Source organism: Andrographis paniculata, unplaced genomic scaffold (genome assembly GCF_009805555.1).
Source record: "Andrographis paniculata isolate CXL003 unplaced genomic scaffold, ASM980555v1 Contig64END, whole genome shotgun sequence".
Lineage (NCBI taxonomy): Eukaryota > Viridiplantae > Streptophyta > Magnoliopsida > Lamiales > Acanthaceae > Andrographis > Andrographis paniculata.
In genome coordinates, this window is record NW_026137600.1 from 2,407,881 (window position 1) to 2,552,059 (window position 144,179).

At 32.2% G+C, this 144,179-nt stretch overlaps 11 protein-coding genes, 1 non-coding gene and 2 pseudogenes across 22 annotated transcripts; 8 read left to right on the forward strand and 6 right to left on the reverse strand.

The window, feature by feature from the left end:
• The window catches only part of LOC127261686 (zeatin O-xylosyltransferase-like), a 3,803-nt pseudogene extending 3,199 nt beyond the window's left edge, over positions 1 to 604 (forward strand).
• Positions 605 to 4,106: 3,502 nt separating this feature from the next.
• Positions 4,107 to 4,502, reverse strand: LOC127261687 (tuliposide A-converting enzyme 2, chloroplastic-like). Its single transcript, XM_051289985.1, has one exon. It carries the CDS (start codon positions 4,500 to 4,502, stop codon positions 4,107 to 4,109), a length of 396 nt encoding a protein of 131 aa, XP_051145942.1.
• Positions 4,503 to 11,774: 7,272 nt separating this feature from the next.
• Positions 11,775 to 13,085, reverse strand: LOC127261842 (2-hydroxyisoflavanone dehydratase-like). The gene has a single exon (XM_051290265.1). It carries the CDS (start codon positions 13,015 to 13,017, stop codon positions 12,103 to 12,105), a length of 915 nt encoding a protein of 304 aa, XP_051146222.1. The 5' UTR covers positions 13,018 to 13,085; the 3' UTR covers positions 11,775 to 12,102.
• Positions 12,948 to 18,246, forward strand: LOC127261841 (uncharacterized). Of its 9 annotated transcripts, none has more exons than XR_007840997.1 (6): positions 12,948 to 13,096; positions 15,215 to 15,771; positions 15,955 to 17,022; positions 17,453 to 17,619; positions 17,735 to 17,828; positions 18,007 to 18,024. XR_007840997.1 is itself a non-coding variant. In XM_051290256.1 (6 exons), exons 4-6 carry the CDS (start codon positions 16,245 to 16,247, stop codon positions 18,077 to 18,079), a joined length of 1,227 nt encoding a protein of 408 aa, XP_051146213.1. In that variant the 5' UTR covers positions 12,948 to 13,096; positions 15,215 to 15,771; positions 15,955 to 16,093; positions 16,159 to 16,244; the 3' UTR covers positions 18,080 to 18,241. The 9 variants fall into 9 exon arrangements, 8 of the variants coding, with proteins under 8 accessions (XP_051146213.1, XP_051146217.1, XP_051146215.1 ...); XM_051290256.1 differs by having other exon boundaries at positions 15,955 to 16,093; positions 16,159 to 17,022; positions 17,453 to 17,828; positions 18,007 to 18,241; XM_051290260.1 differs by having other exon boundaries at positions 15,976 to 16,093; positions 16,159 to 17,022; positions 17,453 to 17,828; positions 18,007 to 18,241.
• Positions 18,247 to 37,610: 19,364 nt separating this feature from the next.
• On the reverse strand, positions 37,611 to 38,930 carry LOC127261594 (2-hydroxyisoflavanone dehydratase-like). Its single transcript, XM_051289861.1, has one exon. The coding sequence runs from the start codon at positions 38,796 to 38,798 to the stop codon at positions 37,842 to 37,844; it is 957 nt and encodes a 318-aa protein (XP_051145818.1). The 5' UTR covers positions 38,799 to 38,930; the 3' UTR covers positions 37,611 to 37,841.
• Positions 38,931 to 42,347: 3,417 nt separating this feature from the next.
• On the forward strand, positions 42,348 to 42,803 carry LOC127261688 (uncharacterized). The gene has a single exon (XM_051289986.1). It carries the CDS (start codon positions 42,348 to 42,350, stop codon positions 42,801 to 42,803), a length of 456 nt encoding a protein of 151 aa, XP_051145943.1.
• A 14,963-nt stretch (positions 42,804 to 57,766) lies between these two features.
• Positions 57,767 to 60,182, forward strand: LOC127261689 (uncharacterized; annotated as a pseudogene).
• LOC127261936 (small nucleolar RNA R71) lies at positions 58,322 to 58,427 on the reverse strand. Its single transcript, XR_007841029.1, has one exon. It is a non-coding gene; the product is annotated as a small nucleolar RNA R71 (small nucleolar RNA).
• Positions 60,183 to 67,234: 7,052 nt separating the features above from the next.
• On the forward strand, positions 67,235 to 74,153 carry LOC127261782 (protein IWS1 homolog 1-like). Its single transcript, XM_051290182.1, has 11 exons — positions 67,235 to 67,497; positions 67,845 to 68,355; positions 69,108 to 69,224; positions 72,280 to 72,500; positions 72,604 to 72,733; positions 72,820 to 72,882; positions 72,998 to 73,075; positions 73,231 to 73,319; positions 73,411 to 73,476; positions 73,563 to 73,716; positions 73,831 to 74,153. The coding sequence occupies exons 1-11, from the start codon at positions 67,478 to 67,480 to the stop codon at positions 73,927 to 73,929; spliced, it is 1,548 nt and encodes a 515-aa protein (XP_051146139.1). The 5' UTR covers positions 67,235 to 67,477; the 3' UTR covers positions 73,930 to 74,153.
• A 5,240-nt stretch (positions 74,154 to 79,393) lies between these two features.
• LOC127261926 (uncharacterized) lies at positions 79,394 to 82,459 on the forward strand. 2 transcript variants are annotated; one of them, XM_051290367.1, is made up of 10 exons: positions 79,394 to 79,539; positions 79,676 to 79,752; positions 79,872 to 79,991; positions 80,104 to 80,171; positions 80,835 to 80,943; positions 81,037 to 81,105; positions 81,442 to 81,499; positions 81,636 to 81,871; positions 81,961 to 82,012; positions 82,117 to 82,459. In XM_051290367.1, the coding sequence occupies exons 2-10, from the start codon at positions 79,750 to 79,752 to the stop codon at positions 82,182 to 82,184; spliced, it is 783 nt and encodes a 260-aa protein (XP_051146324.1). In that variant the 5' UTR covers positions 79,394 to 79,539; positions 79,676 to 79,749; the 3' UTR covers positions 82,185 to 82,459. The 2 variants fall into 2 exon arrangements, with proteins under 2 accessions (XP_051146324.1, XP_051146323.1); XM_051290366.1 differs by having other exon boundaries at positions 79,486 to 79,752.
• A 6,373-nt stretch (positions 82,460 to 88,832) lies between these two features.
• On the forward strand, positions 88,833 to 92,438 carry LOC127261888 (uncharacterized). Of its 2 annotated transcripts, none has more exons than XM_051290317.1 (5): positions 88,833 to 89,033; positions 90,151 to 90,858; positions 90,946 to 91,494; positions 91,587 to 91,773; positions 91,844 to 92,438. In XM_051290317.1, exons 3-5 carry the CDS (start codon positions 91,039 to 91,041, stop codon positions 91,981 to 91,983), a joined length of 783 nt encoding a protein of 260 aa, XP_051146274.1. In that variant the 5' UTR covers positions 88,833 to 89,033; positions 90,151 to 90,858; positions 90,946 to 91,038; the 3' UTR covers positions 91,984 to 92,438. The 2 variants fall into 2 exon arrangements, with proteins under 2 accessions (XP_051146274.1, XP_051146275.1); XM_051290318.1 differs by lacking the exon at positions 88,833 to 89,033 and adding an exon at positions 89,051 to 89,527.
• A 2,203-nt stretch (positions 92,439 to 94,641) lies between these two features.
• Positions 94,642 to 97,778, reverse strand: LOC127261691 (uncharacterized). Its single transcript, XM_051289987.1, has 5 exons — positions 97,431 to 97,778; positions 96,060 to 96,203; positions 95,797 to 95,977; positions 95,317 to 95,424; positions 94,642 to 94,915 (listed from the first exon to the last, which is right to left on the reverse strand). Exons 1-4 carry the CDS (start codon positions 97,776 to 97,778, stop codon positions 95,318 to 95,320), a joined length of 780 nt encoding a protein of 259 aa, XP_051145944.1. The 3' UTR covers positions 94,642 to 94,915; position 95,317.
• A 467-nt stretch (positions 97,779 to 98,245) lies between these two features.
• LOC127261607 (uncharacterized) lies at positions 98,246 to 99,075 on the forward strand. Its single transcript, XM_051289878.1, has one exon. The coding sequence runs from the start codon at positions 98,328 to 98,330 to the stop codon at positions 98,898 to 98,900; it is 573 nt and encodes a 190-aa protein (XP_051145835.1). The 5' UTR covers positions 98,246 to 98,327; the 3' UTR covers positions 98,901 to 99,075.
• A 38,694-nt stretch (positions 99,076 to 137,769) lies between these two features.
• Positions 137,770 to 140,434, reverse strand: LOC127261634 (anaphase-promoting complex subunit 6-like). Its single transcript, XM_051289914.1, has 6 exons — positions 140,418 to 140,434; positions 140,301 to 140,354; positions 139,350 to 139,415; positions 138,961 to 139,069; positions 138,740 to 138,842; positions 137,770 to 138,337 (listed from the first exon to the last, which is right to left on the reverse strand). Exons 2-6 carry the CDS (start codon positions 140,310 to 140,312, stop codon positions 138,286 to 138,288), a joined length of 342 nt encoding a protein of 113 aa, XP_051145871.1. The 5' UTR covers positions 140,313 to 140,354; positions 140,418 to 140,434; the 3' UTR covers positions 137,770 to 138,285.
• Positions 140,435 to 144,179: the final 3,745 nt, after the last annotated feature.

Here is a 144,179-nt window from a genome sequence, read left to right on the forward strand (position 1 = left end):
ACCGGGTTCGGTTCTTTACGTCTCGTTCAGCACGACAACGTCGCTATGGCACGAAGAAACAACCGAGCTAGTGAAGGGATTGGAGCGGAGCAAAGTGAAGTTTTTGTGGGTACTAAGAGATGCCGACAAAAGAAACATATTAGTCGACGATGGCGGTGAGCCCCGGAGAGAGGCTCTTCCGGAAGGGTTCGAGAAGAGGGTAAAAGGCATGGGGCTCGTCGTGCGCGATTGGGCGCCGCAAATGGAGATTTTGGCGCATCTGTCGACGGGCGGATTTATGAGCCATTGCGGGTGGAATTCGTGCATAGAAAGCATTACCGTCGGGTTGCCGATGGCGGCGTAGCCTATGCATACCGACCAGCCGGCGAATGCGGCGTTGGTAACCCGAGTGCTGAAAACGGGGCTACTGGTGAGACCGTGGACCGCTGATAAAGAAGTAGTGAAAGTGTTGAGCGTCGAGACTGCCGTGAGGTGACTAATAGCGTCGTGAGAAGGCGACAGTATGAGAATAAGGGCTAAGGAGACGGTCGCCGCCGTGCAGGAGGCAATGCAGCCCGGCGGGGCTTCTTGGCTCAAGCTCGACTCGAGCCTAAGGCAGGCTTAGGCCTGGCCCGGCCCAAATTAGTCTATTCTCCAACAAATATTTCAAGGGCCTGGCGGGAATCTTCGACTCCAACTCGATTCGTTTATTGTCCACTTTATAAGGTAGGCTTAGGCCCGGCTAGCCCGCCCGGATCATTGCCTCTTATCCAACAAATATTTCAAGGGAAATATAACTATCGATTACTTTAATTTAATTTAATTTAATTTGATTTGATGCGAATAAATATGATTATTTCAACTTGTGAGACAACATAATATATCCTTGAAGTAATATTAATAATTAAGGTTGACTTCCTTCTATCTTATTTTATTTTTTTAAAATTTTATTTTTTTTTTTAAATGGTGAGAAACTTGCGATTGTTACTTTTCGAGGGGTACGCTATGAATATTTCAGTCGAATTTAATAATTTGTAAAAATAGTTAGCAAAATCTATTGTCATGATATTTTCTCAATTAATTGGACGAGACAATTTGTCTCGCAATTCTGTGACTTTTCATATTGTCACAATGAAACGGCTACGGCAAAGGTTTCGAAACAATTTCCGAGAGTATTCAATTAATTGTCTCATATTTATATAGATTTTGAGACAATTTTTCCGAGACAAATTTATATATTTTTGGTAGTTGACGCACCCTTTTATCTAATTGGTTTAAGGATTAATGGGCAAATGGATCGAGGATACAAGAGATGGACCGATTCGGTGGGTCAAGCTACGGAGTGGACCAACTAATTTTTATTTTTGAGGAATTTGTCGAGTTAGCCCTCGAACGATCAAAATTCTCAACATTTATTATAAATAGATTATACAGCATTAATAATATAAACTTTAAATTAAAGTATAATGAGTTGTAATAAAAATATAAATACTCCTATTAACTATTTTTAATTTTTAATTTGAGCAAATAGCATAGCATGCTGTATTTTTAAATTTAACATTGCAAAAGGTCATCTCAATTATTAATTTATGTACTTTTTAATTTAATTAAAATGATTAGATGTAAATTAAAGGTTAGCAATTGTATTACCTATCTATAATAATAAATACCTTTTCAATTTAAAATATATTTCACAAATACGGTCATTTTTATATTAAACAATAATAATAAGGGTATTTTCGCTTTTTTTACTACAACCTAATATAAACTAATATTAAAAAATCTACGTACAAAAAATAAACGTTACTCTTTATATGGGACGGAGGGAGTATTATATCTACATATATATTTCTAAATTTTTATTTATTTGTATTATAAAAAATTTTATTTTCTACAAAAATAACATATATATTTATAGATTTTATTAAATTATACATATTATAAAAAATTAAATTTACATTTATAATTTAAATTATAAAAATAACATGCCATTGCACAGAGCTTGTCGGGACGTAAAAGCGGCTCGATTTGGCTCCTAAACCCGGGCAACAGTGGCTCCATAGTAGTTTTGGCCAAAAATCCCTTGAAGAATTACACCCATAATTACCAATTCATACTCTAATTTGAGTGTCCAAAAATTTTATGATACTTTTACAAAAATAAAAAGAGTATTTAATCTGACAAAGGTAAAAAAAAAAGTTCGGATAACAATGGAAAATCACCGACTATGTTTGTTTGTAGATTTGAATTTTTTAATAATATAATAATAAAGTAAACAAAAAAATGATGAATACTTTATTATAATTTGTTAAAATAAAAATAATAAAATTATGAATAAATAAATTTATTTATTATAAAATAAGTTATATTTTGCCGTTCATCAATTTTTTTTAATTTTTAATTAAATTTTCAAACATACCACAATTATCTTTTTACTTTTATTACTTTTTAATAAAATATTTATTTTTTTTAATTTTGTGCCAAATTCAAATATTCTAAATTTACCGGAAGAAGGATACAAAAATTTAGAAGATAATAAAAGAAGTACTCCATTCGTCCTAATTAAAACTAAGTATCATTATTTTTAGTAAAAGTAATTCTATACTAATATTAAAATACTCTTAATTTTTATTTAAATTAAAAACATACTATTATATTTATACAAAAAATCAAAGAATAAAAATATCAAAATTTCTTACCAAATTTCACTGACTAATAAAATATTCTATCACAAATCTATTTATTTTTTCATTTTAATACGTCCCTTATAAATGTATATGTTTTCTTTATTACGTTTGAGTGGAAGTACAATTACAAATGTATCTGTTTTCTTTTTTACATTTGAATAGAAATATATCTACAAGTGTATTTGTTTCTTTTTTTTACATGAGTGGATTTACATTTACAAATGTTTTTTTTTTTTTTTTTTTTTTTTTACATTTGAGTGGAAATATATTTACTAAATAAATATATTTACGAATAAAATATTATTTTTTAATCTACTATAAAATAAAAAAAAATAAAAAGAGGGGTGGAGAAAGTATAATTATTCCAAAAAAAAAAAAGAAATATTATTAAGGCACAACAACGCAGCTCACATGCTTACATTAAATGTATCCTAACGTAACACTAACATACAGGGTTGTTTGGCAAATAGCTTTTTGAACAACTTTTAGCTTATTGAACAACTTTTAGCTGTTTGACTAGTCAAAAAGCTAATTTAGGTGTTTGGTAAATTAGCTTTTTGGAATAATTTTTTAGACCCAAAAAGCTAATTTCTGAAAAGCTAACTTACCCAACATTTTGAAATAGTTTTTTCTGTAAATTTTTTTTTATTCCTTAAAAATTTATTATACATTTTACACAAATAAATATATTTTGATTATTTATTTAATTATATTAAAATATTTTATTATATTATAGTTTTACTTTTATAAATTTAAAATAATTAATTTTTATATAAAAATTATTTTAATTGTAAAATATATAAATTTATTAAAATCAACATAAAATAAAAAATATAAATATTAATAATTTATTTTTTTATTAAAATTACATTATATAAATTTTATACTAAAAATAAATTAAATAAATTAAATTTATTGAAAATTATAATTATAATGAACTAATCGATAACTAACATAATAAATATATACACGAAAAATTTATTATTTTATATTTTACATCATTTTCAATAAAAAAATTATTTATATATTTTAATAAATATATATTATTTTTAAAATCTAACTGTAATAAAAATAAATAGTTTTATAACACTTTTACAATTTTCAATAATTAATAACAAAAAATTTAAACATTCTAAACTCAAAAGAACATAATTGAATATATTAGAAATATAATAAAATAGAAATGTCCTCAATTGTCATTTTACGTATAAACAGCTAATATCAAACAGTTGTTTTACCAAACATTTTAATATAAACAGCTAATCGAATCAACTAGTCAAACCAACTAATTGAATCAGCTAAAAACTAACAGCTAATTGCCGAACACCGCCTATTATTTGATCGAATCTAATCATGCAAATTAGACTCCACAAGAAAAAATAAGTAAACTATTAACTAATTGTAATAATGAGCTGTGTGTGTCTGAACTCTGAATCTCATTCATGGCCGATTTATGAAAGCAGCTACTTTAGCAAACATCTTCAGGCTATTCTCCCCATCGGGATTCAGCACACTGAAACCGTGCCCTTCTTCCTCCACCTCCACCGCCTCAATCTCGCCGCCCCAACCACTCTCCGCCACCGCCGCCGTGTACTGCCGCCCCCTGTCCTTCCCCGCCGTGTACACCAACACTCGCCGGCACTTCAGCCCCGACAGCACCTTCAAATCGGCGCTCGGACTCACCCACGCCTCGTCCAGCCCCGTCAGCCCCGGGCACGCGTAGAACCACAGCTTGTCCACGAAGGATTTTGCGGCGCCAGACGGTACTCGACCGACACGGCAACGACCAGGGACGGAGCTACACGGGGACCCGGAGGATCCGCGCCCCCCAAACATGGCGACTGCCCCTTAAATTTCCTTGTCGGAGCATAGCTATGTGAAATCCGGAGGTCCATCCGACCTTCCCTTTGCCCCCCGGGTTTCAACCTCTTGGCTCCGCCACTGGCGACAACGTTGGCTGCCGACGTGAGGGCAATTCCAACCCACTGCATTTTATGCAGTGGGTTGGCAAAAATTGGGGGAGGGGCTCAACCCATCCCCAAATTTTCCTCCATTTTTTGGATCCACTACAGTATTACTCCATTTTTGAAGTAACACTGTACACTTTACTCTATTTTTGGAGTGAAATTTATGTAGTGTTTCGTGGTTTTATGTATTTTTGTTATTTTTCTTTAAATATATTATGTAATTTTATTTTTTTGAAAAATAATGTATAATTTTATTTTATAAAAATGAAATATAATTTTATCTTTCGATAAATGATATATAATTATATAAATTTTTAAAAATAATAGTATGTAATTACATATCTTTGGGTTATATTTTAAAAATAAATTAAAATTGAGGTGTAATTTATAATATAAAAAAAGAATATAAAAAAAATATATTTTAAAGTGAAAAATTGAAGTTTATAGTTATAATAAAATAAAAGTTGGAGAGGACGACATTGCTGGATTGGGTGAAAGAGATAATGAGAGTAATGTGAATGGCTGTGACTGTGTGGCCTTGTTTATAGTTAAGGCTGACTGAGATGGATTATACAAGATTCTTTGAGTAATTTTTTTATCTTATTTTTTATTTTTTTAAGAATGTAAAATAAGTAGCCACTATTTTTTTGGGTTTTTTTCGTAAACTATGGATTGAATTTAATAATTTACAAATTAGATCAATAAGACAAATTGCATTATACTACTAAGGCGAATTGACAGAAAAAATGTAGAGCCGTAATTATGACCTCATGGTTATGAGTCAATCCGACATCGGATCACCTGTTTGGAGGGTTTGTCTGTCACCTCTGTCTAGGAGGGTGACCCATGTCAATGTCTTTTTATTTAATTTTAAATAAAATTCTTCATTTTGCATTTTAGTCCCTCATTTTTTTTATGCGGTTTTTTTTTTTTTCTTGTGATATTCTGCTTCACATTATTAAGCTTACTTCTCATTCAACATTTATCATCGATTTCGCCAGCGATTCACACTCGGTGGTTCTTATTTTTATATTTACTTTTCTCGGAGCTCTCGAATTTCACGGTCATTCCAGCCTTGTTTTTTCTTTTTTTTTTTTAATCTTCAAATACTCGGTCATTGTCTGTGTATTGTAGGTGATCAGAAAGCATATGTACCAACGAATTTATTTCTTTTTTTTTTCTTATATTTTTTACTGCTTCAGGCTCTGTTATTATTATTATTATTATTATTATTATTATTATTATTATTATTATTATTATTATTATTGTTACTGTTATTGTTTATTTATTATAGTTGAAAGCATGTCTATAATCACCAAAGAAAGAAAAATACTAAAAATTTGTTGTTGTAGAAACACATGTGAATAGTTTTTATATTTTATAAAATTTAAAGAACTTATCATATGAATTAATTTGAGTTTTTACATCAATTGAGATTCAATACTAAAGCCACAACATCAAAGTTTAGCACAAGATCAACAAAACCTAAAAGCCCTAAATCGACAAAATCAAAACCCTTTCGAAATTGAAAAATCCAAAACTTGTATTTAAATTAGAATCAAGAACAACAAATCCTAAATCCTAAAGCAAAAAAATAAAATATGAATTGCAAAAAATCTCAAATTTTACTGAATTTTAAATTTCTCAAACACTAACGATTAAGAGCGCACGACGACGACAGAGATGTGAGTTGGGCGCAGCAACCGATGGCAGCGACGATAGATGGACAAAAGAGAAGACCGTGACAATTTGTGATTTCTTAATCGATTTCAGAGTGAATAACGTTTAATCATTATTGAATCAGTGTAATCTCAAATTGTTAGGGGGCAAAGTGTAATTTTTAAAAAATTATGAATTTAAAAAAAAAAAAAAAAAAAAAAAGATTGTCATGTGTCCCCTTCCTATAGGATGGACAGGGGCGACAGGAAAGTCCTCTGGACAGGTGATCCCATGCCAGTCAATCCCTATACCACCCCTATGCCATCCCGGGATCTGTTAGAATATATTTTTTAATTTTATTTCGCACAATTTATTAACTCCTCCTATCCAAAAGTGTTACACATTTTATTACTGATATTGTATTTAAGATAATACTCATTTCATTCCTTTTTTTTTATTATTTTGTCAATGTTAATATACAAGAGAATTTAAATAAAATATAATTAATAAATTATTAAAAAATTAATTAGTAAAAATAATTATTATATAATAAACTTAATTATAAATTAAAATTAAAATAATTAAATACTTTAATTAATATTAATAAAAATATAAATTATAAAATTTAAAAAACAATTAACATATAATTATTATTTTTTTAAAAAAAAAATGATAAATTACATAGAAGACCGAAATAAAAAATACAAACATTTTATGCAGAAGAGATAGTAGAATTTAGTAATTTAATAGTGATAAATTGTTATATTATTTTATTATTGTACATGAGTAATAGTGATGTTAATATTATTAAAATAAGAATAAATATATATGATTAAAATAAATTTAAAATATTTATTTAAATATTTTAAATACTATATTTGTATAAAATATATAGATATCTGGTTTATTTATCCAAAAGGTTTGATTTGAAGATTTTTTTATATGAAATACTCCTTTTGTCCCTTAATAAACTATTCGTTTTTTTATTCTGGTACGTTTTATAATAAAGTATTAGTAATCGTACTATCTGTCTAATATTACAAATATCCTTTCAATTTATAATATATTACACAAATACCATTATCTTTATATCATACAATAATAATAAGGTTAATTTAGTGTTTCTTACGTATACTACAATCTCAATATAATACTAATATTTCTAAAATTCCGTACAAAAAAACAAACAAATAGATATGAGACGGAGAGAATATAAAGAATTGCATGATATAAAATATAATATTTTATATTGAAATTTAACTTAAAATTTAAAAATATATATATAGGGAATCTTCTCGAAAATTTTTTTTACACAAACAAGTTCATCATTTCGAAAAATAAATAAAATTTTATTAATATAAATAAAAAATATTTATTTATTTATAAGTAATATAAATTAATTTTATAAATTAAATATAAGATAAAAAAAAAGCAAAATAGCAAAAAAAAGAAAAAAATCCCTGTGATTTTCCAAATTCGCTGAAAACTTTTTGTAGTTTTAAAATTCTAAAAACTCTACCCGTGGTTTTCAAAATATTGCATACTCACCCCTCCCATCTAAATTATACTCACAGACATTAAATTTTATCATATTTGACAATTATGCCCTTATTTATATTTTTTCTAATTTATTTTTACTCTCATATTTTATTTTTCTCCCACACATCCACTCTCATCATCATCATCTTCTTTCTTATCCCAGGCATTCACTCCCATCATCATCATTTTCTTTTTTCTTTTTTTTTTCTTCAATTTTTTTTCAGAAGATTGGTGAAAGAATCGTAGCGCTAGACTCTGTTGTTGTTCGGAGTCGAAGCCGCCGCTGTGCTGGAGGAACAGCCACTGAGTGTCTATTTTTCTCCAATTTTTTTTCTTACTTCTTCTTCCCCAATTCTTCTTCAGGAGGCGTAGGCGGATCAACTCTACGGGACGGTGACAAGACAAATTGATCAATTAGCTGTGGCGAAGAAGAGGAAGAGATGTTTGAGAAGAGATCAAAGAGAGAAGACAAAAAGAAAGAGAGAAGATGAGTGAAACGGTGTGCTAAACTTGGATAAGGTGGAGAAATAGGTGCGGTCCCAAAAGGTGATATGATGAGATATGCGCAGCCGATTAGAAATAGAATCCCAACATCTATAACCCTTGTGTTCGATGCCATAACCCAAGAAATAACATAAACGAGCTCGAGGTTGAAGCTTTGTCCGCTCATGGGGAGGGAGGAGGACAAAACATACAACCAAATGGATGGAGCAAACTATAATCAGGAGACTGACCAAATAGACGCTCGAAGGGACTGACATCATGGAGGACTGACGAGGGTAACGCAGCAGTTAATGTTGCTCCCCCCCCCCCCCCCAACCCCAAAACGACTAGGACAAACAATATCGAGAATATGACGATATTTGCGTTATGCCCGTCTATTCCGTAGGGACGTATAAGGACAGGAACGCTATACCAAGGTACCTTGACTGGATAGAAACTGCAAAAATGATGACGTATTGTACTCACAAGCATTATCAGCACGAAGGACTTTAATAGGACAGGAGAATTGAGTGTGAATTATCTGAGCAAATTGAGCATATATAAAGGGTAATTCAAAAAGATTTTTCAAAAAATAAATCCAAGTAAATTGAGAAAAATAATCAATAAATATAACATAATACTGAAAATCACTGACGGACGCAATAGGAGAAGGACCCCAAATGTCATAATGTCCTAAAGAAAAAGGTTCAGTAGCAATAGATGAACTTTCTGAAAAACTAAGAGTAGGTGGTTTGCTAGGTTTACAATCGACACAATTAAAAGACTCAAAACGACCTGGACCTAAAAGACCTTTAGTATGAAATGACTGAAGCTTACTGGAAGACGCATGACCTAGGTGAAGATGCCAATGAAAACTGGAGGAATCAGAGGTAAGAGCTGCAGAGCGGGGATATGTGCAGGAGGTATGGAGAGACTCAAGCTCAAATAACCGACCCGTTTTGCATCTCGTCCAGAGAAGCTGACCCGTCTGAGAATCCTGAACCTGCACACCACCAGAAGAGAATGTAACGGTAAGACCTTGTTCAACAAATTGACCAACACAGATAAGATTTAAGGCTAAGTCAGAGATGCAATATGTATCAGTAAGATATAGGGAAGAGAGGACGCAAGACCGGTGTGGGTAATATGCATGGTTGTACCATTGACAGTATGTATAGGTGGTAAATGGGAGACATGAGACATAGAGGTCAAGTTACGAGGGTTAGAGGTCATGTGGTGACAACAACCAGAATCAAAATACCAAGTAGATGTACCTGGAGTGGTAGACATAGCAGAATTGGTTTGCATAACTTGTTTGATGATGACTTCTATGTCATGAGGATTGTAAGGTGGATGCTGAGTCTCATTAGTAGTAGCAGCTGTAATCGTAGAAGAAGCAGTCGAAGAAGACCCACTAGGCTCCCGAGGTTTGGGAGTAGAGCTACCGGAATGTCTAGAAGCAGAACTACCTGAACGCTGAGATCTGGTAGGACAAGCCGGAGCAATATGGCCATGCAGACGACAAGAGTGACACTTAATCTTCGGACAGGTGGACCAAGTGTGATCAGGAGACTTGCAAACTCGACATCCAGTATGAGCAGATCGGGACTGGTGAGACACAGCTAAAGCATAATCAGAACTCGGTGTCTTAACCAACTGGAGACGGGTCTCCTCAAAACTAATCTCCTGAATGGCAGCATCAAGAGTAGACAATGGATGTCGATGTAGGAGTGAGGCACGAACAACCTCATATTCAATTCGAAAAGGCCATCAAGATCTGAATAAGGTCAAGATGGTCCTGACTAATCTGCGACTGTCGGAGACGATAATGAATAGGCTGAACCTGAGCAAGAAACTCATTAACAGTCTGACCAGGTTGTTGTCGGGCGGAGCTCAGCGTGGTCCAAAGCTGATAATAATGAGCAAGACCTGTAGTCTGAAAAGAGCAACGAGGAAATTTCATGCCTCCTTTGCAGTATAAAAAAGAGTCAATTGTACCTGAATCGCAGGTAAAGAAGTATTGCACAGCCAAGTAAGATACTGATGATTCTTACTATCCAAATCTTCCAATTTGGCAACATAATCTTCATACTCGCGAGAGATGGAATCAACACTCACAAAATGAGATGGAGAAACAGGTGGTCGGATATCGCCAGTGACAATTCGCCATAACTTCCTACCAATCAAGAAACTTTTCATAGATTGCATCCAAAGGCCATAATTATCTCCCGACAAGATAGTAGTAATAGGTAAATGAACTTCCATACGCTCTATTAAAAAAAAAAAAAAAAATGTAGAGAAATATGTGAATCATGAAATCAAAGCCCAAATCAAGAAAGTAGATCGAACAATCCAATCGGTAACAGTCGCAAAACAAAATCAACTCCGATGACAAAACCAACCACACCACGACGTAGAGAACCAAAGCAGGAGGCGGCGACCGAAAAACGAACGGCCGGCGAAGGGCGGATGATGGATGGCGGCGGTGGCAGCGGCAGCTAGGGTTTTGGTTTTGGAAAACTGTACTCTGATACCATGTTAGAAATTTTGGAAAAAAATAATGAGATTATCATATTATCATCAAAGTAAGAGGCCTATATATAGACAATACAAAACAGACTTGATATAGACTCAAATCTAAGTAATCTAATCTATAGATAAAACCAAATTTAAATATAAATTATACTAAATCTAAAATCGAATATTTAAAATATCTCAACACTATACAAAAAATTAAATGACAAAAATATCAAAATTTACTATATTTCCTCTAATTTATAAAATACTATTATTTTTTATAATCTACTATAAAACTTTAAATAGTTTTTTTTAAAAAGTGAAAGAGGAAATATAATTATTCCAAAAAAAAAGGAAGCATAATTAAGGCACAACAAGACAGAATCAACACAATCAGTGTAAAATTTATTATATATAATTATATTAATTATATAATTTATAAAATAAATTCACATCATTATTTTCTACACAAATTAGCATTGGGGGTAGAGCCTTTAAACGAAACCGAGTCGTTCGTGAATTCGGCTCGGTTTGGCTCGATTAAAATTTGTTCGCGAACGTTAATGAGCTGAGTTGAACAACATAAACAGACTAGTTTGGTTAACGCACGACCTCGAACTTTGTTTGCGAATGTTCGTTTAAATAATATATTTATTATAAATATTATATATACATATAAAATTATAATTTATAAATAAATAAAATATTAATTTAAAATATATATAAAAAAATAATTTTAAATTTTGTTATTAATTTATATATAAATTTAAAAAAAAGTGAGACAAACTAGTTCGAACGAACTCGAACAAGTTTAATTGAACCTAAACGAATCAAACATGAATACGAGCTCAAACAATAAAATTTTTTAATGAGCTGATCTCAAATACTACGAACGAACTCGAAAGCTTAACGAACAAACATAAACCTTATTCGCAAACGTTAATGAATCCTTAAAATTTGGTTCCATTCTACTCGTTAAGAGCTTTAATTGGGTGCTGATTTACACAATCTCTCCCATCCAGATCCCAACATAACACTAACATATAGCCGCTTACGTTATTTATTTATTTTTATGGTTTGCTATTTTTTGTTTATTTTTTTTTGTATGACGTGTAACGTTAAGATTTTTGATCGAATCTACCCGTGCAAATTAGCTTCGACAAAATAAATCATAGTGATTACTTTATTACAATAACGAGGCGTGTGTGCCTAAACTCAGAAGACTTCATGGCCGATTAATGAAAGAAGCCACTCTAGCAAACATCTTCTGGCTATTCTCCCTCCCCTTCAGGATCCAGCACGCTAAACACGTGCCCTTCTTCCTCCACCTCCACCGCCTCAATCTCGCCGCCCCACCCACTCTCCGCCACCGCCGCCGTGTACTGCCGCCCCCTGTCCTTCAAATAGTCCTTCCCCGCCGTGTACACCAACACTCTCCCGCACTTCAGCCCCGACAGCACCTTCAAATCGGCGCTCGGATTCACCCACGCCTCGTCCAGCCCCGTCAGCCCCGGGCACGCGTAGAACCACAGCTTGTCCGTGAAGATCTTCACGGACACGCCCGTGTCGGAACGCTCATCCCCGATCGGATCCTTCCCTGAGAAGAACGGGCAGTTCAGAAACATGCCGACTAGGTTTATTCCGGCGGGATTCCCGCCGCCGAATCGGAGGGCGATATTGTGAGCTATGTTGCCACCGGCGCTGTCTCCGCCGAGGTAGACGCGGCCGAAGTCGCCATGGCGTTTGATCCAGTCGTCGGTGGCGTCGGACGCCGCCCAATTGACGGCGGTCCAGGCGTCGTCGAAGGCCGCCGGGAGAGGATTTTCCGGCGCCAGGCGGTACTCGACGGACACGGCGACGACGTTGGCTGCCGACGTGAGGAGGTTGAGGTGCTTCTGGTAGACGGAGGAGAAGGCGGATTCGATTAGGAAAGCGCCGCCGTGGAAGTAGAAGAGGAGGGGGAGTTTCGTGGCCGGTGCGGCGGCGGTTTTGGGGAGGTAGAGGCGGGCGGAGAGGGGGAGATCCGGTGAGATCTGGACGTCCTTGGATTGAACGCCGGTGGTGGGGTCGAGGGAGGGGGGGACGGCGGCGGCGCCCATGAGGCGTTCGATTCGGCCGTCTTTGTAGTGGCGGAGAATGGGCGTGAAATCGTGGAGGATGTCGCCGGAAGTTGCAGAGGACGACATTGTTGGATTGGGGGAAAGAGATAAGAGAGTAATGTGAATGGCATAGTTAAGGCTGAGATGGATTATACCAAATTCTTCGGTAGGTTTTTTTTTTTTTTTTTTACTTTTAATAATGTGGAACACGTGACCACTATTTTTTTGAGTTCTTTTCGATTAAATCTAATAATTTATAAACTAGATCAACAAAATAAGTTACACTACACTAGGTGAATTGACAGAAAAAATTTGGAAGCATAGATTTGAACTATGACATCACTGTCATAACTCTATCATCACACCACCACCAAGCCATCTCGGGATCTGTTCAAATATATTTTTTAATTTTATTTCGAACAATTTATAAACTCCTCTGTTCCAAAACTGTTAAGCATTTGGATAGTGATATTGTATTTAAGATAATACTCATTCCATTCCAGTTTTTTTTTTTTGTCAATGTTAATATGCAAGAGAATTTAAGTAAAATATAATTAGTAAATTATTAAGAAATTAATTAGTAAAAATAATTATTGTATAATAAATTTAATTATAAATTAAAATTAAAATAATTAAATAATTTAATTAATAAATTATAAAAAAAATTATTGATATGTGCTGTATATATATGATAATATTTTGCTATATTTTGGACAAATTTTTGATGCGGAATTTTGTATATATACTCTTTATGGTGTGTTATTGATTGTGTAATAGCTTTCATGGAGTTGAAAAGTTTTAAGGTGTATTTGGAAAAAAATGAGCATAACGCATAAAAGTCGTAGGCGTGATTACGCAAGTACAATATGAAAAATATGAAAATTTATAAAAAGACCTTCCGGGGTAAATTGAAAATATAAAGATTATGTGAGGATTTAAGTGCAAATGAGATCTAATTTAAATGGGATCATGGGATGGAGAATGAAGAGATACAATTTGCAATTGAAGAGGGGGAGATAAATAGACTACCACAACACTATATTTCTTGAAGGGGGGAAAAAGAGAGAAGAAAGAACATGGAAGATACGAGAACTTGGAGGAGGATTGCAGACGACTTTTTGGGGCGTTTTTATTCTATTTTCGTATTGTTTTTTTTGTCGATTTCAAAATTGAAGGCATGATAAACTTCTTTATTTGTTTTGTATTTTCAATTTCTATGAATTTTGAGTAATTTCATTTCTAGCGTAGGTGTGAATTGATGTTTGAGATTGAATTTGTGAGAATTGGTTTTGTTTAATTGGGTGTTCATCGATATTGAGTATTTCTAATTCTTCAAATTTATAAGTTTAGAAATCTCAAATTGATTATTACACACGAATTGATTTGAGATTTCGTAGCTAAATTGGAGATTGACACCCGTAATTGTGTAATTTTCCAATTGGTGTAGCAACCTAGAAGAATACTCTAGGGAAGAATTAGAATCAGTTTTAAGGAATTGCCCTATTGAGTAATTTCCAGCGGCCCGGGTATCCTTTTCCCAGTGGAGCAGGAGTTTCGGGGAACACTTGAGAGAGGAAGCAGGATCATCCACATCCTGCTCAGAAAGCTAAAAGGAGCCGGGGTCTACTAACTGAACACAGGCAAATTAAATCAGCATAGGAATTTTGTTAAATTGAATTGTACCTTTCTAGTACTTAAAGCTGTCGAGTCAGTAAAACTACGATCGTACCTAGGATTTTCACTCGATTAGGGAAATGGCTAACGGTCGTACCTTAGCTATCGAAAAAGTCAGGAAATGTTGGTTGTGACGCGTGTAGATCAACTATAACCAATTAATCAAACTAGTCAATGAACTTGATTTTTAGTTGATGAACAAAATTTATATCACAAACAGAAAATTCATGCCTATACTAGAGAATAATCATCTTTGGTAATCCGTCTTGCATTTTATTTTATTTTATATAGTTGAGCGAATTTATTTTCTCCTTATTTAGTGTGATAATCAAAACCCCCCATTATATATATATATTAGTATAATTATATTCAACCGAGTTTTCAAATCATTTTTGTTCCCTGCGGAGACGACTCTACTTACCGGACTACTGCATTTTGCAATTTTTTTGTGACGTAGGAACTGATACATTATTTTTCAGTTGTGCGACACACATGCAATTTTGGCGCCGTTGCCGGGAAATAGTATAATGATTTTTTTATATTTGGTTTATTTTTTATTTAGCTATATTTTTTCTCGCTTAATGGTTTATGCCTCGAATTGTTCATACAGGTGAATTAGTGTTTGATTCAAAAATCGAAAGGACTGCACAACGTTTGAGGAAAGAAGCTAGAGAGCGAAAGATGGTTGAAAAAGAAATTGAGTTACCGGAACCTGACTTAGCTATCCAACTGGTTGAAAGTTCTAGTTCCAACGAGAGTGAAGAGGCCAAGGGAGTTGAAGAAGTTGTGATACATCCAATGGAACAACAGAGAACTCTTAGGGAGTTAGCTGCTTCCGATTTAATTCAACATCCTTTGTGTATTAATTTTCCTGCTATAGCCGATAATACGGCATTTGAGCTTAAATTTGGACTAATACATTTATAGCCGATAATACGGAATTTGAGCTTAAATTTGGACTAATACGGCAGGGGAGGAACCACACAAGCACTTGCAGGAGTTCGATGTGGTGTGTACGAGCATGAAACCACCGGGAATCACTGATGAGCAGATAAAACTCCGAGCTTTTCCATTCTCCTTGAAAGATGCAGCCAAGGATTGGTTGTTCAACTTGCCCGCCGGGAGTGTGACCACCTAGATGGATATGAAGCTCAAGTTACTTGAAAGGTTATTTCCCGCATCCCGGGCTGCTAATTTGCGAATAGAGATTTGTGACATCAAACAAGCATCATGAGAGTCTTTATATGAATATTGTGATAGATTTAAGTTAATTGCTAGATGTTCGCAACATCAGATTTCTGAGCAACTTATAATCCAATATTTCTATGAAGGACTAACTTCTATTGACAGGAGGATAATCGATGTTTCCAGTGGATGAGCTCTCATGAACAAGACTCCGAGAGAAGCTTGGGAATTTTTGAACGACATGGCTATGAACTCTCAACAATTTGAGCCAAGGGATGTCGTGGGAGTGAAAGAAGTTTCCGATGTAAGTTCTCCTATGCAACAACAATTAAATGAGTTAATTGCTTTTGTGAGAAAACTTTGTTGTAGGGAATGCTCAAGTGAAGCCATGTGGGATTTGTGTGAGTGTTGAACATCCTACGGATGCTTGTCCTACATTGACACAAGAGGTGGAAATGAATGCTGAAGGATTTGCACTAAGAAGAGCTTACGATCCTTATTCCAACACATACAATCCAGGATGGCGAGACCACCCCAATTTTCGATATGGGAATCATAATCAGCAATCCTTTGGACAACAGCAACAACTGGGATTCCAACCACCTGTGCAGCAGCAACAACAATGGACCATGACCCAAGCTCCTTGTCATGGTAACTCTTTGCATGATATAGTGAAATCAATTGCCTCTGATTTTTTGCAATTTCAGCAAGAGACAAGAACTAGTATAAAAAACTTGGAAGATCAGATGTCTCAAGTCGTGAAAGAGGTGCGTAAAATGAAAAAAAGAGAGAGAGGCAAGCTACCAGCTCAAACTCGCATGTACCCGAACAATGTTAGTTCAATGATCTTACGAAGTGGTAAGGAGCTAGAAGGTCCGAACGTTGTTGCACAAAAAGAGAAAGCCGGAGAGGAGATTGAGCAAGAAGCGAACAAGTCAACTGATCAGGTGAATTCTAAACCTCATATTCAATCCACTTCTAATATTGCTCAATTTCCTCACAGGTTAGCGAAACTGGCTAAAAGTGACAAGGAAAAGGAGATCATGAAGATGTTTAAGAAAGTGAAGCTAAACATTCCTTTGCTTGACACAATTAAACAAGTCCCCCGTTATGCGAAATTTCTAAAGGAGTTGTGTACCAAGAAGAAGTTGAGAGGGGACGAAAATGTGCTAGCTGGAAAGACTGTGTCCACTGTGCTGCAAAGAAAATTGCCACAAAAATGCGGAGATCCAAGTATGTTTGTAGTCCCGTGCAAGATAAGTAAGATGGAAATTAAAAGAGCTATGCTAGATTTAGGTGCAACCATAAATGTTATGCCTAAGTCTATTTTTAACTCTTTGAACATTGGGCCCTTGAAAGAAACAGGGATAGTAATTCAACTAGCTGATAAAACTTACGCTTACCCCGAACAGATAATTGAGGATGTTCTTGTGCAAGTGAATGAATTAATATTCCATGTTGATTTCTATGTTTTAGATATGCATGATGAAAATTCGCCTAATCCTTCACCTATTCTGCTTTGTCGCCTTTTATGTGTGTTGCACACACAAAAATTGATGTTAGAACAGGGACACTTACCATGGAATTCGAAGGTGTAAAAGTTCATATCAATATTTTTGATGACTCGAATGATCCGTGAAACCTTATGTTTTGTATTGTGTAGATGTCCTTGATCAAAATGTGAAGGAAGACTTTGAAGTTGAAGAAAGAAGGAAATTGCAATTGCAAGAGTTTGAGGAGATTCAGAACAAAGCTTTCGAGAATGCGAGGATTTATAAAGGAAATAGTAAGAAATTTCATGATCCAAATATTTTGAGAAAAGATTATAAGGTTGGTCAAAAGGTTTTTCTTCATCATTCTCATCTTAAGATTTTTTCGTGGGTTAAAATTCGTTATCGTTGGATAGGTCCATTTGTGGTAACTAATGTGTTTCCGTATGGTACAGTTGAGATTCAAAGTTTTAGCACGGATAAAAGGTTTGTTGTGAATAAACATCGTCTTAAGCCTTACTATGAAGGGTTTCAGAGCAAAGAAGTGAAGTGCGTAGCTCTTTTTTAGCAGTGTGATTAGCTTAAGAATCATTGTGTCGAGCCAACGACGATAAACAAAGGCGCTTCTTGGGAGGCAACCCAAGTGTTCTAATTTTATTTTGTATCCTTTGAGTTTTGGTTGTGTTTGTGAGTCAGTCTCATGCCTTCTTTTGGTGTTTTGATGCAGATATAATGTTCATGGTGGGATAAGCATAATGGACAAAGTTTTTAGACGTGGCCACACATCCAGTGTGTTGTGATTGATGAGAGGAAGAAATTTTTACAGAAATCAGAACATAAAACTTCTTTGGGCGTGATCACGCTTAATGAAGCTTTACATTATGAAAAATAGCACAAAAAGATGATTTATTTTAAAGAATTATTATTATTATTATTATATTTATTATTTATTATATTTATTATTATTATTATTAAGTTTTTAATATTACTATATTTATTATTATTTTTATAATAATAATTATTATTATAGCTATTAATTTTTTTTATTTTATATATATTTTGTTTCTATATTTATTATTATTATAGTTACTATATTTATTCTTATTATTGTTATATTTATTATCACGTCTATAATTATTATTATTATGATATTTATTACTATAATTATTAAATTTATTATTACTATATTTATTATTATTTCTATAATTATAATTATTATTATAGTCATTAAATTCTATTTTTTTTATTTTTATAATTATTATTATATCCATAATAATAATAATTATTATTATTATTATTATTATTATCCTTACTGACTCGCAATCAGCCGTCTCATCTCTTTCTTTCTCTTCCGCCGGTTCAACTCGCGATTGCTGAAGCCGCCAAGCCATCATCAGCCCGGTTCTAACCGCCGCGTCCTCCGCCGCGCGCTGCTCCTGATCCCCAACCGCCTGCCTGCGTCCTCCACCGCTATTTTGCGCTGCAGCCAGGATCATTCCTGACTTTCGAAGGCCCGGGGCGAAATAAAAATCAGGGGCCTTAAATATAAATATATATATTAAATATATTTTACCTATATTAAAATATAAATAAAAAACAAAATATTTTTTCTAGCATAAATTTTTCATATACTTTAAAAATTGCATAACACTACCTTATATTTTAACAAACGCTATATGAAATCTCGTCACGCAAAAAATATAAATGAAAAATCATCTTCTCGTCACCAACAAAATATAATAATGAGTTTCATGAAATATTTTTAAATATAAGGGGTTCATGATATTTTTAAAGTATATAGAGGATTTACATGAGTTTCAAAATCATCTCATTTATCGATAATTTTGCCTAATAATAATAATAATAATTTAGTCTAATATTTATTATCTTTTTAGTGCAAAAAAAAAAAGAATAATTACAACAAAAATAAAAGACTCTAAATATATATAAATGATGTACTTTGATTTTTTTTACCTATAATAGAATATAAATTATTGAATAAAATATTTTTTTTAGAATTTTTAGATAAAATATCAATAATAGTATTAATAGTAACCACCCAACCACGCTCTTGTCAACTGATTTGTATATATAAATAAATTATATATAAAATAAATAAATAATGAACTCTAATTTAGATTGGGCCCTGGGCGGGCGCCCCTTTCGCCCGGGCCCAGGAATGGCCCTGGCTGCCGTTGACCATTAGCCGCGAGTCGCCGGTGGAATTTTCAGGAAAGTCATTTGCTTTTCATCTCTATTGCATCTCTCATGTCAATTATTGCCTCGATAATTTCTAAGATTTGTTGACATTGCGCTAAATTGGATCATTATGGTAGAGTCTCTTAGAGAAATTGGGAAACTGATACATGGATGCATATGAATGATTGAGATTGATCTTGTGGCAGTGAAATTGTTGATTGCACATTGAATACTTGTTTTAAGATTGTTGGTTGATGTCAGAGCGTAATTGCTATGCGAATGCTCTTTGAAGTTCCTTGAGGAATTTTAATTTGATTGTTAAATCCACTTTTGTATAGGCATCATAGGCACAGTGCGGGCGTCAGATCCGGTCCCCTCCAAGATTCCTATTACTCTTTAAGATTCCTATCGAGAAATTACTGAGCATGTGCCAGTCGCCACCACCTATTTCAGGGAAGTTTCATTTCTCCGTCTCTTTTATTTCATTTTTGTTCTTACAATAGGGACATTGCATCAATTAGGTGTGGGGGGAGATTAGAACTTTTGATGCGATATAATGCTTTATTTTGACAACTTCCCTCCATGTCCTCGTATGTATTTTGAGCCAAGGTTGTTGTGCTTACTTAGTTTATTAGGATCTTGCCGTGTTTGTTGATGAAGTTAGATGATAAGTGTGTTTACCCCTCTGACAAAGAACCTTTAAGTGAGTTGTTTTGAGCCTTATTTGAGCAAATTCACTCATATTTATCATATATGCTCAATTTTTCTTAGATTGTGTGAACATATGTTGTATTTGACTACCTAGAACTTGCTTGCTTATGCTTATTGACTCCGCGTTTATTTAGAATTGATGGGATTAAAATGATAAGGCACTAGGATTACCCGTGTTGGCCTTAATTATATATTCACCTATATTATCCCCTAGTGAACCAAGTTTGAGCTAATGTTATTATCTTATTTTTCTTGGTTTATATTTAACCCAAACCGATAAGCCCTATTATTGGATTAAGCCAAACGGTTACTTGAACCCATGAGAACTTGAGGGATTGTTCTTTGATTCATTACATTAGATTATTTAGAGTTGCGTTCATTATACGATATTATTCCGAAGTTGTACTTGAAAGGATTACCCGTGTTGGCCTTAATTTCATATCTTCACTTATATTATCCCCTCGTAAACCAAGTTTGAGCTTAATATTATTATCTTATTTTTCTTGGTTTATCCTAGCCGCTAAGCTCTTTTATTGAATTAAGCCAAACGCTTACTTGAACTCATGGGAACTAGAGGAATTGTTCTTTGATTCATTACATTAGATTATTTAGAGTTGCATTCATTATATGATATTATTCCAAAGTTGTATTTGAGAGTATTCATATTGTGGCACGGTTATAAATTAATACATATTTTTTTCCAAAAGTATCTCATTATCTAGCCTCTTTAAAATAATAAAAGAAAATTTAAAGGGGCTGAAAAAAAAAAAAAGAAAGTATGTTCCTGTCTTGAATTGGTCATCGTTGGTGCAGTATTGTTTGATTTTTGTTCATTCATGGATGCAACTTGCGCTCATTATGATGTGATGAATTGATATATTAATTCCTCGGTCCCATTAGCCGTAGATATCTTTTTTCCTACCCCAACCATGGTCCCATTACAACATTTAATTAAGACCTTTGATTATGAACGTTAATTTCTTGATGAATTGTGGAGTTGATTTGATTTGTTTGCAAGCCTATGAGATTCGTCGTTTACTTCATATGCATTGAGTGAATGTAGCCTAAACACTTGAGGGTGAGAGCTTTTACTTATATACATTCCTCATTTGGTGAGGTTAGTTGGTTCATGCATGCTTTAAATCTGACGTAGTTGATGACACGGCTAAGTGACTTTTGCGCTAATGAGTATCTCAATTCTTGGTTTGGACATATGCTTGAGGACAAGCATGGATTAGGTGTGGGATAATTGATATGTGTTATATATGATAATATTTTGCTATATTTTGGGCAATTTTTTTATGCACAATTTTGTATATATGCTCCTTATGGTGTGTTATTGATTGTGTAATAGGTTTCATAGAGTTTGCAAGTTTTGGGGCTTATTTGGAAGAAAAAGAGCAGAACGCATAAAAGTCTTAGGCGTGATCACGCAAGTACAATGTGGAAAATTTGAAAATTTACAAAAAGACCCTCCGGGGTAAATTAGAAATATAACGATTATGTGAGGATTTAAGTGCAAAAGAGATCTAATTTAAAGGGGATCATGTGATGGAGAATGAAGAGACACGATTTGCAAGTGAAGGGGAGGAGAGAAAGAGGCAACAACGTTCTACCACAACACCATATTTCTTGAAGGGGAGAAAATGAGAGAAGAAAGAACACGGAAGAGAAGAGAGCTTGGAGGAGGATTGCAGACGACTTTTCGGGGCATTCTTCTTCTATTTTCATATTTTTCTTCTTTTTCGATATCAAAATTGAAGGCATGTTGAACTTCTTTATTTTTTTATGTTTTCAATTTCTATGAATTCCGAGTAATTTCATTTCTAGCGTAAGTGTGAATTGATGTTTGAGATTGAATTTGTGAGACTTGCTTTTCTTTAATTGGGTGTTCATCGATATTGAGTATTTCTAATTCTTCTAATTTATAAGTTTAGAAATCTTAAATTGATTATTGCGCACGTATTGATTTGAGATTTCGTAGCTAAATTGGAGATTGACACCCGTAATTGTGTAATCTTTCAATTGGTGTAGCATCCTAGAGGAATACTATAGGGAAGAATTAGAATCAATTTTTAAACAAATCCACGTATGAATTTTATTAAATTAAATTGGGTCTTTCTAGTACTTAAAGTTGTCGAGTCAGTAAAATTACGGTCGTATCTAGGATTCTCACTCGATTAGGGAAATAGCTAATGGTCGTACCTTAGCTATCGACAAAGTTAGGAAAGGTTGGTTGTGAACGCGTGTAGAACAACTATAACCAATTTATCCAACTAGTCAATGAACTTGATTTTTAGTCGATGAACAAAATTTATATCCCAAACAGAAAATTCATGCCTATGCTAGAGTATAATCATCATTGGTAATCTGCCTTGCATTTTATTTTATTTTATTTAGTTGAGCGAATTTATTTTCTCCTTATTTAGTGCGATAATCAAAATTCCCCCCGTTATATATATATTAGTATAATTATATTCAACCAGTGTTCAAATCATTTATGTTCCCTGCGGAGACGACTCTACTCACCGAACTACTGCATTTTGTAAATTTTTGTGGCGTAGGAACTGATATTTATTTTGTAGTTGTGCGACACGCGTGCAATTATGAAATTTAAAAAATAATTAAATACATAATTATATTTTTTTAAAAAAAATGATAATTACGTAGAGGGACCGAAAAAATACGGACATTTTATGCAAAAGAGAGTAGAATTTAGTAATTTAACGATGGTAAGTTGTTATATTATTTTATTATTGTACATGAGTAATAATGTTGTTAATATTATTAAAATAAGAATAAATATATATGGTTAAAATAAATTTAAAATATTTATTTGTATAAAATATATAGATATCGAGTTTGTTTATCCAAAAGTTTTGATTTGGAGATTTTTTTTATATGAAATATAAAAAATTATATGGATAATATATAAAAAAAAAAAAATTATATTGAAAGAAAACTTTTGTGAAAAATGAAAAATATATATGGGGAATCTTGTCGAAAAAATTTCTTACACAAACAAGTTCCTCATTTCATAAAAATAAAATTTTATATAATATAAATAAAAAATATTTATTTATTTATAATTAATATAATTAATTTTATAAATTAAATGTATGATAAAAAAATGTTTGTGGAAGGGAGATAGAAATAAAAGTGATATATAAAATATAAGATACTAATAATTTAATCAAATTGATTTATATTTATTAAATATATTTAAAATTGATAAATTTACAAAAAATAAAAACATATAAATTATTATGGCACATCCTAAAATAAAAAATGTATGAACTGCTTGAGGCAAAATTATTATTTTTATTATCATTTATTTTTTTATTTGAACAGAATTTGAATATGATATTTCTTGCGGACCAGTTATCGTATTGCTAATTTGATTCAATTATCATATAGATAATAAGAAAAATAATATATCTTTGATATTGTTAAAATTTAGGAAAAAATTATAAAAATATTATTATTACGAAAATAAGGGTGCAAGAACATGTATACTAGGGGGCTAAACTAAAATAAACAATACAAAAGAAATATCTCAAATTAAAGATGGGACAATAAAGTCCAACTTGAGTTTGTCCTAGAGCAATTGGAAGTGGCTGGGAAGAATGGACTTGCTGAAGACATCTCCAATCTGGTCTGCAGAGGAGACCAGAATGAGATAGACAACCCCACCGATGGCATACAATTGAATGAAGTGACAATCAAGCTCAATATGCTTGGTGCATTTGTGAAAGGTATCATTATGGGCCATCTTCATAGCGCTCTGACTATCGCAGTGAAGAGCTGTAGAAGATGATTGAGGAACATCAAGATCAGTAAGTAGTCGACGAAGACATAAAAGTTTCTGATGTAGAGTCAGCAAGAGCACGATACTCTAACTCGACACTCGATCGAGAAACTAAAGTCTGTTTTTTGTTGTGCCAAGAGATGAAAGAATCACCTAGGAAGAAGCAAAAACCAGTGGTCGAATGACGATCGGTAGGATCACTAGCCCAATCAGCATCATAGTAACCGCTGAGAGTCATAGATGATTGAGATAAAAAGTGTAAACAATGCAGGAGATTGCCTTTCACATAACGAAGAATATGTAAGACAGTAGAGTAGTGAGAGGTCCTCGGAGCGGTCATAAACAGACTCATAATACTGCATGAGCGATAGTGATGAAGATAAAAATGTGTGCGTGTTTACACAATTCTTAGGAAATTTATATTTGAAAATCAGTGAGTGGAAGTTTATAGAAAACGATCAGATTTAGTAATTTTTTGTGGTTGTAGACTCTGAGTAGTCATCACAATAATTTATAATCTTTTTACTGGTGAGTTTCCAGGTTGAACACAAGAATTTTAAGTCATGAATTTCAACGGTGAAAATCTTGAAAAAGCGACGAAAATACAGGAAAGGATCCGCTTATAGCGGGTCCAAAAGCTAGGCTTATAAAAGCAGTAAGTAAAGCGATAAAGATGGAGTGAGCGGAAGTGAGCGAAGCAAAGGCGGAAGATGAAGTGCCAGCGGTAACCAGATGATCGGGACATGAGTGGAAGCGGGGACCAGATGAACGGGACATGGATGAATGACGGTTACCGAGTGAACGGGACATGAGCGAGCGGCACATTATATGTATACATATGTATATATATATATAGATGAGCGACCGAGAGTGAAGGAGAGATGTTGTGCCTGAACTGTGCGTTACTAAATGGATAGATTTCCCTTGAGGCAATGAGCAAGCGATGCAGTTATGTTATCGGAAATATATGTATTTTACGGAAGCGGTGAGAAGGAAGTAGTGTAATTATATAAACTGAATATAAAAAACTCATAACACTGGAATTTTTGACCTTAAGGGATTTACAACAAGACTTCAATGACACCCAGATTCAAGACATTATAAGAAAGAAACCCTACTGTCACTAGGAATCTCTGCGACCTAATAGACCTTGGCCATTCCTGTGGAGAACTCCCTTACAGGGTTGGAGCTCTCGAAAACAGGAAGACGATTTGCCTGAGAAGTACTTGCTAAGAGTGTTTTTAATCGAAGTATCGATCCCTTTTTACATAAAGATATCTGGCCCTATTTATAGTAGGTGAAATGGGACAGTTGCAATCAGTTATTGGGCAGTTCCAACCGCTGGGCGGTTAGGCGGTTACTGGTAGTTATTCTGTTGAAGCAGTTGCTGGCCATAACTCCCAGGGCGCTTGCTTTGATTGCATTGAATTGTAAGGGCGCAAATCTTCCTCGCTTGCCGAAGGGCTGGATGGCATCAGCGCAGCTAGGCTCGCTTGTGCTGGCTGGAAATGGAATAGCTATACTGCTGCAGTTGGAACACTTAGTTGAAATCTGGTGATAATCTGCAGCGGTGGGTATCTGGGCTGTCGCTTGCAAGTGGGAGAGGCTGTCGCTTGCGGGTGGCTAGTGCTTGCCTCTCATGCGTTAGTATTTTCAGGATGTATTCTGGGTGCTTGCGAGCGGAGGTGGCTGTCGCTTGTGGCATCTGTCTTAGCTTTTTTGGCACCAGACTACCGCTTAAAAAGGCAAAAATCGTTAATAATCTCAACAATGAATTCTGGATCATGCCAAGCGATATATATCAATAATGTATGCCATTGATGATTCATTGTGATGGTTTTTATACAGAAATTCGAGTAATACACAGTTTCGTCAAGGTAAGAATATGCTCCTATTTGGAGTTATCAAGCTCGTCGAGTAATAGTCAAATGGATCAAACTCCCAACAAGCTGACGATGTAACGTAGGATCATCAAGAAGAGAGCCATCATGATGTGTAAGTCGAACATCATAGACAAGTGGTGTGGAGGCTACCTCATAGTCGGTGAGACCAGCTCAAGAAATAAGATTTCATGCATACTTAATCTGAGAAAGAAAGAAACTATTAGGGGAATCAAAGACTTCAAGTCCCAAAAAGTAAAAAAATGGACCCAAGCTCTTTATCTCAAACTGCTGACTAAGATGTCTGTAGATGAGAAATACCAAACGTATCATCTCTCGTGATGATTATATCATCAACATAAAGTAAGAAGATAACAATCCCTAATGAAGAACGACAAAGAAATAGACCGAAATAGTAACCGCATGTGGTAAAATCAAACTCCAAGAACGCCGAGCTAAATGTGGCATACTAGGCCCGAGCGGTCTACTTTAACCCATATAAAATGCAGTGTAAGCGACAAACCTTTATAGAAGACGGGAAACCTAGAGCTGGAGTCATATAAACTTCTTCAGAAAGAATGTCATGTAAGAATGCATTCTTGATATCTAACTGAAGATTGGACGAGTAACGAACAACAACAACAACAACAAGACAACAAGCAGTAGTGAGACGAGCGACGGGAGCAAAAGTCTTATCATAGTCAACTGCATACTCTTGGAAATAAACTTTAGCCACCAGACCAGCCTTGTAGTGCTCAACTGAACCATCATAGTGAGTTTTGATTTTAAAAATTCACTTGCACCCAATAGGAGTCTTACCAGAGGCAGAGGGCAAATTCACTAAATATCAAGTGTGAATCTTTACTAGAGCTTGCAAGTTAAGCACAAGTTTTTATTTTTAAAATATCAACTGATCCCTTTTCCCATCAGTGTGAGTTTTGATTTGCACCCTAGTCATAGCTTGTTGTCATAATGGATCAGCATTCGCCTAACGAAATTACCTTATCTCATGGTGAGATGAAATAGCAGAGTAAAAATGATAATCAATAAGGTCAGAGAGGGATTTACTTACACGGGTGGAGCAACGAAAATCATGAGAGGCTCATGAGAAGACGTCGGCTCATGAGGCACATACGGATCAACTTCAGAAGATGGTGATAAGACAGATTGATCAATGAGTTGTGGCGAAAAGGAGAAATAAGTGTCTGGGAAGAGATCAAAGAGAGAAGGTGAGTGAAACGGTGTGCTAAACTTAGATACGGTGAAGAAAGATGTGTGCTCCCAAAAGGTGACATGATGGGATATACGCAACCGATTAAATATAGGATTTCAACATCTATAGCCCTGGTGTTTGAATCCATAACCAAAAAAAATATAAACAAGCTCAAGGTTGGAACTTTGTCCGCTCATGAGGAGGGAAGAGAAAAAACACATATAACCAAAGGGAGACAACTAACTATAATCAGGGGACTGACCAAACAAACGCTCGAAGAGACTGACATTATGGAGAACAGACGAGGGTAACAAATTAATGATGTAAACAGCAGGCAAGGCTGCTTACCCCAAAAAACGACTAGGAAACTTAGCATAAACAAGGAGAGCATGAACAATATCAAGAATGTGACGATGTTTGCGCTCTGCCCGCCCATTTTGTTGGGACGTATAAAGACATGAATGTTGTACCGAGGTACCTTGACTGGATAGAAACTGCAAAAATGATGACTCATTGTACTCACAAGAATTATTAGTATGAAGTACTTTAATTGGACAAGAGAATTGAGTGTGAGTCATCTGGGGAAACTGAGGATATATAGTGCGCAATTCAGAACGATTTTTCATAAAATAAATACAAGTAAACCGTGAAAAAATCATCGATAAAGAGAACATAAAACTGAAAACCATTTATAGATGCAACATGAGAAGGACCTCAAATATCATAATGCACTAAATAAAAAGGTTCAATAGCAGTAGATGAACTCTGAAAAACTAAGAGTAGACAATTTGCCAAGTTTGCAATTGACACAATTAAAAGACTCAAAATGACTTGGACCTAAAATATGCATGACCTAGACGAAGATGCCAATGAAGTCTGGAGGAATCAAAGGTGAGAGCTGCAGAGCGGTTATATGTGCAAAAGGTACGAAGAGACTCAAGCTCAAATAAGCGACCTGTTTTGCAGCCCGTCCCGAGAAGCTCACCTTTCTGAGAATCCTGAACCTACACACCACAAGAAGAGAATATAACAGTAAAATCTTGTTCAACTAATTGACCAATATAAATTAGATTTAAGACTTAAGTCAATAATGCAATATATATCATAAAGATATAAGAAAACGGAGGACACAAGAACGGTGTGGGTAATATGCATTGTAGTACCATTGACAGTATATATAAGTGGTAAATGGGAGACAAGAGACATAGAGGACAAGTCATGAGGGTTTGAGGTCATGTGGTGACAACAACCAGAATCAAAATACCAAGTAGATATACCTAGAGTGGAAAACAGAGCATAATTGGATTGGATAACCTGTTTGAGGATGACTTATATGTTGTGAAGAGTGTAAGACGAATGTTGAGGCTCATTAGTAGTAGCAGCCGTAACTGAAGAAGAAGCAGTCGAAGATGACCCACTAGGCTCCCGAGGTTTGGGAGTTGAACCACCTGAATGTCTGGGAGCAGAACTACTTGAACGCTGAGATCTGGTGGGACAAGCCGGAGCAATATGGTCACATAAATTAAAGAAGTGACACTCAGTCTTCGGACAAATGGCAAAAGTGTGATCAAAAGTCTTACAAACTCGACATTCAGTACTTGCAGATCAAGACTGGCGAGACACAACTAGAGCAGAATCAGAACTCAGTGTTTTAGCCAACTGGAGTCAGGTCTCCTCAAATATAATCTTATGAATAGCAGCATCAAGAGTAGGCAACGGATGTCGATGTAGGAGTGATGTGCGAACAACTTCATATTCAGGTCGAAGGGTCATCAAAATCTGAATAAGGTCAAGATGGTCCTGACTAATCTGTGTCTGCCGGAGACAATAGCGAGTAGGCTAAACCTGAGCAAAAAACTCATTAACATGAATTTTTACGATATTTTTATTTTTTATTTTAGACATTATTTCGAAAAATATATTTTACGAAAATAATACATTTTTCTAATTTTTAATAAATATTATTAATAATTTTTAAAATTTTATATAATATATTGTTAAGAAATAATACTATAAATAAAGAGAAATAAAATATAGAATTTTATTGTCACAAATTTCCGCAGCAAATATATATAGCATAAAAAATATTACCTTTGTTTATATTTATTGTCACAAATTTCCGCAGCAAATATATATAGCATAAAAAATATTACCTTTATTTATATTTTTTGTCACATATTTTCGCAACAAAAATTATTTTCATTAAGTTTTGTTGTAAATGCCCATGAAAATATTTTAAATTAAATAACCACAAAAGTGATTTCTAAGTTTGCAAAAATTGTTTTTGTTTTTTCGAAAAATTTTGCGACAAATATATGAATTTAAATCATAAACCATATATCTAGAAATTTGTTAGACGGAGAATCTATAAAAAAATTACTCTTCTATTGAAAAAATATAACATACTTGAAAATATTGTAAAGTTTTATGACAATTTTTTATATTCTTTTATTTAATTGTATTATATTTATTCTTAAATATTAATAAGAATCGGTTGAAATAATTAGTATTCCCTATCACATTTTTAAAAATAATTTTTATTAAAAGATTATAATATTTATCCATTTTTTACAAAAATATACTCCATAATATAATTTTTTATTTTTGCTGATTGATAAAATAATAAATAATAAAATTTATAAATAATGTCATTTATCTAAACTAAATACATATTACTATACATTTTAGAATATATATTATTTAGAAAAAAGGTAATTTAAAAATATATATTATGTAACTACATAATTTAGTGAAAATAATACATATGAGTATATGATAGATAATAGTATTTCTTTATATATTAATAGTAAATATATATATATATATATTTTTGTTAAACATAGTTAGATCATCCGTATCATAAAAATTTTCAAAAAATTTCTCTTAATTTTCATCTTATATTCTTTTTCTTTTATATCACATTTTCTTTCTTCCACCCCACTACAAAAAATATGGGCTCTGTTTATTTGTAATATTTTACTTTTGATTTTACTTAACTTTTTTTTTCTCTTCAAAATTATCAAATTAAATACTCAATTTTTATTTATTTTATTACACTAAAATTTAATTTTTCATTCAAAATATTATATCAATACGTATTTATATCACATCAAATAACTATTTCAATTCAAAATTTTACAATTTAAAATCAAAACTCAAAACCAAAATTTTAATAATTAATAGTATTATTAAATTTAAATAACAATATATCAATATATATCATTTTTTAAAAAATAAAATTTTATATAATACAAAAATAAAAATAAAAAAAAACCAAATAAATAATATTTAAGAAAAAAAAAAAGAGTTTCTCTAAGTTGCTGTGCAAAGCAACCCAGAAGCAATTTTCATTTTTTTTTAAAAAATATGAAAATAGTGATGTGACGATGATACGGGGTTGTTACATATGAGAGAATCGGCCGATGCAGATGCTCGTATATAATCATAATATTTTATGAAAATAACAAATATAATTATATGATTGATCAATTACTTTTTTATATACTATTTAGTAAAAAAAATAGAAAATTTATAAAAAATTTACCAATATATCTTCTAAATATACAAAATTATGAAACTAATAAATACAAAAATATTATTCATAAATTTATTTCCTTTTATACTAGTTACTAAGTTTTCTTTTTGTTAATATAATATATTATACAATTATACAATCTATGATAATACTAAATAGGAATTTATCGTTGATAAGTACTCTCTCTGTCCCTTTTCTATGTATTCATTTGCTTTTTGTATGGAATTTTATGAATATTGGTATTATATTGAGGTGTAGTATAAATAAATTATAAAAGACTAAAATAATCTTATTAGTATTTTTGATATAAAGGTAATGACATTTGTATAATATATTGTAAGTTGTAAGAGTATTTTTAATGTTGGTAGAAAGTACAGTTAAAAAAAAATAAAATAGATACTTTGTTATGAGACAGACCAAAATAGAAAAATATATAGATTGTTAAGGGACGGAGGGAGTATTATTATACTATTATTTACTATATATTACAAAAGTAATAAATAAGAATGAATGGTAAATAAATATTGTCTCGTAATATAGAACTATTTACTAGATTTTGCTTAATGAAAAATTATATAATTGCGGAAATTTATGAAAATCATTAAAATGGATATATTGTAGATAATATTACTTAAAAATATATATGTTACTAGCTTATGTAGAATATACCTCAATAATTTTTAAGAGCATAATATATAATAACAAAACTAATTTATGGAAGTAAAAAATATGAGTGTAATAGTTAATTTTTAGTTCGTAATAATATTATGGTAAATCCTTTCTAGGCATTCTGTTTTTCAAAACATCAATAATTCTACTTCTAACAAACCGGAACTATATTATTTTCAAATGGATAGTTCATTTGACCTTTGTCGAGTGCTTGAGGATAGAAGTAGAAGTCGAACTGTTGATGCCAATGGTAGTGGAAGATACCACCGAAATGAAGAGGAAGATGATAAGGACTACGAGGACGATAATGAAATAATTCCACCGACGCAATATTATTAAGATTTTGTATTATTATTATTATTATTATTATTATTATTAGTATTTAAATGTAAGGATTGACATAAATAATAATTTGATTATATTATTGTTCATTTGATTGCTCTAAACTATTTTATATTTCAATCCCATAAAATCAAAAAAAAATAATTCTTAAAGATGCGAAAATATGTTGCCACAATTATTATTTATATTGTTGATACATGGTTGCGGAAGGTTGTGACAATTAATACTTACATTATTGTGGAAGGTTGAGACAAATGTTGCGACAATTACTATTTCATCGTTGCGATAAAGGTTGCAACAATTACTAATTCATCGTTGCGGAAAGTTGTGACAAATGTTGCAACAATTACTATTGCATTGTTGGCTGCGAGAATGAATATTTATATTGTTGCAAAAATCTGCGACATTTGTTGTTGCAAAAAGACGCGATAATCCAATATTAATATTGTTGCAACTTTCCGTAATAATTTGTCGCAGTCTTCTGAGACAATCGTAATTAGCACGAAAAAACCGGTGCGAAACTACATTTGTGACAATTCCGTGCAAGAATATATAAATTTCGCAATAATTTCAACCGCCAGAAAATGACTTTTTTCTAGTAGTGTCTGTTGTAGCGATCTAATGGGGCCATATTATTATAAACATGGCCATGTTAGTTAAAAATGAAAAAATACCTTACCCGTCACAACTGGTTTCATTTTAGACGGCTTGAAGCGTAGCGTCTATGACACCCTGGCCCGCAAACCACACGAAGCCAAGCATATCAGGATCGTAGACTGGTCCTATAGGTCAACACGAGTCCTTTCGGCACGCTTCTATCTTCACTCACGCGTCTTGGGAGACTTCCTAAGGGGTCACATATTTTCAAATTACTTTAGGACAAACACGTTTTACTTCTTTCAGTAGGCTTGCGAGAAAGAATGTGCACAATGTTGATATGAATAATATATTCAATTCATTTTACCTATATTCAAGTTAGGATGGTCTGATACTAGCTCATCCATGAGAGTTGACCTAACACCGGTCAACTCTGGGGGTAGTATATTGTTGACGGCTTTTTACTCCTCATTCGAAATAAATTATTCACAGTTGTCTTAATTTTGACTGCAAAAAATTGAGAACAAATCAATAGAGCCTAGTGCAGGTGAGGCCGTATCGATGCCATCTTTCTCTCTCTTCCTTTCCTCCTTAGAGATCGTCGTTTTCCTCCTCGGTGTGAAATCCAAATCATAACCCAAAGAAGAAAAAGTTATACCATATTGTTCGCCACAGCCGCCGCTGCTGCCACAGTTCAAGGCTCAAACCAAAGAGCTGGGAAGACAAAAGCAAGCACAAAGAACAAAAGAAGACTGCCATCGTCGTCTGCTGCTGCCGGAGTTGTCGTCGGCGCCCAGTGCTCTCACCGCCGTGTGAATATTTTATTACCCATCTAAACAGCGACGAAACTAGCATCTAAATTCCGAGGGGGCAAAATGTTATAATTTATTTAATATATAACTAATAAATTTAAATAAATAATAATGACATAATCATATATGAATTTAGATAGTTTTTGGGAGATGGGACAAATTGTATATAAATACATAAAAATTATTATTTTTAATACTAAAAAAATCATAAAAAATTTGGCTTAGGGGGTCAATTGACCCTCAAGCCCCAATGTAGATCCGTCTCTAAGCATCCTTCGACACATCATTTAGAGGGAGTTTACAACGACATTTGGACTGATGGCCTGTGTGTGCTCTAAAAAATGAAAGAAAGGAGAAAAGACTAATTTATGGTGGGCGGCACTGTGGATATAAAATTATTAGGGCATTTTATTTTATTTTATTTCAAATAATGTGTTTGTTTTTGGATGTTTTTGATTTTATTTATACTATTACGTTGAAATTGCATGATTTAAGATATGTGTCTAAATTGTCTAATAATATATTATTATGTGTTAGATTATCTGCTTTAAATTTAAAAGAAAAATATTATTTAAATCGCACGAAAATAACATTAGGATCTTTAATAATCTTTAAGACAGAATTAAAAAATGATCTATATATTAATATCTGTTGTCCTCATTTTTCATACAAATATGTGAACATAACTCAAAACTCATGTTTCTTTTCCCTATCCATTAGAGGAGTATGATTTTTTAATTTAAATAATAATATTTAATTGTAAAAAAATATAAATATTAAATAATATAAAATCTAAATAGTAAAATATAAGATAGAATTTAAAAAGAAAAAACATTGAATATTTTTTGGACTGTATTTGAGAGCTCGTTTTTTAAATTCGTAAATTTTGAATTAAAATAAAATATTATTATATTCTAAATAAATATAAGTATAATATTTCAAATATTAAATTAAATTTTAATTTAATATAAAAAATAAATAATAACTATAATTTATTCATAATAATAAATTTTATCTATTTAAAATTTTATTAACTTCAGTTTAACTAATAATAAGTATTTTACTATTTTTTTCTATTTAATTTTGTACTTTTCTCGATTTCTTAATAATATTTTTATAGTATTTTATTTTATTTTTTTAATAACTTCACTTCTTGTATTAAAATATTATTTTTTTTTTTTATCCGAATTAATTATGTTACAATATTTAAAGATACTAAAAAATAATAATATTTTAATATAAAAGTGATTAAAAAATAAAATTTAAGTATTATAACAAATTTATTAAGAATTTTATAATAAAATAGTTGAGTAAATAGAAAAAATAATAACAAATTGATTATTATTTGTTAAAATAAGAATAATAAAATTGTTGATGAATAAAATTGTTTATTATAAATAAATTATGCATAAATTTAGGGTTTGTTCGTTTGAAGAATTTTACCAAAAATCCTACTATTCATCCATAATTTTTTCCCCAAAAACATCAAATCAAACGCCTATTTTACATTTTTTATATTATACTAAAAATCAATTTTATATTCAATACATCACATGTATCGTACAACTATTCAAATTCAAAATTTTTAGTATTTAAATCTCAACTCAAAATTCAAATCGCCAAACTAACACACCCTTAACAGACAAAAAAATATTGTAATATAAATAATGCAAACGGAGGAAGTATTTATTAGTTTTTGTGCACAAACAAAGCAAAGTAATTATATCAAACAAAGAAAATATTTTCACTCCACTGTAAAATATTAATTTTATCATTTTAATATATCTATAAAAAGTGCTAGTGAAAAAGTACAATTAATTTTTTAAAAAATTTTGCTAACTATTCTTTTTTATCTATTTATATTTTTATGACAATTCATTCTATTTTAATTTAAATTTTATATTATTAATGCCGTAAAAATTTCAATTATATATATTCATAAAAATACAAAAATAATACTCCTAACTATTATTAATTTTTAGTTTGACCAACTAGAATAGCATACTGAATTTTTAAATTTAACTTTGTAAGATATCATTTCAATCATTTATTCAGATATTTTGTTACTTAATTAAAATTATTCCATATAAATTAAAAGATGAAATAATATTTAAGTAATATATATATATATATATATATATATATGTATGTATTAGAAATCCATACCCTAATTTGAGTGTCCAAAAATTCTAATGATACTTTACAAAACAAAGAGAATATTCAATTTGACAAAAGTAAAAAAAAAAAGTTCAAATAATAGTTGAAAATCACCTAACCATGTTTGTTTATAAATTTGAATTTTTCAATAGTAAAATTAAAAAATAAATATAAAAAACAACGAATAATTATTATTTATTAAAATAAAAATAATAATATATGAATAAGTAAAATTATTTATTATAAAATAATTTATATTTTTTTCGTCCGTCAAATTTATTTTTATTCTCTTTTTAAGTTTATTTCTTAAATTTACCCATTACTAATTCTGGTAAAGTCAACAAATCAATATTTTATTATTTTATTTATCTTCTATTTAATATTTATTTATAACAAATTTCATTAATTTTATTATATTTTCTTATTATTATTTTTTTAAAATTTCTAACTAAATTCTAAAAAATACCACAAACTAATTTTTACTTTTATTACTTTTCAATAAAATATTTATTATTCTTAATTTTGTGTCCGATCCAAATATTCTAAACTTACGAGACGGAAAAGATACATAAATTTAAGAGACAATAAAAAAAAATAGTACTTTTTCCGTTCTAATTGAAAGTAAGTATCATTTTATTTTTACTAAATAATCATATATTAATATTAAAATATTTTAAATTTTTATTTAAATTACAAATATATTATTATACATAATTACTTTATATAAAATATTAAATAATAAAAATATAAAAAATTTTACAAATTTTTATTTATTAATAAAATACTATTATTTTTTAATTTATTTAAAAAAAATGAATATTCCATAAAAGGAAGTATAACTAAGGCACAACAATGCAGCACACATGCTTACATCCAAATGTATCCCAACGTAACACTAACATATAGCCGTTTACCTCTTCTTTTTTTTAAAGAAAAACTGGAAACAACATATAGGGTGTGTTTGTTTGGGGTCAAATTTGGAGAAATATGCTATTGGTTTTTATTTTTATTTGAATTTTGAGCTGATTTTGAATTTATGTGTTTATATTTTGATTGAGTTTAGAGAGTTTTGATATGTATTGATTTGACGGTAATCAATATAATAATATAAATGTGTATTAATTTGTATAATTTGATTATATATTTATATTATATCTACATATATTTCTAAATTTTTATTTATTAGTATTATAAAAAAATTATTATCTACAAAATGATATATATTGAGTATATATTTTATTAAATTATAATTATTATAATTTTTTATTTAAAATAAAATAAAAAAAAAACGCCTACCCGGACATAAGGGTGAGCAAAATATCCGAAATCCGAAAATTCGATCCTAACTAAACCGAAATTTAAAATTTGGTTCAGATTTTCGGTAGATAATACAGTTACTAAAAAAAGAAATAAATACTTTGTTGTAGGACGGACTAAATTGAAAAAATGAATATTTTGTTATGGGACGGAAGAAGTATTATATATGTATATATTTAATATTATAAAATAATAATAAAATATAAAAGAAATTTACAAATTAAAAAAAAATAATTAAAAATATTTAAAATTTCGAAATTTTCGATTTGGTTCGGATTTTTTAGACCGAATTTTGAATTTTCGAATTTCGATTATTTCGGTTCGGATTGATTTTTTCAAAAATTTCAAATTTTCGGATCGATTCTAATTTGACAAATTCGAATGTTCACCTCTACCGGACAGCCCAATTTTGAATTGGATTGCTAGGCAAACAGTATACCGAGCAAACATACTGTTTGCCCAGTAATGTGGGCTGGAGAAATAGATTGGATTAGTAAATTTTTGATTGAATTTAATTTTACAAATTAAGCTCCACAATAATAAAGCGCTTACTTTATTTGTTTATTTTTAGATTAAATTTCACAAAATTTTTTAAGAACATGCACTAAATCCCTCGTATTTTTAAAATTGTGTCAAATTTTTTCGTGGTTTCATAAATTTTGCGTCTAATCCCTTCAGTGGTTTTTATTTAACCGTATTTGACCTAAATGTGCTCAAATTGCTAATAAATTTTAAAATTTCAATTTATAAACCCCTAAAATTACAAATATATTTATTTTTTTATATATTTAGCCTAAAAAATAATAAAAACAAATTTTTAAAACCTGAAAAAAATAACTATTTTTGAATAACCTGAAAAAATAACTATTTTTGAATATATTTACTTTTTTTTAGACTAAATATATAAAAAATAAATATATTTGTAATTTTAGAGGTTTAGAAATTGAGATTTTAAAATTTATTTATAGTTTGAGCGCATTTAGGTCAAATACCGTTAAACAAAGACTGTTAACGGAGTTAGATGCAAATTTTATAAGACCATGAGAAAGTTTGCAGGTTTAAAAATACGAAGAATTTGTTGCCATATCATCAAACCACAAGTAAATAAGTTACCATAAAACAAAGAAATTGAATCCAAGAAGTAAACCGTGGCACGGGAAAAAGAAATTTGATGCAATTTAGTCTTATTTTTAAGACGTAGGAATCTGTTGACGCTATCCGAAAATTATGCACACGGCATAAACATATGATACCTGATACCCGTATAAATTAGGCCCGACAAAGCAATAATGATGAGATGTGTGTCTGAACCTGAATCTCATTCATGGCCGATTAATGAAAGAAGCCACTCTAGCAAACATCTTCTGGCTATTCTCCCCGTCAGGATCCAGCACGCTAAACACGTGCCCTTCTTCCTCCACCTCCACCGCCTCAATCTCGCCGCCCCACCCACTCTCCGCCACCGCCGCCGTGTACTGCCGCCCCCTGTCCTTCAAATAGTCCTTCCCCGCCGTGTACACCAACACTCTCCCGCACTTCAGCCCCGACAGCACCTTCAAATCGGCGCTCGGATTCACCCACGCTTCGTCCAGCCCCGTCAGCCCCGGGCACGCGTAGAACCACATCTTGTCCGTGAAGATCTTCCCCAACACGCCCGTGTCGGAACGCTCATCCCCGATCGGATCCTTCCCTGAGAAGAACGGGCAGTTCAGAAACATGCCGACTAGGTTCATTCCGGCGGGATTCCCGCGGCCGAAACGGAGGGCGATATTGTGAGCTATGTTCCCGCCGGCGCTGTCTCCGCCTAGGTAGACGCGGCCGAAGTCGCCGTGGCGTTTGATCCAGTCGTCGGCGGCGTCGGACGCCGCCCAATTGACGGCGGTCCAGGCGTCGTCGAAGGCCGCCGGGAGAGGATTTTCCGGCGCCAGGCGGTACTCGACGGACACGGCGACGACGTTGGCTGCCGACGTGAGGAGGTTGAGGTGCTTCTGGTAGACGGAGGAGAAGGCGGATTCGATTAGGAAACCGCCGCCATGGAAGTAGAAGAGGAGGGGGACTTTCGTGGCCTGTGCGGCGGCGGTTTTGGGGAGGTAGAGGCGGGCGGAGATAGGGAGATCCGGTGAGATCTGGACGTCCTTGGATTGAACGCCGGTGGTGGGGTCGAGGGAGGGGGGGACGGCGGCGCCGCCCATGAGGCGTTCGATTCGGCCATCTTTGTAGTGGCGGAGAAGGGGCGTGAAGTCGTGGAGGATGTCGTCGGAAGTTGCAGAGGACGACATTGTTGGATTGGGTGAAAGAGATAAGAGAGTAATGTGAATGGCCGTACTGTGAGTGTGAGGCCTTGTTTATACAGACTTTGACTTTGGGTGTGTTTCTTAATTTTATTTTGAACCGTTTATTAATTCCTCCGTCGTGAATAGTTACGCATTTGGTTAGTTATGCTAATAGAATATAGATTTTTTTCGCATGTAAAAAAGTATCGTTGTAATAATAATAAAAAAATTAGGATAGTTTTACAGTGATACGATTATTTATAAAAATAATACTATTGTTTTGAAATATACAAAAATAATAAACAAGACAATTGTAATGAGACTGACAGAGTAATTAATAAATAAATAATTATAAATTTGTCATATTATTTTTTATTTAATATTATTAAAATAAATTTAAAATATTTATTTAAATATTTTAAACACTCTGGGTTTGTTTGCTAATACTCCCCTATTGGCTATAATGTTAATTTTAGCTATTATTTTTATTTTACTGTAAATATTAAAATTTAGAAAGAATATAATTAATAAATAATTAAAAATATATTAATAAAAATATTTATTATATAGTAAAAATAATTATAAATTAAAATTAAAATAATTAATTAATTTAATTTAAATAAAAAAATAAATTAAATTAAATATAATTTTTTCAGAAAAAAAATAATAAAATAAGTAGAACGGACGAAAATACAAAATGAATATGGTAAGCGGGACGGATGAAGTTTTATTTTGGAAATAAAATCAATTTTGATCTTAATATAATTAAAATTAATTAATTTTAAAAAATTTATCAATTTTAATGACAACATAACCAATTTTAATCTATTTTAGTCTCACAGCAGAAATGTTGATGTGGACATAATAGAAGTAATGTCACATTCAATATTAGTATTATATTGGTTTACAGTAGAAAAGACAAAATTATCCCTATTAAATTATGTGTTAAAAAAATAACGACATTTGTGTAATATATTAAAAATTGTAAAGATATTAATTATAATAGATAGGTAGTACAATTACTAAATTAAAAAATAATATTTTTTTTAAACGAACAAAATAAAAAATAGTATCGTTCTTATGAAACTGATGAAGTATTAATACATTATATTTATTTTTAATAATAAAGTATTATTTGATCATTATGCATATCTATAAAATTATACTTCTTCCATCATCGATATTTATATCAATTTGTTCAGACACGAGTTTAAAAAAAAGGGTAAAAATAATAAAAAAATTTATAGTAATATATATATATTATTATTATTTTTACTATAAAAAATATTCCTTCAATCCAGTTAGAAAGTATACATATTTATATTTTGGGACGTTTATTTACAAAGTAAATATTTCATTAAATACTTCATTTTTTCCATAAATACCTCTACTTTACATCCATAATTACTTCTATACCAAAAAGTAAGGACAAAAATGTCATTACACTACTTTTAACTACCCACTATAATTATAATACTACTATTTATTAAACATTGCACCAAAAGTAATTGTATACTTTATGTGTGGATGGAGAGAGTAAATATATATATATTTTTTGTATTAAAAAAAAAAAAGCATAAATTTAATAACAGGAGAATATTAGTATATTTTACAAATATTATACGTATATTTATTAAATTAACATTCAAAATTTTTAAAAATAACGATAATAAGTCTACCACTACCTACATCTATATTATTTTATTTATTTTTTAGAATAATTATTATTTTAAAATTTTATTATTTATTTATTCATTTTTCATAAGCATGTGTAGGACGTGAAGTCAATCATTACTTATGCATTTGAATGGTTATTTTTTGAGTTATTTGAAAAAAAAAAAAATTAATGTGTGCGGCCGTGTTGGTTCTAAATGCTATATAATTTTCATTATGGTCATATCAGTGTTTTTCTTAATTTTTTTAATAATGGACTGAAATTGATTATATTGAAATCTATATTGAGATCAAAATTAATTTATTTTAATTATATTGAAAATAAAAATAAATTTTTTTTATTATTTTTTATACGATTTTAAATATTTTATTATCTTAAAAAAATCAAATATTCAATATAATATATTTTTTATATCACTAATACAATTCTTTATACTTCAGATCAAAAAAAATTATTTAATCAAAATACTAAACAAACAAATCCTATATTTGAATAAAATATATAGATATGATCAGTTTTTAGAGAATACAAATATTTGTCTATTGAAAAGATATAAAAATAAAAATAGTATTGACTCGATCTATTTATTAAATATATTTAAAATTAATAAATTTACTCAAAATAAATAAAAATGTATAAACTAATATGATAGCACGCTGAAATAAAATACGTATCAATTATTATGAAATTGAATTATTATTATTTAAGTTTATTTTTATTGATTTTTTCTTTGAACAAAATTTGAATACAATATTTTTGCGGACCAACTATAGGATTGCTAATTTGATTCAATCATCGTATAGATAATAAGACGTATAATATATATTTGAAAATATATGATAATACAATGAGTAGGTTTATTTTGTGAAATAATTTAAATAAATTTTTTTATATGAAATATAAAGAATTATATATATAATATAAAAATAATAAATATGTATAGTATATTAATTTTCTAGAAAAAATGTATTATTATTATTATTATTATCGTTATGTTATATATGCACATATGATGTACATAGTGTCGACGTAGTGCTTTATCGATATATCATAGACAAATGTGTAGATGTTTGTTTTTGGTCAAACATGCCTATATATATATATGTATGGTGCAATGAAATAAAAGAATACCACAAGACTTGTTTCAATTACTACTATCACTTAATAGCACTTCACATCAATCATATCACTTATCTATCATACACATACATATATATATAGTTATACATCATTACATATTCACATATTACATATATATTCACGAAGGCTCTTGCTTATTTTATTTTTGGTAAGTTTTATTTTTATACTATCTATATTATTTATTTTCTAAATTATGGAAAATCTTGCAAAATTTTCTTTTAAACCCCTGCTTCTCACCGGCAATAATTTTCTGACTTGGTCCCTGGACGTAGAAATGCATCTGGTTTCTGTGGGCCTTGTTCATACAATTTCCATTGAAAATACGGCTACAAGCCAAAATCGGGCTAAGACTATTATTTTCATCCGTCACCATCTGGACATTCCTTTACAGTCCGAATATTTGACTGCGAAAGATCCACTAGATTTGTGGAATAAATTAAGGGAGAAATTTGGGTACTTGAAATATATCACTCTCCCGAAAAGCCCAGCATGATTGGCTTAACCTGCGGTTGCAGGATTTCAAAACTGTTACAGAGTACAACTCTGCTATCCATCATATTACATCTCAGTTAAAACTCTGCGGAGAAAATGTTACTGAGAATGATAAATTGGAAAAAACTCTCTCTACCTTCCATGCTTCTAATGTTGTGTTGCAACAACATTATCGTGAGAAAAACTTTCAAAAGTACTCACAGCTCATTGCATGTCTTTTATTAGCTAAGCAAAATAATGAGTTACTGATGAAAAATAATCAATCCCGGCCCACTGGTTCCAGTCCGTTCTCTGAAGCGAACGTGACATTTTCTAAACGAGGCCGAGGATATGGTAGAGGCCGTGGACGAGGTCGCAGTCGTGAGAGTCAACGCGGTCAATATATCTCTTACAATCGCCGTAGTTTTGACATTAACAGGATGCAGAGTAAACCCCAATATAGAGATATAGCCGAAAAGGCTAAACAGGGAAAGAGACAAATCGACATTTGTAATCGGTGTGGCGTTGAAGGCCATTGGGCCAATACCTGCAGAACAGCCAAACACATAGCCGATCTTTATCAAGCCTCACTGCAGAAAAAGGGGAAGGAGGTCGAGACTAATCACATTGATAACAATGACAACCCCGATGATGATCTTCTGGATTACGACACAACGCATCTTAATATAGCGGACTTTATCGTAGATCCAGCAAATCCCCAGTGACAGACATACTATGTCATTTTACATTATCCCATATTATATTTTGTAATATTTAAATTACCGCATATTACTTTTTTGTAATGCATTTTGTAATACATATTTCTTTCTTTATTAATACTGTGTTTATTTATATTTTAAGGTTAAATGAATACCAATCAAAATGATGCAAATATGTGTTTCATTGACAGTGCAACGACACATACTATATTGAAACACGAAAAATATTTCTCCCATTTGAAAAGGGAAATGATGAATGTCAATACAATAAGTGGCAGTGCAAAATTAATTGATGGCTCTGGAGAAACCATTATATTTCTCTTTGCGGGGACAAAAATTGTGATACATTATGCATTGTTGGCCACTAAAGCTCGAAAAAATTCACTGAGCTTTCATGACATTTGGAAAAATGGTTCCCACATTGAAACTATGAGTGATACCGATGGTGAATTTTTATTGATCACCAATATCATTGATAAAAAAAAAATGCATAATTGAGAGATTACCCTCACTCTCTACTGGCTTATATTATGCCAGATTAGGTGTTGTTAAAACACACCTCACAGTAGATCAAAAGATTACCTATTTTCAAATATGACATGATCGCCTTGGGCATCCTGGCAGTATAATGATGAGATGAATAATTGAGAATTCGCATGGCCATTCATTAAAAGGTCAAAAAGTGTTAAACTCAAATGAGTTAACCTATGCTGTCTGCACTCAAGGATAATTGATAACCAGACCATTACCAGCTAAAGTAGGTATTGAATCACCTACATTTTTGGAAAGAATACACGGAGATATATGTGGACCAATAGACCAACCGTGTGAGCCATTCAAATATTTTATGGTGCTTATCAATGCATCCACTAGATGGTCACATGTCTGTTTATTATCAACCCACAATATGACATTTGTGAGATTGTTTGCCCAAATTATTAAATTATAGGCACAATTCCCCGACAATCCCATTAAGACTATACGTTTGGATAATGCTGGTGAATATACATCGAATGCATTTGATGATTATTGCATGTCGATTGGAATTAATGTAGAGCACCCAGTTGCTCATGTTCACACACAAAATGGCTTGGCAAAATCACTTATTATAAGATTGTAATTGACTTCTAGACCATTCATGATGAGGTCTATGTTGCCCGTTTCAACTTTGGAGTTATGCAATCTTACATACAGGAACACTTATAAGAATGAGGCCGACAAGCTATCATAGGTATTCCCCTGTGCAATTAGTATTTGGTCACGAACCAAATATATCTCATCTACGTATTTTTGGGTGTGTTGTTTATATTCCTATTCCACCCCCCAAACGTACAAAAATGGGTCCTCAACGTAGATTGAGCATTTATGTCGGATATGAATCGCCGTCAATTATAAAATATCTTAAACCTATGACGGGTGATTTATTCACTGCAAGATTTGCAGATTGTCATTTTGATAAATCATATTTTCCGACATTAGGGGGAGACAGAATTGAACCAAAAAGGGAACCAAGAAGGGATATTAATTGGAAAAACCCATTGAATTTTTTCGATCCTCGTACAAAGCAATGTGAACTAGAAGTTCAATGCATTATACATTTGCAAAATATTGCAAATCAGTTACCAGATGCATTTAATGACTTGAGTAAAGTCACTCGATCATATATTAAAGTTGCTAATACTCCGGCTAAATTAATTGTCCCTGATGGACAAATTGCAGGTTCTAATGAATCAGCGACATGCTTGAACCGTGGTAGACCACTTGGTCCCAAAGACAAACATCCTCGAAGAAAAGAGGAATTAATGATGATAATCATGAAAATATCAGGAATGGCATTGATAAACCTCAATCCAATGAGGAAGTCAACCCTGAAATAATTGCTCCAGAAGAACATAATCTTGAAGAACATGATGAGATTATTGAAAACTCAATTAACTATGTTACTTCAAGAAAATGTTAGAACCGTAAAGAGACAATTATTATAATGCCTTCGCATACAGTTTGACACTTGATATAATGGAAGACAATGAGGATTCAGAATCAAAATAAGTTCATGAATGTCGACAAAGAAATGATTGGCCAAAATGGGAACATGCGATTCAATCAGAGCTTGACTTATTAAAAAAGATGGAGGTCTTTGGACCAATTGTTCAAACACCAAATGGTATAAAACCAGTTGGATACAAATGGGTGTTTGTACAAAAGAAAAATGAGCATAATAAAATTATGAGATAAAAGGCCCGTCTTGTAGCTCAGGGATTCTCACAAAGACCTGAAGTAGATTTTGATGTAACATACTCTCCAGTCATGGATGGAATAACATTTAGATACCTTGTGAGCCTAACAATGCGAGAAAAGCTCGATATGCGTCTTTTAGACGTAGTTATTGCATATTTTTATGACATTGGATACTGATATTTATATGAATGTTCCTGAGGGATTCAATATGCCTGAAGCATACAAATTAAACCCAAGGGAATCATATTGGTCAAATTGAAAAAGTCATTGTATGGACTTAAACAATTAAGGCGAATGTGGTATAACCGTCTCAGTGAATGTTTATTAAAAGAATGTTATACTACTAATCCAATATGTCCATGTGTCTTTATTAAGAAAAATGGATCAAATTTTGTCATTATTGCAATATATGTTGATGATCTCAATTTAATTGGAACTCCTGAAGAGATCCAAATTGCACTTGAATATCTAAAGAAAGAATTTGAGATCAAAGATTTTGAAAAGACAAAATATTGTGTGGGATTACAAGTGGATCAAATGAATAACGGAATATTTATCCATTAATCCACATATACCCAAAAGGTATTAAAGCAATTATATATGGATAAATCTCACTCTCTGAGTATACCAATGGTAGTAAGATCCCTTGATCCCAATAAAGAAAATGAAGAAATACTTGGCCCCGAGGTACCATATCTCAGCGCTATTGGCGCATTAATGTACCTTGCAAATTGTATCAGGCCAGATATATCTTTTTCAGTAAATTTACTGGCCAGATTTTGCGCATCCCCCACTAAGTGCCATTGGAATGGTATCAAACACATTTTTCGTTACCTTCAGGGGACTCATGACATCGGTTTATTTTATTCGAGTGAATCTCGAAATGAATTAATTGATTATGCTGATGCTGGTTATCTGTCTGATCCACACAAAGCAAAATCTCAATCTGGCTATTTATTTAAGTGGTGGAACCGCAATCTTTTGGAGATCTTCTAAACATACAATAACAACTACCTCTTCAAACCATGCTGAGGTTTTAGCAATTCACGAAGCCAGTCGTGAATGCGTTTGGTTGAGGTCTATGACTCACCATATTCTGAAAAATTGTGGCTTGATTTCTGATGATATATTACCTCCCACCATATTATTTAAAGATAATGCAACTTGTATAGCTTAATTAAAAGGAGAATATATTAAAGGCGATCGGACAAAGCACATATCTCCGAAGTTCTTTTTCACTAACGATCTTCAGAACAGTGGTTAAATTAATGTGTAACAAATTCGATCGTCTGAAAATTTTTCAGATTTACTTACGAATGCGCTACCAACTGCAACATTCAACAAACTAGTGCAAGGAATTGGAATGCGTCGGATGAAAGACATCAAATAAAGTCCAAAACATGGGGAGAGCAATAATACAAGAATGATGTACTTTTTTCTTTTACTATGATTTTTTCCCACAGGGTTTTTTCATAGTAAGATTTTAACGAGGCACATTCTTTATATAAAAACATCCAATGGGGAGTGTTATATATACACATATGATATACAGTGTCGACATAGTGCTTTATCAATATATCATAGACAAATGTGTGGATGTTTGTTATTGGTCAGACATGTCTATATATATGTATGTTGCGATGAAATAAAATAATACCACAAGACTTGTTTCAATTATTTTCTCTCTCGGTCAATTTACCCACTTTTTATTACTATCACTTAATAGCACTTCACATCAATCACATCACTTATCTATCATACACATACATATATATATTATTATACATCATTACATATTTACAAATTACATATATCCATACATCCACCATATACATATATATATATATCTATTTATACTTACCAATATTTATTATATAACATGTTATTGTTTTTTTTTTTTTTTACATAAAGAACATATCCAATATAGTATAATTTATATTATAACAATATATAATATAATTTCATATAACAATATGATTTCAGCACAATAAACATATTTATATGATACAATATAATAAATAATTTAATCTTTTTATGCTATATAAAGCATGCACCGTCCGCCTTAACTCTATGTGTTGACTAAATCAAATCATCACGGTTCTGATTTAATTCAATTAGCACTCTAACCGCGCCTATCTTTCAAAATGAATCAGATTAATTTAGAGTAATTTTAAAACAAAATTTAAAAAGAATAGATGGTGTGTTTGGTTTGAGTTTGTTGGGGAAGTGATTTATCGAACAAAACACATTCGAACACTTTAAAGGGCCAACTCTCGAAGCGTGGGCGGTTCACAGTTATAACTACGTTTCAACAACGAAAAACAATGCAGAACATAAAACAACAATAAGACAAAGTGTTTGTTGACCGGGTTCGATTATCAACCAATCTACATCCGGGGGATACCAATCCAGGAGGAATTCCACTAACCAGTGCTGATTAAGGACACAAACAACCACAACTCATTTAACTCTAATGCTAGTCAGGGCTAATCCAGGAAAATACCTCCTAAGGTTCTCATTGCTACAACCTCGTACTAACAACGACCACACAACAAAGAATTCCAGAGCTTGATCATTCCCTCCGGTTGGAACTCCATTAATTCCGAACACCTTCGACCTCTCCGGCGAATTTTTCTGTCAAAAACTCATTCAAAACTAAAGGGAATCGATATGGATAGATGGATAAGAGCATCACTCAATATTCTTCTCTCTAAAGTATGATCTCCAAATCACACATTACCAATCTTCAACCCTATCCGGTTGAGTAAATCACTCACATTCCTGGAATAAAAGATTTCACACTAATTTTCCTTTGCACCGTAATGGAATGAGTGAGTTTCCATATTTTGATCTTTCCTCAAATATGTCTTTTGTCTTTTGGAAAGTCTTTGTTGCAGAAATTAAGACACCATTAGTTCATATGCCAAAATAACTTAGGGAATTTCCATTCACATTCTCCCCCTTTTTGACATATGAAATCACGAAAAAAAATGCAGGAATTAACCTACTCACGCACTCAATCATCCAAGAGTGAGTTCAACTATTAAATGCCAACAAACATAAAAAGGCTACAGACAACCTTCACAATGATATGGTTGAAATCACTTCAGACTTCCAACGAAAATAGTAACAACATATAAAATCAACAATCAGCAAGGCAGATAGAATCAGAACTTGGGCAACTCCCCCTGAAAATATGATCTCCCATTTTCCTGCATTACTCCCCCTTCGTGGGAGCATTTGACAAAAAGAACAAGTACCTTCAATTTGCTGAGAAATGGTTGCAGTAGCAACTTCATCACCGTCACCAGCAACTGTTCCAACAATATCATCAAGAATTTCAGTTGCTTCACAAACAATTTCACTTGTTCCATTTTCACGAATTCCTTCTCATTTGGTCCGCTGAAAAATACTTGCAGCAGCAACATCAACATCAGCAGCAACACCAACATAAACAACAAAAGCAACTCCGGTTGATTCGACATCAGATTTGTTGTAGCAGCAACTTCGCAGCATCAACAATGATATGTGTAACAACACAAGGCCTAGAAAATTTTCAAAATCCAGTGTAGGACTTAAATGTCCTCCACGTTGAATCAATCCATAACCAAAACATCAACCATAGCATCAAATCTGACTTTTGCCATTGCTCAATAAAAGTCTATTCGCAATACTTCTTCTTTTTGGATTTTTCAACAAAATCTTTTCAAATTATTTTCATTCTCCAATATTCACCAAGAATATCTCAATCAATAGAAATATATTGGAGAATTTATCAAGCACCAATGCATGAAAAATCAAGTAGGGTACGAATGCATACCCAATTGACGACCAAACTTTTCAAACTGATTTGCATCCAACTCCTTTGTAAGAATGTTTGCCTTTTGATTTTTCTTGGGCATCCATACCAATCTGACTTTAACATTTTGTCTGAGTTCTTCAGTAGGCCACTGAATATTTCTGCCATTCATAATATCCTTCGCCAATCTGAAACATTTTTCAGCTGTATGTCCAGGACATCTGCAGTATCCGCAGTCATTACGTCGTGATGACATTTGTCTAACATCCTGTGTCTTGCGATTTTCATTCCAATCTCTGTTTTTGTTCTTCTTCAAATTCTGCTTCACCATCGGAACTGATTTGTTCTCTAGAATTTCAACATCAGCAAGAAGTCCACCCCGGACAATTGTAGTAGGTTTTCTATGTGAGGACTCACAAAAACCTATTCCCTTGTGATCACCAAAAGGTTTTCCAATCGAAAGTACTTCATCCAATTTCTCCTTTCCCTTTCGAAGTCTATCATTCTCTTGCTTCAGCTGCACATTTTCAGCCTTTAATCTATCAGCTTCAGTTGATTTCTCATTAACATCCTTCTTCAAAATTTCAATTTCATCATCCAACTTTTCTTTTCCTTTCCGAAGACGATCATTCTCATCTTTTAGCCTCAGATTTTCATTCCTCAAAGCATCTGATTCAGTTGATTTAACAGCAACATCCTTCTTCAGAACTTCGATCTCATCTTCTAATTTATCATTCTGAGCTTCCAATCGATAGATGGTATCAAGTAGCTCTTTGTTCTTCACCACAAATTTCTTTTGCTCTAACACCATCTCCTCATAGGCTTCAATCAACTCATCAGCATCAAGTTCTATGGATTCCTCTGAAGCTTTATCAGTAAAACCACCATCATTTTTAATAGATTCAGATTCATCGGCCATGAAAGCAACAACTTCATCATCTTCAGCTTGTTCCTCGACACAGTTCATCATTGTCACTCCATGTTGCTTGATATGCTCTTTTCTCCCTTTTCTTCACTGTTGGACATTCAGACTTAATGTGACCGATTCCTCCACATTCATAGCAGGTAGACTCTTGAACTGATTCAGGCAACTTCTTCTTGAATCCACCATCGAACTTCTCTTTTGGCTTGCTGTAATTTAATGGTTTCTGTTCAGAGTATTTCCGTTGTGAGCTAGACGTACTCACACCCTGATAACCACCACGGTTCTGAAGCTTCCCATATTTCATCTTTGCTACACGTTTCTCACTAACCATTCTTGAAAGTTTTCGACTCAGAAATGCTATTTTCTCATCAAATTCGATCAGCTCCATGTCCTCCACACTTAAGGCCATGCTTTTTAGAGTTTCATCTTCAAGATAATTCATTTCATAGCTCACCAATGTACCATATAATTCATCCAACGTCATATTTTTCAGCTTTGGTGGTTCATCAAGCATAATCACCTTTAGCCTGAAATTTTTTGTGAGACTTTTAAGCATCTTCCTCACCAGCCTCTTTTCTTCAAAGTGCATTCCAAGAGCTTCTGCTTGATTGACAACATCCATAAAGCGATTATAGTAAACAGCGATTGTTTCGTCCTTATTCATCTTCATTCCTTCGAACAATGTCTCCACATGATCTAATTTAGATTCTCGGACTTGCGCTGAACCTTCGAATGCATTTTCCAGAATGTCCCAAGCTTCCTTGGCAATTTTTCAGTTTGATATAAGCTTCGCCTGAGTTTCATCCACAGCATTAAAAATCGAAAATAGGGCCTTCGAGTTTGCTATTCCAGCAGCTTTTTCATTCAACGTCCATTCTTTCTTCGGTTTCTTCACAAGAGTAGTAACACCATCTTTATCTTGAATGGTTTTCATAGGATGACACCATGCACACTCAACAGCATCAGAAACGTCTTCACCTTGAAGCATCAGAAAGGCTTCCATTTTGTTCTTCCAACTTTGGTAATTTGTCCCATCGAACAATGGAGGTCATGATGTTAAACGTCCTTCCTTACTCATGTCTGCAACTGTGACCAGATCTACTCAATGAATTAGAGAACACTGCTCTGATACCAGATGTTGGGGAAGTGATTTATCGAACAAAACACATTCGAACGCTTTAAAGGGCCAACACCCGAAGCGTGGGCGGTTCACAGTTATAAGTACGTTTCAACAACGAAAAACAATGCAGAACATAAAACAACAATAAGACAAGGTGTTTGTTGACCCGGTTCGATTATCAACCAATCTACATCCGGAGGATACCAATCGAGGAGGAATTCCACTAACCAGTGCTGATTAAGGACATAAACAACCACAACTCATTTAACTCTAATGCTAGTCATGGCTAACCCAGGAAAATACCTCCTAAGGTTCTCGTTGCTACAACCTCGTACTAACAACGACCACACAGCAGAGAATTCCAGAGCTTGATCATTCCCTCCGGTTGGAACTCCATTAATTCTGAACACCTTCGACCTCTCCGACGAATTTTTCTGTCAAAAACTCATTCAAAACTAAAGGGAATCGATATGGATAGATGGATAAGAGCATCACTCAATATTCTTCTCTCTAAAGTATGATATCCAAATCACACATTACCAATCTTCAACCCTATCCGGTTGAGTAAATCACTCACATTCCTGGAATAAAAGATTCCACACTAATTTTCCTTTGCACCGTAATAGAAGGAGTGAGTTTCCATATTTTGATCTTTCCTCAAATATGTCTTTTGTCGTTTGGAAAGTCTTTGCTGCAGAAATTAAGACACCATTAGTTCATATGCCAAAATAACTTAGGGAATTTCCATTCACAGAGTTTCAAATCCAAATAATGTTACTCAATTCATATGGTTCTTGATAACAATATATTGTATTACCCTTCTCACAAGATAAATATCAAAATATTATTCGGACAATAATTCAAATAAAAAAATTCAACTGAAATCAAAACCGAACATTTGTCTCTTTTAAAAATAGTAGTCATGTGCCCGTGCTAAAGCATAGTACCGTTTAATAAAAAATTAGGACAAAAAATAAATATTTGTTTCAATATATCAAACTATATTAATTGTAATCTCAATATAAAAAATTAATTTTAGTCTTATTATAATTAATTTTAATGAGTTTTAGTCCTACCGTTAAAAAATCAATAAAAATTGTTAATGTAAATATAACAAGTCTGACATAGCCATCCAACATTGACATATTCTTATAAACACAACCGTGTTAGTTATAAGAAAGTAATATCTTATCCGTCAAGGCCGAGAAACAGAGGATGAAGGAGGAGGAAAATATAGAGTGAAAGAAAAGATAAAAGACCGACTACTAGTGGGCAGCACGGGAAAATTGCAAAAATTATCCTCAGCGTATACCCAATTATTATTTTGTATTTATTTATCTCGTTGGTTAAATATATCTTATACATTTGCAAAAGTTATCATTTTGTCATTTGGCTTCGCGTAGGACAACTGTTTTGTAAACATCACATGCAGCCAGAGGACATAAATAACGACTTTTGCAAATGTGTAGAATATATTTTGTCAACAAAATAAATAATGATAAAAGTGATAATTAAATATACTTGAAGGATTTTTTTTTGCAATTTTCTCGTGTGCGGCATTGAGGATGTGAAATTACTAGGGCATTTTTTTTTAATTAATGTGTTTGTTTTGGATGTTTTAATTTTATTTGTCGGATAATTTGTTTTAAATACCCATCTCTGTTTTAATTTTAAATTCAGTCTCCACCTATATCTTGTGCACACTGCACTTTCTAATTTTAAATTTTATTTGTGATTAACTCCCTACCCCTCTCCTCTTTCCAATATTGCCCTCGTTTGAAACCAAAATCAATCTTGTCTAAAATTTTATGTGTTCGTTTTTTTTGTGTGAGAGTAATGAGAAGACAATTTGAATCTAAATCCCAAGCGCAAGAGAGAAATGGGTAAGGTGATGAAGGTTCGATTCTAAACTGCGATGTTCTTTCTGAAACCGAAATCAATTCTGCTTGCAATTATGTGTTCGGGTTTTTATGTGCGAGAGTAATGAGAAGGCAAACTGAATCCAAATTCCAAACGCGAGAAAAAAATAGGTAAGGCAATTAAGGTTCGATTCTAGACTGCGATGCTTTTTAGATACGATAATTTTGTGTGTTGACTACGGTGGTGTTGTTAGGGCTCGCGGAAGATGATCATTCTTTGCCAAATACCGATTCTGCCCACAATTAGTTGAAAACGAATACCGGAACTCAGGTATGATTGATCATTTTCACCATTATTCGATATTGTAAGTAACTGTATTCTTGAAAATAATTTTTGTAGTTGACAAATGTTCTTGTTTAATTTTTGGAGATATTTTTTTTTTTTAATTTTTTTGGTATAGACAAAATGGTGAGGTTTCTAGCAGTAAGACATTTTGATAGAATGATATGTATATGAAAAACTTTATGGGGGTTGTTGCGATTTCAGACTAGTTTGCGTGGACATTTTCACGGAAAATATTTTTTTGTTGTAATATACCTATATTTATTAACCATATACTCACATTGTCTGATACCATACATTGTATTTGTTTTTAAAATACCCTGATTTTGTTGATATATACTATAACTACTAACTTATGAGCTTTCGAATTTATTTCATGTGCTTATATATTGGATAATGTTAAAATCTTGTTGTTTTCAGCAGTGTTTTCCAAAAATGATAAAAATTTGGGAATGGTTTTTTGGAGATTAAAATATGTTCTTCACACTGATGGTCATGAAAATAATATATTTTTGTAGACACTCGCGATTTTTAAAATCCATCTCCGTTGTATTTTTCGGAGCTCACCACGCATACTATCTTTGATCCTAGTGGACAATTTTCGCATTCAGGTATGTATAGAATATATATGTCATCAATTATGATATATACAACAAAGTAATTATATTTTGTGTAGGTAATGCAAAGATATTCGATGTACAACAAGAAACGATAGACGTCTGTTTTTAAAAAAATCGGTTAAACCCCGCTGTGGAAGGATTTTGAGCAACATATAACGTCTATTGTGAAGGCCATATCATTTGCCCAAAACTTCATTGCATAATTGCAGCCTATGTATTGGATGAATGTCCCACCAAGGGACTCGTAGGATGATAATAAATAACAATCTAGCCGAGTCGTGAAATAGTTGGATGCGCTCAGTAAGGTCATTATATTTTGTCTAATCATTCTGACTAAAGAAAAGACGTTTTGAATCACGTCAATTGAAACAAATCGAAAAAATATGGTCGTTGTGGTTGTCTAGGACACAACCGACAAAGTTACAAAGAGACTTTATCGTATGTATTTCTGGTTTGTCATCTCGTAGCTAGAATTTCCTTTTATTTTTGGAAAATTTTACATTAAACGTAAATCTGTGTACGAGACCACTATTGAATGATTTGAAAATTAATCATATTCCCTTGTATATTACTGGGTGTACACAACTGTCATGTTGGGGTACATATCATTCAAAACTAATTCTTTTATACCATGTGAATTGTACATAAACTAATAAATGTATGTGAATTCACAATGAAAGTACGTTACATATTATTATAGTTATATAAAATATGAATATGAGTAATATGTATTAATAACGATGATACATTGTATATGATATTTTTTTATTAAATTCTACGTAATACTTGAAGTCCTTTATGTTCCCTAAGTACTCATTATAGTATAACATGGTCTATTGTGTACCCTAATCGTTATCTGAGATCACATTAACATATATCATATTTATCTATGCAGGTATTTAATTTTTACAACGAAGTAATTATAGTGAAAATATGAGTATATTGTGACGTTTTATAGAGTATATTCATTAATACCAGAGATATACATATCCAATCAAGAGAGTACATCTTGTGTATGCAAGTATTCATATTCTTATATATGTATAATTACTGTAAACATAAGTATTTAATTATTTATCCAAAATTTGTTATTGATTGGTGTTGGATCAAATAGCTAGAGTTGATTATATCACACTCACTTTATATGACCAATGAGATTACTTATTTATATATTGAAGGGTGGGTGAGAATGTCACTTAGAAGATATATGCCATAACATATCATGTGATGAACCGTAGTAATAAATATTTTTAAGTTAGTGCATAACTGATGATGTATGATGTTTTATGTATTGTTATTGTTTGTGTAAGTATTTTTTAGAGTATAAAAAATATCCCAACAAGAATACAAAATAAAAGGTATGGGAAGTAAATATTAAACATGAGACATACCCACAATGTATGTAATATATTAGTCATTGATATGTACATAGAACATGTCCATCAGTGCTTTCAGAATAATTTGGTGAGTAAACATCTTTTCAATATACATTAAATATATATAAATTTAGTTATAAAGTCTATTCGTCAATATGAGTATATTCAATCAATTCAGAAGTATCTAATTTAGTGAAATGAAGAAACAAAAATCATCATTGCCGATATGACTTCCACTAGGGGTTTGTTAACACTCAACCATAAAATTTTGCAAATCGAAGTATATTAACCACTTATGTGAGTACATATTTTCTTCCAATATATCTTCTCACGTGATCGAGTGTAGAATTCATGAACATAAGTATATATTAAAAATTTTGGATTACATATCATGTATACAGACATATACATTACCAGAATAAATGTATATATAGACAACATCTTAATATCATACATTAAATTAGATTCTACAGTGATCATCAAAGTATTTGACATAATATAACATCAACGGATAAAAGTACCCCAAATTTAGAACCATATGCTACAAATTCGAGCTATATCTAATTCATCCATAACAAATTACATAAAAATCGTACTAGATAGCCCCTCTGGGGCCCCATGATAAAATCTTTGCAACAATTTTTTCCATATAAACTTTGAGATCGTCGATAACATCGTTAAATAACAAATTGATACTGCTTCAGACAATATATATACCAGTCTATGGTTCCATATAGTAGCCATACAATCGAAAATCTGTTAGTTAGTTTGACATTTAAGAAAACTATACATATATATAACATAGGCTAGCACTTGTCGTATATCAAAATTCGAAAGAAAATTACATATCGTTTTGGTCTCCTCTTTAGAAATGCATCATCTACCACAATATTAGTTAGAGCATCGGTACAACTTCCACTTCGAAGGATCGCCAATAGTAGTATGTTCGTCTCTTGTTTTACCATCATCCAATTAAAACAAAGGTATATACAGAACATATAGACGTACTTCAGTGAACATAAGTAATGAATTCTATGTTATAACGAAGGTACATACAAATATTTCACTAACATTGATTGTTTATTTATCATCCTTGCTCTCCCACACATCTCAACTATTTACCACAAATATAAACCTATAAAAATGCAAATGAAGATACTTTTATATACAACAAGACCATTTACAATTTCAAATACATCAAAAGCACTTATATTCGACTCGATCATGCGATACGATGCAAAGTAAAGACCCGGTACCAAGGTTTGTAAAAGCCTAACCAAGACACAAATAAAATAGATTCAAGCACACCACAAACTCGGAAAATCGATTATATAAAAAACATAACTTTAAACTTACTTTTTTGAACTTGCTTTGGGGAGGAGTTTTTTTTCGATGTCTTGAGCTGGATCGGAGTTTTTAGCAGTGAGGGGAGACTTCCAATGGTGGCAAAGGTTTCTGCGATGAGGCTCGGCGGCGATTATTTTGGCAGGGTGATAGTTAGAAATCGCATGCGTTTTATATTCATATCATATGTGATATTTGGGTGATTTTGATTGGATTCTACCTAATTTATATGCGAATTGTTTATTTGCTGTGTGCAGAGGGCAAATATTAAATTTGGCATAATTGGCAGAAAAAAAAAATTAATTAAAGGCCCAAAACCCATCTACAAAATAATTAGGGCAAACATTAAATAAAATGAGGAATCACACGTTTCAAAAGAGGAGGACGGCTAGGGCAGAAACGCACAGGAGCAGGAGACTGACAGATTCATAGATCGCGCATGAGCAAATCGACAGAGAAGATTTCCCCCTCCCACTATGACTTCATCTTTCTCTTTAATTCTTTGTTATTTGATTACGGAGTAGATACTTTTCTGGTTTGAGGGGTGATAATGTTTTGGTTCTTTTGTTTTGGAGATTCTTGATTTTCTTTATAAAAGTTCTTTTTGATTATCAATATTTGTCTAATTCTGATAATAGCGTTTGTGATTGTTAGATTGATTGAATATTTTGGTACCGATATTTAAATTAGTTTGATAATCTAAAGTCAATTCAGGTAGGATATCCATAATTGTATTCGCACTTGAATAGGTGATAACCGGGTTGAATAGTTCCTTCCCGGGGGTTAGACAATCAAATCTAATTGCTCCTCTTAGGTAGTAATTGTTTTGAATTTGGTTTTTCTAGATTGGAATGCGGTTAGGCAATATTCTTATGGGCACACCTAGGTTTATTTGCTTAATTAGGGGTAGTTAACGGTCGTACCTTAATTACCTACACTGTAAGGAAAAATTGGTTGTCGGAGCTTGTTGATAACTATAACCAATTTATTGATACTTTTTAATAAGAATTAATTTTATTGAATCAATGATAAAACACAAATGTCATAACTGCATCATCCCTTGAGCCAGACATCCCCTTGATAGTCAATCCCCTTTAATTTAATTACTTTGTTATTTTATTTTCATTAGATAATAAAAGAAAATTCCCCCTTTATTTACAACACGAAAGAGTGAATCACACAATCCCTGTGGAGACGATCCCTTCCCCTATATTACATTAAATTGTGATCACGGAGTAGGTAAAATATTTGATTGACCGCGCGACAGGTCAATTTTTTGGCGCCGTTGCCGGGGATTGGTGCTTTGTTTTACTCTTTTGTGTTATTTTAATTTATCCTCTTGTTTATGCCCCATTTTTCTCGTACAGGCGAACTGATATTTAATCTTGAGATCGAGAAGGTTGAGCGAAAACTACGGAAGGAAGCCAAGCAACGAAAAGCTGCTCAGGTTGCGAAGCTGGCAGAATCTTTAAACCACCTCAAAATCTCTAGCTCTAGCGACTCTGAAAGTGATCAAGAGACTATCATGGCTGAGGATACCCACACTTTAAGGGAGTTGGCTGCTCCCGACTTGGCGCAGCAGCCCTTATGCATTAACTTTCCCACTCTGAATAACACTATTGCTTTTGAACTAAAATCTGGATTAATTCATTTATTGCCTTCTTTTCATGGACTTGCAGGTGAAGAACCTCACAAACACTTGCAAGAGTTCGACGTGGTGTGCTCCAGCATGAAACCACCAGGTGTTACTGATGAACAGATCAAACTCAGAGCCTTCCCATTCTCGCTCAAAGATGCTACAAAGGATTGGCTCTACTATCTCCCACCTGGAAGCATCGACACGTGGAACGACATGAAAAAGAAATTTTTGGAGAAGTACTTTCCAGCTTCCAGGGCTGCGATTCTGAGAAAGGAGATATGTGGCATCAAGCAACATCAGGTGAAACGCTCCATGACTATTGGGAGCGATTCAATAAGCTTATCATTAAATGTCCACAACATCAAATTCCCTCTCAATTATTGATTCAATACTTTTATGATGGTTTGTCGTTGATGGACAGGAACATTATCGATGCTGCAAGTGGTGGAGCTTTAGTAAATAAGACGCCGGCACAAGCTTGGGATCTTATTGCGAGGATGGCTGAAAACACGCAGCAATTTGGTTCAAGAGATGTTGGACATATGAGCGGAGACAACAACGACCATGCCATCCAATCTATACAACAACAACTTTCTGAGTTGACGAGCTTTGTTCGCAAGATGGTCGTGGAAAAATCCAACCCGAGTGTCCAGGTCAAGGCGTGTGGAATATGCACGAGTGCAGGACACTCTACAGATGCATGTCCGACCCTCCAAGAAGAATGTGCAGTGGATGTGAACACTGCAAACTACGGTATGAATAGACCTCCAGCGTACAATCCATACTCTAACACCTACAATCCAGGCTGGAGAGATCATCCGAACTTGCGTGATGGAAACGCACAGCAGGGTAATGCTCATCAACCATTTGGAGCTATGCAGCAGATGCAACAACCTCGTTTCTATGAGAAACAGCGCCCCAAGCACCCACAAGCAACTCCAGTCCATCTTTGGAAGACTTGGTGAAGTCTATGGCTACCAGTACCCTGCAATTCCAGCAAGAGATTAAGTCAACTGTCGACAAATTACAAGGTCAGATCAATCAAGTGTCAGATGAGGTGAAACACCTACGTGAAAGAGGAAAGTGGCCTGCTCAACCTGAGCCAAATCCAGCAAATGTCAGCGCTATCACTATCTGCAGTGATACGATGATTGAATGTTCCTCCCGGCCTAATCCAAGGAATACGAGTGCTATAACCCTTCGTAGCGGAAAGGAATTGGAAGGTCCACCTCATATCTCAAAGGAACAGTATGAAGATCATATTGAGATGGAGATTGAAAAAGAGGCCGAACTTCACGAAAAGATACCTCCTAACTCTGTTCCTCCTACTGAAACTAAATCAGCTCTTTTTCCTGACAGGTTGAAGAAACCACAAAAGGCAAACAAACGAAAAGAGATGATGGAAATATTCAAGAAGGTGGAACTTAATATCCCGCTCCTGGAAGCTATCAACCAAATCCCTAAGTACGCAAAGTTTTTGAAAGAACTGTGCACCAACAAAAGAAAATTGCGAGGGGACAAGCATATTATAGCGGGTGAGAACGTTTCTGCTGTTATCAAAAGACAGGTAGCACCAAAAACAGGTGATCCAGGTATGTTTTCTATCCCTTGTAAGATTGGAAAAACTGAAATAACTAAGGCTATGTTAGATCTAGGAGCTGCTATTAATGTCATGCCTCGATCAATATACGACTCTTTAAATCTAGGGCCTCTAAAAGAAACAGGAATTATTATTCAACTTGCTGATCAAACCAATGCTTATCCTGATGGTATGATAGAAGATGTACTAGTTCAAGTGAATGAATTGATTTTTCCTGTTGATTTTTATATTCTGGATATGCATGATGCGCACTGTTCTAATCCACCGCCTCTTTTGTTAGGAAGACCTTTTATGTGCACTGCAGGAACAAAGATAGATGTTAAAAATGGCACACTCAGCTTGGAGTTTGATGGAGAAGAATTTCATTTCAATATTTTTAATCCCGTCAAATGTCCTGTTGAATCTGAATCGTTATATGCAATTAATGTTATTAATTCTGTGGTGCAGGAAACTTGTGAAGTTGGTAATGAGAATAAACGAAAAACTGTGTTGACAAAACAGTTAGAGAAAAAATCAACTTGAGAGAGTAAAAAAAGAAAAAAGATTGTCGAAAAGTGGAGATGAATTCCCAAGCGATCACCATTGCTGGCAGCGAAAAAATGTCATAAGGAGAATCAAAATTCTAAGCCGAAGAACAAGTGTGTGGCCAATAGACATCGCTTCAAATTATACCACGAGGGACCCTCACTTGATCCTATAAAGTCGGCACCCGTTGTCGATTTCGATGTTCAGAATTGATGCGAGGCGAAGTCTAGCTCAAAGACTATAAAAAAAAACGCTTTTTAAGAGACAACCCAAATCATTTAATTGCTTTCTTTAATTTTATTTATTTTTATTATTTAATTGCTAATAATACTTTTGATAGTTTTGTTTGGTTTAGTCGCCGCCTCCAACCTCCGGCGCTGTCGACTTTTTCCTCCCCTGCTCAGTCATCGCCGATCACCACATCCGCTCCTCTAAAAGGCTTGCGTTGGTTAGTTGTTTTCGCAGGACTCAGGAGAACTTCAAGCCTTCCTAAAAATCACAATCAAATGAAGAGGTGTTAACAAAGCTCCCAACTACTACACCCCCTATGGACTCCAGGGAAGTTCCTCTCTTCTTTTATTGTTTTCTTTACATTGAGGACAATGCATACTTTAGATGTGGGGAGAGATTTTTGTGCTATTTTTATGCCTGATTTGCTGTCTTTTCGCATGTTTTTTAGATTTGTCTAAAGTGAGTCAAAGGTGATTTGTGTGATAGGTTAGTTTGGCATGACTAATGACATTTGATTGGTGATATGTTGAGTCAAGTCGACGTTTGAACCCTGTGAGAATTTGAGCCTATGTTCCAAAAGTCACAGTAGAAAATAAATTGCATATATTCAAGCTTTTGGAAATTTTTTTCATGTGTGATTTGTAGTGCTCAATTAGATGACCTAGAACTTGAGTGATTATGCATGTTGAACTTGCAACTATCGGGTCTTGCGTTTTGAAAATGATAAGGGCATTAGGTAACCCATTAAGCCTTTCTTTATTACCCAGCACAATATATTTCCTTAGTTAGCCCATTTTAGCCTTCTTAGCCTATTTTTTCTTTTATAATAAACTGTTTTTTTAGCCTCATACCCTTCTTTCGATTGAGCCTTCTCCGATTTGAACCCTATGTTAGAAAGAATTACTTTAAGTCCATGTTGTGATGCACTTTATTCCTTCGGCACTAATTAGAAACGAACTTTGGGTACGAATAAGTCATAGTATGAAGAAATAATTGTGGATAGTGTAGCTATATATATATAGGCAAATGCCTAAAAAAAATGAAAAAAAAAACAAAAAAATAATAATACAAAAATAAATAAATAAATAATTATCTTAATAAAGTATTTTTATTTAATTTCATTATTAAAGTTTGGGCAGTGAATAAAGTAAGGATTTGATTATTTATGTCGATTTGTTCTTCATGTGCTAGCATCGTGTTCTTATTGTATTCTTTTCTGACATATTTTAGCCCTTGTATATCCTTTTTTCTACCCTGACCATAAGCCCCGTTACAACCCTTATTGAAAGTCCCTTTGATTCTCTATGCTAGATTTGAATATCTTAAGTAAGGAAAATTTGATTTTTACTCAAGCCTATAGGATAATCTTTTGTTGCACTACCTGAGTGTTGAGCCAATTATACATTTAATTCCTTCAGAGAGCATGTGAGAAAACACTTTATCTTGTGAGGTTGACTTGGTTTGATGTGTTAAAATTCAGATTGAATTGGTTGTGTTGGATCCTCTTGTCATATCGAGTTGCCTGCGATTTCTTTGGCTTATTTCGAATTTATGCTTGAGGGCAAGCATGATCTAGGTGTGAGGAGAATTGATAGTTAGAAATCGCATGCGTTTTATATTCATATCATATGCGATATTTGGGTGATTTTGATTGGATTCTACCTAATTTATATACGAATTGTTTATTTGCTGTGTGCAGAGGGCAAATATTAAATTTGGCATAATTGGCAGAAAAAAAAAATTAATTAAAGGCCCAAAAGCCCATCTACAAAATAATTAGGGCAAACATTAAATAAAAGGAGGGATCACAGTTTCAAAAGAGGAGGACGGCTAGGGCAGAAACGCACAGGAGCAGGAGACTGACAGATTCATAGATCGCGCATGAGCAAATCGACAGAGAAGATTTCCCCCTCTCACTATGACTTCATCTTTCTCTTTTATTCTTTGTTATTTGATTATGGAGTATATACTTTTCTGATTTGAGGGGTGGGGTGATAATATTTTGGTTCTTTTGTTTTGGAGATTCTTGATTTTCTTTATAAAAGTTCTTTTTGATTATCAATATTTGTCTAATTCTGATAATAGCGTTTGTGATTGTTAGATTGATTGAATATTTTGGTACCGATATTTAAATTAGTTTGATAATCTAAATTCAATTCAGGTAGGATATCCGTAATTGTATTCGCACTTGAATAGGTGATAACCGGGTTGAATAGTTCCTTCCCGGGGTTAGACAATCAAATCTAATTGCTCCTCTTAGGTAGTAATTATTTTGAATTGGGTTTTCTAGATTGGAATGCGGTTAGGCAATATTCTTATGGGCGCACCTAGGTTTATTTGCTTAATTAGGGGTAGTTAACGGTCGTACCTTAATTACCTACACTGTAAGGAAAAATTGGTTGTCAGAGCTTGTTGATAACTATAACCAATTTATTGATACTTTAATAAGAATTAATTTTATTGAATCAATGATAAAACACAAGTGTCATAACTGCATCATCCCTTGAGCCAGGCATCCCCTTGATAGTCAGTCCCCTTTAATTTAATTGCTTTGTTATTTTATTTTTATTAGATAATAAAAGAAAATTCCCCCTTTATTTACAACACGAAAGAGTGAATCACACAATCCCTGTGGAGACGATCTCTTCCCCTATATTACATTAAATTGTAATCATAGAGTAGGTGAAATATTTGATTGACTGCGCGATAGGTCACAGGGTGCTTCGGCAGTGGGGGGCATAGTAGAATGGGAAGAGATTGGAAGAAATAAACCCATCCACAACATGAGATTATGAGTTTTATTAAGGTTTTTTTTTCGGTTTAAATTTTTGTAATTGATTTTAGTATATAAATAAAAATTCCAAGCATATTAATTTGACATTTTCTTCATACAGTGCGGGATAATTTTGAGGTATATAATTAGATAATGTAGGTTTATATAAAAATAACATAAAGTACATACAATATTCATTATAATGTATTGTGATTTCAAGGGTAAAGTTGGTATTAAGGAATAAAGTGTAAATTCAAATAAAAAGTATGGAGTACAATACTTTGTTAAAATGAGGAGTGACTGAACTTAAATAATTTTTAGGTTAGAGGTATTTAAATCATTTATTTATACTATAAACAAATTTGTTTTTACTAAAAAGAAAAAGAAAAAACATCAAGGATTTGTTTGTTGTGTGTTTGTTTGGGGAGTTTGGATTTTGAGTTGAAATTTAAATAGTAAAAAATTTGAATTTGAATAGTGCTATGATGTGATATAAAAAGATATTGATGTGATATTTTTAATATAAATTGATCTTTAGTATAATATAAAAAATAAAAAAATAGGTATTTGATTTAATATTTTAGGGAGAAAAAATTTTGATGAATAGTGGAAATTTGGGAAAATTCCCCAAAAGAAAACAATTATTAGTGCAAAATATTTTTTGATGTGAGGTATATAGAATTGATCAATAATAAAAGATATCTATATATATTTAGTTTGTTTACTCAATAAATTTGTTTTGACACTATTTTTTTTATAAATATTAATAAAAAAATAATATATATTATCTTTTCTCATAAAATTCAATAATTCAACACAGCATAGAATATGAGTATTTTTTTATATAAAGTATAGAAAATTATGTCAATAATATAAAAAACTCTACGAGTTTTAATCAAATTTAAGTAGTTTTTCAATGTGAAAACGATGGTACCAATCCTGATTTTGTGTTGATTTTCAACGAAAAAATATGTTTGATCCTTCAAATGATAATTTGAATCAAAGAATTTTAAATAGACCTAAAAGAACTATTAAACAATTTGTTAGGTTTAATGATTTTGATTTTCTTTCATATGCCCCTAGTGTGTATAAGGCAACCAATTCAAAATATAAAATTGAGTGAATTAAAGCAATGAATGATGAAATCTTTTATTCGGTTGTGAATTTCTATTATTTGAGAGTCTTGTTTGTTTTGGTTGCTCATTTTAATTAAAATCTAAAACAAACAGCTATCAAAATTGAGGCACTGTGGAAGGGAATTTTGGGGCGAAACCGAAGCTAGAGGACAGACTCTACCACCTACTCTTCCTAGGCTTTGATCGACAATATTTCTTTCTTCGTCTATTTTTACATTGAGCAACATTTCCCTTTCCCATTTTATTTATCAAACAAAACTCTTCTAAAACCCCACTCACCGACGACGTTAGGGATGGAGGGTCGCGGCATTTCCTCTTACTTTTACTCCTCACTCCATTTTCATAACTTCCGCCCCTTCACCAACCCAAAATTTCTTTTTCCTTTCCAATATACCGACAATGCAGTGGGATTTGTTTGTCAACGGGTAATGGAGGGTCAGCGGCAAGGCATTGTTAGCAAAGTGGCTGGAGACGAAGAAGAAGGAAAAAAAAAGGAAGAAAAAAAGGATGAAAGAACAATTTGGAGAAAGAAGAAAGAAGAGAGAAAGGAAGTCCCCTAAAAGATGGCCTGATGGTGTGGAGGTTGGACGTATGACCATGAGATCATGAGTTCTAACCCCGACGCTTCAGGTCACCTGTATTATTTAATTATAATTAATAATTAGAATTTAATAATTATATATTCAAAAAATAATACTCTATCCGTCCGGCTCTAAGGATCTCATTTACATTTTGCAACATTGTTTGTAACTTAAAAATATCTTTATATTTGTAAAAAAAATTTGCACAAATATTATTATAATAGTATTATAAGACAGTACTAGAAGTATTTTTATAATTTTTTCTTGATTTGTACTACGTTTTCATATAATAACTAATATTTAAAGATCAACAAACAATAAAATAAATGAGACCCTTATAAGCGGACGGAAGTAGTATAATACTATCATAATTTTATATCAAACCAATAATTACCTATCACATTGTTATTCATCAAAACCCTTCAAATTCAAACAAAATTTACCAAGCTAAAGAAACACATATTTTCAAAATTATAAAAAAATTCAAATTCAAACAAATCTCAAATCAAAATTTCTCAAACCAACTCTAAAGAAACACACCTTAATTTTAAGACCATTGTGTAATTTATTTTTCTCAATCCATAGCTTGATGAGGTGGGCTTGTACACATAAGAATTTGGAAGCCTTTTTACTTTTGGCCATTATTGATGCTCTTTTTATTAATTAAAAATTTAATTTATTCAATTTAATACTATTATTATCTATCAAAAGTACTCCAATAAAAACAAAACCTATTAACCCAACTATTAACCCAAAAAAATGACATTTTTTCAAAATTAAAAAATCAAATCAAATCAAATTCAACTGAAATTTAAACCAAATCTTCCCAAACTAATACAAAAAACACACCTTAATATATTATATATATTGAAATTTCTGTCAAAAATATAGTGGAAGAACAACCCTGAAGTATTTTACATAGTTTAATTTAATATAATATTTCACGAAATAAAGTAAAATATATACTTTTTATTTTGACCGAAAACAAAAGAGATATTATATCATCTATTCAAAATAAAAAAAAATAGAACAAAAATATGTATCTCTTCCGTCCCGGTGGAATTGACACTTTTCATTAGTCATACAGTATTATAATGATGTTTAATAATAGTAAATTATGATATTATTTTATTAATTTTTATATAATTAATAATATTAGAAGTTTTAAGATAAAATTAATATATAATTAAAATTTAGAATATGTATTTAAATAATTTAAAAATTATATCATAATAAAAAATATATACAATATAGATATTATTTGATAGAGAATAAATTTTTTTATAATACAAATAAATAAAAAATATGTTTATTTATTTATAATTAATATAAACTAAATTTATAAAAAATTTAGAATTTTAAACATAAACAAACATATTTGTTTTTTTTTTATGACAGAGATAAAAATAAAAAAAAATTGAATGGATTATATGATTTTATATGTTATATATTTAATTAAATAAATTTTTACTTAAATAGAAAAATGTCTTGACAAAAATAAAGATGTCAATTAGATGAGGGAGAAAGAGAGTAAGGGTGTTTTTGGCATAGGGAATTGACAGTAGAGAAATAAAAATATTTTCATTTCCCTTATTTGTTTGAATCAGATAAATGGAAGTTAAGAAATAAATTGTTTTTTATTTCTCTATTTTTATTTCTCTCATATATTCAGAGAAATGAAGAGAAATGATGTTCAGTATATATATTTTTATTTTTTTTGTACTATTTCATTTTTATAATTATTTATATTATATTATTTTAGTTTTACAAAAATTATTTTTAATTTATCATTCAAGTATTTGATTTTTTACGATTTTTTTAAAAAAATTTATACTAAAATATGATCTTATAAATTTCGTATATAATTTATAATTTTTTGTTTAAAAAAAGTTACCATAAATATTTTTTTATAATTTTTATTCGCTAAAATTCTCTTTTGTTAGATTAATCATTTATTTTTGTCTGATCCATTTAATTTTTTTTACATTTCTCAACTCAATTTTCTATTCTACAAACCAAGAGAATTACTCAATTTATTTTCTCTCAAATTCCATTATCTACTCTTATTTCTGTGCAATTTCTGTACCAAACGCCTCCCGAGAGTTTGTTTCTTTTGTGAAATAGTCTGAATAATTTTTTATTTCTCCATTTAATAAGAAAGATAAATGTTACCGATTTTATAAAATTGTAGTATTTTTTTAAAAATGATATATATTGAGAATGGTATAATAATATAAAAATAATTTATTTATGTAGATAATATTTTTGAGAAATGTGCCTATTTCTTCTCACAAAACTGTCACACCGTAATATTTTTACCCTGTCATTCGACTGTTACGAAGGAACTATGCGGTGTGTATCACCAACTGCTCGAATTCATTAATTCACTAGATTTTATACGGGTCGATTATTGTCGTCAGCGGAAGGAACTCATCGGGCAAAGGCTCAATTCAAGATACCTGCAAGTGGATTTAAAGCACGCCGCTCAGATCAGCCTAGGGCACATCGCCATTTGCGTGTGCCTTTTTTCCTTCGCAGGTGCTCGGCTGCGAGTGATTTTGCTAATCGATCATGGGTTACGAAAACGATCCGTAAGTATCCTGTTCCAATTTGGCAATCGCAGAATTAGGGTTTCTCGTATAATTTCTCAGCAATTTTGGGCGGTGAATTCACGGATGTTTTTCGAATTAGGGTTTGTTAAACGTTGTCGCACATAGGAATAGGAAAACGTTAGGATTCCTTTGTTTATCCGATTATCACCAATTTTTTTAGATTGAGCAAGGATCCTTTCTTAACAGGTTTTTTTTTTTTTGTTTTTTTTTGGCTTATGTTGGTACTTGTGTGGTCTTGTGGGAAAGGGGCGTTCTTGAATTTAGTAGGTTTTGCAGATTTTGAAATGGTGTTTTTATATTATTGTTTCGTCTATGTGCGCGTTTAGGCACCGAGATGAAGATGGAGAGCCATTGATGGACTTCGATGCCGATTTCCAATCCGATCAGGATGAGCCTCGGCACCATCTCTTGGACGATGAAGATGATGATACCATGTACAATCGCCGTGAGCGGTCGCCAACTCCAGTTTATGATGATTTCAAGGCAAAGCCCCGGAAGAGGTTGATAAAAAAATCATCGCCCCTTAAAGATCCAGGTCCAGTGGAGGATTTTGGATTGGATGATAATGAGGTTGACATTGGTGGGTTTTATGGTGATGATGGAGATAACATGGGTGGAGTAGTGAGAGATAATTATTCAGATGGAGGAAATAGGAAGAGGGGAAGAGGGGAGAAGAGTAAGGGTATTGAGAAGAGGAGTAAGGGAGGGGAGAAAGGGGAAAAGAAGTTAAAGTTGAGGAAAAGTGGAGGAGGAGGAGGAGGTTCTAGTACGAGGGATCATGAGGCTGACCCGGAGATGAAGGAGATGTGGGATACCATAGCGGGTGGTCATTCAGAGGTAGGTTTGGACTGCCTGCCTGCCTTCATTTTATTCTCTTCGATATGTTCTGTATTGCGGCGTCGGAATTCACTTCTCTATTTGTTACATGCCTATTGAAGTGAAGTCATTGAGTTTTAGTGGTTTTTGTAGTTAAGGTAGGAATTCATTGAACTTGATAAAACTGTTGAGCAATGTTAACTACAGAGGTGTTGGGAGTTTTGAGTATTTTGTAAAATTGAGGGGTTTGTTTACATATTCGTGTATGCTTGCACATATCTACTGTCGATTCTTTGTACACATGATTTTATTGCTTGAATGTGCACATTGATTTATTGAGACCTGTCTTAGTAAAATTTTTGAATGAGTGTAAAGATTGTATTGAATTCTCTTAAATCGTCTCAAATTGATTTAAAGGAAGAGTTTGATGGTGAGGGTGGGTCTCCGTACACTCTTTGATATATATATATGTGTGTGTGTGTGTGCGCGCGCGCGTGTGTAAGCACATTCCAACAAGTGTTATTAATGGTCATATATGTTGATCAGACTGAGTAATTTAAAATTACAATTGAGTTTTCAATTTGCCATCATTATGTTTATTTGTATCAAAGAAATATGGTGCTTACCACATGATGCAGGTTTCATTAATTTAATTTTTAAGTTAAGATTTCTGCCACTAAATAATTGACTAGTCAAGTGAATGTTTCATTGCTTGCTGTTTCTTAAAATTCAAATGGCACACTGTTGGTTGATTCAGCTTAAAATTCATATAGGATGATCAAGACGGTGTTCGGACTGTTGATGATGACAACTTCATAGATGATAGTGGTGTGGATCCTGCTGATCGGTATGGAAGTGACAATGAGCATTCACCAAGTCGTCATCCCCAGGTTTGGATTTTATCTATTATATATTCATTTGTATTTTAAATACACTCTAGACAAATAAACTTTGTTGTAATAACTTTTATTAACTTTCTATTCTTGAACTGTCGTTATTTTGCTTCCCTTTTTTCCTTTGGTTCATGGCTAGCTGCATTTGAAGTGTTATGGGTGTTAATTAAAAACTAGATCTCTTTTGTTGGAGAAGATATAAACTTCCATTCTAATTTATAAGTGACAATCGCTATAAGTGTTATTAAGCTTTGCTGTTATAAGGTTGTCTAGCAAACCATTTATGATCACCATGAATTTTGTTGCCATTTGAGTTGTTGGCGCTATTTTAAACATGAGATGCACAATTTTTTTTAATGACATCGGAACTCAAAGCCGCTAGTCTTCGAGTGCGCTCTGGGTAAATCTCGGCCGAACCTAATAGTTTATAAACTAAGCTCGGCAAAGCAAGTCACACTAGGTGAACTATGTGTGTCAAAAAAGATCTAGGGCATTGGGGGTTAGAACCCATGACCTCGCGGTTACGAGTCCATCCCCACCATCAGGTAGGGTCATAAATGGATCAAATAATTTTGTTCAATTCGAATACGAATCAAATATAAATATGAAATTTTAATATTCGATTCGCTATTCGTAAATATTTGATTCGATGATAAAGAACATATAAATAGTATAAAATATAGTAGTAATATACATATATATGTATTTCCCAATAGAAATAATTAAACTAAATTTATTAATAATGATACTTTTAAATTTATATAAATAAATACTCCATCCCAAAACAATAATCTCATTTTGTCATTTTCGTTCGTCCCAAAACAATAGTCTTATTTTCATTTTTGGTAACCATCTTTCCACCTTTCTACAAAACTATCTCTACTATTTCACAATAATTACGTAAAGTAAGGGTATTTTAGTCTTTTAGAAACACTTTTACATCTACTATAATTCCCGTACCCATCCCAAATGTCTCTATTGTTTTGGGACGGAGGGAGTATTATATAATTAAAACTACACTTATACAATAAAATTTTATTTATATTAGAGCAAGAAGTCTTTTTTTTGTCAGTGTGAAAAAATAATAAATATGTACAGTTTTTAATCAAGTTTTTTAATAATATTATTAAAATTTTTAATTAATAGAAGTCCTAAACGAATAGCTTCAAATTGAATCGGATAAAATAAAAATGAATCGCATTTTGAATCAAATATTTGTATAATATTGAAATCGAATCGAATAATTTAAAAACTATTTCCAATCGAATATGAATATCATCTTAAGATTCGAAATGAATCAAATAATTAAATATATTTTTTAAAATGATTTGATTCATTTACAACCCTACCACCAGGCCATACAAGACCTTGAGATGCACAATTTTGAAATTATGTCAAGTTGTCAACACCATTATATTAATTAATGTTACTCTATGAAGGAGCTAACTAGATCTTAATCGATTTCTTGTGTTTGTGTTTATCTGGTTGTCTGTGTGTCAATCCATCCCTGTTTTATCTACAATTTGTATGTGTAAATTTAACTTTCCTAGAGAACTTATTTATTTATTGTAAGCCATGCCATCTCCAAGGTAGTGTGACATTCTGGCTAAGCACCCACCTGTCCTGTAATTTTCATAGATGAAAATATATGTTAAAACATCTTTGATTGTGTGACTTGCTTCCGCATACTAGTCAAATCCAGACCATTTCTAAAATCTAGTATATGTGCTCACCAGAGTGGCATTTACTTATCTTACACATCAAACTGCAACTTGTTCGGTCACATGTTTGGTGTTTCTACACCCGTTATATGGACAATACCTGCCAACCCTAATGTTTTAAGCTGAACTTCTGCATACTCAATTTGTTTATTCTCCCGAAAGTATCTCTTTTACAGGTGAGAAAGTTCTGTATCGAAACTTTGTTTAATTATTTATAAGTACTTTACTAAATAATAATTTCACTCCATGCCAGATAATATTGACAATTTATTTCTCATACTAATATTGCTGGAATGTCATTAAGCAATTTACTTCCTTTCTTTCCTTCCATTAATAATAAAATCTAAGTTAAATTTTACAATGAGTTACTAGTTACCAATGAAGGCTGTTTAATTTGTGTTCAAGTTAAATTGTCCTGTTGATTTAGCCAGAATTCCATTGCTTTGTTGTGGGTTTATTGACATTTATCTCTGGCGGAGTAAGGATGTAGGAATTTTAGGGTGTTACTTTGTACATTTCTCTGTTGAAATTTATTTTATGATCGATAAACTGATGTTTCTGCTTCTTTCTTTTTTTTTTTTTTTGCTATTAAAAAAATTGTGAATTTATGGCTTTGTTTTGCAACCAAAATGCAGTCCCTGTATTTACTGTTTCCCCTCATTTCTTTTATGTTATTAGAACACTGAATATTAAGTAACTCAATAACTCTACATTCAGCCACTTAGAGCATCACATAAATTACTAATTAGAATGTTATTTTAGTCACCAACTATAATTAAATCGTGCTTAATGTTCTAGTGACACCTCTGGTATGAGGTTATAAATGATGAGGTCATTTAGTTTACGTCTTCGACTCTATTACATTTAATTCACCTGTCCCTCTCTACCTTTACGCCCGCGTGAACACACGCGCTTGAAGAGAATCTTGAAAGCATGGTTGCGTGTAGGAAACGATGCTATTCTACCTCAGCATTGATTTCATTTGCTTTATTGTATTTGAAATTTTTCTATTTAGGTCACTCTTTTCCTCTGTACACTCAACTTTTGTCTCTTCTATCTATTTTTTCTGTGTTTCTCCATCTTTGCCTTTCCTTGGTTTCTCCGATACAAGTTATACTATAGCTTAAGATGAGCTCTAAATCAAAGAAGGAGGTTTGATTTTTCCTTCTGATTTTTCATATGTGGAGTATCATTATCATTATTAATGTTTTTTTGGCTGGATCTGAGATTTTGAAGGGTGTTTGGGATTAACTTGGTTTTTTTTTTTTTTTTAATACATTTGATTGTTAGGAAAATAATTTGTCTTTGTGTTTCATGCTGTAATTCTGCAGGCTGAAGAGGGTGAAGAAGATGATGAAATCAAGCAGATGTTCAAGGTGGGCAAGAAGAAGAAGAAAAATGAAAAAAGTGCCGCAGAAATTGCACTACTTGTAGAGAATGTGATGGCAGAGTTGGAAGTTGTAGCAGAAGAAGATGCGGAGCTGAATCGTCAGGGTAGACCTGCAATAAGCAAGTTGCGGAAACTGTCTCTTCTAACTGATGTGCTTTCCAAGTCAGTTTCCTGTTCTGCCTCTTCTCTTCCATTCCATATTGCAGTGATTTAGATTTTATTTTTTTTGAATTTCCTTACAAATATTGCATACTGTATTGTATAGAAAACAACTCCAACAAGAATTTCTAGATCATGGAGTTTTAACTCTGCTGAAGAACTGGCTTGAACCCCTACCAGATGGAAGCTTGCCAAACATTAATGTCCGAGCTGCAGTTTTGCAGATCCTGAGTGACGTATAGATACCACATCCTTTCACGGGTTTAATTTATACGGCATTTTTTTGTTATTTGGAAATTGATTGTTTCTGTCGGTGCTGCAGTTTCCCATTGATCTAGAGCAATATGATCGTAGAGAACAGTTAAAGAAGAGTGGCCTTGGAAAGGTGAAAAGTTTCTTAATGTTGCTGTGGTCATGTGGACACTCTTGTTTGTTCCTTTCAAATTTTATGTAGCAATTGGAATACTGATTTCTTATGACTGAGTTATTATCGGCGTCAGGTGATTATGTTCTTGTCAAAGTCGGAAGAGGAAACTACCAGCAATCGCAAACTGGCTAAGGAATTGGTTGATAAATGGGTACATTAATTAGCCATTTTTTCCATCTTCTGTTAGATTCAGCACTTAATATGTTTAATTGTGACTGAAATGTTGCATTTGGAAATATAAAGGTTCAGATTTTGTACAATTGATTCCTATGTATCGCCTTATATTTCATCATGGTTTTTATACAGAGCCGACCCATATTCAATAAGAGCACCAGGTTTGAGGACATGAAAAACTTTGAGGAGGAAAGGCCATTCAAGAGGCCTTCTGCTAAAAAGTATGCTTAAAATTCTGAGAGAAGAACGTGCTTGAATATTCTTTATTCTTCGAGAAATTAATCTGCAGTGAATATTCTTAACTTATTACAGGGCCATGAATAAAGGAGCTGGAATGTCGTCTCGTGATGATGACCTTGATTTAGCTGGATATTCACAGTAAAAATTTCTCCCTCATACAAAACTTAATTTATTTTAATTAACTATGTTGTCTAATTTTAATATCCAATTGGCCAAATCTACAGGAGCTCGAAATCTGGCCAGTCATCTTCCAGGCAGCATGCCTCGAGGCCAGAAGCTATGTCAATGGATTTTGTGGTTCGCCCACAATCCAAGGTCGACCCAGAAGCTATTAGGGCCAGAGCTAAACAAATGGCGCAGGACCAGCGCCGGGCAAAGGTGGGTGGTTTAGTTTATGCCCGTTTCTTGATGATCGTGATTTTTATATTGGGTTAAATTGTGCTGCAGAAATTGATCCATTGTTTATTTCCTTTGCGGTATTTACATTTACAGATGAACAAGAAGTTGCAGCAATTGAAAGCGCCAAAACGTAAGCAACTACAGGCCACAAAACTGAGCGTGGAGGGGCGTGGCATGGTGAAGTATCTTTGAGTTATCCCGTCTGCCGGGCCAGGTGAACGTTGTCTTCTCAGTTGAATTGCTGTTGTTTCTGGAGAGTTCTTTTCGTTGTTGTTGATGGACTATTTTCTGTACTCTTTAAGTGTTTGTTGTGATGTCGAGAGTCCCGAGACTTTGCTAAGAATGGATTGTGGTATTTTAATTAAAGAATAAATGTTCATAAAATATAAGTATGAAATAAAATTGGCTAATAAGTATATACATTTACTTTTAGGGCAGAATAATATTTTAGTTGTAGTGGATAGTTAAAAGTACTATAAAGATAATTTTGCTTTTGGTTTTTTGGTGTAAAAAGTAATAATGGGATGATAAAGTGAGGGCATTTGTAGAAAAAAGTAGGTATGTAATGAAATGATTACTTTGAAATTTGACAATTTAAAATAGAAATATATATACTTTCTGATTTGACGGTGAGAATATTTCATATGCATTTATTTAGAAGTGTGAATTTATGTGATTTTTGGAATAGTGAGTGTGAATTTATGTGATACTTATTTAATCAAAATTTCCAGTTTTGGTGTGTCTATTTTCTATTTTGGAATAATGTGTGTGAATATCTGTGATTGTTGTATGTTCATTCTTCTCACTAGTATTTTCAAGTGGAACAGTTTTTAATGAATGTTATTAAAAAATATATAATATATATAGATATTAATATAATATGTATAATATATATTTTATTTTTTTAGAAAATGTTAATAAATTCAAAATAAAATATTATTTTATATGTTACCAATGTAATTTTGAATATCAAACATAAAAAATACTTTTATCTAAAAACACAGTGAATAAGCCTATTTATTACATATTTTTTTATAAAAAAAAGAAAAATTTTCTGGTGAAACATAGGGGTTGTGTTTGGTTTGCAGACTTGGGATGAATTTTATGCCCAAAGCAATTTAAAATCTCTAGTTTTAGACCTATATTCCCTCTGAACACCCCACCATTCTACTTTTGCAGTACATAAGAGCAAAGACAATGGGTATGTTTCTTTTAAGGGTGTGTTTGGTTGGGAGTTTGGATTTTTAGTTGGGATTTGAATAGTAAAATTTTTTAATTTGACCTGATATAAACAGGTGTTGATTTGATGTTTTGAATGTAAAATTGATTTTTAATATAATATAAAAAATAAAAAATAGGTGTTTGATTTGATGTTTTTGGAGGAAAATTTTGGATGAATAGTAGGATTTTGTCTAAATCCTACAAATGAACACACCCTTAGTAAATTTTTTCAAATTTTACTATTTAGATTCTGCATCATTTCTCTGAAAAAAAATTATATATATATTTTTTTTACAAAATATCTCATCAAAACATTATTTTAATATTAAATTTAAATCAATTTTTTTTAAGCTCAATAAAAAAAAAAAAAAAACAAACTTAATCCTTTATTGAAAAAGTCATCTATTCTATCTATTCTGATCTTGAGTTGTACGTGTCCATGGAAAAAAGAGAAATATACATATATATAATTTTATTTTATTTTTTTTGTTAGGAAGAGAAAGAGATATATAAAAGAGACAAAATATGTGTGTACTTTTACTGTGTTTGTTTGAAGATTTGAATTTTGAACTGTGATTTAAATAGTAAAATTTTTGAATTGGAATAGTTATATGATGTAATATAAATAGGTGTTGATGTAATATTTTAAATGTAAAATTAATTTTTAGTATAATATAAAAAATAAAAAATAGATTTTGATTTGATATTTTTGAAAAAAAAAAATAAATAAATAATAGAAATATGGGCAAATCGCCAGAAGAACACACCTGTGAGAGAATAGAGGATTACATTCCCAACATATGAAGGTTACTTTGACAGAAGTAGCATGCGTGATTCATGAAGTGTAGTAATGATTTTTAATTCTAAAAATTACTTTAGAAAAAATAATAAATAATTACGAATAAACAAACAACGGCATAGATTCATGCAAATTTTCTCAAATGCCCAATTAATTAAACTTTATTAAACCATTACTCTATGGGATGAAAGAGAGTCAAAATCGACATCCCAATTGATCGATCCGAAAATTAAATAATTCCTTTTATCTTGCATGGATTGATCAGACCAATTAAACATCAATCTATCTAATAACATATTTCAATAATTCAACACGGAAGGACTCTGATATCAATATCAAGAATTGCATCCTAAGCCCAAAATTTATCTTGTCATAGTCGGATTCGGATCTGCAAATCGATGGAGAGTTTTGTGTTCGTGAGATATGGACGTAATGGTTGTTGCGTCTAGATCTGGATCACAACCCTATTTATATCTCTTATTATTAATTGGTTTCATCACTCAATTAAAACCCTATTTATATCCCTTATTATTAATTGGTTTCATCAGCCAATTAATAAGTTGTCGGTCCGCATTTACTAAATACATTTGAGCCTAATAAATTAATTAATTTATTAATATATATTTAATCTGATTGATAGTTACATTTATTTCATAAATTATAAACATTAGAAAAACATACAACTATATAATTTACTAATCAATGCATGAATGGTAGATCTCTCTTTATTTGATGAACTGTTTCTTGTTCTTAGCCTAAGACTCGTAGCGATTTCAAAATGCTAGCAAAATTGGGTCATCCCAAAAAATCTTTTAAAAAACCTTAAATTTAGAAGAAAAAAAAAAAAAAAAACACAAACACACAGAAACAAAAAGACAAAGTGATGGACAATAGATAAAATTAAGAAAAACAAATAGAATATTTACACTTATTAATTAAAAAGGTAAGATGTATCACTCGAAATTATTTATTTTTTTATTATAATAAAATTATTCATATATAAATATCAAAATATTCATTTTTTTTTAATAAAATTATTATTTTTCTTTATACTTACAAATGTAAAAATATTGTAATCATTTTATATAGTTTTAATAACCAATAAAATATTGTTCTATCTGTCCAGACTCTTTAAAAAAACTTATAATTTCATCTTATCCATTTAAATTAATAAATTGTAACGTAATCTTAGGATTATTAAGCCTAAAATTCCATTTTGGTCTAAAAAGTCTTGATCCATAGGATCAAATAAGCAAAAAAACTGAAACTAAAAATCAAGAAAAGATTTTGCTTTTTTTTTTTTTTTCTTTTTGGGATAAAGATAAGATTGATCGGAGGGGACTCGTTATCTCGGTGGTTACTTAATTTTTTTGTCAAACTCCAAATTTCATTATACATCAATTTTTGTCTGTTTTCATTGACTGCAATTTTTGTGCAGTAATAGGATGAATAAAATATAAATTTTTTTAGTGTATTTTGAAATATTATCATTTCAAATTTAATATATGGAATTATTGGGGCAAAGGTATGCTACTAGGTTGAGCCCATTCTTTTCTTTTATTGTGGATAAAGTCGCATACATATATTTTACATAGTTGATTTTTCCAACATACATATACTGGTGTCTTTGTTTGAAAGAATTTGTAGGATGTTTACTAATATATGGGTGTGTTTGTTTGAAAAATTTTGTGGAATGTTTATTATTCCTACAAAATTTTCTTCAAAAATATCAAATCAAATATTTTTTTTCTTTTTATATTATACTAAAAATTAATTTTTACATTGAAGACGTCATATCAATTCTTATTTATATCGCATTATACTATTATTCAAATTCGAAAGTTTTAGTAGCCAAAATCCAAACCCCAACCAAATACACCCTTAAATTAATTCCATTTTATTTTTTTCAAAAAAAAATCTTTTTAAAAGATTTTTCTAAAAATAATATATTATATACATTTATTATTTTTATATTATATATTCCATTCGTTCCAAAATAATAGTCTAGTTTTACCATTTTCGTCTGTTTCAAAACAATAGTCTAATTTCCATTTTTGGTAACAAATTTTTACACCCACTATCAATATCAATATAATAGCATTATTATTCCTTAATTCTCATACCAATTTTAAATGTCCCTATTATTTTGAAACAAACAGAATATATAATTCCCTATTTCTTCTCATCAAAAAATATTCCTTCAAATCAAAATATAAAACAAACACACAATTTTCTAAATCGAATAAAATTGTAATTAAATATTCAAGTATGACGAACAGGCTAGACCTATTCTGAAAAGCTAAGGATTGAGTTTGGCCTATTAGCCTGTAATAAAAAAATAATACAGCCTGAGTCTGGCTTATTTTTGAGCCTATATAGCCTACGAGCCTATTTAAAAGCCTATATAATAATTATTTTTTAATTTTTTAAAATTTAATATTAGTAAAAAAATATAAATGCAATTATTATTTTATGTATATATTGATAAATTTAATAAGCAATTAAATTATAAATTTTAAAAATACAAATAAATTATAAAAATATTGATAATATAATTTAAAATTACAAAATATAAATAAAAAATAATATTATAGTATTAGTATTAATATTAGTATTTTTTAATATTATTAATAATTTTTATTTAATAAAAAAATTGATAATATATAAAAAATTTAAGTTAAACATATTATTATAATTTTAAAACATACAAATTTGCCCAAAATCCTAATACCCTAAGTAGACTTTGCTCAAATGGTTTAAACCGTCGGTTACGATTTGTCAAAATATCAAATTGAAACCGAACCTTCTGAATAACGGTTTTGATTACGGTTTGACGGTTTCGATTACGGTTTAGAAACCGCCTATTACAATTTGAACCGCCGGTTTATATACATTCATTTTTTATATATATATTTTTATATTTTCTATTTTTTTTATATTTAAATTTTATTTGAAATAATTAAATTCGATTTTAATTTTATTTACATATATTTATTATGTAAAAATTGTATATATAGATAATTAATTAAATTATTATAATATAAAAACAATTAAAATAATAAATTTAGTTAATAATTAAATTAAATTTTAAATTTTATAAAAATATTGATGTAAATTATAATGAATAATAAAATACAGTAATTTAAATTAAATATAATTATATAATAAAAAAATAATATTATAATATTATTATTTTTTAATATATTAATAATCATTTATATTATTAATATTATTTTTTATTTTTATAAAAATTTACTAATTTATTAAAAGAATTAATTTTAAATATATCATCATTATTATTATTATTATACAATACACATAATTTTAAATTTTAACCTAATCAATATTTACACATCACAACTACAGCCGCCGCCGCACGGCTAGGTTTTCTCTTTCTTTCTTCTTTCCTCCTCTCCTCTTTCTTCTCTTCTTCTCCTCCTCCTCCTTTCCTTCTCCTTCCTCCTCCTCCTCCTCTTCTTCTTCTGCGCTCTGCGGCTCTGCGCCTGCGCAGGAGAGATTTTTTTTTTTTTTTCTAAAAAAAAGGTAAACCGCCGGTTCAAACCGTAAACCGGCGATTCCCGGTTCGAAAAAATCACAAACCGAAACCGAAGCGTCAGAATGACGGTTTCGGTTCGGTTTGGCCGCGGTCTGAACCATAACCGACGGTTCGAACCGTCGGTTCGAAACCGAATGGGCAAGTCTGACCCTAGACCTAATAAATCATTTTACACACCCACCCACGCCACAGCAGACGCAGCCGCACTAGCCAAGGCAGCCACCAGGTTCTTCCTCTTTCTTCTTTTCTTCACCTTCACCGTTTCTTTCCTTTCTTCTCCAATTCTTCTTCTTCTTCCTCTTTCTTCTTCTTCTTCTTCTTCGCCTCTTCAGCCAGCCCGCCCTAATCGCCCTAATCTGCAGATAGACGCCTTGTCTGAGAAAGCTAGGGTTTTGGATTTTCAGCGACTGGTGGAGGTTCCGACAATCGATTCACGATGGTATTTTTTGAACTAATTCCCTGTAATTCTGCAAGAGTAGTTATGGAAAGGCTTTTGTTTTTATGCATTTGTTGTTCTGGAATTCTGATTGGTGGTGGTGGTGGTGGTAAACTTGACAGCCTCAAGGAGATTACATAGAGTTGCACAGGAAGAGGCATGGCTACCGCCATGACCACTTCGAGCGCAAACGCAAGAAGGAGGCGCGTGAAGTGCATAAGCGCTCTCAGATCGCGCAGAAGGTTATCTGTTTTCTTTTGATTTTGATTCCATTGATTATTTTATTTTGCTTAATTTTGCCTGTGCGGGAGGTATATGTTTCAGAATTCATGGTTGGAGTTTTGTTTTGTACAGGCCCTTGGCATAAAGGGTAAGTTGTTTGCTAAAAAGCGGTACACTGAAAAGGCTCAAATGAAGAAAACGTAAGATTTCTGTGGCTAATCCTGTTTTGTGTTTAACATATATTTTTTTTTTCTCTGAAAAGTGAGATGACAAGATTTCCCGTTGTTGGGAGGATTGGAATTGTGTAGCTGAAGTGATATTATTAAGTTGATGTGCATATTGTAAAGCCTTATAGATTATTATCATTGGAAGAACTTAATCGTGACCGATAATAATGCGTAAGATTATCTTTACAATGCATGGAGGGCTGATGGAGACCATCGTTATCAGTATACTTAGCTCTAAGCTGTAGTTGAACTAGTTTCAACATTTCTTTGTTGATATTTGCCCAACATTAGGGTTGTTAGCTATTATGAGTACCTAAATTGTATATATATTTATATGCAGTTTCTTTTTTATAAAATAAGAAAAATTATATATTGCCAACCTATACTCCCTGAAAAGTTTTCAATACAGATTTTTCATGACCTGAGGAATTTAGACTGGATTTGGACACACCCTATTAACATCTTCAAGAAGATATCCATACAACAGAGTTATTTAGTAGCTCCTAGCATGCATTTACCTGCAAAGTTAGAAAAGACTCATTTATTGCTATTGTTAAATATCTATATCTTGGATGTATGAAGTAATGAAGATGCCAATGTGGTATCACTGATTTAAGTATTGGGTTGTATTTCTAGATTGAAAATGCATGAGGAGTCGTCATCAAGACGCAAAGTTGATGATAAAGTTCATGATGGTGCTATCCCTGCATATCTTCTTGATCGTGACGAGACAACCAGAGCAAAGGTAGTGTTATCTATGTGGTTGAACTCAGAACAAAAAATGTATCCCGTTTTAGTATGCCATCAACGTTAATGGAAAACATCCTTATGCGTGCAGGTACTTAGCAACACCATAAAGCAAAAGAGGAAAGAGAAAGCAGGGAAATGGGAGGTGCCTTTACCAAAAGTAAGCCATGTTGCTAATCTCGCTTGATGCTTTAAGACTCATTGAGTTAGGGATTATATCTTGACTTGGGGAGTTGAGACCCTCTTAAATTAACCAACATATTGAAATTATATCGTTATTGCTCGAGTGGTGCTATGTTTGATGATCTGTTGATGCCATTGTTGTGTTAGTAATGGTGCATCCAACAATTTCTCAGTATTCCTTAAAAAGAACTTCTTGGTGCTTTGAATACTGTTATAAACACATTGTAATTTACTTTTATTATTACTTTGACCGAGCTTGGTTTATATTTTTTGAAACCCAGCATAAAAAATGCAATGACTGTTTACTGTACAGGTTAGGCCTGTTGCTGAGGATGAGATGTTTAGGGTGATCAGATCTGGAAAACGAAAGAGTAAGTATTTGCATTACACGAAGTCGTCCTGGTTTTGTAATTAACTATTTTCCGTGTTGGATATTGCTAAAATTTCTATACATCCATATTCCCTCATTTGTGCCCGAGTTTTTATTTGGAATTTCAATTTTGGCAGCTAAGCAGTGGAAGAGGATGATCACCAAGGCTACATTTGTGGGACCAAGTTTCACCCGGAAGCCACCCAAATACGAGAGATTCATCCGCCCATCAGGGTTGCGATTTACAAAAGCTCATGTGACCCATCCAGAGCTCAAATGTACGTTCAACTTAGAGATCATCGGTGTAAAGAAAAATCCCAATGGTCCTATGTACACATCTCTTGGTGTAATGACCAAAGGAACAATAATTGAGGTAACCAATCATTTCTTACAAGTTTCATCTGCAATGTTTCTGGTTAGATTACGATCATCTATATTATGATTTTATGTGCATTTATTCAGGTGAATGTTAGTGAGTTAGGTCTGGTCACACCTGCTGGAAAAGTGGTCTGGGGTACGTCGAACTTTTCAACTATTGTTGTTCTTGGCTAAATTTGCAAGAGAAGTTTCTTATGTTGGATAGCAATATATATACATATATATATATATATATTGCAGGAAAATATGCTCAAGTCACAAACAATCCGGAGAATGATGGGTGCATTAATGCAGTGTTACTTGTCTAGAGTACATCAGTGAATGAGCCTTTATGGTAATTGGAAATTCAATTCCATTTTGTCATCAAATTATATATAGATATAATATCTATTTTACTCATGCTCCATATGTCTTAATTTTCAGAATCTAAAATTGATTTAATCTAATTTTTGTTTGCTCGTTTTTGTAGAAGGGAAAATTCAAAATTTGTAATGATCATTCATCAAATTTCTTTTAATCCAAACTACATATTGTAATCTGATACATGTTTCTTTGCTGTTTAATTAGTAAGGTCTTTAGCATCCTCCATTGATTATGAGTTCTAATTCTTGCAAGGAATTCAGCCTAATTATTAGTTCAGAATTTTGGGTTTAGGATTAAGTTCTTGAGGTTCTCAATCAATTTAGCATGTTGAATCTAGGCAAAAATGACATAGCACAGTTTAAGTGTTGATTGATCCAGTTGAAGTAGCATTGTCTATGATAATGATTTTTCTTTTTTTTTTTTGAAAGAAATATGGTTAAGAAACTGTCCTTAGTACAATTCCCTTGGTAGATAAAATATTCGGTTTACAGTTGTAGGTGTGCCGCATGAATATATTTCGATGATAGCTTGTGTGGTGTGGAATTAGGTTATATGCTGACTATTGTATTTTTATTATATTAAGCACGGAAAAATATTTGCATTGTATATGAACTTTTGTCATTTATTTTAGAATACACTATTCAAAATTTTTATGAATTTTATATTTTATTTTCAAATATTTTAATAGCTTCATAATTTTAAAAATAAAACTTTCTTATAAAAAAAATGATAATTAATAAATAACAATTACTAAAATTTGTAATGAACACATATAAAATAATCTATTCAAATTTATAAGAAATATTATGTAATTTAAATAATAAGAAATTATACGATATTTTATTAAATACAATCATAAAAATTGTGCAATTTAAATACATATATATTAAGAAATTTATATTATTATGTAAATATAAGATATATACTCCATATATTACTTTACGATTACAATTAGTATTTATATTTATTTATTTTTATTTGTATATATTAAAGGATACTATAATTTTTGTAGCGTAATTAAACAATAGTAATAACTATTACTAAAGTGTAAGTATATTTATTTATAAATACATAAAAATTTGTATTTTATTTTTTATACATATATTTTTATATTTAAAAGTAGTAATTAAAGTAATTGTGACTGTTGCAGCTTCCAAGCAGTCTTTTTGTGCTCCACCCAACTTTTTACTTTTACAATGCAATGTTTATCTTTTTTATATATACATGCAATTAAAAAAATTATATTCATTTTTTAAGTTTCTATCTCTCTTTAGTTTTAATGTCTGTATTGTAGTTATTAAAAGTCGCCGTCACTGTCGAATTTCTGCAGGCTGCAGTTAGAAGTCTCACTAAATGTAAAGCTTAAAATTTAAACAGTTTTGTGTATATATATATTTATTTTTTTTATTTTGATTGATTTTGATATTTGATTGGGTATTACAATTCTAAGTTATTTATAATAATTATTGCATGTATATTTTAAAAATTGTTTGTTTCATACCTATACAATATATTTATTTTACCATATATAAAAAGTTTGTATGTAATGTAATTGTATCTTTAATCTTTTTATTTTTTGTATGTAATGTAATTGTACTTATATATATTTTAAAAAAAGTCACAATAAAATTTAATAAGTTATTAATTTTTATTTATAGATCTATCATCATAAAATTAAATATTGTTTTTTATTTAATAAGTAAAAGTATTATATATGTAAGTGTAAGTAGTATAATAGTATATCCAATCAAGTCTTTTTTTTTTTTTTTTTTTGAATTCCATTCAACAAAATAATATTAGGATTTATAAAAATATGTATTGTGTATATGTTTTTAATTATTATTAATATTTCATGTATATATATTAATGTTTTAGAAACAACTTATTTATTTAATTTGATGTATATTAATGTTTTTAGATATTTATTTTAATTTTATAAAAATAAGTGTGTTAATATATTTGAAAAATATATGCTTGAAGATGTTACTATTTCATATTTTATTTAATTCATGTTTGTTTAATTTTATGATAATGTAGTTTTAACATTATTCTTATAAATTTGAATAGATTATTTTATTTGTGTTCATTAAAAATTTTAGTCATTGTTATTTATTAATAATCTTTTTTTTACAAGAAAGTTTTATTCTTAAAATTATGAAACTATTAAAATATTTGAAAATAAAACATAAAATTCATAAAAAATTTGAATAATGTATTTTGAAATAAATGACAAAAGTACATATACATTGCAAATTTTTTTCGTTGATTACACCGTGCTACGCACCGCTTTCCGCTAGTAATGAATAAATACAAAGATATATTGGCATACATATGTTTATATCTATAATAACCAATCAATTATTTCACCAAATCAAAAAAATAAAAAAATATTCAAAATACCTTATAATTCAAATCTTATATTATAATTTAGAATGAACTCAAATGATATAAGATAAAAATAAATAAATAAATAAAATATTATGTTGTTAAATTAAATATCACATAAAAAATTTAAAAGTAAATATATGAACTTTTTACAATAAAAAAAATTTAATCTATAAAAGTAAATACTCCCTCCGTCCCACCGGAATTGAACCTTTTGATTAGGGACACGGTATTTAAGGTGGAGATATTTAATTAGTTAATAATAGTTATTTATGATATTATTATATTATTTTTTGTATAATTAATAATATTTATAGTTTTAAAGTAAATTTAATATATATGATTAAAAAAATTAAAATATATATTTAAATATTTAAAAATTATATAGCAATTAAAAAATATATGCAATATGGATATCATTTTGTAAAGAATAAAATCTTCTATAATACAAGTAAATAAAAAAATATTTTTGTTTATTTATAATTAACATAAATCAATTTTATAAAAGATGTTTAGTTTTAAATATAGATAAAAATATTTATTTTTTTGAGGAGAGAGGTAGAAATAAAGGGGTTTTGAGTAGGTCCTACGTCATTTATAATGTTGTATGTTATGTAGTTAATTAAGTTGATTTATATTTGTTAAATATATTTTGATTTAATAATTTTTACCAAAAATAAAAAGATATCAATTGTTACGGGACAGACAAAAATAAAAATAATGTCAATTATGTTGGGACAGAGGGAGTACAATTAAATTCTTTTTCCCCTTCGCAAAAATAAGTAAACAAACCCTATTCGCCAGCAGCCACCTCTCCTCCACTCTCTTCCTTCTTCTCCCTTCCTCATCTCTCTTTCTCTTTCTCTTTCTTCTTATTCATTCATTATTTTTAGTTGTTTCTTTCTTCTCTTTTTGAATTCTTTTTCCCCTTTCCCTCTTATTTCACCTTTCTCAGTCAGCTGCCACCTTTCACCCGAAGATGAGGTCTACTCTTTTTTTTTTTTCAATTAGCAACATCTTCTGGAATAAAAACTTGTAAATGGAAATTTCATTTTAAAGTGTCTGCCAAAATAAAACTGTGCAAGCAGATGTTTATTTGTTCCTAAAGTATAACTGCAGAATTTTTATAATTATAATTTTCAAAATTTCGTGAAAACCTTACAAATAATCACAGTTCGTTTCTAATTTTCATAGTTGCTATGGATTGTATAGCAATAACTTGTTAATATTATTTTTCTCCTTACCCAGCCACCGTCCTCTTCCATCTTCAATTTCTTTCTTCTTTCTTCTTCCATCTTCAATTTTTTTCTTCTCCATCTCTTGGGCGATGTTGTGTAGCATTGTAATTGTTGCAAAAAAAAAATAAATTATTTCTTAATAAATTGAAGACAAATTTTAATTGAGGGACTAATAATTCTCTTAAATAGAAGATGAGGACATAGAAATGTGTATTGAAAAAATAAACAGTCTCATTGGCTAGATGAAAAATCAGTGAAAGAAATATAAGTGATATAAATTAGAACACTTATAAAATTTAAATAGCAATTAATAAAATTATTGAATTTAATATCATATTTGAACAAAATGTATTTCTTAAATAAATTAATTAGATAATAAAATAAATTTAATGCATCTATATATATATATATAGTATGCATTTAATACTAATTAAAACAATAATTGCATATTATGCGAAATATTAATACTATGTCTTAAAATATTTTAATGATCAATTAATAACAAAAATAAATTGTTAAAATTTAAAAAAAATTCAAAATAAATAATAAATTTAATTTTAAAATTATTTAAGTTTATTAATAAAAAATGATTCTATCAAATAATCAATAAAAATAAATAATTATTATATTTAAATTGCACCTTGTTAATATATATATGTATAAAAATTTATTAAAAATTAATATTATACTCTTATTATAAATCCTTCATATATATATTAAAATAAAAATATAAAACATATACATATATTATATTATATGACAAAAAAATATATTGGCCTACATTTATATAATAACTAATCAAATTCAACCACTAATGAAAATTTAATAAAAAATAATTTAAAATTGTTCAAAATTCCTAACCAATCAAATCTTTCATATATTACATATAAAAAATTATTAGAAATTAATATTATACTCTTATTATTAAAAAAAAAAATATAAATTATATACACATTATATGACATAAAATAAAAAAATATATTGGTCCATATTAAAGTAATAGCCAATCAAAATTTTTTTTCTACAAAAATCATAATTGTTGAAAATTCATAACCAATCAAATCTTTCACCCAATCAAATTTTTTTAAAAGAAATTCAAAACCCCTAGAAATTCTTGCTTTTCATTGTGGTGGGGTCACAATGAGCTCAAATATAAATATATATATATATATATAAAAGATAAGTTATGAATGATGTGTTTTGCTCTTATATCGTGTACTGCCGATGAATTTTATAATTGAACAATGTAACAACAGCCTAATAAATAATAGAAAAAAACCAAAAAACCTTATTGGAAGCTAAATCTAAATATATAGGCCATGTCCAATAACATCCATAATCCCGTGTGTTTGTTTGGAAGTTTGAATTTTGGAACGGTTTGAATTTAAAAAAATTTGAATTAGAATAGTTGTATAAAGTGATATAAATAAGTATTGATACGATATTTTGAATTTATAATTGATTTTTAGTATAATATAAAAAATCAAAAGCAGGTATTTGATTTGATGTTTTTAAGAAAAAAAATTGGTGTGAACAGTGAAACAAACACATCACTATTTTAGTGTGTTATAATTCCATTAACTATTATTCATCCATCTATTTCATCCAATTGAAGGCGGCGAATTAATGCACATTATGTGCCTTATGACTGAATCCTGGTACCGCGATCCTCTATTGCAAAAATACTAATTTTAGTTAATTAAAATTTTGACTAAATTAGGGTTTTTAATAGTCACGATTCGATTCGTTGTCGCAGCTGTGGCAGCATCAAATCAAAATCTAAAAAAATTAAATTTTAATCGGCAGAAATTTCGGATATGTTATTGAATACCAAATAAAAAATTTGATCAAAAAATTGAAAGCAATTTGATAGATAAGTGAATTGTATAGCAATTGGACACCAAATGTAAAAAATTTTTATTGTGTTGACCAACATTGACCAATGGGTTAACCAAATATTGACCGACCAAAGTAACTTACACTCAATTGAATTTAACCAAGATAAAAAAAAAAGCAACTCTCTTTGTCTCCAAATAAGTTATTTCTTATCCAACACGATGGAATGAAACATATATGATGTTAGCTTCAACTTTATAATGTAAAGACTTGTTTCTAGATATGTTGATATTAATGTTGGATTTCATTACGTGCCAACTGAATTTGACTGAAGCCAAGTGGAAGATGTTTGTCTGTTTTTAGGAATTTTTCATGAAATTAAAAATACTTCCTCCGTCCCATAACAAAGTATCTATTTTTTTTTAGTAATTGTACTATCTACCTAACATTACAAATACCCTTACAACTTACAAGATATTACACAAATGTGATTACCTTTATATCACACAATACTAATAAGGTTATTTTAATAATTTCTACTTTATTCATACTACATTATAATATAATACTAATATTTTCTAAATTGTTGATGCCCAATCTATTTCACACATCATTTCGGTACATTCGACATAGTTATTATAGGAAGCCGAAGAATCCATTGATTTTCCACAGGCTCGAAAAAAGTAATTCAAGCAACAATAGTATTTTGTAATCTTTAAATTATTTAGGGCTAAAATTGATATGATTTTTTAACTTGTGATTTACACTTGCCAAAATATTCATTGGAACAAGCTCAAAACGACGCCTAATATTGTATAGCCCATTTTAAAATAGTCAAAATTGGAGAACAGTTAGCTCAATTTTAAATGATTTCTAGAATAAAAATATTTTGAGTAAAGATAATTTTTTATAAAAAACCTAAAAAAATTAGATATAAAAGAAAATTAAACCAAATTAAAAGGATACCTAACCAAAATATACTTTAATTGGTTGAATTGTTGCGGCGGGCGTCGATGCAAGTAGGAAGACCCTTGGAGCAATTGCAACGCCAATTAAAAAAATTGCTTCTTAAGGTCTACGTGTCAATGCCCATAAATACTTGCAATTGAGTATTTTATTAAATCCATCCAACAACCTTATTTTACAGGTACGAAGAGAGAGAGAAAAACACATCACCCCTTTCCTCTTCTTCCAAAACCCTACCAAAAAATCGCTCCTTCGGTACTCTCTCTCCGGTTTCGATTTCGTTTCTCTTCTTCCTCAATATGCTCGTATGGGATAAACAAGGGAGGTGGAGGTTTTATTGTTGATAAATAAGGATTGCCGCTGATGGAGGTAAGCTTCAACTTTCTCTTTAATTTTGAACTCGATTGTGGATTTGATTTGATTTTCAGTCAGTGTGGTGAAACTATATTTTCCCCTTCTTCGTCAGTATCTCTGCAATCTGTCCATACAAATTTGGTAGTGTTTGTTACTAAGTTGGATGGATTTTACAATTTTCTGCATATTAGAATGTAATTTGCGATTGAGATATGTGATTTTCAGATATGCTTTATTTTTTATGCTTCATCAAGATATGCGATTGAGATATGCTATATTCACTACATTTTTTGGGTACGCAATTGAGATATGTATTTTTTGGACTGCTTCATTTTTTGGATATGCGATTTTACAGTTTCTTGCTTCATTAAAGATATGCTTCATTAAGTTTTCACCTTAACCTGATTATGACTATGATGTTTTGTTGGCTTTTCTTGTCTATTATGTATCCTTTTCACTGTAAACCAAATCTACAATATCCGTAGTGGTTTTTCCAGAACTCGAACCAGGTAACTTTGTACCCAAATTGGATTATTGAAGTCAATTAAATGTATTTAATGTTTTCACTTAGATTGTCCTGACTGTTTTCAGTTCATTACTTAACGAGGAAACAACCTATATTTGATGTATATATTCTGAGTGATAAATTATGTTTCATACTGGCCTAATGTGTCCTATGCAACTTGAAAATCTCATGCTAAATTACATTATCACAATTGATGCTTTTGTTGTTATATTGTGAATAAGTTGTATCACATCTTATAAGTAAATTTTAATGCATAAAATATGCAATTCTTATTAAGTTATGAGATAATGTCTAGATGGGAAAAGGTTTTTAGCTATGAGGTATTGGCTTAATGCATGTACTTTCGATAAGTCACTTGAGATATTTCTTAGTGAAAGTTTTCGGGTATGGTTTTCAACATTTGACGGTAAGTATGATTTTTAGCATTGCTCATAGGATCCAAGAATTGCATGTCAATTGGTTGAATTATGTTATCTTCATGTCAATTTGTTGAATTTCGTTGCTAATTATATATCTTAACCTTGCACAATTCACCTAGTTTCACTTGTGTTTTGTCATTTATGTGTGCTATATTAAAAATAAGTTCTTATCCTACAATTTCCACAGAATACAGTCATGACAGACAAACTTTCCGGGAAGAGAGTTGATCAGGTGGTTGATTTAGTTGATTCATCTCAAACAAGTGAGAAGGCCCCAGTCGAGGCAAGTAACACATCTCCGTGTACCGACCATACCCCAACTCTACCTTCACATCAATATGCTTTTCCGAGCCAATGTAATATGAGTTTTAGTGGTCCTTTCTCTCCTTTCCAATACTACCCCCATCAAAGCGATCCCAGGTTATACCCAAATATGTGGAACTTTATACCACCCGGGGGTTCAGCTCCGACTCCTTATCATGAGACACAAGTATCACAAGCAAACACATCACCCTTCAATTCTAATTATCCATTGGTACCGTGTCAAGTTCCTTCACAAATACAGCCCAGTGTAAGGGTTGCTGAACCACACCAACGTGCAAATAAGAATTGGAGCTTGGATGAGGATGTAGAGTTGGCCATAGCATGGTGTAACGTGTCGACAGATGCAAGAGTTGGGGTTGGACAAAAGAGACAACGGCTGTGGGAGCGTATCTGCGAGACTTTTGTCGTACTTATGGAAGAAAAACATGGAGTCAGTAAATTATAAAATAAGAGAACAGCAGGAGGGTGTGAGAATCGGTGGTCAGAAATTCAAAATAAATGTACTAAATGGTCTGCCATCCGGGTTCAGGCACAATCACATTATCGGAGCGGTTGGAGCGCATTAGATTTTGTAGGTTTATTTTCAACTTCCTCTATTGCTCTCTATTGAAAAAGAATTTTATTCAAACCATTTATATATGTATGTGTGTTTTTACAGGAGAAATTTTGTCATGCAACCTTTACTGAAAGACACGGGACTAAATTCAAATGGGATGCATGCTGGAACATATTAAAAGACCAACCAAAGTGGATGGAATTTGGTAGCAGCAAGAAGAGCAAATTAAATGAGAGGTCGAGCACTTCGCGTAATGAAGACGTTGGCGAACGAAATGATCAAGGACCTGTTGAAGTACCATCGCCACTGACCCCTGTAGACAGTAATATATGTGTGAGACCTGTGAATATTAATTCGTCAGCAACATTCCCCACTCAACCAGAGCTAGTAGGACCTGCTGCAATCGATGCGGAACGTCCAATTGGAGTCAAGAAGGCCAAGGCTGCCAACAAGCCAAAGAATCAACGACAGCGACAGATTCAACAGCATGAGGAGTCCCAGGGATCGATTGCTCGATCAATCACCGCCAGTTTGATGAAGATCGATTCTGCAAGTAATGAAAGATGGTCAAAATTTGAGGAGGAAGACCGTCGAAGAGATTTGCAACGAGAAGAGGAGTACGGGGTCATATCTGAAAGATCAAAAACGGAGGTGATTTTAAGATTTAGTATTTTCAATACAATTATACCTTTACTGATGTGAAACTAACACTTGCTCACTGTTGTGTCTTGTAATGTCTTCAGCATTCAATAAAGATTAATAAAGAATATGCAAATATTGCCATAGAAGTTGCCAACATTAGTGAACGGTTAATGGAGGCTGAAGCGAAGTTAGAGGAATTGGATAAGGATAATCTGGACACTTTCTTCAAAGATAGACAATATGAAATGCAGAAGGAACAAGTGCAACATTACACGCGCGCACTCACGAGTATGTATCTCTATATTTTGTGTTTTCAAAAACTGCGAATTTTTTATTGCTCAATTATTGCCTTTCCCAGGGTTGAGAGCAACGTTGCAATCCATTGACGAAACAAGTCCTACAAGAGCGGATGTGCCGAATATAAGTGGTAGACACTGTGCCAATAGGAAACGACTTTTCAGCAACACTAGTGAATCGGAATGTTCTCTTGAAAAATGAAACACCAATAGCGCGGGAGGGTATGCATGTTGTTTTATACTGTGCGTTGCTTTTAACACAGGAATGGGGGTGCCATCGTTTAAATTCTACTGCCTTTTGACTAATGCAATGTTTCATTGCAGAAACGCCAATACGTTTACATACTAATATGGCGAGTCTGTCTTTTGATATATATATATATATATGTATATATATTAGATAGAAGTTAGGAGTAGTAAAGCAACTAACTTAATTTTGTTTATGAATAGGCTGTAAAGTTTTTTGAAGCAGGTCTTACTTCTGGTTGTTGGGACCTAATTTGTGTTTATTGTATATGCAGTAAATATATAAACTTTTGAGAGGTTTAAGTTTTACCCAACCGATTGGTGTCAAGCTAGTATACAATCCCTCGCAACAATTTATTTGGAAATAGGAGTTAGACCAAAAAAATAAATATACGTGTTTGTTATTATTTACATCTTCTGTTGTATTTGAATACTTTAATATATGTAATTTTTCTAGGTATTATAGTTATTGAAAAAAAAATTATTATAAAAAGTTGGTATAATTTTACTGTGATAGATGAAATTATACAGTAAATTATATTGATGAGAAGTTTATTTTATAATCATATAATTTATAAGTAAAATATCATATTTTGTATCTAATTGTATTTTTTATATTTAAAATACTAAATTAATATAAGGTATTATTTATTTAAAATATTATATTACATATATTTTTTTTCTAATTACTAATTTAATATACTATTTTTATATGAAAATTATTTCATCTGCACAATTTCTTTTTACTGATAATTCAATTATTCAGAACTAAAAAACATAATACAAACCGCTTCAACATAAATAAATAACGTGGCTGATGGATACACCAGATAGATATATATATATATATAAATATATATACAAAATTATCTGATTGTTGAGATCCGGTAAAGGAACAGGACACGACGATACCTCTAGATGTTTTCCCCACCCGATCTCATCCACTGGTGATTAATGAGATCATCGTGTAGTCTTACATTAGTTTCAGGATTACGAATTCTACCCATCCTGATGCGATATAAGAGACGAACATCTTCAACTGACTGCTCATGCTCGGGGAAATTTTGATTCTCTTCAATTGGTGGTGTCCAAACGGGAAGATTGTGACCACGCTCATCTTCGACAATCATATTGTGTAGAATAATACACGTAGTCATTACACGTAGCAAATCGCTTGTCTTTCGCATTCGAGCGGGCATGGTCAAAATACGTCATTTTTGTTGGAGTACGCCAAATGCTCTTTCGATATCTTTGTGACAAACTTCTTGCAATGTAGTAAACGCTCGTTCTTTGGTAGTAACAGGATTGCTTATTGCCTGCATGAAAACTGCATGCTTGGGATATATACCATCCGTCAAGTAGTATGGGAGGTTGTACTGCCTCCCATTCACCTCATATTCGATCGGCGGCGCTGTTTCGTCCATGTATCTGTTGAACAAGGGTGAATAATCCAAAACTATAACATCGTTATTGGTACCGGGCATTCCAAAAAATGCATGCCATATCCATAGGTCTTGGGAAGCAGCTGCCTCTAATATCAATGTTGGGTAGCCGTAGCGCCCATTGTATTGGCCTCTCCACGCCACAGGGCATGCATCCCACCGTCAGTGCATGCAATCCAGAAAGCCTATCATTCCCGGAAATCCACGTTCTTTGTTTTTAGCTAAGAGTTGTGCTAAGTCGTCGGTGGTCGGGTCACGCAAATATTGTTCCTTAAAAGTATTGATAATTGCTTCACAGAACTTTAACATAGCCACTCTTGCTGTACTTTCTCCTATCTTTATAACATCATCAACGCTATCGAAACAAAAACCATATGCGAGGATTCGCACTGCTGCCATAATTTTTTGCAGAGGCGAAAGACCTCTACGATTTGTGCAGTCGACTTGCTGACTGAAATACAGGTCGTTATTGCATACCTCTGTAAAAATTCTGGTAAACAGTTCCCGTCGCATTCGAAACCTTCGTCTGAAATATGACTCAGGAAATCGAGGCATCTCAGATAAATAGTCTGACCACAACTCTTCATGTCTTCCTTCTCTATCCCTATATATATAATTTCGTCTCGTTGGAGCTGCCGCTACTTGGCTGTTAAAAATTGCAGGCAAGATTGCCGACCATCGTTGAAGTTGTTCTTGCTGCAACAACAGTAATTGCTTACGCCGGCGGCGACGATGCTGTGCATGTAGTTGATCTTCCCGGAGATATGCTACTTCGCTCGAGTTATCGGATTCCTGCTCCTGTTGTCTATCCATGGCCGACGATGAACCTCTTTAAAAAATGCAGGGGCTGGAATATGGCTTAATTAGTGTATTGCATGAGAAGGAGTGGCTGGCTTAAAAAATGCGGAGCTTGAAATATGGCCAAATAAGTGTATTGCATGACAATGGGTGGCTGGCTTGAGAATGGTAACTATGTTTATATATATGTATATATATATATATATCATAGAACGACCAACCACTGCACACACATACAATTTGTATAAAATGGAGATGTTGCTTTACCTTTTTTCATATCAGTAATTAATGCCATGAAAGAGAACATATACAATTAATATAAAATGGAGCCACTGATTTACCCTTTTCATATCATATTAATGCCATGAAAGAGATATATGCATGCACATGTTTATTGCCATTGAAACAAATATATATATATATATATATATATATACATTCCACCATTTAAAATCTGTATTGTTCCTGCAGTGTTTTAATTCAATATAAAAATAGGTCATTTTTTCTCAATTGTCAAGTCCTACTACAATTTATTGTGATACAACATATCAATGACAATCAAAGTTCCTCAGTAAACATTGTCCTGCAGCTCCATTCCTTTCATAATTACATACCTCCACAGTTGTTCATTCATTAGCCTGCATGCACCTAATAATAAATAGAAATCACTTCCAACAGATATTCTTCGATCATGCACTCAAAAGATTTGAAGAAAGAAAGGGACACCTATCTATCTACATATTTATGGTTGCAAAACTTACAGTACTTAGCAGACCAACGCAGTGTAATAGTAAAATTTGGTTGATAAATGTGCACATCTGCATAACACATTAGTTGTAATGAAAATATAAGATTCAAAAACTTAACGTCAACCAATGACAATAGATACAAATGTTTTTACATTCTTTCACATATACTTCGTGTAATAAAACATCCCAACAGTTTCTGTACAATCAAAATATGCAATATTGAGTCTCAATATATGTAATAACAAGACACCAAAATATACTAAAACAAGAAAAACCATAATCCCCCTGGAATTATCTTACCTTATTTTGAAGGTGGTGATTGCGACGGTTTTGGTGGCTCCCATGGCTTCCCTTGCAGCTTGGCAAAAAGTTTTGACAACATCAAAGTCAGTGGCCCAGCCTTCTTTCCTGATGAAACCAGAGGTAGTTTTGGTAGATCAGGACAGGCAATGAGACCAAGAAGGTGAAAAAGTATGCAAGTCATTCACACAATTGAATAGCAATAATTTGACCTAACTTTTACATTTCAATATTCAGTTAAACTATAAATAAATCTTTTACAAATGAGTGTATCCACTTAATGGACTGCTGATAGTTTTTCATGCATTCATGTGAAACTCATACTATACTATGAGAATGTCTGCATTCAAGCATAGAGAACTGTCAAAACATATGGATTTAAAGTTTATGACAATCTGTAAAAAGAATATGATTAGATCACGCCAAACAAATGCTTGATTAAATTAAGTGAATGCCACACAGTTTATAAGAAGGGCTCACCTTTTCCTCTTAGAAGTCTTTCTTCCTCACCAACACGTCTCCATAGGGCATTGAGCAGCGATCCAAAGTACAAAGCAAAAACTGTGCATGTTATTGTTATCACATTGTAAGGCATACTAAAATCGGGAGTTGTCAAAGGCACTAGTAGTACTTCCGTGCAAGAGAGAACAGAGATCTCTTCCTGTAAGGAATGCAAATTATTTAAGTCAATGCAGAGAACTTTAAAAATCATTAAAAAGGGTTCAGGGTACTTTGATCAATACCTGCAATTTGGACAATAAGGGTACTTGTAAGGAATTATCAGCGAAGCTCATGTTTGCAAAGAAACCAGAGAAGTGTACTACTGCAAATGGAATGTCAAAACCCTGATTGGCATTTGGAGGGTATGCATCAATATGAAGAAAACCCTGTTGAAACAGTACAAAGAAATATGAGGAGAAAAAAAAGACACAAAGTAGAATTACATTAGCACTTTAAAGCTTCATAAAAGAGACCAATGAAAGAAACTAGACCCACTCTTAGTTTGACTAAATGCACAAATAATGCAAAACAAGAAAAGTTAGCAACTGTTCATTCAGTTTTAAAATGACCTGCTCAGCAATTTAATAAAACATTGTATTAAACATCTCGTAGTGAATGCTCCTACCTATTCACAACCAACCTCCATGTATGCTACACAAAGTCTATCTCCTAACGCAAAGAATATTAAAGAGTAGGCATAGGATACCTTAAACTGTAGAAAAGAACAATAAAGTCTAAACTAATACTCGATTCAATCATGTTTGGATCCACCTTTAATTAGTTAACACATTAGAGAGTTGAATGCCAGATAATCCAACATAAATCAACTATATCAAATAGAAATGAGGCATGGGAGAGGACAACTGACTCAAACCTTATTAATTGTCTCAATTGCACTTAGGCCCACCATTAAGTTAAGCCACCATAAAACAATAACACGTGTGCACGTGCTAACTTACTAAACAAGATCCTAAACAGTTGGTGTGTAAAACATGTATAACGAGCTATTTACTTAAAAATTACAATAAAATGTCCACTATAAAAGTTCACTTTCCAAGTTCAAACCACCACATCTCAAAGCTAGAAAATCTATAGTCTAGATGCTTCAATGATCACCAATTTTGGAATATACACTGATATTCCATTCAAGAAGGCAATCCCAAACTTGTTCAGATCAAAACTCAATAATTCAAAGGCTTCAATTCATTTCATCTACTAATGTTCACAAATTTCAACACATCTGTAAACCATAATGTGGAAACCACAGTTTAATACAGACACATGCTTTCTGAACAAGAACAACATCGAAAGTTTCAGTTACAAATAATCAAACAATATCTAAAAAGTAGTGGGAAGGAACATCGAAACTAGAAGATTTCAAATCGATTAACAACATTTTCAACCCAAAAATGCCCAAACACTATACCTATTCCAATCAATAAGTAAAAACGAAACGAAGATGTTTATTCGAACCAAAGCCCTAGCTTTGGCAACCAAACTGTTTGTTCGAATCAAAGCCCTAGCTTTGAGGCCCAACATCCTCAATTTATCAAAGCAATGCAACCAATATTCAATCAAAGCCTAAATATAAAATAAAATTGCTGAAAACTTACCGACAGAAACGACGATCCGCAAGCTTTACCAGAAAAATTTCGAGTTTGAAGGAGATTGGAGAAGTTTGGCGCAGACCAACAGAGCAAACTTGGTGGAAGAAAAGGAAGAGATGGTGACGCGGAGAGAGAAAAAGAAAAAGAGAAGAAATTTTGGCCCGTAGCGAGGCCTCCACTGTGCGAAGCCACGGAGACGGCCGGCCGAAAGTTTATCCTGCATGGAAGAGCCACTGCATATGTTAAATTTATACTGACGCTAGAGCTGTTAAACCAACGAGCTGTTCGGAACTCGGCTCGGTTCGGTCCGGTTAAAGCTCGTTCGCGCACGTAACGAGCCGAGCCGAACAACATAAACAAGCTCGTTTGATTAACGAACGAGCCCGAGCTTTGTTCGTGAATGTTCGTGAACGTTTGTTTAAATAATATATTTATTATAAATATTATTATATATACATATAAAATTATAATTTATAAATAAATAAAATATTAATTTAAAATATATAAATAAAATAATTTTAAATTTTCTTTATAATTTATATATAAGTTTAAAAAAAATAAGACAAACGAGCTCGAACGAACTCGAACGAGCTTAATCGAGCCGAACACGAACACGAGCTCAAACAACAAAAATTTTTAACGAGCTGAGCTCGAGCCTTACGAACGAGCTCGAAAGCTTAACGAACAAGCCCGAGCCTTGTTCGCGAACGTTAACGAACACTTAAAATTTGATTCGACTCGACTCGGCTCGGATCGATAACAGCTCTAACTGACGCCCTTAAGGAAGCCGCTCTTTATTTCGGTCGTTGCAATTGCTCTTAAAAGCCTATGGATGGATACACAGAACAGCACAACACAGCACTGGGACCTTATCGCTAATTTCTGACACCTCATCACACTTCAATGGCGACTCTACCTTCTTCAACACTTCAATTCCCCAATCTCCCCACAAAATTCTCCACTTCCCACCAACCACGCCGCACACTCAAACTCCACGCGCCGCCTCGCGCTGCCGCCGAAGACGATTCCTCCTCCACATCCACTTCATCTGAGCCGGATCCGGAGGCGGACAACGGCGACACCTTCGAAAATCGCCTCTCGCAGGTGCGTCGACGCTACAAGAGCGGAACGGGGAAAAAAGCCGAGGTTCGTAAGGCTCGAAAGGGGAAGAAAACAGGGGCGGTCGCCTCCGAATCGAGCGTGTTTCTACCGCCCGTACCGTTAAAAGAGGCGGTTTCGGAAGGATTGAACGTGGAGTTCGGATTCAGTTCGTACTCGGAGCGAATCAACGGCCGGATTGCGATTCTAGGGTTATCCGCTCTGCTACTGGTGGAACTTGCGACAGGTCAGGGAGTCATTAACTACCACACTCCGGCCATCATCTTCATCCAGGTGTATTTTGTGGCTGCGGTTTCTGCAATGTACGTTAAATATGAGAAAGAGAAAATTAGCGTGTGGCCACAGTCTGAGAAATGATTGCGTTGGCCTGCCTGAAGATTGAATCGAACATCTTCAAAATTGATTTAAGGTGTGTTCTTATACTGTGTTTGATCACAATGAATTGCTTGATTGATCAACTGCCTGAGTTAAAGATATTGTGCATATGTGTTTCTTCGATTTTCCAGTGATTTATTGTGTTGGTTTTGTTTAGTGTTTCTATGGTTTGATTATTGTGTATTGTAGTAACTGTGGAAGAGAGGGTTCATTAGGAGATTGGATTTGATTTCAGTTTGATTAAACAAAATAATTGAAGATTTTTGGTTTATTGGGATGATGATGATGAGTTTTGATTGAAGAAATTTTTGGTGGTTTGATGAAGGTGAGGTTGTGTTAGGTATTACTGAAATATAGTTAAGTCGATTCTCGAATTTAGGCAGCATGAAACCTTTGAACATGATTGAGTTTTTTTGTTGATGGATTACTGAAATTTAGTTAAGTCGATTCTTGAATCTAGGCAGCACGGCCCTTCAAACATGATTGAGTGTTTTGGTTAGGGGTGTCAAAATTGAAACCCGACCCGAAGAACCCAATCCCTTCAATCTGAAAATTCAGGTTCGCGTTGGGGTTTTCAGGTTCTTAAAAAATCAGGTAGACCCGCACACGAAATGAAAAAAAAAAAAAAAAAATGGATTGGATCAGGTTGATCTGATAATCCAAAATATCCAAATCAAATCAAAGGATAATCTGAAACTCAAACTCGATCTCATTGTAACCTGATTTTATAATTAAAATTATTTTTTATTTATTTCAAATTATATTATATTACAAAATAAAATAATATAAAAAATTTAAAATTATAAAAAATAAACAATATTTTAATTATGAGAAAAACAAATAATATGCATGTTTTTGTCTTCTGACTCTTCTCTTTTTAAAGTTGTTGCGGTTTTTATGTTTTTGTGTTGTGTTGTTATTTCAGCCTGAATTTATGTTGAATTACTGATGTTTATGTGTTTGTCAGCTAGTTTATGTTGTTAATATTGTTTTATTTTCTATTGGTTTTTTTAGGTAAGTTTTAAGTTTACAATTTTCAGGTTTTCGGTTTTGTTTTGTGTCACATTCTTCGGGTTTGTTCGGGTTATCCGGTGACTTGAAACAAATTAGGTTGACTTGAACGTGATCCAAAAAAATTTGTGTCGTGTTCAGGTTGAAAATCAGGTTTGGGTTGTACTCAAGTTGAGAAATTTTTTGTTTTATTCACAGTTCGACCTGACATAAATACGGTTCAAAAACACGATCCGATCATTTGGTATGAACATACATGATCCGATCATTTAGACAACATGTTCAAATTTTTTGTTTTAGTTAAGTCAATTGTTGAATCTAGGCAACATGATCCGATCATTTAGACATGATTGAGTTTTGTGCGGACAGAATATGTGAACATATATTACACCGCCTAATGCTGCTTCGCTCGGGATTTAGTATGAAGTTTTTATGTTGGCTCTTCAATTATACATAGCTTTTAGATGTAATACCGATAAGCTCCAAAGATGTAAGAAGCTCAATGTGTCTTACTTTCATATGTTGGTTGATTCTCGACCAAATGAGGGGATTTTTCTTGGGCTTACGTTTAATATAACTGTAGATCATGAAAGAACTCAAGCATATTAAAAAAGGTGATGAAATGTAATGTGTCTTTTTCCTTTTTTTTTTTTTTTTGTTATAACTTGCAAACTACGTCAGCAAGATAAACCACAAAGACGAGATAAGTCATAAAGATAGTAATGTGCCCTTGATTTTTTGGTGGCGAAGGAATATGCAATCACAACTTTTCGAATGCGCATGGGTAAGTTCTCTATTGAGTGTTATAACTTGCAAACTACACCAGCAAAGTAAATCACACTAGGCAAGCCAAGAGGCGATAGAGTTTTTTTTTTTTTTTTTTTCTAAATGGAAGTATTTGAGGGATAATCGCCTAAATAAATAAGGTAAGGATGATGGATCCTCAATAACACAAGGTAATGTTCAAGCTCAACTAGTACTGTTAATGATCCAAGTTAAACAAAATTTTAAGTGTACGTGTTCGTTCGTTAAGCTTAACTAAAGAACAAGGCTTGTGTACGGTTGTTAAGTTTTCGAGCTCGTTCGTAGATTTCGAGTTTAGCTCATTAAGAAATTTTAATTTTTGAAATCGTGTTCGTGTTTGTGTTCGTGTTCGACTCGATATTCATTCGAGCTTGTTTTTTCTCATTTGTTTTATTAAAACAACCAGAATCACAATTATTTAATAAAAGCAAAACAAACTATGATCCACCAAAAACTTAATCCAAGATAATATAACACAATTCAACACAAATTTAATCCAACATAAATCAACACAAACTTAATTTAATATACTTCAAACAAAATTTAAATGAAAATACTATCTTTTCAAACATGAAATCAAGATACACCGTCAAACCATAATGCATCAAATGACATATCCTTAACACTGAAAATTTGCAAATATTACTACATACATATGTTTGTATATCTAAATATAAAATAAATATAATTATAGAAGAAAATAAATACCCGAACATGAAATCAAAACACGTCATCAAACCATGAATGCAACAAATGATCATAACTTTGACGCTAAAAACATGTAAATATTACTCCCTCCGTCCGAGAAATTTTGTCCACTTTACTGTTGACACGAGAATTTATAAAAAAATATAATTAGTAAGTAATTAAGAAATGCATTACTAAAAATAATTATGATATAGTAATAAAAATTATAGATTAAAATTAAGATGGCTAAATAATTTAATTAAGAGTAAAAAATTAAAAATTATGAAATTTAAAATATGATTAAATTTTATATTTATATTTTCAAAAAAAAAAGAAATGAGAAATCATATAGGAAAGACGGAAATAAAAAATGTGAACATTTTATGTGGGCCGGAGAGAATAATATATACAAATGTTAGTATATCTAAATGCTATAAATCAAATATAACTATAGATCACAAGTAGAATATATATACTTGGAATAAATTAAAAAAAAAATTAAATGATATAAATTTTATGCCTTTAACTTTGAAAATATGCAAAAATAATATATACAAAATATCAATATATGTAAAATTAAAATAAATGGCTACACTAAATATAACTATGCAATATAATTTTAAAATGATAAATTGAATTACGATAAATTGTTTATTTCAAGGATTCAACTTGAAAGTTCAATTTCTTTATAATTAGAAAACTCCTTAACATCAAATTTTTCTTGTAATAGAATTTAAAAGTATATCAATTTAATTTAACATAGAAAAAAATATAAAATAAAGAAAATAATAAAAGTATTACTTTTTTTTAAGAAGTATTTTTAAAGTCATGTAATTTCTAATCTAATTATTGCCACAAAGTAACATTTGCACCGTATCAATCGATATAAAAGCCCTACGATCATCAATAACTCTACCATCGGCGCTAAAATAGGAATAGATAATATATCACTTTTCATTTTTGTGAATACTCGAAAACTCAATTTTCTTCGTCCACCAACCCAAAACATCAAGGTTTGCATTGACGTCACAAACATATCTACTTTTACTCAAATAAACATTCAAATCAAATTTTTGTGGCAGCGCTTTATTAGACTTACTCACGCATATATGAAACTTTGTTTTTCCGGTTAAACTCCACTTCCAACCCCACTAGATCCCAAAGAGTTAGAAGTTGAAGATCCTCCAATTTTCAGAATGTTTACGCTTTGATGCAAGCCTCTTTTCAAAAATGTAACTCGTGATATACTCATAGGAAAGATCATACAAAATCTTATTGATCTCACTCATGTAATACAAAGCTTCATCCTCACCATAAATTATTAGAAAAACAAAATCAATAAGCTTCTTTAATATATTGGATCTAAAAATAGCACCCAAAGACATCAACACATTATTGTCTCCACAATACTTGTCAAATTTTTCTTCTATTCTTAATGTCATACGCCTCATATGAAAAGAATGATACGTGGATCTGATGCAACTCAGGGAAGAATTAGTCGTTGGATATTCAAATTAAAAAATCATACTCCCTCCGTCCTATAACTATGTATCCATTTGCTTTTTGTACGGGGTTTTAGAAATATTAGTATTATATTATAATGTAGTATGAATAAAGTAGAAATTATTAAAATAACCTTATTAGTATTGTGTGATATAAAGGTAATGACATTTGTGTAATATCTTGTAAGTTGTAAGGGTATTTGTAATGTTAGGTAGATAGTACAATTACTAAAAAAGAAAATGAATACTTTGTTATGGGACGGATTAAAATGGAAAAATGGATACTTAGTTATGAAACGGGGGGAGTATTTTGATTTGAAGAAATAGGGAATTATATACTCCTTCGTTTCAAAACAATAGACACATTTGAGATTGGTATGAAAATTAAGGAATAATAATACTATTATATTGATATTAATAATAGTGACTATTGTTTTGGGACGGACAAAAATGACAAAATGAGACTATTGTTTTGAAACAGATGAAATATATAATATAAAAATTAATTTTTAGAAAAATATGTTAAAAAGATTTTTGTTGAAGAAATAAACTGTTTACGGATGGAATTAATTTAAGGGTGTGTTTGTTTCGGGTTTGGATTTTGGCTACTAAAATTTTTGAATTTGAATAGTAGTATAATGCGATACAAATAAAAATTGATATGATGTCTTCAATGTAAAAGTTAATTTTTAGTATAATATAAAAAATATATATATTTAATTTGATATTTTTTGAAAATTTTTTTGTAGGAATAATAAACATCTTACAAAATTTTTCAAACAAACACACCCGTATATTAGTAAACATCCTTCAAATTCTTTCAAACAAACACACCTGTATATGTATGCTAGAAAAACCAACTATGTTAAATATATGTACGGGACTTTATCCACAAGAAAAAAAAAGAGCGGGCTCAACCCAGTAACATACCTTTGCCCTACAGTGAAATTAAGGCCCAATTTTAAAATGATTCCATATATTAAATTTAAAATGATAATATTTCAAAATCAACATCATTTAGAAAGTCAAACTCGTAACTGCAAAATTAAATTATTAAATAATTAAAAAATTACACATATGTCATTGGATTAAAATTTTAAGTACTTTTATTATAAGTTTTGATACACTAAAAAATTTATATTTTATTCATCCTGTTGCTGCACAAAATTGTAGTAGATGAAAACAGGCAAAAATAAATTGATGTATAATGAAATTTGGAGTTTGACAAAAAAATATAAGCAACCACCTAGATAACATCAATCTTTTCTTTATCACAAAATAAAAGGCAAAATATTTTTTTAATTTTTAGTTCCAGTTTTTTGCTTATTTGATCCCATGGATGAAGACTTAGGCCAAAATGGATTTTTAGGCCTAATAATTATGTTACAATTTATCAATTTGAATAGATAAGATAAAAATATAAGTTTTTTAAAGAGTCGAGACAGATAAACAATATTTTATTGGTTATTAAAACTATATAAAATAATTATGATATTTTTACATTTGTAAGTATAAAGAAAAATGATAATTTTATAAAAAAAAAATATATGAATATTTTATTATAATAATAAAAGAAAAATAATTTTGAGTGATACATCTTACCTTCTTAATTAATAAGTGTAAGTATTCTATTTGTTTTTCTTAATTTTATCTATTGTTCATCACTTTATCTTATTATTTATCAGTGTTTGTGTTTGTCTGTTTTTTTTTTTTTTTTTCCTTCTAACTCTAAGGTTTTTTAAAAGTTTTTTGGGGATGACCCAATTTTGCTAGCATTTTGTGATCGCTATAATTCATAGACTAAGAACAAGAAACATTTCATCAAATAAAGAGAGATCTACAATTCATCCGTAACAGAGCATTGACTAGCAAATTATATAGTTGTATGTTTTTTCTAGTGTTTAGAATTTATGAGAATGTTATTTTAATCATTATAAAAAGGTGGGGGAGGGGGGCCGGGTTGGGGTACTGTATGTTGGATTAAAAATTCAATAGTGACTTAAATGTAACTATCAGTCAGATTAAGTCTATGTTAATAAATTAATTAATTTATTAGGCTCAAATGTATTTAGTAAGTGCGGGTCGACAACTTATTAATTGGGTGATGAAACCAATTAATAATAAGAGATATAAATAGGGTTGTGATTCCAATCTAGACGCAACAACCATTACGTTCCATATCTCATCGTGGGAGTAACGGTTTTCTCAGGAGGGGTTGCGCCATAGGTGTGAAGAACACAAAACTTTCTATCAATTTGCAGATCCGAATCAGACTATGCTGAGAAATAAGGTTAAATCTAACTTGTTTTATTTTTATCTCAATTATTTTAACATGGTAGATCTTGGGTTTAGGATGCAATTCCTGATAAGTTCCAACAATTGGTATCAGAGCCCTTCCGTGTTGAATTATTGAAATATGTTATTACATAGATTGATGTTTAATTGGTCTGATCAATCCATGCAAGATAAAAGGAATTATTTAATTTTCGGATCGATCATTTGGGATGTCGATTTTGATTCTCTTTCATTCCATAAAGTAACGGTTTAATAAGGTTTAATTAATTGGGCATTTGAGAAAATTGGCATGAATCTATGCCGTTGTTTGTTTATTCCTAATTATTTATTATTTTTTCTAAAGTAATTTTTAGAATTAAAAATCATTACTGTACACTGTGTTTGTTTGAGGGTTTGTATTTTGAGTTTGAATTTGAATAATAAAATTTTGAATTTGAATAGTTGTATAATGTGATATAAATAGGTGTTGATGTGATGTTTTGAATGTAAAATTAATTTTTAGTATAATATAAAAAATAAAAAATAGGTGTTTGATTTGATATTTTTGGGGAAAAAAATGAGATGAATAGTGGATTTAAAATCCAATATTCCAAACAAACACATCCGAAGGAAATTCATATGTTAGGAATGTAATCCTCTACTAAGAACTTTCACGGCATAACTACTAATTAGCCATAAATACCTTGCGGAAATATGATAGGTTGGTTTGATGATATGGAAATATACATGTATGAAAATTATTGATATTTATGCATTACATCAAATTGATATTCTCCGCTAAATTTTGCAATGTCTGCTATTGCTAGTGTGACTAATTATTTTTATTGGAAATTCATATATTATTTCCATTAGTGCAAACCATATTTATTTATTGCTGGTTTCTATGAATAATCAGAACTATGGATTTATTCTGATATGTTTTATGATGCAATTAAGTTTGTGAATTGATATGTATTTTTGATCATATGCGTTTGTTTATTTATTCATATTCCTTCTTTTATTGTTGCTGCCTGAAACTTTTGATGGTTTCATTTTAATTATTGCATGGAAATTAAATTCAAGTATGACTATACACGTGTGTATGCAATTATAAGTTTATATACATGCAATTGGAATAGCACATGCATATCCTTCGTCTCAGGCGTTGGTTTATTCATCCATTTATCTTTGTTTTTTTTTGGGATACTTTATAGAATCAGATTCGATTGCATTCAATTAATTGGTAGCTAGTCAGAAAATTTGGCATAAATAATTAAATGCTATGATTGAAGTTGTAATTATATGAATAATCGATGCAAACCATATTTATTTTTTATGGCTAATTTTTTTTTGAATAATCGAATATTCATTATGATTCGTTTGATAGTCTAATTAAATTTGGAATACAGTAGCATATATTTTCGACAGTATTCATTCGTTTGAATTCGACTATAATTATTTAGTATATACAATTTATAGTCTCTTTTGGGTGACATATTTTTGCCTATGTAAGCATTTAGTACTTTCTTGGACTACTTGATTATTTTAGTAAGTTCAGAAATTAATTGTTGTTGTTGTTATAGTTTTAATATGTATTGGACATACATATTTAAGGTGAATTTAATTAGCAATAAATAATATAATATATTTTATAAATTGGTTGAAACAGTTATGTTGCCAAAGCAGACTCTACTGTGTAAATCAGTTTATTTTGTGTATTAGAAAGTTGTGTTTGTGACTTACAAGGCTCCTGATTGACCCAAAGACAACTAAGCCATTAAGTAGTTACATGCATATTTAGTGACATTGAATGTGGTGATGATAATTTGATTATTTGTGTGTGAATAATAGATCTGTCCAAAGATAGGGTGTTGTTTGACACACTACTGTATTGTCAACATTCGATTGTCAAAACAAGTTTATTACTAGTGAGTCAGTAATTTTCCAACGACATTTACTGATGTTGCTCGATAACTTGTGATAAGATTACTAATTTATTTTATAAATTCACATACGGAGCATTCAGTAGCTTATAGACATGTGCATCCAGTTTCTAATAAGCATTCTTTATTTTTTTTTATGGAATCTGACTCGTATACATTGAACGTGATTCTGATTATAATTTAGCTTAAGAAAATTATAAATTCATTAATAATGCATGCTGCGTTTTTTACGAGGACGTCCAATCTTCAAGGATTCAAATGCCCGTGGGACCCATCACTTGAAGCCGAGCTCGTCAGTTTAAAAAATCCGTCACTGCATTGATCGGACAATTTTTTATGGAGAATCAATTTAAGGATGATGCTTGGAGACCACTTAGCCCACACCTGACTCTCCTTCAATGGGACCCGCAAGAATCCCAATTGAAAGATAAACAGAATCGCTAATTATGGAATATTATCAAGGGAATAATCACTTATGGAGAGAATCGCTAATTATAGAAGATTATCAAGGGAATCATCACTTATGGAGAAAATTACTAATCATGGAAGTATATCAAGGGAATCATCACTTATGGAGAGAATCGCTAATCATGAAATATTATCAAGAGAATCATCACTTATGGAGGCTTTTAGATGTTACCTTAATATATATTTCTTTTTATTATAAGTTTCCATATAGTATAATTTCATATCTAAAACTTTCCTAATTATTTATTTCCTTATAGTTAGACTTACCTTTTGGTTTGTTTCCTTTATTATTTGTTGTCTTTTATTTTCCTTAAGGACCTCTACATAAGGTCTTTACCTATCATTGTAATAGAAACCTTTTTACATCTTGAATCAAATTTCACTTTTATAGATTTCTAGTGTTAGGGAGTGATTTCCTCGCATTTAGAGTCTCAAATCGGGTCTTTGGAGTGATTCCATTGGTTCGTGGCTTCCAATCATTTGCAGTGGGATTTAGCCTATTGTTTGTGTTTTACCTATGGATTGATTTCAGGTCCGAGACTTATTCTGGTGGTTGGTTATCATCTATACTAATTCACATTCTCTGCACTATCTTTTCTTCTTCATTCTATTTTCTTTTATTCTTATTCTTAATCCATTTGTTCTATTGAACTTTGTGGGTAAGAAAATTATATTGGTTATAATTATACACGATCGGGCCGTGTCAGTTTTGACGGTGAAGATCAAGTATTTGACGTTGCTAAAGTAACCTCTCTTATATAAGATTTTTTCTTGATAACGTAAGTGTTTATGTGTATCTTAATTCATGTGATTATTCTTCGGCCCAAAGGCAGTTGGTAATTGACAGAATGAAATATACATCTGCGATAATATGTATGGGATGATTATATGAATTTAACTTATGTGAATAGTAAATCAGTCCAAAGATTGGTTGTTGTTTGACATTACTTATTGTCCGTATATGATTATTGATCATTGATGTTGCACTTAGTGTCTTGGGATGAGAATGCATTATTATTGAGCTTCATTATGATTGATAATATTGACTTGGCATTAATAATAGACCAACTCACTCATACGGCGAAAAACACTGCTCATGAAAGACAGTTGTTTGAGAAGTGGGATAGGTCCAACGCCTAAGTCTAATTATCATTAAGAAAAGCACTCCATAAATTTTAGGAGTATGATATATGATGATATGGATTCATTGTCGAAATTAAGAAACATTTTACCAAAAGCGATAAGACGGAAAATGAGTATTCTTCTTAAGAGTCTCATTACCATGAAGTACAACAAAAAATGAAACATAAGGGAGTACATCATGAACATGTCTAATATTGCTACTAAATTGAGGGCACTTCGGTTAGATATTTCGCAGGACATATTTGTTCTATTGATCTTGCTCTTGAAATTAATTTAATTTAAGTTCATAGACACACTTGGGGGGGGGGGGTGGATTTTGGTGTAACAACTCACATCAGTGTGTCTATGCAAGATTATTTCTATTGTCGAAAATGAATTGATGGTGAAAGAAACATGTGAGGGCAAGAAAAATTAATATTAAAGCCATTGACAATTTAGATTATTATTAAGTTCTGGTTATTATTTGAATTTGGATGAGACATTTTTTATGGTACCATCTTTAGTCGAAATTTAATTTTGATTTCTATTTTGAACAAATTCAGTTATTATTTGGATATAGAGTTTTGTCTCTTCCAGAATTCAAAATTGGTTGAAACTAGTACATTATTTGATGATAATAATCATCATTTACTTAATTGTATGACTTCATATCATGAATTAATTATTGAATATATTTGTACAACTTCCATAATTGCGGATCTGTTTAATTACTAAAGGGTTTCCACATAAGTTCTATAGTGAACATATTGCTCGTTTGAGTGTAGAACCATATTTCGATACTTTGGTTTAGTGGGAGCTAATTAGTAGTGTTCAAATACTATTAACTTTGATTTATACTGCACAGTTCAGTATTCAATGTTCAATATTCAGTGTGCAATATTCCGTTTTAATTCAGTGTTCAGTTGCTCTGAATTAAAGTTAAAGTGGATCAGTTGGAAATAGATTTGGAAATAGACATGTTAAGATCACATTACATGAAATTTCCATGTTGTGCATCCGCACTTGATCGAATCTTAGGTTATATTAGTGTTGTGACCACTGTTCGATCCGATTGCGATAAATGCAGTGACGGCCGCTTTGATCCGCATTGAAGTGACTTATCGATAAGTTGACAATATACATTAAAGAATCTAATAGCAAAATTTCATGAGCTCATAAGGTTATTCAATGTATATTCACCAAAGTGGAAGATTGTTGGATTAAAAATCCAATAGTGGGTTAAATGTAACTATTTGGACTATCAGTCATATTAAGTCTATATTAATAAATTTATTAATTTATTGGGCTTAGATGTGTTTAGTAAATGCGGGTCTCATATGTGCAGAAATCCGGTAACTTATTAATTGGATGATGAGACCAATTAATTATAAGGGATATAAATAGAGTTGTGATACCAGGTCTAGACGCAACAACCATTACGTTCCATATCTCATCGTGGGAGTAACGGCATAAACCCTAGCGGTTTTTTCAGGAGGAGTTGCGCTATAGGCTTGAAGAACACAAAACCCTCTATGAATTTGCAGATCCGAATCCAACTATGGTGAGGAATAAAGTTATATCTAACTTGCTTTATTTTTATCTCAATTATGTTAACACGGTAGATCTGGGCTTAGGGTGCAATTCCTGATAAATTTCAACACTGTAATGTTGTTTTAAATATTTGATAAGAGATGTGGAAATGTTTTTTATCTTTAAATTAATTTTGATTGACTTATATTACATTTGATTATATATATATTCATTAAATTTTATTATTTTGATTTGTGTAAGCCTGTTTCATATCTACTTATAAGTTCCGATTTTTATTAAGAATAATATGTTATCGTGGAATTTCTGTAAAATATTTTAATATGTATCAGAGTCTATTATATTTGTTATTTGGAGTAAATACAATTTATTAATTACTATTGTTAAAATTGTTCAAAGCTCTAAACTTCCCAAATGCTAATTACTAGAATTGGAACTTTCAATACAAGGGATTTGATTCGATTTTTAATTATTACTCCCTCCGTACAAAAAAATTAACTTATTTGGGTCCAACACAAGATTAAAAAAATAAATATTTTATTAAAAATTGATAAAAATAAAAGGATAGTTGAAAGTAATTTTGAAAATTTGGTTAGAAATCAAAGTAAATGAGAAATATAATATAATAAAGGTATTGTGGTATTTGCTATAAATAAATGTTAAATTTATGATAATATTTAAATATTAATTTGTTGATTTTTCCAAAATTAATAATGGGATAAATTTAGCGGACGGACCAAAAAAGAAAGTGAAAATAAATAATGTGGACGGATGGAGTATTATTATTAAGTTTGAAAATCGATTACATCATCATATTCTTGTGGGTATTTTTTTTAGTCCGGTAACTAGATTATTTTATTATTTTAACCTCGTAATTAGAATATGTCTTAAAATAGTTCTGCAAAGTGAAATTTTTTAGCACATTTAATTCTTCGGCGCTGGAGATGTTTGTGTGGTACCCTGCCACCCGCATGGCACACTAGAGGACACGTGTCTATTATAAAAAATACCTAAAATAATATAATAATCTATTAATAATTTAGTAAACAGTGCCACTTAATAAAAATTTAAAAATAAATATAAATCATAAGGGTATTTTTGTTTTGTTTTGTTTTTGTTTTTTCACTCAAGCCAACTATTTTTATAAATTAAATACTATCACACTTTGAATTTGTTAAAAAGAAAGCATTCATACCACCGGACATAAGTTATATACTTATATATATATACTAGAACCCGAACCTGGCCCACGTGATGCAGCGCCGGTATTGTGTACTATAAAAAAATGTAAAAAATTGTACACATACACAAGTAAAACAAGTTTGATGCAACAAAATTAAACTAAAACAACCTCAACGTTAAAGTTGGCTTGCAAGGTGGCAGCGGTATTTGACAATTGTAATATTGGACAATCAACATTCAACTCTTCAGTTTCCGTTAGTTTGGCCATATTTTCATATTTGTTGTCTCAGCCGACGAAATATGTATGGATAGATAATGTGCTTTTGATTAGTTTGTTTGTAGGCAATTTTTTGTTATTTATTAGTTCTTATCTTAGAGAAATAAGACAAGAAATAGTCAGTGGTTTAGCCGATATCATAGAGATTTTAGGAGTAAGTACTATTTGGAGCGTTTATATTTTTTTGTTTAGCGTAACGATATTACGATACACGTGGTATCAAATTTTTCTATATGTTATTGGAGGATGTATATGATTTGTGCAAGAATACATTCTTTCTTATCGGGCTGTCCAGGTAATTGTTTGTACTAACCGCAAGTGTCGTGGGTCGCCGCCGTGCAATTCTAACAATTCGATCGATGACGGCGTTCGTGAAGAATTTGAGGAAAAAATTCCAAAATCGTGGAACTCCATTATACTTGTCCACATGAGCCACACGAGGTGGCAGCGGTGTTTCACAATTGTAATGTTGGACAATCAACATTCAACTCTTTAATTTCCGTTAGTTTGGCCATATTTTCATATTTGTTGTCTCAGCCGACGAAATCGGTATGATTATAGATAATGTCTTGTCTTAGAGAAATGATAGTTGGTTTTATCTTAGAGATTTTAGGAGTAAGTACTATTTGGAGTGCTTATCTTGTTTTGTTTAGCGTATCGATATTACGATACACGTGGTATCAAATTTTTCTATATGTTATTGGAGGATGTATATGGTTTATGCAAGAATACATTCTTTTTTTATCGGGATTTCTAGGGAATTGTTTGTACTAACCGCAAGTGTCGTGGGTCGCCTGCACACTTCTAACAATTCGATCGATGACGGAGTTCGTGAATAATTTGAGGAAAAAATCCAAATTCGTGGAACTCCATTATACTTGTCCACCTAAGGCCCACGAGGTTGCATCGGTGTTTGACAATTGTAATGTTGGATAATCAACATTCAACTCTTCAATTTCCGTTAGTTTGATATATTTTCATATTTGTTGTCTCAGCCGATGAAATCGGTATGATAGATAATGTGGTTTTGATTAGTTTGTTTGTAGAAATATTTTATTATTTACTAGTTCTTGTCATAGGTAAATAAGACAAGAAATAGTCAGTGGTTTGATCGATATCATAGAGGTTTTAGGAGTAAGTACTATTTGGAGCGCTTATATTAGTTTGTTTAGCGTAACGATATTACGATACACGTGGTATCAAATTTTTTTATATGTTATTGGAGAATGTATATGGTTTGTGTCAGTATACATTCTTTCTTATCGGGCTGTCCAAAGAATTATTTGGACTTACCGCAAGTGTCGTTGGTCGCCGCCGCTGCGCAATTCTAACAATTCGATCGATAACGGCGTTCGTGAAGAGTTTGAGAAAAAATTCAAAACTCATGGAACTCCATTATACTTGTCCACCTGAGCCCCACGATGTGGCAACGATTTTTGACAACTTAATGTTGAACAATCAACATTCAACTCTCAATTTCTTAGTTTGGCCATATTTTGTTATTTGTTGTCTCAACCGACGAAATCCGTATGGATAGATAATGTCCTTGATTAGTTTTTTTTGGGCAACTTTTTATTATTTATTAGTTCTTTTCATAGGGAAATAAGACAGAAATAGTCATTGGTTTATCATAGAGGTTTTAGGAGTAAAGTACTATTTGGAGCGCTTATATTGGTTTGTTTAACATATCTATATTATAATACACATGGTATCAAATATTTTTATATAATATTGGAGGCTGTATATGGTTGGTGCAAGAATACATTCTTTCTTATCGGGCTTTCCAAGGAATTGTTTTGTACTAACCGCAAGTGTCGTGGCCGCCGTCGCACAATTCTAACAATTCGATCGATGACGGCGTTCGTGAATATTTAAGGAAAAAATTCCAAAATCGTAGAACTCCAATATATTATGTTATCATTTTTTTAAATTTATTTGTATGTATTGAGGTGGATCTTAATATATATATATATTTTTTGGATAACGTGGCAACCAAATTAAAGCTGACTGAAGTAAGCTGCGGCAACAAAAATAAATAGAGAACCATGACCTTTTTTATAATAATTGATTTTCGATTTCATTTCCACAACTAACATAACCAGAATTAACCAAAGTTGAGAAAAAAGAAACTTTACTAGAACATAATTAAACACGCTCGGGGGCTTTAGGCTGTGATACAATAAGTATTACACCTACACAAGAAAAAGCGACCAACAAAATATCATAGAAATCCAAAGAGAAATAAGCAGTCCGTGGTATTCATAATCAAGCGAAGAAATCACGTATCCCCGTATAGAAATCCACACCACGAAGATTCCTATCATTTCTGCTCATTTGGCCAAGCGGCTCTCCTTGGTTCAATTCGAAAATATTAAAATGTCGCCAATGAGCGCTCCTACCACAGTCATCGCAGAAGCCACTCGAAATCTTCTCTTCTAGCATCACCGCTCTGTACAGCACAAATATCACCATAGCCACCGACCATTTCCAAGTTACTTTTGATACTCCATCCTCGCGCATAATTCTTACAACTCTATCGACCACAACGTCCATGAAGAACTTGAAGAAAGAAGAAAGAAGGTTAGTAAGATAAAGATAAATGCATGAAATATTATATATATATATTAGGGGCATAATTGTGTGGAATTTTAAGGTCTGGTAACCGAAACCCCTGGCCCAAACTAACCGAACCGAACCGAACCGAACCGTGAACTGCCGGTTCAAACCGCCGGTTTGGGTTTTGTAAACCGCCGGTTAATAAAAATTTAAAAATAAATAATCTCACCAGAGCAAGTCGTAGGCATAGCAGCAGACAGAAGCCAAGCGGATGGAAAAAATAAGTGAAGAAGAAGACGAATGAGTGAAGAAGAAGGAGATACCAGAGGAAAGAAGGACGAGATGGATGGAAGAAGAAAATGAACGTGGTGCTTTGCCGTTGATGTGTAAATATAAATATATTTATAATTAAACATTTATATATTAAAAAAGTTTTGCAACAAAAGTAAGAATAATACAACCTCAATTAAATGTGCAAATAGCGGTATTTGACAATGTAATATTGGAAAATCAATAATAATTTTTTATTTATAGTTTTGAATTTTGTAATTTTTATTATACGATCATATGTAATTTAGATAATGTCTTTTATTAGTTTTTTGTAGGCAATTTTTATTATTTATTAGTTCTTTTCGTAGGGAAATAAGACAAGAAATAGTCATTGGTTTATCATAGAGGTTTTAGGAGTAAATACTATTTAGAGCGCTTATATTTTTTGTTTAGCGTAACGATATTACGATACACGTGGTATCAAATTTTTTATATGTTATTGGAGGATGTATATGATTGGTGCAAGAATACATTCTTTCTTATCGGGCTGTCCAGGTAATTGTTTGTACTAACCGCAAGTGTCGTGGGTCGCCGCCGTGCAATTCTAACAATTCGATCGATGACGGCGTTCGTGAAGAATTTGAGGAAAAAATTCCAAAATCGTGGAACTCCATTATACTTGTCCACCTGAGCCCCACGAGGTGGCAGCGGTGTTTGACAATTGTAATGTTGGACAATCAACATTCAACTCTTTAATTTCCGTTAGTTTGGCCATATTTTCATATTTGTTGTCTCAGCCGACGAAATCGGTATGGATAGATAATGTGCTTTTGATTAGTTTGTTTGTAGGCAATTTTGTGTTATTTATTAGTTCTTGTCTTAGAGAAATAAGACAAGAAATAGTCAGTGGTTTGACCGATATCTTAGAGATTTCAGGAGTAAGTACTATTTGGAGTGCTTATCTTGTTTTGTTTAGCGTAACGATATTACGATACACGTGGTATCAAATTTTTCTATATGTTATTGGAGGATGTATATGGTTTATGCAAGAATACATTTTTTTTATCGGGCTGTCTAGGGAATTCTTTGTACTAACCGCACGTGTCGTGGGTCGCCGCTGCACACTTCTAACAATTCGATCGATGACGGCGTTCGTGAATAATTTGAGGAAAAAATCTAAAATCATGGAACTCCATTATACTTGTCCACCTGAGCCCCACGACATGGCAGCGGTGTTTGACAATTGTAATGTTGGACAATCAACATTCAACTCTTCAATTTCCGTTAGTTTGACCGTATTTTCATATTTGTTGTCTCAGCCGATGAAATCGGTATGAATAGATAATGTGGTTTTGATTAGTTTGTTTGTAGGAAATTTTTTGATATTTATTAGTTCTTGTCACAGAGAAATAAGACAAGAAAGAGTCAGTGGTTTGACAGATATCATAGAGGTTTTAGGAGTAAATACTATTTTAAGCGCTTATATTGGTTTGTTTAGCCTAACGATATTACGATACACGTGGTATCAATTTTTTCTATATGTTATAGGAAGATATATATGGTTTGTGCCAGTATACAATCTTTCTTATTGGGCTGTCCAGGGAATTTTTTGGACTTACCGCAAGTATCGTGGGCCGCCGCTGCGCAATTCTAACAATCCTATCGATAACGGCGTTCGTGAATAATTTGAGGAAAAAATTCCAAAATCGTGGAACTCCAATATATTATTGTTATCATTTTTTTAAATTTTATTTGTATGTATTGAGGTGGATCTTAAATATATAGATATATATATATTTTGGATAACGTGGCAACCAAATTAAAGCTGACTGGAGTAAGTTGCGGCAACAAAAATAAATAGAGAACCATGACCCTTTTTATAATCATTGATTTTTGATTTCATTTTCATAACTAACATAACCAGAATTAACCAAAGTCGAGAAAAAAAAAAAACAAAAAAAAAACTTTACTAGAACATAATTAAACACGCTCGGGGGCTTTAGGCGGTGATACAATAAGTATTACACCTACAACAAGAAAAAGCGACCAGCAAAATATCATAGAAATTCAAAGAGAAATAAGCAGTCCGTGGTATTCATAATCAAGCGAAGAAATCATGTATCCCCATATAGAAATCCACACCACGAAGATTCCTATCATTTTTGCTCATTTGGCCAAACGGCTCTCCTTGGTTCAATTCGAAAATATTAAAATGTCGCCAATGAGCGCTCCTACCACAGTCATCGCAGAAGCCACTCGAAACTTCTCTTCTAGCATCACCGCTCTGTACAGCACAAATATCACCATAGCCACCGACCATTTCCAAGTTACTTTTGATACTCATCCTCACGCGCAATTCTTACAACTCTATCGACCACAACGTCCATGAAGAACTTGAAGAAAGAAGAAAGAAGGTTAGTAAGATAAAGAGAAATGCATGAAATATATATATATAGGGGCATAATTGTGTGGAATTTTAAGGTCTAAACCGAAACCGGGCCCAAACTAACCGAACCGAACCGAACCGAACCGAACCGTGAACTGCCGGTTCAAATCGCCGGTTTGGATTTTGAACCGGCGGTTTGGCTTTTTCTGAAAAAAAAAACAAATAATCTCACCAGAGCAAGTCGCAGGCGTAGCAGCAGGCAGAAGAAGAAGCGGATGGAAGAAATAAGTGAAGAAGAAGACGAAGGAGTGAAGAAGAAGGAGATTGAAGAGGAAAGAAGGAGGAGATGGATGGAAGAAGAAAATGAACTTGGTGCTTTGTTGTTGATGTGTAAATATTAATATCTTTATAATTAAATTTTTTATAAAAGTAAGAATAATATTAATATTATTAAATGTAAATAATTGTTAATGATATTGAAAAATAATAATAATTTTTTATTTATATTTTGAATTTTGTAATTTTTTATTATATAATCATATTCAATTTAAATTATCTTATTACCTCTTACACTAATAATTCTATAATTTATTTTTTTGTAACTTCCTTCCACAGGCGTCAAGATGAGTGAGAATGAAAACGAGAGAATTTTTTTTCCACCTAAGCCCCACGAGGTGGCAGCGGTGTTTGATAAATATAATGTTGGACAATCAACATTCAACTCTTCAATTTCCGTTAGTTTGGCCATATTTTCATATTTGTTGTCTCAGTCGACGAAATCGGTGTGGATAGATAATATGCTTTTGATTAGTTTGTTTGTAGGGAATTTTTTGGTATTTATTAGTTTTTGTTTTAGAGAATAAGAAAAAAAAATAGTCAGTGGTTTGGCCAATATCATAGAGGTTTTAGGAGTAAGTACTATTTGGAGCGCTTATATTGGTTTGTTTAGAGTAACGATATTATGATACATGTGGTATCAAATTTTTCTATATGTTATTGGAGAATGTATATGGTTTGTGCCAGTATACATTCTTTCTTATCGGGCTGTCCAGAGAATTATTTGGACTTACCGCAAGTGTCGTTGGCCGCCGCTGCACAATTCTAACAATTCGATCAATAACAGCGTTTGTGAAGAGTTTGTGAAAAAAAATTCAAAACTCATGGAACTCCATTATACTTGTCCACCTGAGCCCCACGATGTGGCAACGATTTTTGACAATCTTAATGTTGGACAATCAACATTTAACTCTTCAATTTTCGTTAGTTTGGCCATATTTTGTTATTTGTTGTCTCACCGACGAAATCGGTATGAATAGATAATGTCCTTATTGAAGTTGGTTTATCGTAGAGGTTTTAGGAGTAAGTACTATTGGGAGCACTTATATTGGTTTGTTTAGCGTATCTATATTACGATACACATGGTATCAAATATTTGTATATGTTATTGAAGGATGTATATGGTTTGTGCAAGAATACATTCTTTCATATCGGGATTTCCAGGGAATTGTTTGTACTAACCGCAAGTGTCGTGGGCCGCCTCCGTACAATTCTAACAATTCGATCGATGACGGAGTTCGTGAATAATTTGAGGAAAAAATTCCAAATTCGTGGAACTCCATTATACTTGTCCACCTAAGGCCCACGAGGTTGCATCGGTGTTTGACAATTGTAATGTTGGATAATCAACATTCAACTCTTCAATTTCCGTTAGTGTGGATATATTTTCATATTTGTTGTCTCAGCCGACGAAATCGGTATGGATAGATAATGTCCTTTTGATTAGTTTGTTTGTAGGCAATATTTTATTATTTACTAGTTCTTGTCATAGGTAAATAAGACAAGAAATAGTCAGTGGTTTGATCGATATCATAGAGGTTTTAGGAGTAAGTACTATTTGGAGCGCTTATATTAGTTTGTTTAGCGTAACGATATTACGATACACGTGGTATCAAATTTTTTTATATGTTATTGGAGAATGTATATGGTTTGTGTCAGTATACATTCTTTCTTATCGGGCTGTCCAAAGAATTATTTGGACTTACCGCAAGTGTCGTTGGTCGCCGCCGCGCAATTCTAACAATTCGATCGATAACAGCGTTCGTGAAGAGTTTGAGAAAAAAATTCAAAACTCATGGAACTCCATTATACTTGTCCACCTGAGCCCCACGATGTGGCAACGATTTTTGACAATCTTAATGTTGAACAATCAACATTCAACTCTTCAATTTTCTTAGTTTGGCCATATTTTGTTATTTGTTGTCTCACCGACGAAATCCGTATGGATAGATAATGTCCTTGATTAGTTTTTTTGGGCAACTTTTTATTATTTATTAGTTCTTTTCATAGGGAAATAAGACAAGAAATAGTCATTGGTTTATCATAGAGGTTTTAGGAGTAAGTACTATTTGGAGCGCTTATATTGGTTTGTTTAACATATCTATATTATAATACACATGGTATCAAATATTTTTATATAATATTGGAGGCTGTATATGGTTGGTGCAAGAATACATTCTTTCTTATCGGGCTTTCCAAGGAATTGTTTGTACTAACCGCAAGTGTCGTGGGCCGCCGTCGCACAATTCTAACAATTCGATCGATGACGGCGTTCGTGAATAATTTAAGGAAAAAATTCCAAAATCGTAGAACTCCAATATATTATTGTTATCATTTTTTTAAATTTTATTTGTATGTATTGAGGTGGATCTTAAATATATATATATTTTTTGGATAACGTGGCAACCAAATTAAAGCTGACTGAAGTAAGCTGCGGCAACAAAAATAAATAGAGAACCATGACCTTTTTTATAATAATTGATTTTCGATTTCATTTCCACAACTAACATAACCAGAATTAACCAAAGTTGAGAAAAAAGAAACTTTACTAGAACATAATTAAACACGCTCGGGGGCTTTAGGCTGTGATACAATAAGTATTACACCTACAACAAGAAAAAGCGACCAACAAAATATCATAGAAATCCAAAGAGAAATAAGCAGTCCGTGGTATTCATAATCAAGCGAAGAAATCACGTATCCCCGTATAGAAATCCACACCACGAAGATTCCTATCATTTCTGCTCATTTGGCCAAGCGGCTCTCCTTGGTTCAATTCGAAAATATTAAAATGTCGCCAATGAGCGCTCCTACCACAGTCATCGCAGAAGCCACTCGAAACTTCTCTTCTAGCATCACCGCTCTGTACAGCACAAATATCACCATAGCCACCGACCATTTCCAAGTTACTTTTGATACTCCATCCTCGCGCATAATTCTTACAACTCTATCGACCACAACGTCCATGAAGAACTTGAAGAAAGAAGAAAGAAGGTTAGTAAGATAAAGATAAATGCATGAAATATATATATATATATATAGGGGCATAATTGTGTGGAATTTTAAGGTCTAAACCGAAACCTGGCCCAAACTAACCGAACCGAACCGAACCGAACCGTGAACTGCCGGTTCAAACCGCCGGTTTGGGTTTTGAACCGCCGGTTTGGCTTTTTTTGAAAAAAATAAATAATCTCACCAGAGCAAGTCGTAGGCATAGCAGCAGACAGAAGAAGAAGCGGATGGAAAAAATAAGTGAAGAAGAAGACGAATGAGTGAAGAAGAAGGAGATGGAAGAGGAAAGAAGGACGAGATGGATGGAAGAAGAAAATGAACTTGGTGCTTTGTTGTTGATGTGTAAATATTAATATATTTATAATTAAATTTTTTATATATTATTAAATTTTTATAAAAGTAAGAATAATATTAATATTATTAAATGTAAATAATTATTAATGATATTGAAAAATAATAATAATTTTTTATTTATATTTTGAATTTTGTAATTTTTTATTATATAATCATATTTAATTTAAATTATCTTATTACTTTTTTGTAGGCAATTTTTATTATTTATTAGTTCTTTTCGTAGGGAAATAAGACAAGAAATAGTCATTGGTTTATCATAGAGGTTTTAGGAGTAAATACTATTTAGAGCGCTTATATTGGTTTGTTTAGCGTATCTATATTACGATACACGTGGTATCAAATATTTTTATATGTTATTGGAGGATGTATATGGTTGGTGCAAGAATACATTCTTTCTTATCGGGCTTTCCAGGGAATTGTTTGTACTAACCGCAAGTGTCGTGGGCCGCCGCCGCACAATTCTAACAATTCGATCGATGACGGCGTTCGTGAATAATTTGAGGAAAAAATTCCAAAATCGTGGAACTCTATTATATTTGTCCACCTGAGCCCCACGAGGTCGCATCGGTGTTTGACAATTGTAATGTTGGACAATCAACATTCAACTCTTTAATTTCCGTTAGTTTGGCCATATTTTCATATTTGTTGTCTCAGCCGACGAAATCGGTATGGATAGATAATGTGCTTTTGATTAGTTTGTTTGTAGGCAATTTTGTGTTATTTATTAGTTCTTGTCTTAGAGAAATAAGACAAGAAATAGTCAGTGGTTTGACCGATATCTTAGAGATTTCAGGAGTAAGTACTATTTGGAGTGCTTATCTTGTTTTGTTTAGCGTAACGATATTACGATACACGTGGTATCAAATTTTTCTATATGTTATTGGAGGATGTATATGGTTTATGCAAGAATACATTTTTTTTATCGGGCTGTCTAGGGAATTCTTTGTACTAACCGCACGTGTCGTGGGTCGCCGCTGCACACTTCTAACAATTCGATCGATGACGGCGTTCGTGAATAATTTGAGGAAAAAATCTAAAATCATGGAACTCCATTATACTTGTCCACCTGAGCCCCACGACATGGCAGCGGTGTTTGACAATTGTAATGTTGGACAATCAACATTCAACTCTTCAATTTCCGTTAGTTTGACCGTATTTTCATATTTGTTGTCTCAGCCGATGAAATCGGTATGAATAGATAATGTGGTTTTGATTAGTTTGTTTGTAGGAAATTTTTTGATATTTATTAGTTCTTGTCACAGAGAAATAAGACAAGAAAGAGTCAGTGGTTTGACAGATATCATAGAGGTTTTAGGAGTAAATACTATTTTAAGCGCTTATATTGGTTTGTTTAGCCTAACGATATTACGATACACGTGGTATCAATTTTTTCTATATGTTATAGGAAGATATATATGGTTTGTGCCAGTATACAATCTTTCTTATTGGGCTGTCCAGGGAATTGTTTGGACTTACCGCAAGTATCGTGGGCCGCCGCTGCGCAATTCTAACAATCCTATCGATAACGGCGTTCGTGAATAATTTGAGGAAAAAATTCCAAAATCGTGGAACTCCAATATATTATTGTTATCATTTTTTTAAATTTTATTTGTATGTATTGAGGTGGATCTTAAATATATAGATATATATATATTTTGGATAACGTGGCAACCAAATTAAAGCTGACTGGAGTAAGTTGCGGCAACAAAAATAAATAGAGAACCATGACCCTTTTTATAATCATTGATTTTTGATTTCATTTTCATAACTAACATAACCAGAATTAACCAAAGTCGAGAAAAAAAAAAAAAAAAAAAAAACTTTACTAGAACATAATTAAACACGCTCGGGGGCTTTAGGCGGTGATACAATAAGTATTACACCTACAACAAGAAAAAGCGACCACAAAATATCATAGAAATTCAAAGAGAAATAAGCAGTCCGTGGTATTCATAATCAAGCGAAGAAATCATGTATCCCCATATAGAAATCCACACCACGAAGATTCCTATCATTTTTGCTCATTTGGCCAAACGGCTCTCCTTGGTTCAATTCGAAAATATTAAAATGTCGCCAATGAGCGCTCCTACCACAGTCATCGCAGAAGCCACTCGAAACTTCTCTTCTAGCATCACCGCTCTGTACAGCACAAATATCACCATAGCCACCGACCATTTCCAAGTTACTTTTGATACTCATCCTCACGCGCAATTCTTACAACTCTATCGACCACAACGTCCATGAAGAACTTGAAGAAAGAAGAAAGAAGGTTAGTAAGATAAAGAGAAATGCATGAAATATATATATATATATAGGGGCATAATTGTGTGGAATTTTAAGGTCTAAACCGAAACCGGGCCCAAACTAACCGAACCGAACCGAACCGTGAACTGCCGGTTCAAATCGCCGGTTTGGATTTTGAACCGGCGGTTTGGCTTTTTCTGAAAAAAAAACAAATAATCTCACCAGAGCAAGTCGCAGGCGTAGCAGCAGGCAGAAGAAGAAGCGGATGGAAGAAATAAGTGAAGAAGAAGACGAAGGAGTGAAGAAGAAGGAGATTGAAGAGGAAAGAAGGAGGAGATGGATGGAAGAAGAAAATGAACTTGGTGCTTTGTTGTTGATGTGTAAATATTAATATCTTTATAATTAAATTTTTTATAAAAGTAAGAATAATATTAATATTATTAAATGTAAATAATTGTTAATGATATTGAAAAATAATAATAATTTTTTATTTATATTTTGAATTTTGTAATTTTTTATTATATAATCATATTCAATTTAAATTATCTTATTACCTCTTACACTAATAATTCTATAATTTATTTTTTTGTAACTTCCTTCCACAGGCGTCAAGATGAGTGAGAATGAAAACGAGAGAATTTTTTTTCCACCTAAGCCCCACGAGGTGGCAGCGGTGTTTGATAAATATAATGTTGGACAATCAACATTCAACTCTTCAATTTCCGTTAGTTTGGCCATATTTTCATATTTGTTGTCTCAGTCGACGAAATCGGTGTGGATAGATAATATGCTTTTGATTAGTTTGTTTGTAGGGAATTTTTTGGTATTTATTAGTTTTTGTTTTAGAGAATAAGAAAAAAAAATAGTCAGTGGTTTGGCCAATATCATAGAGGTTTTAGGAGTAAGTACTATTTGGAGCGCTTATATTGGTTTGTTTAGAGTAACGATATTATGATACATGTGGTATCAAATTTTTCTATATGTTATTGGAGAATGTATATGGTTTGTGCCAGTATACATTCTTTCTTATCGGGCTGTCCAGAGAATTATTTGGACTTACCGCAAGTGTCGTTGGCCGCCGCTGCACAATTCTAACAATTCGATCAATAACAGCGTTTGTGAAGAGTTTGTGAAAAAAAATTCAAAACTCATGGAACTCCATTATACTTGTCCACCTGAGCCCCACGATGTGGCAACGATTTTTGACAATCTTAATGTTGGACAATCAACATTTAACTCTTCAATTTTCGTTAGTTTGGCCATATTTTGTTATTTGTTGTCTCACCGACGAAATCGGTATGAATAGATAATGTCCTTATTGAAGTTGGTTTATCGTAGAGGTTTTAGGAGTAAGTACTATTGGGAGCACTTATATTGGTTTGTTTAGCGTATCTATATTACGATACACATGGTATCAAATATTTGTATATGTTATTGAAGGATGTATATGGTTTGTGCAAGAATACATTCTTTCATATCGGGATTTCCAGGGAATTGTTTGTACTAACCGCAAGTGTCGTGGGCCGCCTCCGTACAATTCTAACAATTCGATCGATGACGGAGTTCGTGAATAATTTGAGGAAAAAATTCCAAATTCGTGGAACTCCATTATACTTGTCCACCTAAGGCCCACGAGGTTGCATCGGTGTTTGACAATTGTAATGTTGGATAATCAACATTCAACTCTTCAATTTCCGTTAGTGTGGATATATTTTCATATTTGTTGTCTCAGCCGACGAAATCGGTATGGATAGATAATGTCCTTTTGATTAGTTTGTTTGTAGGCAATATTTTATTATTTACTAGTTCTTGTCATAGGTAAATAAGACAAGAAATAGTCAGTGGTTTGATCGATATCATAGAGGTTTTAGGAGTAAGTACTATTTGGAGCGCTTATATTAGTTTGTTTAGCGTAACGATATTACGATACACGTGGTATCAAATTTTTTTATATGTTATTGGAGAATGTATATGGTTTGTGTCAGTATACATTCTTTCTTATCGGGCTGTCCAAAGAATTATTTGGACTTACCGCAAGTGTCGTTGGTCGCCGCCGCGCAATTCTAACAATTCGATCGATAACAGCGTTCGTGAAGAGTTTGAGAAAAAAATTCAAAACTCATGGAACTCCATTATACTTGTCCACCTGAGCCCCACGATGTGGCAACGATTTTTGACAATCTTAATGTTGAACAATCAACATTCAACTCTTCAATTTTCTTAGTTTGGCCATATTTTGTTATTTGTTGTCTCACCGACGAAATCCGTATGGATAGATAATGTCCTTGATTAGTTTTTTTGGGCAACTTTTTATTATTTATTAGTTCTTTTCATAGGGAAATAAGACAAGAAATAGTCATTGGTTTATCATAGAGGTTTTAGGAGTAAGTACTATTTGGAGCGCTTATATTGGTTTGTTTAACATATCTATATTATAATACACATGGTATCAAATATTTTTATATAATATTGGAGGCTGTATATGGTTGGTGCAAGAATACATTCTTTCTTATCGGGCTTTCCAAGGAATTGTTTGTACTAACCGCAAGTGTCGTGGGCCGCCGTCGCACAATTCTAACAATTCGATCGATGACGGCGTTCGTGAATAATTTAAGGAAAAAATTCCAAAATCGTAGAACTCCAATATATTATTGTTATCATTTTTTTAAATTTTATTTGTATGTATTGAGGTGGATCTTAAATATATATATATTTTTTGGATAACGTGGCAACCAAATTAAAGCTGACTGAAGTAAGCTGCGGCAACAAAAATAAATAGAGAACCATGACCTTTTTTATAATAATTGATTTTCGATTTCATTTCCACAACTAACATAACCAGAATTAACCAAAGTTGAGAAAAAAGAAACTTTACTAGAACATAATTAAACACGCTCGGGGGCTTTAGGCTGTGATACAATAAGTATTACACCTACAACAAGAAAAAGCGACCAACAAAATATCATAGAAATCCAAAGAGAAATAAGCAGTCCGTGGTATTCATAATCAAGCGAAGAAATCACGTATCCCCGTATAGAAATCCACACCACGAAGATTCCTATCATTTCTGCTCATTTGGCCAAGCGGCTCTCCTTGGTTCAATTCGAAAATATTAAAATGTCGCCAATGAGCGCTCCTACCACAGTCATCGCAGAAGCCACTCGAAACTTCTCTTCTAGCATCACCGCTCTGTACAGCACAAATATCACCATAGCCACCGACCATTTCCAAGTTACTTTTGATACTCCATCCTCACGCATAATTCTTACAACTCTATCGACCACAACGTCCATGAAGAACTTGAAGAAAGAAGAAAGAAGGTTAGTAAGATAAAGATAAATGCATGAAATATATATATATATATATAGGGGCATAATTGTGTGGAATTTTAAGGTCTAAACCGAAACCTGGCCCAAACTAACCGAACCGAACCGAACCGAACCGTGAACTGCCGGTTCAAACCGCCGGTTTGGGTTTTGAACCGCCGGTTTGGCTTTTTTGAAAAAAATAAATAATCTCACCAGAGCAAGTCGTAGGCATAGCAGCAGACAGAAGAAGAAGCGGATGGAAAAAATAAGTGAAGAAGAAGACGAATGAGTGAAGAAGAAGGAGATGGAAGAGGAAAGAAGGACGAGATGGATGGAAGAAGAAAATGAACTTGGTGCTTTGTTGTTGATGTGTAAATATTAATATATTTATAATTAAATTTTTTATATATTATTAAATTTTTATAAAAGTAAGAATAATATTAATATTATTAAATGTAAATAATTATTAATGATATTGAAAAATAATAATAATTTTTTATTTATATTTTGAATTTTGTAATTTTTTATTATATAATCATATTTAATTTAAATTATCTTATTACTTTTTTGTAGGCAATTTTTATTATTTATTAGTTCTTTTCGTAGGGAAATAAGACAAGAAATAGTCATTGGTTTATCATAGAGGTTTTAGGAGTAAATACTATTTAGAGCGCTTATATTGGTTTGTTTAGCGTATCTATATTACGATACACGTGGTATCAAATATTTTTATATGTTATTGGAGGATGTATATGGTTGGTGCAAGAATACATTCTTTCTTATCGGGCTTTCCAGGGAATTGTTTGTACTAACCGCAAGTGTCGTGGGCCGCCGCCGCACAATTCTAACAATTCGATCGATGACGGCGTTCGTGAATAATTTGAGGAAAAAATTCCAAAATCGTGGAACTCCATTATATTTGTCCACCTGAGCCCCACGAGGTCGCATCGGTGTTTGACAATTGTAATGTTGGACAATCAACATTCAACTCTTTAATTTCCGTTAGTTTGGCCATATTTTCATATTTGTTGTCTCAGCCGACGAAATCGGTATGGATAGATAATGTGCTTTTGATTAGTTTGTTTGTAGGCAATTTTGTGTTATTTATTAGTTCTTGTCTTAGAGAAATAAGACAAGAAATAGTCAGTGGTTTGACCGATATCTTAGAGATTTCAGGAGTAAGTACTATTTGGAGTGCTTATCTTGTTTTGTTTAGCGTAACGATATTACGATACACGTGGTATCAAATTTTTCTATATGTTATTGGAGGATGTATATGGTTTATGCAAGAATACATTTTTTTTATCGGGCTGTCTAGGGAATTCTTTGTACTAACCGCACGTGTCGTGGGTCGCCGCTGCACACTTCTAACAATTCGATCGATGACGGCGTTCGTGAATAATTTGAGGAAAAAATCTAAAATCATGGAACTCCATTATACTTGTCCACCTGAGCCCCACGACATGGCAGCGGTGTTTGACAATTGTAATGTTGGACAATCAACATTCAACTCTTCAATTTCCGTTAGTTTGACCGTATTTTCATATTTGTTGTCTCAGCCGATGAAATCGGTATGAATAGATAATGTGGTTTTGATTAGTTTGTTTGTAGGAAATTTTTTGATATTTATTAGTTCTTGTCACAGAGAAATAAGACAAGAAAGAGTCAGTGGTTTGACAGATATCATAGAGGTTTTAGGAGTAAATACTATTTTAAGCGCTTATATTGGTTTGTTTAGCCTAACGATATTACGATACACGTGGTATCAATTTTTTCTATATGTTATAGGAAGATATATATGGTTTGTGCCAGTATACAATCTTTCTTATTGGGCTGTCCAGGGAATTGTTTGGACTTACCGCAAGTATCGTGGGCCGCCGCTGCGCAATTCTAACAATCCTATCGATAACGGCGTTCGTGAATAATTTGAGGAAAAAATTCCAAAATCGTGGAACTCCAATATATTATTGTTATCATTTTTTTAAATTTTATTTGTATGTATTGAGGTGGATCTTAAATATATAGATATATATATATTTTGGATAACGTGGCAACCAAATTAAAGCTGACTGGAGTAAGTTGCGGCAACAAAAATAAATAGAGAACCATGACTCTTTTTATAATCATTGATTTTTGATTTCATTTTCATAACTAACATAACCAGAATTAACCAAAGTCGAGAAAAAAAAAAAAAAAAAAAAAAACTTTACTAGAACATAATTAAACACGCTCGGGGGCTTTAGGCGGTGATACAATAAGTATTACACCTACAACAAGAAAAAGCGACCAACAAAATATCATAGAAATTCAAAGAGAAATAAGCAGTCCGTGGTATTCATAATCAAGCGAAGAAATCATGTATCCCCATATAGAAATCCACACCACGAAGATTCCTATCATTTTTGCTCATTTGGCCAAACGGCTCTCCTTGGTTCAATTCGAAAATATTAAAATGTCGCCAATGAGCGCTCCTACCACAGTCATCGCAGAAGCCACTCGAAACTTCTCTTCTAGCATCACCGCTCTGTACAGCACAAATATCACCATAGCCACCGACCATTTCCAAGTTACTTTTGATACTCATCCTCACGCGCAATTCTTACAACTCTATCGACCACAACGTGAAGAACTTGAAGAAAGAAGAAAGAAGGTTAGTAAGATAAAGAGAAATGCATGAAATATATATATATAGGGGCATAATTGTGTGGAATTTTAAGGTCTAAACCGAAACCGGGCCCAAACTAACCGAACCGAACCGAACCGAACCGAACCGTGAACTGCCGGTTCAAATCGCCGGTTTGGATTTTGAACCGGCGGTTTGGCTTTTTCTGAAAAAAAAAACAAATAATCTCACCAGAGCAAGTCGCAGGCGTAGCAGCAGGCAGAAGAAGAAGCGGATGGAAGAAATAAGTGAAGAAGAAGACGAAGGAGTGAAGAAGAAGGAGATTGAAGAGGAAAGAAGGAGGAGATGGATGGAAGAAGAAAATGAACTTGGTGCTTTGTTGTTGATGTGTAAATATTAATATCTTTATAATTAAATTTTTTATAAAAGTAAGAATAATATTAATATTATTAAATGTAAATAATTGTTAATGATATTGAAAAATAATAATAATTTTTTATTTATATTTTGAATTTTGTAATTTTTTATTATATAATCATATTCAATTTAAATTATCTTATTACCTCTTACACTAATAATTCTATAATTTATTTTTTTGTAACTTCCTTCCACAGGCGTCAAGATGAGTGAGAATGAAAACGAGAGAATTTTTTTTCCACCTAAGCCCCACGAGGTGGCAGCGGTGTTTGATAAATATAATGTTGGACAATCAACATTCAACTCTTCAATTTCCGTTAGTTTGGCCATATTTTCATATTTGTTGTCTCAGTCGACGAAATCGGTGTGGATAGATAATATGCTTTTGATTAGTTTGTTTGTAGGGAATTTTTTGGTATTTATTAGTTTTTGTTTTAGAGAATAAGAAAAAAAAATAGTCAGTGGTTTGGCCAATATCATAGAGGTTTTAGGAGTAAGTACTATTTGGAGCGCTTATATTGGTTTGTTTAGAGTAACGATATTATGATACATGTGGTATCAAATTTTTCTATATGTTATTGGAGAATGTATATGGTTTGTGCCAGTATACATTCTTTCTTATCGGGCTGTCCAGAGAATTATTTGGACTTACCGCAAGTGTCGTTGGCCGCCGCTGCACAATTCTAACAATTCGATCAATAACAGCGTTTGTGAAGAGTTTGTGAAAAAAAATTCAAAACTCATGGAACTCCATTATACTTGTCCACCTGAGCCCCACGATGTGGCAACGATTTTTGACAATCTTAATGTTGGACAATCAACATTTAACTCTTCAATTTTCGTTAGTTTGGCCATATTTTGTTATTTGTTGTCTCACCGACGAAATCGGTATGAATAGATAATGTCCTTATTGAAGTTGGTTTATCGTAGAGGTTTTAGGAGTAAGTACTATTGGGAGCACTTATATTGGTTTGTTTAGCGTATCTATATTACGATACACATGGTATCAAATATTTGTATATGTTATTGAAGGATGTATATGGTTTGTGCAAGAATACATTCTTTCATATCGGGATTTCCAGGGAATTGTTTGTACTAACCGCAAGTGTCGTGGGCCGCCTCCGTACAATTCTAACAATTCGATCGATGACGGAGTTCGTGAATAATTTGAGGAAAAAATTCCAAATTCGTGGAACTCCATTATACTTGTCCACCTAAGGCCCACGAGGTTGCATCGGTGTTTGACAATTGTAATGTTGGATAATCAACATTCAACTCTTCAATTTCCGTTAGTGTGGATATATTTTCATATTTGTTGTCTCAGCCGACGAAATCGGTATGGATAGATAATGTCCTTTTGATTAGTTTGTTTGTAGGCAATATTTTATTATTTACTAGTTCTTGTCATAGGTAAATAAGACAAGAAATAGTCAGTGGTTTGATCGATATCATAGAGGTTTTAGGAGTAAGTACTATTTGGAGCGCTTATATTAGTTTGTTTAGCGTAACGATATTACGATACACGTGGTATCAAATTTTTTTATATGTTATTGGAGAATGTATATGGTTTGTGTCAGTATACATTCTTTCTTATCGGGCTGTCCAAAGAATTATTTGGACTTACCGCAAGTGTCGTTGGTCGCCGCCGCGCAATTCTAACAATTCGATCGATAACAGCGTTCGTGAAGAGTTTGAGAAAAAAATTCAAAACTCATGGAACTCCATTATACTTGTCCACCTGAGCCCCACGATGTGGCAACGATTTTTGACAATCTTAATGTTGAACAATCAACATTCAACTCTTCAATTTTCTTAGTTTGGCCATATTTTGTTATTTGTTGTCTCACCGACGAAATCCGTATGGATAGATAATGTCCTTGATTAGTTTTTTTGGGCAACTTTTTATTATTTATTAGTTCTTTTCATAGGGAAATAAGACAAGAAATAGTCATTGGTTTATCATAGAGGTTTTAGGAGTAAGTACTATTTGGAGCGCTTATATTGGTTTGTTTAACATATCTATATTATAATACACATGGTATCAAATATTTTTATATAATATTGGAGGCTGTATATGGTTGGTGCAAGAATACATTCTTTCTTATCGGGCTTTCCAAGGAATTGTTTGTACTAACCGCAAGTGTCGTGGGCCGCCGTCGCACAATTCTAACAATTCGATCGATGACGGCGTTCGTGAATAATTTAAGGAAAAAATTCCAAAATCGTAGAACTCCAATATATTATTGTTATCATTTTTTTAAATTTTATTTGTATGTATTGAGGTGGATCTTAAATATATATATATATTTTTTGGATAACGTGGCAACCAAATTAAAGCTGACTGAAGTAAGCTGCGGCAACAAAAATAAATAGAGAACCATGACCTTTTTTATAATAATTGATTTTCGATTTCATTTCCATAACTAACATAACCAGAATTAACCAAAGTTGAGAAAAAAGAAACTTTACTAGAACATAATTAAACACGCTCGGGGGCTTTAGGCTGTGATACAATAAGTATTACACCTACAACAAGAAAAAGCGACCAACAAAATATCATAGAAATCCAAAGAGAAATAAGCAGTCCGTGGTATTCATAATCAAGCGAAGAAATCACGTATCCCCGTATAGAAATCCACACCACGAAGATTCCTATCATTTCTGCTCATTTGGCCAAGCGGCTCTCCTTGGTTCAATTCGAAAATATTAAAATGTCGCCAATGAGCGCTCCTACCACAGTCATCGCAGAAGCCACTCGAAACTTCTCTTCTAGCATCACCGCTCTGTACAGCACAAATATCACCATAGCCACCGACCATTTCCAAGTTACTTTTGATACTCCATCCTCACGCATAATTCTTACAACTCTATCGACCACAACGTCCATGAAGAACTTGAAGAAAGAAGAAAGAAGGTTAGTAAGATAAAGATAAATGCATGAAATATATATATATATATAGGGGCATAATTGTGTGGAATTTTAAGGTCTAAACCGAAACCTGGCCCAAACTAACCGAACCGTACCGAACCGAACCGTGAACTGCCGGTTCAAACCGCCGGTTTGGGTTTTGAACCGCCGGTTTGGCTTTTTCTGAAAAAAATAAATAATCTCACCAGAGCAAGTCGTAGGCATAGCAGCAGACAGAAGAAGAAGCGGATGGAAAAAATAAGTGAAGAAGAAGACGAATGAGTGAAGAAGAAGGAGATGGAAGAGGAAAGAAGGACGAGATGGATGGAAGAAGAAAATGAACTTGGTGCTTTGTTGTTGATGTGTAAATATTAATATATTTATAATTAAATTTTTTATATATTATTAAATTTTTATAAAAGTAAGAATAATATTAATATTATTAAATGTAAATAATTATTAATGATATTGAAAAATAATAATAATTTTTTATTTATATTTTGAATTTTGTAATTTTTTATTATATAATCATATTTAATTTAAATTATCTTATTACTTTTTTGTAGGCAATTTTTATTATTTATTAGTTCTTTTCGTAGGGAAATAAGACAAGAAATAGTCATTGGTTTATCATAGAGGTTTTAGGAGTAAATACTATTTAGAGCGCTTATATTGGTTTGTTTAGCGTATCTATATTACGATACACGTGGTATCAAATATTTTTATATGTTATTGGAGGATGTATATGGTTGGTGCAAGAATACATTCTTTCTTATCGGGCTTTCCAGGGAATTGTTTGTACTAACCGCAAGTGTCGTGGGCCGCCGCCGCACAATTCTAACAATTCGATCGATGACGGCGTTCGTGAATAATTTGAGGAAAAAATTCCAAAATCGTGGAACTCCATTATATTTGTCCACCTGAGCCCCACGAGGTCGCATCGGTGTTTGACAATTGTAATGTTGGACAATCAACATTCAACTCTTCAATTTCCGTTAGTTTGGACATATTTTCATATTTGTTGTCTCAGCCGACGAAATCGGTATGGATAGATAATGTCCTTTTGATTAGTTTGTTTGTAGGCAATTTTTTGTTATTTATTAGTTCTTGTCATAGGGAAATAAGACAAGAAATAGTATATGGTTTGGCTGATATCATAGAGGTTTTAGGAGTAAGTACTATTTGGAGCGATTATATTAGTTAGCGTAACGATATTACGATACACGTAGTATCAAATTTTTTTATATGTTATTGGAGGATGTATATGGTTTGTGCCAGTATACATTCTTTCATATCGGGTTTTTCAGGAAATTTTTTGGACTTACCGCAAGTGTCGTGTGCCGCCGCCGCGCAATTCTAATAATCCGATCGATGACGGCGTTCGTGAAGAATTTGAGGAAAAAAATTCCAAAATCGTGGAATTCTATTAAATTATTGTTATCATTTTTTTAATTTTATTTGAATGTATTGTGGTGGATCTTTGTCACTTCATTCCACAAGCCTCAAGACGAGTGAGAATGAAAACGAGAGAATTTCTTTTCCACGTAAGCCCCACGAGGTGGCAGTGGTGTTTGACAATTGTAATGCTGGACAATCAACATTCAACTCTTCAATTTCCGTTAGTTTGGCCATATTTTAATATTTGTTGTCTCAGCCGACGAAATCGATATGGATAGATAATGTGCTTTTGATTAGTTTGTTTGTAGCCAATTTTCTTTTAGTTATTAGTTTTTGGCTTAGAGAAATAAGACAAGAAATAGTCAGTGGTTTGGCCGATATCATAGAGATTTTAGGAGTAAATACTATTTTAAGCGCTTATATTGGTTTGTTTAGCGCATCTATATTACGATACACGTAGTATCAAATATTTCTATATGTTATTGGAGGATGTATATGGTTTGTGCCAGTATACATTCTTTCTTATCGGGCTGTCCATGGAATCGATTGGACTTACCGCAAATGTCGTGGGCCGCCGCCGCGCAATTCTAACAATCCGATCGATGACTCGTTCGCGAAGAATTTGAGGAAAAATTCCAAAATCATGGAACACCATTATACTTGTCCACCTAAGCCTCACGAGGTGGCAACGGTGTTTGACAATTGTAATGTTGGACAATCAACATTCAACTCTTCAATTTCTGTTAGTTTGGCAATATTTTCATATTTGTTGTCTAAGCAGACGAAATCGGTATGGATAAATAATGTGCTTTTGATTAGTTTGTTTGTAGGCAATTTTATGTTATTTGTTAGTTCTTGTCTTAGGGAAATAAAACAAGAAATAATCAGTGGTTTGACCGATATTATAGAGGTTTTAGGAGTAAGTACTAATTAGAGCGATTATATTGGTTTGTTTAACGTATCTATATTACGATACACGTGGTATCAAATTTTTCTATATGTTATTGGATGATGTATATAGTTTGTGACAGTATACATTCTTTCTTATCGGGTTGTGTATGGAATTATTTGGACTTACCGCAAGTGTCGTGGGCCGCCGCGGCACAATTGTAACAATCGGATCGATGACGTCATTCGTGAAGAATTTGTGAAAAAAATTCCAAAATCATTGAAATCCATTATATTATTATTACATTTTGGCAAAATTGCCCATAACTCCCTTGTGGTTTCGAAACTCAGCGTAAATTCCCCCTCTACTTTAAAAATTGCATGGAGGCTTGGAGGCAGCGTTTCATGCAAGGTTTTTTAACCCTCTCCCGACAGTCTCACTCATGGACCTTCTGGAGATCAGGCAGATGCCGGAGGAGACCGCTTACCACTTCATAGAGCGGATACGACTAATGAAGAGACGTTGCCCGACAATCATTACGGAGAGCGAGATGACCAATTTGGTGGTCATGAATATGCATATACGACTGCGGGAGGCTTTGACGGCCCACGACGTTCAAGATCTGGCCAGTGTAGCATCCAAGGCAGGAAGGTTAGAATCATTTTTTAAAGAAAATGATCACGATTTCTGTCAGGGGGGAGGTGCTGAAGCAATGGTAGTGCAAGATCGACCAACGTGCAGGCCAGCACCAGTCCGCAATAAATGGAGGTCGGGTCCAATGTAGCCTCGAAAGATGGAGGTCGGATCTGAGGCTGACGTGGCCTCGGATGGCGGCCTGCTAACTCCTAAACATCACAAGTAGTGACGCTTAGGAGTCTTGCGGATGAGGCATATTGTTGAGTACAAAAAATAATAAAAATAATAAAAATAGCAGTAGGATCCTGGATGGGTCTGAATATAAGCCAAACGACCCAGAGGTCGGGCAAAATAAAGTCGGACAAGGAAAGATGACGGCGTTACGAAGGTCGGGCAAGATGAAGGTCGGGCGAAGAAAGATGAGATGGCAGACGCTGAGGTCGGTCAGAATAAAGGTCGGGCGAAGGAAGATGAGACGGCTGACGTGGAGGTCGGTTGAAAGAGGAAGTCGGGTGAAAAAGGACGGCTGATGCGGAGTTCGGTTGAAAGAGGAGGTCGGCCGAAGAAGCAGGTCGGATGGTACGCAGTCAGATAAGCAGGTCGGTTGGTCTGCAGTCTGACCAAAGGAAGTTGGTCGGTTGGTCCGCAGTCCGACCAAAGGAAATTGGTCGGTTGGTCTGCAGTCCGACCAAAGAAAGTTGGTTGGTTGGCCCACGGACGGGCCAGGGTAAGGCGGTCGGTTGAGCCGACCGGGCCATTTGAGTGCGGTAACGGGTGCGAGCGGTTGGTGAGTCGGTTAAGACACGTGTCGACGGAGGAGGACCTTGCGGGCGGTGAAAGGCGGTTCGGAGGCAGTTGCAACTGGCGTACGGATAAGGAAGTTGCAACTGGCGAACGGATAAGAAAGCACGACCTCATCGTGGTGGTTGGCCGAGCCATTTGACAGCGGTTGCTGTAATTGACCAGATGGTGGACGGTTGACAGCGGTTGCTGTAACCGACCAAATAGTGGCTTAAACCGCTTCTTTAAGGGGTTATTTAAGGACCCGGTTCTGTTCGAAAATGCATCTTCAATCGACAAAAAATTCTAAGAATTGTCTTTGGGGATCACCACTTTATTTTTTCAGTCAATAGTTTTAGTTTTGCTTAGTTAATTTTATTTCAGTACCTCACAGTTTTTAGAGATTCCCAATCTCAGACACTCACCTATCAAATTCTAAGATATTCTCTATTTTCGAGTTTTACTTTTATTTTGTTGAAAATTTGCATCAACAGGGACTATTTTAATACAAATTTAAGTTACGTGATTAAAATGATAAAGTCCACTCAAATGCCTAAAAAATCAATTTACTTTAAATAAATATAAATGTAACGACCATGGCTCTCAATATAATACTCCCTCCGTCCCATATACCGTGTCTGCTACACTGTAGACACGGTATTTTAGGAGGGGTGTAATTAGTAGATAATTAAGAATGTATTAGTGAAAATAATTATCCTATAATATAAATAATTATAAATTAAGATTAACATAACTAATTAGTTTAACTAAAATTTAAAAAAATTAAAAAGTTTAAAATGAGATTAAAGTATGTAATCATTTTTTAAAGGAAAGTGACATGGAATGTGAGACGGACAGAAACGGCAACGTGAACATAGTATGTGGGACGGAAGGAGTAAAAGATTCTGAGCATAAGTTTTCATGACCATTTAGTGCCCAAGTTATGTTTGAGACATCATTAGAAATCAGGAAATAGAGAAAGAAGACTATGGATCCCCAGCTGATTCAATTTCAGCCATTGATTGAACTTGATATGTAATTAAGAGAGTGTTTGATAATTAGTTTTTTTTTAACAACTTTTAGTTTATTTAACAGGTTTTAGCTATTTCACCGGTCAAAAAACTAATTAGAGTGTTTGGTAAATAAACTTTTTGAACCACTACTACAAAAAAAAAAAAAATTACCCACGAAAAAATCCGTGAGTAATCCATGAAAAATCAATGAGTAAATTGATTACTCATGGAATTCCATCCGTTGGTATTCTGTTAGCAAATATCTCGTAAGCAATTCGTCATAAAAAAAAAAAAAATCAATGAATTCTGTAAGTAAATTACTCACGACATCACCACGAAATTTTATCCGTGAGTAATTTGCTCACATAATTACTCACGAACTTTGTCAACATAAATTTTGTGAGTAATTCCGTAAGTAAAATCAACAAACTTCCTTATTTGCGACGGAATGATTCCATGAGTAATTCCGTAAATAATTTACTCACAAAATTACTCATCTGTGATAACATGTCAACATGATGTTTGACACAGAATAATTTTTGTGAGTAATTCCTTGTAATTTTCCCGACCCTCCAAAAAATGTATATTTCGATTTATCTAAACTCGTCCCAAACTATACATTACGACAACACAAATCTAAACCATAAAGTAAATCACACGAAACCAAATATCCAAGAAACAAAATAAGATCGAATCACTCGATATTTATAAGCATAGTTTTGCAATCGATGAATACCACAAAAAACAGTAAATATAACCGTACATAATAGTAGATACCGTACAACATTAAAGTTTAAATACTTAGTACAAAAACCAACAAACAAGTGAATTGAATATGTTACATAGAAGAATAATATAATTAAATTCTATATACAACATCACATTAAATATCTATTTATATCATTTCAAACGACAATTTCAATCAAAATTTTACTATTTCTAATACACCAAATCACAATTACAATGTTGCCATTACTCAAGGAATCAAGGTGTCAATCTTCTTTGAAGTCACCCCAATTGAGTTAAAGAATATCAACAAAGACATTACAAGGATGAACACAAAATATTCAGGGTGCTTGAAGCTACACAACTATGGCCAAGAGGCCCAAGACAGAAGGCAATACAAATTATAATGGCCACCTCTTTAGAATATATATATATATATATATAAATTTCATTTGCCCAAAACCAATGCAGCTGGCTAGGTGTAGTCCTTTCTATCAAAACCATGTCATATATTAATATATGAAGGTACAACCGAGCTTCACTCCCCAAGCATACAATGTAGCAATTAGCAAAACTGCATGCTATTTCCATCGAGTGTGAAGTTCAATAATTACTTCTATATATTTTAACATGCAATAGCAATTTTTCCCCTGCCTTTTGAAATAGTTCTATTGAATACCTGAACCCAATTCTTTAAGAAAAGAAAATGGCATGCCGATAAATAAATCCAAACTCTGTTAAGTACCTAACAAATAAAAAAATGGATGAATGTTATGACGACGAAAAATTAAAATCATTTCAAGGGTTATACCTGAAATAACGACGAGATTGGACATACTTTTTTATGCAAAATTAGTAACCCACAACAAACCATGAAAGAGCCTTGAATACATAAAACACAGGAAATCACCAAAGCATACTTTTGGAAGTTTTAATAAGAAATATTAAATCTATAGATAAGGCATTCGTCCCAATATAAAAGATGGAATTCTTAAGGAAAGGATATTTAGACATCTAGTTTAAATAATAGGCACTGTACATATATATAACAGTAAAAGTGTGGGAAAAATAGTGATAAAATAAATATTCCTATTCATGTCAATGACAAGGGTAAATTGATTGTGCAAAAATGTACATGCATTCTCACCTTTGAGGATAGTCCTTAACTAAATTAAATGCCATTAGATAGAGCTCATGAGAATGCCCAAGCTCCACGGTTTCTTTAGATGAAATGGATCTTCTCAAGCAATCTGGATTAAAGAAGAAATAAAAAAGTTTATGAGTAATGGTAAAATTGCAACACTGAGTTTCCTTCAAAATAGCTACAAACTTTCATTGAAGTCAATTCAAGACATTTCTGGTACTCACCAAACTGATGGTAGTACTCTGCTTTGCAAGCTAAGAGATCAGTGTTGTTCGTAAGTGAACATATCGATTTGCCAAATGTCTCTGTATCAGAAATTTCTTGCTCTAGTTCCTTAAATTTGAGTTCAATATTCTCTTTATATTGGCATGCAATGATATAAACAATTATTACAATATTCCAAAATATATATACATAAACAAATTCAGATTAAATGTCCAGTGCAATGAACATAAAATCACATCACTGCTTAAATCTGCATTCACCTTCTTTATTAAACATGAATAAAATCAACGCCATACGTCATCTTGGCCAAATTGCAATGTAGCTAATAAATTGGTCTCCGGAATACAAAAATAGCTGAATTAGGTTTTGAATTAAAACATGGACTAACCAGTAGGACAACACTTGATTCATTTTCCCCAGAATTTAGGGATGCAGAACCTGTTGCAGTCTCAGCCTACATTAAAGAAGATAAAGCTAACATTCACATAGAAAAGCATTCCGGTACAACACCAATAATTTTGAATTAAAACATGATTAATTCTCATTGATTGCTGTAATAGATGAACAATACATAAAAGATGAAATGGCTTATAAGAATATGCAACTTCAAACCATCAAATTAGTATATAACTTATGAACCATTAAAACAATAAGAGATGGCAACCTACTTTACCTAATAAGCTAAAAAGAGGGCACAATGAAGATGACTAGGAGTTTATAGATGGGAATGCAGGACAACAAGCAATGGAAAACCTTTGAAAACCACATGATGTTGTTTATTATGCTTGGTTTTTAAATATATGGTTCGGCAACTTATGATTTTGTTCTCTAATGGTATGTTTTGTTACGTTTAGGTGAACAAAAATATAAGATCTAGTGTCTTCTATAATTGTCTGCCAGTGCCACATAGAAATAGATACTCTAGCTAATCACATCATTAAGACTAGAAGATTGCATAAGGTTACCAGATCAGGGTCTGGACAGAGGACTCTTGTCTAAGTAACTCATATTTGGTGTTGCCAGACAGTTTGGTAACATAGGACAAAGTGTTTGAGTTTCTGCCACTCCTAACTAACTCAAGAGTCTATCTGCTGCTACAAATAAATAAACAGTCTTTATTTATTTACCATTTTTGGAAAGGAAGCAAGCAAGGAAGGAAGGAACCCCATTTGGTTTGGAGGAGAGACAATTTGTTTCCATGATGTACCAATGTTGACATTAAGAAAATAATAATAATAATAATAATAATAATAATAATAATAATAATAATAATAATAAAATAAAATCAATTGCAAATCTAATCGATAAATAGTTAAGAGGTAGTTGGGAGCACACTTACAATAGGAGGCATCAGAGGCTGAATACCCACGTGGACTAACCAGCAGGGCAACACCTGAAACATCAGAAGTGTCACCAGGGAAAATAGCAAATTCCACCGATGAGGCAGCGGAGGGACCTCTCCAAAATGATTTCTTTTCCCCAGAATTTAGGGGAGATGCCACTAGTAGGGTGCAGAACCTGCTGCAGTCTCAACCTACATAAAAGAAGATAAAGCTAATATTCACACAAAAAAGCATTCCAATACAATGTCAATAATTTTAAAGTAAAATATGAGTAATCTTCATTGGTTGCTGTAATAGATAAGCAATACATTAAAGATGAAATGGCTCATAAGAATATGCAATAAATATAAATAAGACAAAGAAACAATTCAGATCCTCCAAAGAATACCCAAAACTTAGATTGCCTTGTAAATCATGTAAAAGTGAAATATGTCATGTTTAATCCACAAACATACTAGTAGACTTTCACATTAAATTTGAGGGTTAAGTCAATGACATAGTCCTTTGGCTCACAAACTCATCTTTCATAAGATTATCGCAAGGAATTACATACATTTCTCCGTCAACATGATGGTGGCACTTGAATGGCAGGGATCGACCCATCATACTTATTTCATAAAACATAAGCAAGCAGATGGAGTACATTTCATATAGGTGTAAACTGGTTCAAGAAATGCATTATGTAGTATCAAGGTTTAATTGCTTCTACAATATTCACTGGTAAAATATGTTGTCATTCTTCCTTAATATAAAAAATTTCAAATTAGTTTCCATTTTGTTTTTCCTCACAGTTTATAAATCATATATATGCTAACAGAATACTAAAGTTAATTTTTAAACTATTCTTTATCAAGCACAATCATGAATCCATAGTTTTCTTCAATACAATGTATCTCCCACGTGACTAAACACTACAAATAGAATGTATCATTCTTTTATAGGAAAGTAGATCTGCATGGCATTACATAGGTATTTGCATATTAAATCATTCAGCACGCACCCCACAGTCGTTATTTTCATAACTGATGAAATAATTATGTTTATACATGCAATGATGGAACTTGAGCATTAGGTCTACTGCTCTGATTTCATGTTCAAACAAAGATCCCACCTAATCAGTTAAATTAATATACACACATATATATATATATATATATATGGGTGTGTATGTAGATTATGAATGAAAGTTATTTATGAGCAAACATATATACTTGTATAATATTCCAATGCAGCCATTATGAGCAAACAAACTTATTTATGCTTTTTCTATAGATGGCCGATGCCAATGATGGTGAGGATTTGAACTTGAAACATGCTCTATTGAACTATCATTTTAGCTAAAAAATTTAAAATAATAGTAAAGTGTAATGCTTCACAGACACGCGCACACACAAACATCCACATGATTCCTACAACATTTCTCAAATAGAAGCACATACAAATGAATCATCATTATCTTTTCTATTAAACTCAATTGTCTTCTCACTTTTGCTTATGTAATAAAATTTCAAGAAACTCAACCAAGCTATGTTATTATCTCTTTTATAAGAGTAATATTAAAGCAAATGACAACCTACTTTACCTAATAAGTTAAAAAGAGGGCTCAATGAAGATGACTCAGAGTTTATAGATGGGAATGCAGGACAACAAGCAATACGTCAGGCCTGATGCATAGCTTTGAGGTTAATGTCTAACTTGAAACTAGTACGAAATTAAAAAATAATAATATTAAATTAAAAGGACTATAACGTAGAATATTAATAATCAAATTGTCCTTAATTTATAAAAATTTAAAAAAATTATATTAAAGTGATAATTACGGAAAGTTTTTGAAAAATAGATATAGGTTTGTTGTATAGTAAAAAAACTACGTCGACTGACTAAGTAAAAAAATTAAACAATTATTTTAGGATGGGTGAAAATAAAGAAAACTCTTCTGAAATAAAAGAAGTATATTTTGGTATGTACCCAACCATGTTTGGCATGAAAACAGTTTATATGAAACGACTCCGTGGAGATTATTCTAGATGCTAAAATCGTCAACCTACGTGCATGCAAATTCCACCAAGTAAATAATAAAGATAAAAGTTAAAATATAGGGAGAAAAAATGTAGTTCAATATAACTAAAATTACTATATACATAAGACAAAAACTTTACCATTTACATTTTTTTTATTATTAATTTATTAATTTATATATATATATATATAAATATATTAAATAGTAACTTCATATGCTCGGACATGACCTAAAAACTTTCGAACCTATTTTTGAAGGTTCAAATACAGTTTTTTTTATGTTCGGTTTGGATCGAATTTTCAAATCGTGCTTATTTTTGCTAGCTTTAGTTAGTTGTCACACTGCCGGATTTAATTATATTTGTACATAACCATGTTTCTTTCTGTTTTGATCTAAATTTTTGTTATTTTTTTTTTCTGAAAAAAATAGATATATTAAATTTAGAGTAATTGATATAATAGTTAAAAATTAAAGTGTACAAATTTGAAAATGTTAAATCCAATTTCACTGTTTTGTGTCCATGTCAAGTCAGTGGCCTGTAGTCAACAATTTTTATTATTATTAGTTTTTTAACAAGTGAGACAAAAAATAATTAAAATTATTTATAATAAGACTACAATTGATGCGTATGTTTGTTTGATAATTTGATATTTCAATAGTAAAAGTTTTAAATTTGAATATTTGTATGATGTAATATAAAGAGGTGTTGATGTGATATTTTAAGGGTGTGTTTGTTTGATGGATTTCCCCGAATTTCTACTATTTACCAATTTTTTTTCACCTAAAAATATTAAATCAAATATTTATTTTTTATATTATACTAAAAATCAATTTTATATTTAAAACATCACATCAATATCTATTTACATCACATCATGTCACTATTTTAATTCAAAATTTTTATTATTTAAATCTCAACTCAAAATCCACACCTCCCAACAAACACACCCTAAATATACAATTAACTTTTAATATTGTATATAAAAAAAATATTTAACTAGATGTCGTAGAGAAAAAAATTTGATGAATAATAAAATAATAGGTAAAGTCTTTCAAAAGAATACACCAGATGGATTTTTTTAATATTGGGAACCAAAATTTTTTTTTTTTTTTTCAAAAACAATATAACCAAAAAAATGAAAATTGTTAAATAATTAAAAAAAAAATAAACAAGACCATGTGTAAGTTAAACACAGATGTGTGATAATATGAATGTATAATTATACACAACTATGTGACAACATGACTCTTGTATAATTGTATACGACTTTATTATTTTCAGGTCAGCTGTCCCGTCAATCTTATTACATCCACTTCAGCGATTTTTATTAATTTTTAAAATGTGAAACCAAAATTAATTGAAATTGTTTTCATTAAACTAAAATTGTTGACTTTTATTGTTTTTTTTTTTTTTTTCCTTTATGTTTGGACCAAAATTAATACATTTTAGTTATATTATGACTATTATTAATTTTATTTTTTTTTCATAAAACATACACATCATTAAGTATCGGTATTACATTAAATTTCAAACATTATGAGCCTAGGTGAGTATAAATTCTACATTTTCAATAAAAGTTACTTTTTTTAGGAAATATAATTAAACTTTGAGATAAAGTAATTCTATCAACATTTAAAAATAAAGTGTTTGTTTGATTTTTTATTTGAAATTAATTTTTTTATTTAAATTTTAATTTAAATACTATTATTTGGACGTGACATTTTATAAAATAAAATAATGTATATTTAAAATACAAACAAATAAGTTGAAAGTATATAAAATTTGTTTACCCACTATTTTTTTTGACACGATTTATAATATATATAGTATTCTCTTTCAAAAGTTAACATTCAA

What these genes read in the sequence shown, in the direction of transcription:
- LOC127261842 (XM_051290265.1), bottom strand. Translation starts at nt 13,017, where the DNA reads ATGTCGTCCTCTGCAACTTCCGGCGACATCCTCCACGATTTCACGCCC.
- LOC127261691 (XM_051289987.1), bottom strand. Translation starts at nt 97,778, where the DNA reads ATGTTGTTCGGCTCGGCTCGTTACGTGCGCGAACGAGCTTTAACCGGA. An exon ending in GCGGATCGTCGTTTCTGTCG is followed by an intron (nt 96,204 to 97,430) that starts GTAAGTTTTCAG and finishes CTGTTTCAACAG; the next exon opens with GGTTTTCTTCATATTGATGC. An exon ending in AAGACTTCTAAGAGGAAAAG is followed by an intron (nt 95,425 to 95,796) that starts GTGAGCCCTTCT and finishes TGGTTTCATCAG; the next exon opens with GAAAGAAGGCTGGGCCACTG.
- LOC127261634 (XM_051289914.1), bottom strand. An exon ending in AATCAAGTGTTGTCCTACTG is followed by an intron (nt 139,070 to 139,349) that starts GTTAGTCCATGT and finishes CTCAAATTTAAG; the next exon opens with GAACTAGAGCAAGAAATTTC. An exon ending in GTTAAGGACTATCCTCAAAG is followed by an intron (nt 138,338 to 138,739) that starts GTGAGAATGCAT and finishes TTTATTTGTTAG; the next exon opens with GTACTTAACAGAGTTTGGAT.
- LOC127261688 (XM_051289986.1), top strand. Translation starts at nt 42,348, where the DNA reads ATGAAAAATAATCAATCCCGGCCCACTGGTTCCAGTCCGTTCTCTGAA.
- LOC127261888 (XM_051290317.1), top strand. Translation starts at nt 91,039, where the DNA reads ATGGAATTTGGTAGCAGCAAGAAGAGCAAATTAAATGAGAGGTCGAGC. An exon ending in CTGAAAGATCAAAAACGGAG is followed by an intron (nt 91,495 to 91,586) that starts GTGATTTTAAGA and finishes TAATGTCTTCAG; the next exon opens with CATTCAATAAAGATTAATAA. An exon ending in TTACACGCGCGCACTCACGA is followed by an intron (nt 91,774 to 91,843) that starts GTATGTATCTCT and finishes TGCCTTTCCCAG; the next exon opens with GGTTGAGAGCAACGTTGCAA.
- LOC127261687 (XM_051289985.1), bottom strand. Translation starts at nt 4,502, where the DNA reads ATGTTTGGGGGGCGCGGATCCTCCGGGTCCCCGTGTAGCTCCGTCCCT.
- LOC127261841 (XM_051290256.1), top strand. Translation starts at nt 16,245, where the DNA reads ATGAATGCTGAAGGATTTGCACTAAGAAGAGCTTACGATCCTTATTCC. An exon ending in ACAAAAATGCGGAGATCCAA is followed by an intron (nt 17,023 to 17,452) that starts GTATGTTTGTAG and finishes TGTATTGTGTAG; the next exon opens with ATGTCCTTGATCAAAATGTG. An exon ending in TTTCAGAGCAAAGAAGTGAA is followed by an intron (nt 17,829 to 18,006) that starts GTGCGTAGCTCT and finishes GTTTTGATGCAG; the next exon opens with ATATAATGTTCATGGTGGGA.
- LOC127261594 (XM_051289861.1), bottom strand. Translation starts at nt 38,798, where the DNA reads ATGTCGTCCTCTGCAACTTCCGACGACATCCTCCACGACTTCACGCCC.
- LOC127261926 (XM_051290367.1), top strand. An exon ending in GGGAGGTGCCTTTACCAAAA is followed by an intron (nt 81,106 to 81,441) that starts GTAAGCCATGTT and finishes TTTACTGTACAG; the next exon opens with GTTAGGCCTGTTGCTGAGGA. An exon ending in CCAAAGGAACAATAATTGAG is followed by an intron (nt 81,872 to 81,960) that starts GTAACCAATCAT and finishes GCATTTATTCAG; the next exon opens with GTGAATGTTAGTGAGTTAGG.
- LOC127261607 (XM_051289878.1), top strand. Translation starts at nt 98,328, where the DNA reads ATGGCGACTCTACCTTCTTCAACACTTCAATTCCCCAATCTCCCCACA.
- LOC127261782 (XM_051290182.1), top strand. Translation starts at nt 67,478, where the DNA reads ATGGGTTACGAAAACGATCC. An exon ending in CACCAAGTCGTCATCCCCAG is followed by an intron (nt 69,225 to 72,279) that starts GTTTGGATTTTA and finishes GTAATTCTGCAG; the next exon opens with GCTGAAGAGGGTGAAGAAGA. An exon ending in AAGAGGCCTTCTGCTAAAAA is followed by an intron (nt 73,320 to 73,410) that starts GTATGCTTAAAA and finishes AACTTATTACAG; the next exon opens with GGCCATGAATAAAGGAGCTG.